This window comes from Rissa tridactyla, chromosome 3 (assembly GCF_028500815.1).
Source record: "Rissa tridactyla isolate bRisTri1 chromosome 3, bRisTri1.patW.cur.20221130, whole genome shotgun sequence".
In the NCBI taxonomy this organism is placed as follows: Eukaryota; Metazoa; Chordata; class Aves; order Charadriiformes; family Laridae; genus Rissa; species Rissa tridactyla.
Genome location: NC_071468.1, coordinates 28,538,761 through 28,682,939, shown reverse-complemented (window position 1 = coordinate 28,682,939; position 144,179 = coordinate 28,538,761). Strand labels below are relative to the sequence as shown.

General features: G+C 40.7%; 2 long non-coding RNA genes across 6 annotated transcripts; one reads left to right on the top strand and one right to left on the bottom strand.

Annotated features, from left to right (window-relative positions):
• Positions 1-28,014: 28,014 nt before the first annotated feature.
• Positions 28,015-35,387, bottom strand: LOC128907449 (uncharacterized). Of its 2 annotated transcripts, none has more exons than XR_008465612.1 (3): positions 35,201-35,387; positions 28,492-28,890; positions 28,015-28,385 (listed from the first exon to the last, which is right to left on the bottom strand). It is a non-coding gene; the product is annotated as an uncharacterized LOC128907449 (long non-coding RNA). The 2 variants fall into 2 exon arrangements; XR_008465613.1 differs by having other exon boundaries at positions 35,232-35,387.
• On the top strand, positions 30,190-84,428 carry LOC128907448 (uncharacterized). Of its 4 annotated transcripts, XR_008465609.1 has the most exons (9): positions 35,543-35,629; positions 75,304-75,395; positions 75,999-76,098; positions 77,161-77,322; positions 78,658-78,795; positions 79,606-79,956; positions 80,672-81,107; positions 84,072-84,178; positions 84,363-84,428. It is a non-coding gene; the product is annotated as an uncharacterized LOC128907448 (long non-coding RNA). The 4 variants fall into 4 exon arrangements; XR_008465611.1 differs by lacking the exons at positions 35,543-35,629; positions 84,072-84,178; positions 84,363-84,428 and adding an exon at positions 30,190-30,354 and having other exon boundaries at positions 80,672-84,046; XR_008465608.1 differs by lacking the exons at positions 84,072-84,178; positions 84,363-84,428 and having other exon boundaries at positions 80,672-84,046.
• Positions 84,429-144,179: the final 59,751 nt, after the last annotated feature.

Here is a 144,179-nt window from a genome sequence, read left to right as displayed (position 1 = left end):
TCTTGGTGGTCTCTGTTCTGTTTGGGTGCAATTCCTGGGAGTGCTGTGCTCCTGCGCCCTCCTGTTATGTTGGGAAATGCCTAACCCATTACCTTTTAAAAAATGCACGTGGTAGGAAAGACATTGGTTTCCAAAAAAACACAGTGCGGAGATCCAGGGCCGTTCATTCCTTGAGTTTTAGGTTTGGGGCTCTGCTTTGATCCAGCCCCACAAATGTTAAGTCTGAACTTGTGCCAGTGTCTGATCCGACAATGTTTTGATTTGAAGAAACATGCCAGTGTTTCTTTGATTTTTTTTTTTTTTCTTTTCCTGTGAGAGAAATTAAACTTGAGTGGTTTGAGGGGAGATATTTTAACTATTTGGAACAGTTTCTGTGACATGAAATGGTATGATCGATAGCTGTTGAAATACAAGTGATGGCCAAACCCTGGGCCACATGTCCCTGTGCTCAGAAAAGGGCCTGATCTCCAGACAGTTGTGGAATCCTCCCAGGGTTTACAAACCCCTATGGGTAGGTTCATTAGCAAGTAAAACAAATGTAAATCAGTTTAAATAAGAAGCTAGGTTAAGGTTTAATGAGTGGATAGATAGTTTGAGAGGTGCCCTGGAGAAAGAGGCCTCAGCCCTTTTGCTGTTGACCTCGGTTAGTTCCCCATCTTCTGCACGTGTCTGCTGAACCTTGCGCTTTCTCCTGTGAATTAATGGAAACTGCTCGGACAGATTACCTGGAGCAAGGAGATGAGCCTTTTGTCCCGAGAGACTTGTTCCCTTTTGATCTGATCATGGGGATGCTTTACCAACATTCAGGCAGATTTTTCTAACCTCCTGAGGTGTTACTTTGGCCCAGCTCTGTTTGAAGGAAGAATTCCTTGCGCTGGAGCCTTTCCTTAAATAGCTCCAAGTGTTTTGGCAAATGTAAATCGTAGCCTGGTATTACTTACAGCTTTTCATTGCTATCTACTCTTGACAGCTATTTCTGCTAAGAGGAGCATTTTGAGGACCAAATGAATTTATGTACATCTGAAAAATGAAAAGCTTTTCCAAGCAGAGAAGCCTATTAGTAAAATTATATCCAATTTTCTTTTTGGGGGACTGGTGTGCTAAGGCCACGGGAAGGCTTTGCAGACGAGAGTTGTATTTGGAGCCCGGAGTACACTTGGCAGTAACATGAATTGCCAAAGATGTCTGAGAGAAATCGGTTTCCCTTGGTGCCTTGCTGACCAGTTTGGTATGTAAGGTGAACTTCTGACCAGCACAGCAAGTGCTTCCAGCTGGCTCCTGCCCCCAGGCTCCATGGGCACAGTCCCTCCTGCGAGGGAGCAGCACATGAGATGACAGGGTTGTTGGAGAACGCTTGATTTCATCTGATTTTTTAGGGGTCAAATGTAGTCTCCACTGTTTGATGTTTGGAAGGAGGACGCCTGTGTGTAGCAGTTAATTTCTGGCAGTTGTTGTTGTCTTTGTAAATGCCTGGGGTTGCCACAGTCTGCCAATTGTCTGCCCCCCGTGGGGCACCCTGATCTGCCCATCTCTCCATAGCCTTATGGAGGTTTTTCTGAACTTTTGCAGAGAAGTTCAGGATGACAGTTGCTGAGACTGGGACCATGCAATTCTGTGGCTTAGAAAACTCTAAGGGGTTCATGATGGCCACAGCCTTCTTTTTTCAGTCAAGATTCAGGACATGCTCCAGGGTCAGGTTACGTATCTTATCCTTTCCTTGTCTCCCATCTACAGTAACACATTATCACCCCTTCCTTTGCAGCAGCACCAATGTTCATGCAACTCCTCCTGCACTGTTTCAAGGAGCTGATCCAGCCAAAAAGAACCTGAAAAAGAAATGATGAGCTGTGTGAACCTGCTCCGCAGGAGGTCACGTAAGCGTTAGTGCTGGTCCATGGAAGACAGTGGGAACACGTATCCCAGAATGAGGGAAGAGCTCTAGCTGTGTGTTGAAACAGTTTATACTGCATACAACCTCAGTGATTTGGGTAGGGAATTTATAACTGAGAGCCTTATCTGAGTCACTAATTGTTAATATTACCATGTTTGTCCTGCAGTAATATCAGGAGGCTGCAATCATGACAGTAGCACCTCTGTGCCTGGCACTGTGTACATACCAGAGGAAAACTGCACAGTGTTTGTAGTTTCCATAGATGTGACAGACAAACACAACCAACGACAATACAAACATGCTTTGTTCAGAAGAGCCATGCTGTTTCTGAGGAAAAGTCCCTCTCGCCCCTCTTGCCCTGTATTGTGTCCCACAGGGGCGGTAGCTGTGGAGAGGGTGCAGGGAATATGGCACATATAGTGCTGCTATACATGCTACACCCTCACAGACGCAGGGGAGTGGGACTTCTGGGCTGCAGGTTGCTTCCAGATCATAACAGTTACTAAGGGACTTACACTACAGGAGTCTGTCTGAACTGAAAAAGTCCTGTCTTGAATGCCTCTGCAACAACCCATTGCAGTGGGTTTCTGTCTTATCCAATGTTGTTTTAATTGTGTTCACTCTGGCGAGACCCCACCTTGAGTACTGCATCCGGTACTGGGGCTCCCAACATAAGAAGGCCATGGACCTGTTGGAACGAGAACAGAGGAGGGTCACGAAGAAGATCAGAGGGCTGGATCACCTCTTCTATGAAGACAGACTGAGAGAGTTGGGGTTGTTCAGCCTGGAGAAGAGAAGGCTCCGAGGAGACCTTATTGCAGCCTTACAGTACCTAAAGGGGGCCTACAGGAGAGATGGGGAGGGACTCTTTATTAGGGATGGGAGCAATAGGATGTGGGGAGTAATGGTTTTAAACTGAAAGAGGGGAGATTTAGATTAGATACTAGGAAGACATTCTTTACTGCAGGGTGGTGAGGCACTGGAACAGGTTGCCCAGAGAAGCTGTGGATGCCCCATCCCTCAAAGTGTTGGCCAGATTGGATGGGGCTTGGAGCAGCCTGGTCTAGTGGGAGGTGTCCCTGCCCGTGGCAGGGGGATTGGAACTAAATGGTATTGAAGGTCCCTTCCAACTCTAACCATTCTATGATTCTATGAAATATTCACTGGATGTTCCTTATTTCTTGTATCCGAGATAAGATGAACGGTTGCTGCTCATTTATCTTCTCTGTGGTATTCATAACTTTGTTAACCAGTGTGAGTTGAGCTATATTAAATTTTTCAAGTGAGAGGTAACCCAGCCTTTTATGACCTGGGCTGTTAGTTGAGAAAAACTACAGCTATAGGCGTGGGAACTGCACAGTCTCCTTTACAAATGGGCTGAGCCCTCACCACTCCCATGGTATGATCTGCTCTTAGTACTTCTGGGAGTTGAGGTATGTTTGCAGTTATATGCTGCAAACTGAAGGAAGTATGCATCTACACATTGCTGTGGGTTTAGTTCTGTGTCTTGATTCAGGGATATGGTGGATTTGGTTTTTTTTATTATTATTATTTAGCTATTACTGGGAATTTCTTGATGAAACATTGCTCTGTAGTAGAAGTTTGTAATGAGTGCATGTATCAACTTTTCAGTAACTCCTGCCTAGTGCCTAGCATTTTAACTTAGCCGCCACTTATTTAATGTTATTACCCTGGGCTGTGAGCTGCAGTTGAGGAGCATATATATGTAGACCCCATGACTGGGGAGAAACCCCGCGTGAAGATGGGAAGACCAGCAGGGGCTCGTATCTCTTTTTAACTAGTACTGACAATCCTTTATTGTTGAACCTTTTAAAAGTGAAACGAGTGAACTACAAGCTTTAAAGGACTGTTCTGCTGCCCTCTTTTCATGAGGAACATGGTCACGCGTCAGTGTGTGTCATCTGTTGAGGGGCACACTGTATCAGCTACTGCGGGTGCCTTGGTGTCCTTATCGCTGGACAAAGACAGCGTCATTTGGGAAAAAATGGGAAACATTTCACGAATTGGCAAGTTTGAGAGAATTTAATCAGCCACTACTGGTTGGCTCCTAGGAATCATTTAAGGAACAATCTCCTTAGTTCAATTCAGAACAGAACTAGAAAGTGAATGCAGTATGTGCAAGTCTTGTTTAAATACAAGCAATATAAAATAACTTACATCAGTTCTTTTCTTAAAAACTAATGATCATTTCCTTCCCCTGTTCTTTGGTAGCTCTAAGGCTGTAATTAGATATTAAATAAGTTGGATTCGACACAAGACAAACTCTAAGAAATCCTGCTTCTCGTGACTGTTCCTGTACTGCAGTTCGTCACTGCTCTGGTTGTGCTGATGCAGCCATTTGTGGGACTGTGCTGAAATGATCCAGGTTAAGCATCTCCACACACAAAAGTATCCAGCAGCAAAACCATATTTTTTTTTCTTATGAACTCAGATCTGCATATCAGTCTGTTTTATTTATACACATCCCTCCGCAAAGTTGCACTGATGTAAGTGAGGTGGCACTGGACTGTGGTATGGAGTACAGGTGGGTGGCTTTGCACCCAGGGAGAATGGATGGCAAAATAGGAGGCCGTTTGAACAGAAGTGTGTAAACCAGTGATACTGGTGATTCCTTATGCACCCTGTGGCCTGAGCCAGCTTCTGCTTTCAGGTCATGTGCACACACAGAGGCTCCAGATGGAAGTGGCCTCAGCTGGTGGACTACCTGCCAGTATGGTAATACTCGCCCAACATGACAATTAGGGGGTCTGCCTCATTCTGATATGGTTTTTATACCTGTTTTATATTTAGCAAGAAAGCACCTGTGGGTCTCTCACAGACTGTTTGAATAGGAGCAACTGTATTATATATATAAAAAAAAAATCCTCAACACAACTCTTTACAGTGACTGGAAGGAAAATATGAAGTTGAAAAACAAGGTTATTGACTTGAGGTCTATCTCTGTGTGTTTAGTTGCCTAAGTTCTCCATTCATGCCACAGTAGAAGACAATAGATAGAGGCAGCTTCTTCTGAAGATCACTTAGCATTTTTCACCCCCTTTGTTAACTAGTATAGGAAAGATAGGAAAGCTGGAATGATCGTCAAGGTGTAATGCTTTTTATCCCAGCCTAAGTAGTTCCTGCCTCTAGTACAGTAAGGTTTGGCTGAAGATGCTGCACAGCGGTCCCAGCTTATGCTCGTTTGAGTTCTGGACTGACATCTGATGACCAGAATATCAAGATAAGTTTGGTCTTTTAAAAGCAAGGCTATGAAAAGGCATTATGTGTCAGTGCACTGTTGGAGTGTACCCTGGAGCCTGCTTAGGAGAGACTTTTACTTTTCCTCTAACCTCCATAGAATCGGGTAAATTTGGATAACGACAGATTTTGCCTTCTCTGAGCATACCGGATAGAATTGATATGTAAAACCTTAAACAGTCCGGAGCTCAACCGATTAAGAGAGATAATTACGAACTGGGTTGCAGCGAACTCCCATTCACTTGCAGCATTCTCCAGTTTAAAGTTGCTTCAGAGGAGATGCAGGGATAACACTCCAGGGTGGGAACACTTCCTTTTTAAATTACTAAGCAACATTATTGTCTTAAATGTAAATTAGATAATTAGCGAGGTCAAGAGACCACACAAAAGATTTTATTGGTCTGAATAAAATGCAGCTTGGCATCAACTAGTATAGGAACAACCAGATTTTCTGAGTAAGTATGAATCACCATATTTGATGCAATTTCACCTTGTGTCTTGCTCACACATCTACTATGTTCCCAATTTATTATAGAGCTGTAATTATTCAAATGCAACTTTGTTTGCAATAGATACAGTATTACCTACTTCATTTCTTCATAAGGGCTTGGCTTAATTTCTATTCAGTCTTAGTTCTATGCTTGATTTTTCTTTGACTTTTCTCTCATTAGTGCTTTGTTTCTTCTTTTCTCATGGGGGTTTGCGTAGAAGTTATGCAGACTATTTTTTTAAAAAAACTTAAAGGCATGGGTTTAACAGATTGTAAATTATAAAGCTTGAGTTTTCTTTTTGGCTATCACCCATGTGTTTTGGCTTTTACTACCTATTTGGCATGCACTACTTTTTAATCCAGATGTAAGTAGTGCTACTAAAGTGAAAAAGCTGCGGCTGTGTTATAGTAATGTTTTTCACTAAGTTCTTCTTGTGCTAAGGACTGTAGATCCTCCCAGCGAAAGAAATTTGTTAACTTCAGATTATGTTCTGAATAGATATAATAGACAAATGATGAGAGAAAAGATGCCATATCATCTGGATCATGTGCAACAGGAACAGGGGTATTGGGAAGATGCAGTGAGAACGTATGTGAAGTTTATAGTAAATTGGAAACTGAATCCAAGTCACGTTGCTCATATTTTAGTGCATTACAAGTAAGAATTATCTCCCTTTCCTCCAGATTCTCCCACCCTAAATTTTGGATTGGCTGGTTGTTACACAGTACTTCAAATAATAGTATGTAAATTTTTACCTGAGGAGAACATGGGAATTTTTTTAAATAGATCCTTATTTTCTGTGCAATGTGGTTAAAAAAGCATTGTCTTGCCTTTATTTACATATGAGAGACAGGGTTCCTGCCAGCCAGCCATGGGAGCAGCGTTTCTCGCAAGTGAAATGCACTGGGAGGTGTTTAAAGCAGTAGAGCTGGAAGAGAAGGGAGGACTGGCTCTGCCAGTTAGGGAGACATGGCTAAATAAATTGAGCGCTTTATGCAGTGGCAGGAGCTGAATCATGTGCCAGACAAAGCAGACATCAGGCATAAAGCCCAGTTAGCATCCACCAGTTATTAAGAAATACCTGACCACAGACACGAGGGTGAGAGAATTGGATTTTATTTAGTTCTTCACAGGTCTGTGAGGTTGCAACCCCATGCTTTTACCTAGACCATGCCTCTTTCAGGCCAGATGTGCAGCACATGGCTGATGTGAAACCTCAGTTTTGTTGTCATGCCTCTTTGAAGCGATACAGCAGCCAGCTTTAGCAGGTATGCTAGGTGTCCTTCTTACAGTGGGTATTCCATGTACTTGGTGAGATAGGGAAATGTTGTTTCGTTTTATGGACGGTTATGGCAGCACAAAGTAAACAAGGCCCAGACCCTCAAAGGTACTTTGCCTGACTCTAAATGATTTCAAGGGCATTCGGGTCCTGCATATTTCTGAGTCTCAAGGCCGACGTGATTTTGTGCGTTGACACCAGCAGCATGTGCTGTCACAGGCAGGGCTGGCAGAGCCAGGATTTCTAGGTCCCAGGCCAGTGGCTTAACCACTGGACCAGGCTGCCTTTCCTAATCTTTTGTTCAGATCTCTGCCTTAAACCTGCGTGATGAAAACCCCTGTGTATTTTATGCCTCTGAGCTTGTGAAGAACCTCTGCTTCTTTGGGTATGGGAGGTCTGTTTTGTTGAACTTTTGCACTGTGGGAACGAAAAGCCAGAGTTACAGTGCTGGGTGAGCGATACTCGGCACACGCTCGCCCCAGACCTCTTCACTGATTAAATCCTGCACTGTGAGGTCACAGTGGAATAATAGCACAAATAGTCAGAAAATTTGGAGTGTTTAGATTGTGTTTAGCAGGAAAATCTTCAGGAAAAAGTCCACACAGTAAACAAATGGTGAAGTAAAGAGAAAAATGCTTCTACAAACTCTTTGATCATGAATACACACATTACGTGTGTCTGCGTGTGTAAAAACAGAGTTTAATAAAAGCACAGATGAATTCCAGGTAACTAGCAGACTGAATTTTGCCTTGGTTAGAGAATTCTGCTGAAGAAGTGTGCTTTTTTAAAATTAAATTTTCTTCTTGATGCCGTGCAACTGACTTTAAAAAGTGAGCAAAGCTACCCTTCGCTTGCTTTGAATCTGCTTGTGAGTTAGAGAAGACAACCAGTAGGTAATTTTGATGGGGATTTAGGGAAGGGGGGAAAAAAGGAAAAGAAAAAAAGAAAAAGCCAACTGGGCACTGAGTATCTCTGTTCCCTCCCACTGCAGGGTTTATTGGTGGTGTCTGCAGATTTGTGTTTGCTTTACTGCTGGTAGTTAGAACTGGTGATCAAAGGCTAGTATAGCCGTACCCATGAATAATTGGTTGGACTCTTTGAGTCCTCTGTAACAATACTCGGTTTTGTTGTGTTAGGCAGCGCTCCACAAAGTATAAAACATCGTATGATTGCTGGGGCAGTCGGTCAAATGTTTTCTTCTCGTCTCGATTCCTCTTATACAGGAAACCAATATAGCTCAGAGCCCAGGGATGAAAGCTTTAAACCTGGAGGGTGCCTGGTGCTTCCTGAGAATCTCACGGGGGAAGTGTTCAGTCCCGAAACAGCTTTGCTGACAGACATATTTTTATAGCCTATTATTTTCGCTCCTCGTTCTTTGTTTCATTTGAATATAATAGGCTCTTTATTTTTAAATGCTCATCTGTTCCTGCTGTTTATATCCTCACTCAAAAATCATAATTTTCTGGATTATTTTCTTTTTTTTTTTTGACATCACATTTGGTTACTGTTGTACATATGTGCTACAATGCCTGTATAGAAGGGACATTTTTTATTTTTTGAGTAATAAATTTTCCATTTTCCTTTCTGTCTTTTCAAAAGAATCCCATATTCCAATTTGAACCAAAAGGTTATAGACCTATTTATAGTTTTTGAATTTTGGCAGTGATGTAAGTATGTTGTGTGGTTTTATGACTTCATGAGAGAAAAAGCTGGAGTTGCAGATGAATATAGAAAAATGTTATTTTCCTGCTTTGTTCTTTAATACAGGAAGTGGAGAAAATACTTCTGATGCAGCTCCTCCTGGGTGTAGCTTGTATATTCTGAGGACTGCTCCAGGGTCCAAGCAGACCATGCCTTTATGCTGCTGAGGCAAGTTTCCCAGTGGATTCAAACATGATCAAATTCAATGAAATAAAATCGCTTCATTGCTTGGCAATGTTTAAATGTGGAATACGAGCCCCGTGCTACTAGTGAAGTTTTTGTTTTTTTTTCCTGTACATTCCAAAATTCTCTGTTTTGTTTAGTCATTTGAAAAGAATAGATGCACCACTTTCTGGTGTGATAATTTTTGATTTAGACAAATAAACAGCATAGGGTAGAAACATAAGGTTTTAGGAAACATAACATTGCATGCATCCCATCAGCTACAATTTGCCTGGAGGCGTTACAGAAGAGTGGGCCTCTGAAAAGCAGCACTAAGTCCCAGGGATTTAAAGACTGCAGCAGGCAGAAGACTGTCACAAAAGTCACACAGCTACCTAGGCCACGTTTGTAAGGATATCCCCCTGTGTAAAAGTGTTCGGAAGAGATTTAAAAATCTATGTAAGAGGAAGGCAGCATGCCTGATACTTGCATTCTTCTTATAAAATCTGTTTCATGGCGCTGTCTGTGAGAGCCAGCCTCCCTCTGCCACTGTTCCCATGCAAACCTGCACCCTCCAGCCCCGGGGGCCGAAGCGGCAGCATTTGCCCAACTGCCCTTTGCACGCAGGTGACTCTGCATGACACTAGGTCAGTGTGACACAAACACACCACCTCTGACACGTTGCAGCAGTCTTCATTGCGAGTTCTTGCCCCTTGAAAGTAAAGCAAGCGGGAGAGCCAGAGGCAGGCTTTGCTCTCCATGCTACCACTGGCTCTGAATGGCTTTTGGGCAAGTTCTTAAGTCTGTCTCTTAGTTGCCTATCTGTAACTAGCAACTCCAGTGTCTGCTTCGGAGAGTATTTGAGAATAGAACTGGAGGGGAAAAAAGGCTTTTGACCCAGAAAAACCATAGAGATTAAAATGTTATATAAATATATATATGTGTACATATGTGTATATTTATGTATATAATTACTTAATATAGAACATAAATGTATACATATATATCAAAATATATAAATTTATTTTCCAATTTAATCATAATGAAACCCCAGATAATGAAAATCTTCATTGCAGAATATTTCTTCTTCTCCAGGTTTGTTACAGTTCAGTCATAATGCACCTGATCGAGACAGTCAAATGCTTCGTTGCAGTTTTGCTTTTCTGTGGAAAGAAATGGTTTTGCTGAAGTGGGATTTGCTGCTCAAAAGCTGTTTCAGGAACACCTTTCTATTGCATAACTTAAGGTAGTACCTGGAAATTATTTTAAGCTCCTTGCAAAAGAACAGTCAGTGATCTATTACATTATAATTAATAATTATAATGCAATTAATAATTACTATTATGACTACTTAACCCTTTTAAGTATGCACGTTCTTTTTATGTGCTTTCCTCCTTGCAGATTGATCATCTTAATTATGGTATTTCTGTTTGCATGTACTTAGCACCTATTAAAATGAAACTTAAAATGCATTCTCAAACAAATTAGAAACTGCTTTGTATGTTTGGAGGCCATCTCAGTGGGAACAGACTAGCAGTTTTTCATGTCCTCATGCTAATGGGACTTTGGCTTGGACTTTGCATTATGTCTTTTTCCCAGACCTTTGGCAGAAAATGCTCTCTCTCTCTGTTCTCAGTATTTTGAGCATTATTGGTAATGGTCTAATGATTAACTCTTGGAGCAATGGGGAACCAAGTGTATGACATCATCCCAATATAGTGAATTCTGCCAGCTCCTGGAGGAAGGAAACATCTAGAAGTCTGCAGAATTCACACATTTTGTAATTGGGTAACGTAATTGGCTTTTCATAGTTCAGTCACTATTAAAGATTATAGACTCTTCATCACTGTTCACAAGCCCCTTGGCAATGAGACAATTTAAAAATCCTCAGTGGATAAAGGTCTGTATGCAAGTCTGCACAGGAAATGTCTGCAAGACTGAACAAATTACAGATGCAGTTTTAAAGAGACCTAGAAACCTCTCCCTCCCCCCCAGTAAGTAATGACTGACATAACAGGATAAAACCAAGTGCGTAAATGGTCTCCAAAATCTGGTGAGATTAGGTTTAAATTTGGACTTCACTTTGAGGCCCTGCACTGCTTGCAAAGCCCTGTCTACACAAGGAAGATGAGTCGAGCTTTGTGTTTTTTGTTTCTTTTTCTTTCCTGGCTGTGATGGGGTTAGCTGAGGCAGTCACTGCCCTTGCTGACACAAATGAGGGGTGCAGAAGTGGTGTATCTCTGGCTATGTCTGCGCTTGCAGCTGAGTTTGTGTATCTGCAGAAGTGGCTCACGTCTGCTGAGCTGCCCAACCAACGTGGATGTGCTGGAAGACTCGAGAGTCTAAAGCATTACGCAGCTCTTCCTCTCCCTCAGATATAAGCCCTTGCTAGCTGTATTTATATTGATATCTCCTGGGCAGCTTTCCCATTCTCCTTGAGCTGCTTCTCTCAGCACAGCCTATTATGGATAGGTCTCAAAACTTTTCCTTTTGCTCTCAGATTCAGATCTCTACATTACTGGGGAAGGACAGCTGGGGCTTCAGGATTCAGGAGATCTGAGTGTTGTGGGATTCTGTTTTTGGGGGTTTTTTTTGTTGTTTTTTTTTTTCCTTCCTCACTGAAGTAAACCACAAAGAGGAGTGATAATACTTCCCTGCCTCACTGGTTCGTGCAATGGTGTCTACAACGGTTGTTGAGATACTTGCAGGAGAGTGCCCTTAGAAAGTAAAGTGCTGCTGGTGGTGGTGTCATACTATAACCATGTCTGAATCTTCCATCATTTAAACACAAGTCTTTTAAGTTTTCTGGGCCTCAGCTTTGAATCAGTTATATCATCATCACCACTGGAATGATGATGCCGCTCTGTACAACAGTAACGTACCAGTAATTTGCGTCTTTCGTAGGCTAAAGGACAAGGAAAGCAATGGATGAAGGCTTCTGTTGTGGATCAGAGCTGATATTGACCAGGTATTGCTTTCCTCCCTTCAGTTTGATAAACTTTTCCATTTTCTTCAGCCTGGTTCCTTTTATGCTGCCCTATTTATTGTTATATGGTTGTTGTTTTTTTTATTGCTGATAATAGCTTATTGAGACTTGAGGAACTTTATTTGCTTAACCTTGGATCCCTGGAAGAGAAGCTGGTTACTTTGAACCTTTCAGCCTCCTGCTCTTAAAAGTGTTGAAAGAAGCAACTCCAATTTAGGGCTTTTACTGCAATTTTAAACACCCAAATAGATGCCTTCATTCTTACAATCAACATCAAAAGGCCAGAGAGTCTGGATTATATCAACCGTATATTGGTCATTCACCATTAATCAACTTGCACATGCCTATCTCACTATCAGGATCTCTTCTCCTTGCAATGTATTCACCCAGCCCCGCTGCCGAAGAAATACAAACTCAGGAGGAATCCCAATAGGCCCCAGCTGTTACGTGCTGTAAGAAAGAACAGCTTGGCTTCCTGACATACTTTGGTACAAACATAGTGTTTTGTCACACGGATGAGTCTCGATGCTTGTTTATATGCAATGCCATTACACTTCAGCCACGGAGTTTGGATTTTATGTTTGCACTTCTCATGAAGATTGCTTAAAAGAACAGATCCGAACTGTTGCAGTCCAATTAGTGAATTTTATAACTGAGAAAAACAATAAACTAATAATCATCAAAGCACTTAGGTCCAAAGTCCAAAAATGTAAAGAAAGAATAAATATCTAAATGTTTGACAGTTTGTTTCCAGCCCCTGTGTACATGTATATTTGTGTGTTATGACCCTTCCTTTTCTGTGTTGTACAGTCTGTGCGTCATCACCGCTTAACTCCACTCTGTGTGTTGTGCAATGTGTTTGGGCTTGCATCTTACCAGTCAATATATTGCTTTTTGTTAGGGCTCTGGTTCCATAAAGCAAATTATCTCTTATTATCTCTTTGGATGGGAAATACAGCAGAAGAACAGATATGTTGCTTTAGAAGGACAATGTTCTTGTTTGTGTGCACCGGTATTACTTAACAGAGGTTGTGTATCCTAGACTGCATGCCTTTTTTTGTTTTAGCTAAAATAAGATTTGACTGCATGTGTAATACACAGAATGAAATTTTAGAAGCATGTTTCTACGTAAAGCAATGGAGTTAAAACATACTTCCTTATTCGTCCCATTCTCATATTTCCTCTCAACCCTACTATTATTACTTTCATGCACTAAAGATAAGCTCACTCGCCATATAAATCTAGTGATAGGCAAGCTCTGCCCTGAAAAGCTTATATTAATGTATAAGAATGCTAATATTCTTGCTAGATGAGCTAATTATGCAGAACAGGAAAAGTTATTGCAGGTCACGTGTGATCTAGTCATGCAGGAAGTATGTAAGAAATATAGAAATTAGCCCAGATCTCCCAAATTCTAATCAGACTGTTAGTTAATCAAAGAGCATCTCTCCTCTGTTTGTTTCCTCTCTCTTGCTCTTCCTCATCTCAGGTATGCACTTTATGGTGATAGTCCCAATAACAATGCATGACATTAACATAATATGGAATATCTGGTGGGGAAATTTAAACTATTTCTTGTGTGTTCCCCCCCTCCCCCCTCTTTTTTCTGCCAACAGTCTGTACTGTGGCAGAGAGGGCAGAAGCTGCTGGTTGCTGTGTCTCAGGAGCGCAGCTGAGCAGATATACTTGCTCGTATTTGAGAAAAGGGGCCCGTCCTTCCCTTTGCCTGCTGCTACCTCTGGTATACATAGGCTGGCATGCTACACTCATTCAGTTCACTGGTGTGGCAGAAGATGGGTCCTGGATAGTTTTTGGTGGGTTACTGAATCAAACTGTTAAGGTAAAGGGGGTCTACAAGTGCCAAGACGAGTTCAAGAAAAGCCTAGGGAATTTCCCTTATTCGAACCTTTCCACTTTTCTGATTCACTGCCTAAATTTGTCTTTGGAAACAACCAGGAACTCTTTGAGAGAAATTATTCCGTGGTGATAAATGGGGCACAACTGTTCTGTAATTTTGTTTTTATTCACTAGATACAGATCAGTGTTTTTCTTTTCTCTTAAAGTCTCCTTTATGTTGTGGTATTGTCTAATGACAAGCTCTTCAAAGGAAAGAAACAATATTCTTGCGCACATGGAAGCCTTCCATTGTTTCCCCTGCTGCTCCTTTGGCTCGATTCTGTATTCAAGGAGTAATTGTGGGAAGTCAGTGCTGCTCTTCCTAAACATAAACTAGGTTGAACTGCAGTCTTCCTGTCTGCTATTGTTAGCAAGAGCATTAGAAAATTGCTGTGTACCAAGTCAGTCATGGAAAAGAAAAAGCAGGACCGTTAGCGTTTTTTCACGGCTGAATGCAATGCCTACCTCTTCACCTGCTGTACATAAAATTGTTTGCATTAGGAACTCTGTCAAATAGTCTTAACGAGAGGGATGACTAAATTCCCTTTAATGAAATTACATGGGGAAATAAAGCAAACAGGTTAAGATTCTGTTTTTTTCCTCAGCAATGGCATTCTCTTTCAGACTAGTGTTAGCTAATGAAGGGGGCAGTTGTATGTTTGTTCAGCAAGCGTGGTAAGAACTTTTTCAAACTTTTATAGGCTCTTTAGCTAGGATCATTATTAAACAATTTGTCCCTGACCTTCTCTGTATTGCCACAAGAGAAGTCAGTGAAATACAATCAAACTTAGAACCATATAATAACTACTTTCTATATTCCGTGGTGCCTTCTTTCTTCACATTGAGATTCCTTGGTGGAAGTCAGAGCAAAAGAAAAAAAAACAAAAAAACCCCAACAACCAAAACTTAGTATTTCTGGATATATTTATTTGCAGCAAAGAATTGGCATAAAATATGTGTCAGAGAAATGCGTTACACGGTTCATAAAATTTGTTCTTTTCAAGCCTGGATAGTCAGAATAAAGCTCTTCCTGTTGCTAAAACTTTCTTCATTGATATGTCCTGGGGATTTTGTTATTTACAAACTTCTTTACAATGCAAGGAATTTTCAATGAGGTCAGAAAAAAAGTTGTCTTAGGGCAAGTGTGAAATGTCATACGGAAATTCCTAGTATGGAGGAAAGTATCTAATTCTGTGTTTGGAATTAAGTTTGAAGCTTTTGTTTTTGTCGTTTAAAGGATGCTTCAAGAGCAATACTGATTTTCTGAGCAATACATCTAGTTGACAAGTGTTTTGAAGACTGTCAACTTCTAAAATGTTTATCTTGTGTGACAGTAGTGTACTTCCAAGTCTCGGATATGGATGATTTGGGCCGAAGAGATTAGTCAATCTAATTTAACTTTTTTATTCCTTTTGTTCTCGCTTCTTATAAGGAAGGAGATTTATAACGCGTCCTTATAAGGTGGAGGCATGTATTGTTTAATAACGTGATTCAGAGGAACACTTCATACCTTTGATTAGGGTAAGAAAATTTTCTTTTTTTAAATCACAAAGTGAATGATGATAAGCATGCTGGAAGGATTTTTTAGGTTAATGAGGCATGAATAAGTGTAAGCTTTCCATGAAGAGATGAATAAAGTGATTGTATTTACTGTTGCTGAGCAATGCATTTACGAATACGCAGTACTGCTATTCAAAAATGCTCTTTTAATAACCGTTTTGTGTAGATAACTGTAGGCTCATGTGAATATCAGTCAAAAGTAAGGAGTCCTTTTCTGCATAGAAGTGCCCAGTTTTAGAGCTGTGTTTGAAACGGCAAGTCTCTTCTGCAGAAGGAATGGAAAGACAAGGGTTCATTTGGCAGAAGGGGTTAAAAAGCATATATCTTGAAATGTAAACTAATGGCTTATGCTACAACAAACTTTACTGACCTACATGTTCAGTTGAAAACACTAGTCCAGTTTTAAAGGAATGATTTGAAGTATTCTCATAGCAAAACAATACTACCTTCCTTATCGCTTGTGCACTGGGGTGCCATTTTATCTTTGTGTCTTAGGGCCTAAAATGAACGTTCTGCAGTTCTGTAGGGATAAGGAGTAAAATCCTGGCTCATCTGAACTCAGAGGTTTCATGCTAATTTCACATTAGCATAAAGAGTTGTTAGAGTCTTCCCCAGGTGGTTAAATTGTGTGTAAGCTGAAGAGTATTTGTTGGCATAGGGTGAATGGTTCTGAAGACGTTTGTCCCATCTAAACTTCCTGGCCAAACTGTAAGAAACTTGGAAGAGCAGGGAGAGGGTTGGAACATGCCACTATTAGGAAGCAAATGAGGTGCTTCCTGTGGTGCTAAAGTAACACCACTTTTACAGCTACGGGACACATGGGATTACTTGTGAAATCTTCCTGACATTGGAAGACTTCAACATTATATAGGTCAGATTTGCATGAGAGCATGGTTTATGTATGGGGCCTGTTGTTTTAAAGGGGAGTGTAATGACTTACCCATTGCCTGGCTGAGGCCTCTTTTTTAATGTTAAACACCCATGGAACTACGGTGGAAGCAGCCTCAGTTGGCCACGTTTCTGAGAAAAGTGCATCACAATAGCACATTAGTCATCCTTGCTTGATAAAAACAAGAAGGATGAATGAAAAAGCATAGCACAATGTAGAGCTCTCAAGAGCCGCTTATACTGAAAGAGCTGCTTTTTTTTTTTTTTTTTTTAAAAAGTGTGGGTGTGCGAAGACACTGCTGGTACTTGAAAGTGTCTCAATTTTAGGTTTGAAAAACTACAGGCTCCTTGGGATTGCAGGACCTGTAGTAATGGTTGATTCAGCCCTTTGTCCTTTGGAAGCAGAGAAACAAAATTCTGGCTTCTGCCGTGGCATGGGGCATCTGACGTGTCCTTGAAAACAACGAAGTAGAAAAGGTCTGTCTGCTCTGGGTAAACATCCAAGAGCACATAGCACTTTCTGGGTGAGCTGAGTTATTGTCCTGAGTCACTACATTCTTCTCTCTCCACAACTGTGCAGTTAGTTGCTGCCTTCCAGCGTGATACCCAGTGCAGTTGCATTGCATGTGAACACTGTTTGGAGCACATGAAAAGCCTCTTTAAGTAAGTAATAGTGACCAATTGCACTGTATCGAATAAATGCTCTTAGTCTGTCTTTATTTCAGTGTGCAATAAATGGCAGTTTTCCAGGATTGATTAAATGGTGCAATGCCAGATGTTAGGATCTGTTGGGCTGCATGTAGATCTCAGGGGGGGAAAAAGCAGATTTGAGGACTTATGGAAAGACTTTTGCTCATAAAAGAAAAACATAGAGTTTTTTGTTTTGTTTTGTTTTTTTAGTCTCATAACTGTTGGCAGAAAAAAACCAGAAGGAATTCTAGATGCAAAAGAATGATTTGAGCACTGGGTATGTTAGCTGGGCCATCAGGGTGAGAATGATATATTATCTTACAAGGAGAAACAGAATCAGTGAGATGTTAGCCAGCATTGCAGGGAAGTGGCAAAAACGCATCAGTAAAGAGACCCCAGTCCGCCTACCAGGTGATGCTCATCATGCTGAAGGCACCAAGCTCACACCTGTAAATTCAAAGACGTAACACTTGGTCCTTCGTTCCCACATTTGTTCATCCAGCCTCTTTGGTTCTGTAGGCAAAATTTTGTGGTGTGAGTCCCTTAAAACTGGTCCATGAATTCACTGGCATACGAGGAGTTCTTTAAGAATATGAAGCATTTTTATATGAAATATGATTTATAAATTTGCTTTTTTCTGTATGACTAATTTCATTATAATTTCAAGCTGTGATGTTACACAACAGAGAGAATCACCCTCTGCTGTCATAGTCCCTTTTATTCTCTGCTTCTTATTTGGTTTGCCATTGAAACTTTGGGACAAATGCCTCAAGAAATGGTGCAACAGTCTCTCTAAGGCTCTGGAGGCCTGGACAAAGCAATGGAGAGAACATGCAACGTGCAATTTATGCACTAGGGAATCATGAAGAAGACATTCAGTTATTGTTTTTTGTTTTCTGAGTAGAATTACAGTTGTAATTAAATTAAAATGCAGAACTCAGGCTTACGAGGTGTTCAGCGCCCTCTGTTCCTTCTGACGATAGTAGGTCTGGAGAGTGACAGTTCAAATTTTTAATTTTTTTTCCGTCCCCTCCCATGGCTGTATACCACAGTGACATTTGTTCCAGTCCTAAGATGGCATTTAGATTAAACATTTGGAATCCAAGTCTCTAACTCTGCTTAAAAGACTAACTCCAAGGCAGATAATAAGGCTATGAGGATAAACTGCTGCTTCAGATGAGTGGAAATACTGTTTTAAAGACCTGTGTGTGTGTCACGGGAATTCAGGACTGCGTGTGGGGCTTTTTTAACCCTCTTTTAAAAATGCTGGGTTATTATTGGGCATGATCTGTGTTTGTGTTACACTAAAATATAATTTATTATAAATGAGTCTTGACACATTGTGCTTTTTAGGAGATCACTATGCTTTAAAGAAAACCTTTATTCAGTGTGTTGCAAGTGATGTGTCCTAACATATAAATTTCCAAATATGGATTAGACTTTACGATTTAAAATAATTTGTTTTATGCCCAAGCAAATGATAAGCTCACTTGTCTGATATTAGGCATTAAAATAGGATTAACCAAATGTGTCTTAAAAAAGAAAGGAAGGAGGAGTCCTTGCCTTCAGAAGGGCAAGGTTTTGTACTTCGTGTATGCTCCCTATACATTTCACTTTGGATGGACAGTGCGAGAGCAGATTTTGAGAATGTCAAGGGAAAAATGTCAAAATTCCATTCACTTAATTTTGGGAAGACATGAGTTTTAGCTGCATGTTTTCAGTATGCCAAAGTTAAAATGCAGTTGCCTCTGGAATGAAGTTGACAACAAAGGGAGTGATTAGGCAGTATCAGTGACCTATTATTTATGCATCTCACCTTAAAAGTCCACAAGGACCAAGACAGCCCCACCAAGAGTCTGGGCTGAAGTGCCCACTTGCAAGAAATGTCATCAGTGCAATTTCTGTTTTAGAGGAGTTGCAGTCGATATTAAGCCTGCTGGTAACTGAACAGGTTCCATAGGTGCGTATACTGCTGGTTGCCTCCAGTGTCACTAGACAAATCTTATTGCTGCTTTTTATGCCTCTACCACTGAAAGCGAAAAAGAAGTGAGTGGGGTGGGGGTGTGGGGACGAGGGACAGACGGGACACACATCAAAATGTTTGTCTTCACTATTCTCACTGCTCTTTGTATGATTTTACCTTTCAATCTCGGGGAGCTGCAGAATGGCACTATTGCTAAAAACTTGTTCTTGGATTCTTCCCTTATGTAGAAACATAGCTTTTTAGATGAAGGAGAAAACAATTATTTCTTCTACTACAAATTAGCAGGCTGGAGTTAGTTGAGGATCCAGGCAAAACTACAGAAGTCTACTTAATGGAACGCATCTGAGTTTCCATGTCCTGTGCAGAAATGAGAAACCAAGGGAAAAAAAAATAAAATAGGTGTCATGCTATAGTGATCTGAATATGGGAGATTCATTTCAGACAATGATTGACATTTTTTAGGAGTGAAGATTTTTTTAAATCTGAATTAAAATATAAGCACACTTGCAAAGTGAGCGTAAGTCTAACGAAACAAAATGTGGGACCAAAATCTGGTAATCAGCAATAAAAACAAAAATAATTTGTGACACATACGCTTTCTATTAAAAAAAACCTTAACATGGTAGATGGATCTTGTTCTGTTTGAAAATATAGGGTCTTGTATGTCTCTGCAAAATGCACAAAAATGGGCTCCTAGAATTTCAGTACTTTGACAAAGCCTTAAAAAGAGCTGAAAACAAGGGAGTCCTTACTCTAAACGTCAGCGACTTGGCAAGGCTTTGGACAGTTGGCATTAACATCAATGCTAGTATTCAGCTGACATCCTTGTTCAATGTATCTTTCTTACTGCAACTGGCAAGGGACAAGAGCTATTGTGACTGAAACTTTGAAAGCAATATTTAATTAAGTAAATTGATGTGCTCATTGGGAAACTGCAAATCATTTCTATGTGGCCTTTTTTCTTTATTAAAGGCTCTTGAAGGGACGCTTTTTGCATTCAACAAAGTTGTATCTTTACAATAAGTACTTAGTGGTTTGCATGTTTCAGTTCTCTGTTTGCTTGGTGGGCATCAGTGGTGGAATTTTTCCTTTAAACCTCTGCGTTCTCCACCTACACCTTCAGGAAAAAAATCCAACATTAGATGGTGTTTGACTTGTGCTGAGGGTACAAATCACCCTTCTTGTTAAAGTCTGAAATGTTCAGTTCCGCTTAAGGATCCGAATAATGAAAAAAAAACCCCACATTCCAGTGGGTCGCTTCCCCCCTGCTTCCAAAAATGTTTTTACTACATAGTACTCATGGAAGCGAAAAAGAGAAAAACGTAACATTTTGGAGGGGAAAACAATCAACAGCTTGTGCAAGGAGATGTAATTATTATCCTCTGCTCGGGCCTCCCAAAGAAGAGGGAGAAACCAAAATGTGAACACTAAAGGGTTAACCACAGCATTGAGAGCAATTTGTCTATTGTTTCTCTATTAATATCATTCACCAACTTGCCACTCATCACCTTTTCCAAGTAGTCTCCCTATAGCAACAAATGGCGCCATAGACAAACCAGATGCAATCTCGTCTCTGTTTTCTTTTCATAAGCATTTGCAAATTTGTTAAAAAGAAAACTAAGGGAAAGTGGGAGAAAAATGTTTATTTTGTAGAAGCTACACCAAGGAGCATTGAGAACAGGGGACTCTATTTTTGCTGTTACACCCTCTGCTATCTGGTGTGCCTCCACTTTTCTGCAGTATGATTTGATTTCCTTAAGGGAGTTGTTCTGTGTCATTGAAATGACCCTAGGTTCTCTTCACAGCAATCCTGATGATCCTGAGCTTGTATTCTGAATATTTAAAGCATGCTGTCAGAGCCCTAGGTCAAAAATTGGACTCTGTTCCTCCCCACCTTTAGTTTGCAGCTAATTTTCATCTCTCTGTTTAATTCCATAACACAGTATTAGTTTTCCTCAGTGACATATCTGCACATAATTGTTATGTGCAGGTTTTTCAGCCTGACGCATGATACATAGCATGAATGCATGGACTGTTTTTTCCAGCAATGTTGCTCAAAGTCCTTACATTTAAATCTTTCCTTTACTAGGTAAATCCATTTTTCCTCAAAAAGAAATGTATTGCTTTTCTCCTTTTTTGGTCTCTGAGCTCCTTTCAGTTGGAGCTGACTTTAAAAGATGGAAAGCATTTATCTATCTTTACATGGAGAACAACCATACGGTATGCTCTATTCGAATGTAGGTTATTTCAGTTTCAAAAAAGACCAAACAAAACCCCTCAAACTCATGAAAACAAAAGTCTCCACAAGAGTAGGTAGTTTGTATCTATTTTCTTGCAGTTGAATCTGAGATTAACATAAAATGCCAGCTGTCCTGACTGTAATAGCAGATTTCTAGGATTTTACAAGCATGAACAATTATTATATTTGTAAGAGTTATTTAGTTTCCTTTGATGCATCTTTTTTTATAATTTATGAAATTTTCAATGAGCTGCACAGACTAGGCTCTCATATTGTGGGCGAGTGCTTGTCAGCAGGCTAGGTAGAACTTCTGGAGACTGGTCACATGAAGAAGTCATCCTCCTCCATTCAAACACCAAAGTGCAGCAAAGGCTAGAAAAAATGGATTTAAAACAGTTGCTCTTCTGCAGCAGCAATTGCCATAGTTTTTACAAGGAAGTTGGATGATCACAAATGGGAGGAAGATCAGTTGTGAATCCATTGTGAATCCTTGCTATCACTTGTTTCTCAGTATGGGCCCTTAAATGAATGGGATTAACTTTCATTTCTTTAGAAAATACAATTGAGGCAATATTTTACGCTTGCCACACCAAGATGCAGAAAAACTCATTAGTAAAAAGAAAATCAACATTAGTTTCTTCTTATCAATTGCACAACAATTATATTCAAGTTTTTCCTATCTCATTTGATGATTTGCATATATGTATGTGCATATAGGCTGTGATTGGCCTATTTAAATAGAAATGGCAAGATCTGAAAAGTTTGTTGCCTTATATGTAGGATTTTTTGAGAACTTCTGTCGCCACTTTCACCAGTGGGGAGCTTTGCCATGTGCCATATGTGGACCAAGATTTTGTGTGTGTTGCTAGAACCTAACACTGGAAATCTGATGAAAAGCCAGTCCAGTTTTCTGGCTGGAGTTGTGTTTGAGGTATCTGTGGCTCTTGGTGTTGAACCAGAGAAAAAAAACCTTATGCCCAAATAGGTTTTCCTGACTTTTGAAGAGCATCTTGTCTCCTTATCTGTTGCAGACGGTGCTGTAAACACTTCTTTAACTACTTCCAGAGCTCGTTTCCACAGGCACAACATTTGGCTATGCCATCTGATTACCACCGAAACAGAGGAAAAACAGTGTTACACGGTCACTTTGTTGCCTGCCTGTTGCCTGCCTTATACTCCATTATCATCCAGCCAGTGTTTACAGGATGCCACAGTTAACGCTGCCCAGATGCTCTATCTGTGGGAAACCTAGAAACCAGGCAGCGCCGACCAACAGTGTTTTCCGAATTCAACCGTCTTATCCGAGGTCTCGCCTATTTGTGCGAGCTGGGGTCACCCCACGGCCTCGGGTGTGCTGTCAGTTAGCCCTGACAGGAGATAGCACTGCTGAAGATGTTGAAATTTGTGTTGTTTAGGCCACTTACGGCTTTTCAGCAAACATTTTAGAACAAAGTGATGTGGTTTCTCTGAAGGCTTGTGGACTGAAGAACGTTTTTTTTTTTAACGTAAGAATACGATAGGAATACTGCCTTTTCTCTAACTGCAGGAACATTTTAGGCAGCTGCTAGCAAAACACATGGATATTGCAAGAGTTGCGTGATTTCCAGAAGCTAGATTATAAATGGCATTTAGCTGGTATTTTACTTTGGTCATCACTTTTTGTGTTTGGGCGTACGTTTTTTCCATTTTACTATTTCCCACACGTACTGATGATTACTAAAGTCAGTCATATCAGCTTTTCAAAGTTCAGCCTTCTTAGGGGAGCTTGCTCTCAATGGAACACACAATATTTTTTCTGCGGCAGCTTTTTGTGTTTATCACACTCTTATACCAATTAATACTAAGAACTGAAGAAGTAAAACTATTTTCAGCTGTGCTGAGGGGATATTTTGAGTAAAATATACAATCACACTATGTAGTGTCACAATAGATTCATGCCAACGATATTTTACTGAAAAGAGTTAATATTTTTTGTAAAATGAGCACTTCAGAAATGGTCACATTCCCTGAGGTGCATACCTGGAATGTAAAACAAAAATAATTTGTAGCAACTCTATTAATTTCCTACAAACTGTGTAAAAGGCACAGAAGTATCTTGCCTACATAGATTTTTAAAATTATATTTCTGGTTTTATGCTTGTGTTGCTTTCTTTTTAAATATGCATGTAAATTTAATCATCCCTTTTTGAAACTTTTTTAAAATCCAGGTTCTTTAGAGTGGCATATTTTTTTTAAGAAAGTTTTTTTGTTTCCTCAGGAATTCATATTTTGTTGTCTGTGTATTTTGACCTTCTTATACAAGAAGCTTCTGTGCACAACACACAAGCGACCCCATTACCTGAGGTCCTACTATGCTTTTAACTGCGTGAATAGACGTTTCTTCCTTTAAGGGCTGGAGGTAGGGTTCTTTTAACTGCTTTACATCCACATTCCAAAACCTATTTAAAAACCCGAGTCTAAACTCCAGCTGACAATGAACTCTATTTTCAGCTAAAACTCCCTCCTCCCCCGCTTCGCCACACACTGTTTCTGCTGCTGGTCCACTTGTGATAAAGACCAAAACTGTTGTTTGGCTGACATGCAGAAGGAGTTGTTTATCAAAAGGAGGCTATTCTAGGAGGATATGCTCTTTAAACAGAACAATGGGGATTTTGAAGATAACCAAATCAGTACTACATAGGTGTTAGATCTGTTTTAAATTGTTTCTGTGTTGGAAAGTAGGAGGGGGCCCGGGTATCTGGCTTTGAATCCCTGGCTTGCAAGTGTGAAATGGCTAAATCCAAATTAGCTGCCAACTGTGCTTTGTACTGCAGCTCATGCGAATCTATAGGGCATGAGCACAGCACCTGGGGAGCACAGTGCTGGGGGTGCGGGGAAAGGGGCCTCAGAAAATCCAGTTTCATTTTATGATCCAGGTGTACCTTGCGTTTCACCCAGGATTTTTTTGATCCATCCTTGGTGCTGCCTAGTTCAAATGGTAGTTCCTAAATGCAGATCTACAGGCAGAGTCATCTTTTACTAGTTAGATCACGCTACAGACATGTACCTACTCTACTGATATCAATTAATTGGTTTCTGGATATGCAGAGTAGTATCAGTAGCTGATAAGTGGGAGGAAAACCCAAGGAACCTTATGGGAAACTTAAGCACAGAAAATCAGCAGATGTATGGCATGCATTTTTGTTTGCTCACCCCTTCTGCAGAGGGAGAATCTCACCAACAATAAAGGTGACCTTCAAATGCAAGGGAGAGGAATATTACTTTTTCTGTCAAGCTTTTAGATGGCTGTTTCTCTTCTTTCTGAGCTATGACAATCCCTAATTTCCTCTAATGAAAGCTTTCCTTCAACCATTTTCTCAGATATATGTGTTATTTTGGAACAATACTCTAATACCCTTCACCAGGTCCAACTGAAAATTCCCCTTTCTCACTTACTTGCAGTGGCCTTTTGTGGTACAGTGATCTCATTCAAAAATATCTTTCCAAAACTCGGAAAGTGAGAATTCCCTATAAAGAAAGAAGTATCAACTTTTTTCCCCGCTCCCCCCCACCCTTTTTTTCCCCCTGGCTATAACAGCCAATACTCCTGCCTGTTTTCATATAATGCCTCTATACGTGAAAAGAAAAGGAATAGAAAACCTTCTCTAGTACTGATCGTATGCAAGTGATTTATTTAAGACCACACAGTGAATTGCTTGCAAGCACGGGATCATGCTCTCTGCCAGCCGTCTCATTAAGGCTGAACTTAAATATGGTTGGGTATTTGCAGGTGGTTCAGGAGAACATCTGGAGGTGCCCACTTTTCCTGAAATGGCTGTTTTGATTAGGGAAGGGGAGATGTCTCTTGTGTTCAGCTGGTAGTCATCTCCTGGCCCCAAAATTCAGCAATGTTCTCTATTTTCAGCTCTAAGTTTCCTACCTTCTACCTCCTCCAATACAAATGCAAGCTTAACTTCTTTTAAGTGCAGAAAGGGTACCTCAGTGCCTAACATCACTGACATAGTCTGGCACCCTCACCTGAAGCCTGGATTTATTTTCTTAAAGATTCCCTCTAGGTAAACCCCATGGAAAAACTAACTCTTGACAGCTCTTGCTGTTTTGACCATCACCTTTTACAGCCAAGAATGATGATGTGGAGACTAGGAGGGGCAGTCCCCTTGTTTGTGCTAGAGCCAGCCTTGCTGTTTGTTTTTTATTCTGTCCTGAAGTGATGCGTTTTCAGAAGCTGTATCACACAATCAAGAAGAAAAAGTGACTCCGTGGTTATTCAGGTAGATGTAGGGACTTGCTTTGTGCAGCAAGGTAAGCTGTGCAGGCTGATTATTGCAGTAAGAAAGATTTGCAGTAAGTAATTGCATTGCAAGGGGACACAAGTATATCTCAGTCAACAGTGACAGCCCCATAGTTTCCTGTGGTGGGTAGGCCTGGTGGAACTGTGTGCTGTGCTCTGCTGTTAAAAGTTTGCAGGTGGTTTCATAGATATGTTGCCAGGGATTTAACCAAAATAGATCTTATTAAACCAAAATGATCCTCTTTAACTGAAAGAGATTCCAGAAGAGGGATGTGGCTTCATTTAGTGTGTCCCAGTACAGATTTAGGGGCCTATTGTTTGCCCTTATGTTTGAAAATGCTGCCCTTGGCTTCTTTTTTTTTTTTTTAAAATCTTATCTAAGTCAAGAAACCATACTTCCATTTGGCTATGTTTTCTGGCTTTGTTATAACAATGCTTGACCTACCCATGTAGATTTAACTGACTGGGAATAAGGGTTGTGCCTAGTTATCGCAATAGCTCATATACATTGACAGAGGTGACGGAAACCAGTTTTTATGACAATGTAAAGGGTAGAAACCCTGCTTAAGAGGAAATAGATTCCCAAACTTCAAATACCAGACAATTTAGCGGAGGAAGCAATTATACCTCACGGTGCTGCTGGAGTCCAGTGAGCATTTCGCTGTTTTGTGGGTAGCTGCACGCTGCGTAGGAGCTCAGCGCAGTGATTGCTGCTGCTTGAACTCTGGACTTGCTTTGCTGATTGGGTGTTTGCTTTAACCACAGTGCTGGATGGAGCCTTTGGAGACTATCACAATGTAAATAAATACATGTGTGTTTGTTTCTAGCTTGTTAAAAAAGAAAAAAAAAAGTGTATGCGTCAAAGAAGGGGGAAAAGCTGTTACGGATTCATTTGCATCCCTTTGAGATGCAGGAGGTACAGGAAGCAATGGGTTTGGGGGAGGGCTAGCAAAATCATTCCATGGGGTATAACAATAGGGAAACATGGAGAGTGGTTAGATGCTGTTAGATTAGATTAGTGCAGATTTATTTGGCAAGTGGTGTTTATTTTGCTATTAATCATGTAGAGGTACTTAAAGCTTGCAGAAAAAGCCTTATTCCACAAATCAGTGTGAAGAATGGTTGGTTTGGTGAGTTGTTTGGAGGTGTTTTGTTTTATCCATCCATAGGATGAAATTATGGGTTTTAATTTTTTTTTTTTTTGAGGGTAAAAAGGCTAGACTAGAACTAGAAGATGAAAGATGGCAGTAAGGTAGTTCAGGTGTACTAAATTGATCTCCTGCCATGATTGTCCCTAGACTGGATTTTTGTTCATCTTTTGCATTAGTGATATTTTTATTTGTGCCTTTGACCTTGTTGTTATAATTTTAAATGTGGTGAAATATGCTGACTCGTACCAAGTTTTATGTTTCAGCAAAGGACAGACTGTAAAGAGAAAGAACAAATGAATTCACAGTTGGCTAGAGCTAATTTCATGTAGTTACTAGCTTACATCATAGATTTCTCTGCCAGTTAGCTGCTTGAAAGTAAAATAGGAGGCATGGCATGGCCTGAAACTGAGGGAAAGGTTGGAGTTTCAGAGGGATGGACTCTTCACACCATTGCCAAATCACCTCATTTACTTTGCATTTGTAGACATAAAATAGGGCACAAGTCTGATGGCTGCAAACAATCCTCCTCGATACTTACCATTTCCCTTCAAAGGTTTTACTTGCTGCAAACATTTTCACCTTGAAACTTTCTGTGAGGGAGAAAGCTGGCATAAGACATGGCCACGGAGTATCACAGAGTTCAACAAAATGGCCTGTGATGAGGCCTCCCCACCTCTCTGGTGTGTCTACTGCTGCTTATGGTGTCCCCAGAAGAGCCTGGCTCAAAACAGACACCCTGCAAGTAGGTGGTGATGCTCGTAGCCAGCCGGAAACTTTCCCAGTGGTTCCTGGACTAGGCAACCCCTGCTCCAAACTCTCGACCCTCTTCCCCTACTCCTTTCTAAGTACCAGTCTTTTATTCTTCTTTTTTCCTGGTTTAGCTACTTTCTCCTCTCTGAGGAGATGCACAATTCCATCTTGTTTACAATCTCTTAATCCAGCTGTGAGAGAAGGCTTCTTCCATTGCTTTGCTCCCTTGTAATGCAACTAAAGCCACCATCAGCCTCATCTAAAGGAGGGAGATGGTTTGTCATTGGAGCTTCTCCTGATCTCCAGCCCCCTTCTGTCCTTACTCTGTCAGGTACCTCTCTTTAACCTGCAGCTTTAGTGAATAAACAGATAACAGGCTCCTGCACTTCTCTGTGCAGGTCTTTCTTGCTGGAAAGGAACCTGTACCATCTTTGGCAAATACATATGTTTGCGACTATATTATTTTATTAGAATAGCCTTTTCCAGAGTCCCAAAGGCAGTGGCCTATTTATCCACATAGGGTGACTGTTCTGCTTTTTCTCTATTGATTTCTAAACCACATTTGAACTATCTATTAAGTGCTATGAAAACTGTGTGTAGACTAGTGCTTTCTGGCTTAAGTTGAACCGTAGGATGGATTTGTATTTTTCAGCATTTCCTTTGACCCATTTTGCTGAATTAGTTTCCAGTTTCCCTGAAAAAGAATGTCTTGTCTCCTTTCTGGTTTTGCTATTTCCTTTTGTTGGCTGAAACATTTAATAAAAAAGTTGCGGCAAGAAAAAGCCATAGACAAAAGCTGAAACATAAGTGGAGGAAATTTCATTGGCCGAACAATACAGGTCAGATTTGGTGACCTTCATTTTTCAATGTATTTACAGATCTTCCTCAATTCTTAACTGAATACAATTGTCAAGAGTTTGTTTGGTTTTTTTTCTTTGCTTGATTGAACTACTCACATTAGGCAAGCTGAAGATAAAGCCTTTTCTTATTCGGTTTTTACTTTCTTGATGCTTGTGATGACATCATTGTATTTACTCTTTGGTCATCTACAGAGTGTTTTGTAGTAGACGCGTTGATGGGTAATAAACTGGTGGACTCCCCCTCCTTGTCTTGATTTTTTGAGAGCAGAAACAGCATTTTTCACATCTTCATTGTGCACTCTAAGATACTTTAAAGAAGGAAGAGAGGAAAGCGAGATGAATACTCCCCCTGCTCCTTCATAGTCACGTCTTAAACACGTGGTAGAGCACTTGGAAAGGGTGAGTAATCCTTACCTTCTCAGCTCTGCCAGCCTGGGTCTTTCAGGTGAGAAATGAAGTGTTTTGCTGACGCAGGGCCCTACTTACTCCAGTGGGTTTCTCTTTGAGCCTTTTGAGATGCCAGAAAATCTAGTGCATAGGTCACACACAGGGAAATTAATTCGGTGCCATCTCGTTTCAGTTCCTGCTTATCCTTATCATGTGCCTGTGCCCTCCTCTGTGAGCTGGGAGCGGCTCTGCCAAGCAGCCCGTGACGGGAATGGCAGGGAGAGCTGCCCTGGGCTGGAGCGGGGCTGGCTCCCCTGCCTTTCGGGAGCTGGCTGGCTCTGTGCCTGCCCTTGCTACGTGTAGTGTCACACTCCCTCTCCTCCTCTCTTACTCGCGGCGTTTCTGGATCATTTAAGTAAGGTAGTCCTGAAAAAGTAGCATGGCAGTTTTAGAGGCTGGCTTTGGGTAGGGTTTACATGTTAGACACCAGATCTTGCTCATCTCTGTACAGATACACCTACTCTGATTTTACTTTAGCTGCAGGGAAGCTCTCACAGTTACAAACATGACTGAGAGGAAAAGGGCTTGCCTGTGTTTTTTGGAAGGGCAGCATGAGAGGGGCGTACGAGGTCGTCGTGTCAGGGTTTGATGTCTTGGGGCTAGGTGGTGCCGTATCAGTGCAAACTGTATGTAGGAGTCTAGGACAAGTGCGGTGAAAGCCACAACAGAAGATCTTCTCATCTTAGTGCAATGCACCTATACCAGGACTTTGTGGTATTGCAGCTACATAAGTGTGGTTCAAGTGCTGTAAAACAAAATCCTTCCAGATATCGCGAATCATTCTCCTTTTGAAAGTTCTTCATTCCCCTACCTGGCAGCCCCAAGCACCTTAGCATCATACTCTATACTAAGCATAATAAGACTTGCCCTCATTTTTTAATCTTCTCTTGTTGCAGGCACTCCCCGCACTATGGAGACCATGTCACTCTCTTTGGACTATTTTCCTGCTTTCAGGGCATACCTACTGTTTAGCACTCTCCTCATTCACACTGTTACTCAAACCTGACGTCTTTCTCTGGTTTGTGTGAATTTGACAGTGTTAAATGTGTGCACTAGAAACTTAACTGTAACCACCTGCTGTTTTCTCTATAGTTACCAGTAAGCAAATCCACTATAAGTATTTGTATCTACACTTTAGATGCCAAAGAGAAATTGATAGCTTTTCAGCCAATCATCTGTTGGTCTGACATGAAAAATAACCTCACTGGAGTAGAAACCTTGTCCTTCTCTCGTCTTTCTACTGTTTGAGAATTCATATTGTAGCTATGATAGTTGGGATATCGCAACATTGTCAGAGCCATACGGACATACCCAAATTTGTCCTAGTCCCAGGTTTGGAAATAGCTTAATTTCATAGAGTTAGCAGCTATAGCTATTTTTGAAAATGTTTAAACTCTACACATACCTGGATAAACTTTAGAGGACCTTTCTTAACATGCTGCTAAAATAAGAGCTTCAATGGATATGCTAGTGACCTTTTTCATTACGAGAATTCATGTTAATTCATGGCAAGCCAGAACATTATTATAAACCTCTTGACTGTTCTGGTTTTTAGGGCTTTGAAATGTAATCAAAGGTGGATTTATCTGATACTAAGAGATGAAACAGTTACCAGCCTTAGGTTTCCTCCCTTTTATTTTTCTAGGAGGTTACTGCCAGAGTAAACTGAAATTGGAGGTGGTTTATGTTAATGCTGCAGCCCGTAGACTGCACTTGCTCAGGAGTTTATCCAGGAGGATCAGCTGATCCCACTGCAGGATGGTGACCTCTGGCAGAGACACAGGACAGAGACAGCTGCTTCAGCTCTCCTAGCTAAACCTGCTTAAGGTGGTGAGTGGGAGTTGTTAATACCATTATTTGTTTAATTGCAGGGCTAATAGATTTTTTTTTTTTTTGCGTGTGCACTTTATTACAATAGAATACATGAAATAGAAGCAGAGGAAAAATCGAGTGTGCTACTTGGGAGCTGGTTCCCAATTATTATTCCTTTTTATTGACAACAGCCTAAAATGAAAAGTAACCAGAAGCATACTTGACTTTAAACTTTACAGTTGTATAAAAAGGCAGTCCACTTTGAAACGTCTGGTGCCATGGGGGTGTGCAGTGCTTTTAGGAATACAGGGCAAGGGTGAATTTTTAATTAGCTTAGTCTTCTTATTTTCCTCCAAATATAGACAGGCACTTCTTAGCTTTCTCAACTTTAGTACTTGAGAATAGACAGCCAAGTGTGCTCTGGGAACTATCTGCTAGGGAAGTCTGTTAGAAACACAGGGATCCAAAAGTTATTTCTATTTTAATAAAGAGAGGATAAAGTTTTTAATGATGATAGCTTTATGGAAGTGCAACCCTCCCCCCACCCCCACCCCCGAATAATTCCCTTTATAAACAGAGATAAATTAGATGCCTGCTTCACAAGCTACTGCAGGGATCACATTGGCATTTTGTGCTGGCTTGTGAAGTGCTGCATCCTTGTTTCAATATGCCCAAGCCCTGAAACTCCTAGGGACAGACATGTGTACTGTGAGAGCTACCTACTACGCTCAGGCCCACTGTGAATCTGCAAGTAATGGTCCTCTCAGGAAAGAAGCTGAGGGCACTTGGCAGTGGAAAGTATCTCGCCCATACTGGAGATAGTGACAGAATTGGCAATGAGGAGGTGACTAGTCATTCTGCAAGGCCTGGTCTGGGGCCAGTTTTCATTTTCATCTTGTTCTCTTTCTGTTTTTCTTTCTCTCTCGCTTTTGTTATTTATACCAATGAGCAAATGTTGTGTATTTTTAGCAGCCTTTCCATTTTGCTCAGGCGCTGATCCTAAGTAATGGAATGCCTGTGGCCCTCCCTAGGGCACCGTCTCACCTCTAATAAGAGCAGACAAATGCAAGCTTTGGTGTAAGGAGTTATTGATTTGCTTCCAGGCAAGTAGGTGTGTGCGATACATGTGAAAGGTGCCCATGCATACCATATATTAGCACTCCAACATGTTAGCAAATGACCTTGCATGATCTGCCTTGGGCTGTTGGTGAGAAATTATTTCTTTATGTAGCATAGCTCCATAAAGCAAGCAGCCTTGTTTGAGAGCATATAAAACCAAAGCTAAAAACCCAAACACACCCAAGTACACACACCCATTTCCACAAACAGAGCAAAAGCAAAAGCAAAGTCCTCCCTTGAGTGCAGACAGTCTCAGTTCTGGGAGGAGCAAAGTAAATGGATCAATTCATGGAAACAGATGTAAGAGTTATATATATATATATATATATTTCTTCCTTTTCTCTTCTAGATCTGGGTTATAGCAGAGATGCTAAAACAAGGGACAATAGAGTCCTGTAAGGGAAGCAGTTATGGGAGGAGTTCCACTGAGGTGTGGATGTCCAGGGAGCCCCTGCCTCACAGACTAGCAGCTGGCCAGCAACACTTTCCGCTGGAGTGTCCTAGCAGCTTTGTCTACTTTCCTACTTCAGGAGACAGATTTATGACTTTAGACACTGCCCCTCTTCTAAGCCTCTTTAGGCTGGAAATGTAAGGGAGGGTGTATCCAACCTGAGACCACAAAGTTTATCCTTTCCTATCCTTACCTAAAGGCTACCCAAAAGAGCTTCAGAGCCAAGCAGGAGTAGCTACATACTTAAACTGCAAGGTAGGAGATGCAGACTTTTATGTCTTCCCATCCATGCTGGTCCTGCATCTCCCTGAGGTACAAGGGATTTTCTGGGAGAAGAAGTGCCCTTGGTCACTGCTGCCTAATTTGCATCAACAGAGCTTTGCTCCTAGATGCTAACGTTTGTATTGCAGTTGGTGAGGTGTTTTCTGGCTTACCCCTATTGCAGTTTCAGCTGGAAGTAAAGCAGGTGAGGAGGCTGTCCCACGCCCTTAGTGTCACTGGGATCCCACCCAGCCTGCAGGCATAGCTACGCAACTGCTTGGTTCTCTCAGTAGCATCTGGCTTAGTTTAAACATTTTCTATAGGTTTTTGTCTTCCCTGTTTTCAGGCCTGACTCATTTTGATAGGGTTAGGGACTTACTATGTGCATGCTTATGCTAGCAGAGGAAATGAATTTGCTGCTGATGGAGGAAGACAGGAGGCTGGAGGACATTACCTAGGTGCAGCCAGAACAGCTGATGGCCCAGTGCTTAATTTCCTAATGCCATGTCTGCCCAAGTCTTCTCACTTTTGACACTGCTGGGGAATTACCATTGATTGAAACTGAAACATATTGGAGACAGGAGGAGGAGAATAAACCTTGTTTAGGAAAGAAAGTTATGCTGCCTTTGAGGGGGACCATAGATCTTTGTAATCCTTCCCCCTTTTCCCCGGCTCCAGTTGCTGATGGTTTTATTCTTACTCTGGTGGATCTCTGTGATGAAGTAAGTCTTCTCTGTGCCAACCCCCTGTCTTGTTACTGTCATTCAAGATCCAGCTCTTATTAACTATCCCCAACCCAGTGGAAGGTATCTATTCTGAAGCTGCTCTTTTAAATTCAGCCCTCTTTGTATGCTATGATCTGCGTGCCTCTCTGCCCCCAAATTACTAAAATTGCAGCACAGCTGTCCAAGGCTTATTTTTTAGTAAATGACTCTTATAACTGGCATTCAGATTAACTACCATCTTAGTCTGAAATGCAGCAAGACATTTAACAAGTGTGGGATATGATACCCATCTCAAATAAATACAACACTGCGTCAGTAGATGTTTTCATATTTTCAGGTAAGCAGGCTGGTGTTGGGGAAAAAGGTTAGTCTATTAACACCTCTGCTCAAAGCAAGCCAGCTTCCTTTCTACATGGAATAATTATTTTTTCACATAAGCCCTGTAGTGCCTCTGCTGTGTTTGCACTTGTAAGTCTCAAACATTGCAGTACAGATCACCCTTTATGAGTGGAATCTGAGGTCATGTGTCTGCATTTAAAACTCACTGTGCGCGGGTTATCATGCACTGGCTTGTGAATTCTGTAGGTGTAGGGGCTATGGGCCCATATTTCAGGTGTGAAGAAAGCAGGGCCTTTTTTAGCACTTAAAGCACCCATGTGTGCAACTCAGTTATGAGTACTTTTGGCAAAGCTTTATAAATTCTATTGATTCATAGCTGGCATCTCACCATCTGTATGGGCAGGATTACATATAAATATATATGTCCTGTACATAACAGGATCATTTAGAGCATCCCTACAGCATAAATATAAGGTGAACTTGGATACAAAAGCCATTATATCTCTGTGGAAGACTTGCTGGGGAGAATATTGAAAGGCCTTTTGTCTGCCATAGGCCAGGGCTCACAAGAGATTTTAGGTGGCTGGTGATCCATGCTTCTGTTTATACAGTTCCAGTAAGGATTAAGGATCTTTAACCAAAGACAGTTCAGAAATAGGTGATGGTGGGAGAAGTGATTGTAACCAGCATGCCAAGGAAATATCAGAGATAGGAAAGATTCTGTCCTGGATCATGAATCCTGGGACTTTCATGGATAAAAAGTTGCAGCTGGAGTTGGAGAGAGAGTGCAATGAGACACAAATCTTCGGCTTAATCATCTTCTAAAGTCATGCCCAGGGTTGGCTTACAGAAGATGAAAAAAGCTAATGAACCCTGAGGAGGACTGATCTGCAGCTGTCCTCAATAGCTTTCCTGAAGGAGTTCTTTTTTCATTGCATATATGACTGCTGCACGTTGCTGTTTTGAGCAGCTGTGTCTTGGCTACTCCAATATGCTCATTGCTGGAACTATCTCTTAAAACTGGCCAGCACCTGAAAAAATATTATTATTTCAGATGGCATTAACATCTAGGTTCCAGCCACAATTTTGTGCTGGACATAAAATAGTTGAAATACGAGAGGCTGTCCGTGCCCTAGAAAGCTTATTTTCTATCTGCAGACATTGAATTTCAAAAGAGGAAATGGGTAAAGGTGATCTAGATTTTTTTCATCCAATATGAGCTGGCTAGACCAGTCTTAACAGGATGAGATTCTTAACAGGTGTGAAATTGCCAGATTGCTCCAATCTTACTGCAGAAAATTTGATTAAAAATGACGGGGGGGGTAAGTGCATATAAATTCATTTATGCATATAAATTCAGGAATTGAAGGGATATGTTCACAAAGAAAAAAGGTACATTACCAACATCTGTTAACTAAAATATGATAACTAGCTGGAGGTAGAGTTTAAGGCTGTTCTCTGTACCAACAGGTCAATGTAGGGGAACTGGAGAGCCCTGGGGTGAAAATTGCAAGCTGTCTAAATGCAATGCTCAATACCATGGCTATGTTTTTAAATTGCTCCAAGTAAGGTGCCTTTTTGTCCTAGCAAGGATGAAGTGTTAAATGAGATGTTTTGCAAATGTTTAAATATATGCTTTTGTTAATATGTTATTGGCTAGTTAATATTTTGAATAAAATTAGTCATTGTGAAAGCTTAAAAATTAACTCTTTGCAGCTGATCATTTAATCATAACTAAAGGCAGTGAAGGAAACCAGAAACATTGGGTATTTTCAGCAGTAAAACTGAGGAGGGTATCTTCTGTAATTGTCTAATATTTCTAACATGAAAACCAGATGCTGGGGATTTATCTTAAGGAATTGCTTTTGGAAAAATATCCCTGATAGTCATTTCTTTTTTATTCATGGAATACCTAAAAGAGGGGAAAACTTTAGGAAGAAAAAAAAAAAAGAAAAGCATTGCAACTCACTGCTAAAGGTGTTAATACGACGCTAACAAACCATAGCCTTTCCAACGCGTAGCTGGCAACATTACCACCCATCTGTGCCGAGTGGGATGTGCAAGCAGAAGTCAGGGCTGAAAACCCTCCACCTGTTTTCGGAAAGTAAGTGCGTGCACACTGAAGTTACTCAGCGTATTTGTTCTGTCTTCGGCAGTCTGGGTGATGTTGTTACTACTACTTTTCTGCTGTCTCATATCTCCCACCGCCATGTGCCAGCTGATAGGGGAGCTGTGACATACCACACCCCCGCGGCTGGGAAGGGGGTCACATGGACTGGTCTCATCCAGAGCACTTTAAAGAAACTGATAAGCTCTATCTCGTTTAACTTGGCCCTTGGAAGACACTTGTGGAAATTTCTGCAAAGGAGGTGACATCAGTTGTTGTCACAGCTGCTGTGTAAGTCTGCAAGGCAGCGTCTGTTCAGTATCTGGCTGGAGTGTGTATGTGTGTGCAAGCAGATATTGTTAATTGATTGCATTTAAATCAAAAACAGTTCATATGAAGCTGGCGAGGAGGTTCGATTGTTCAGAATACGTGCATTATCGTCGAGACTTGAGGCAATGATGGAGTACCTAAACTTAATAAAGCAGAAAGATGACCAGCTTTGGAGGGCCGATGTTACATTTGAAACAAACCTTCTCCCGGGGGAATTCCAAGTGTTAGCATGTGGGACATGCTCCAGCTGCTAGCTGCTTGGACTTAAAATAAACCAGGCAAAACCCCGTATTCAGGCTCTACCAACACAGGCAAGCTGCTATTGCAAACCTTTCATCTCCCTTTTTCTTCCCGTTGGGTCAGAATGACAACAAATATTTTTGAAAGAACATTTAAACCTTAGTATTTCACACAGCTTTCCTTGTGTTTCTCTGAAGTGATGTTTTTCTCAACATAGTTATAAATTTAGCAAAGAATGTGGTTTGTACAGGTTGAAACGCTGTCCTAGGAAGGCTGGAATTAGAAAAGGGTTAGAAGGAATATTTCTACCTTGTGTGACAATGACATTGCTACCAATACTACTGCTTTCCTAATCTAGGTACTTTTGAAATCACAGCATGACTTCATTAACAGAGGACTAGTCTCCTTATTAAGTTGAACTGGGGAGACCCTTTTTCTTAAAGAGAAAACACATGTGACTTTAGGGTGGTTTGCTTTTTGCCTTTTTTTTTTTTTACCATATTGAAGAGGAAATAATTTAATGTGCCTGTGGAAGGCACCACAGCAGAATTTCAGGAAAAAAGGCAGCTGGGAGATGCATGGTTGTTTGACAACTAGAATATCATTAACTTTGGGGAGGTCTGAGAATAGACTGCGGTACTGTTTGCTTTGTCTTGTGGTTTGAGATTGACTTCAGGTTTTTGGGTTTTGGATTTTTTTTAAATTTTATTTTAATAACTCTCTGACTATTATTCATTTCTGAGATACTGAGATGTTTGGGAGGGGTGGGAAACAAGCAACTTAATGCAATCTATGCAAATAATGTCTAAATTTTTTTTCTTTAAACATTGTCCTGTATGAAACTTCATTCTTCAAGACTACTCAGTTTTTCTGTGATAAAACCTGTTGAGCAACATAGTACACAACATTTAGGAATTTAGTGCTCTTATTACTGTCAAAGCGCAGATATCAAGCTATACCAGTCAGCTTGAAAAGTGTATGAGTGACTGACACGACCTGCCTTCCTGCTTCTTCTCGTCTTCCTTTAGACACGGACACACAAATTCTTTCTCAAACCAACAGGCTTGTCCAGAATATATTTATAAGGGTGAACTCTGCCAGGCGATGGTTAATCACACACAGTGCTAGGGATATCTTTTGAAGGTATCCTGAACACTGTGACAGAAGTATTTGTCACTCAAACTATTTATAATTCTAAGAGTTTGGAGGGCAGACGGATGCTTATTTTTTTTTATATGAAATGGAAGCTCTTCCTTTGTACAAAAGAAATGGGCTATGTCTATATGGCATGTCAGGCAGATCTGGAGCATGCTGTTTTTGGGAAATGCCACGTTCGCACCCCGGACACACTGCCACTCACACGCTTAGCCTTTCTGTCTCACAGATGACTCTGTAGCCCCATGGCAGTCAGCCTGTTTTCTGTTGGACCTCTCATTTCTGTGGACTGTTGGAAGAGGTCAGTGCAGGGCTAACTCAAGAAATGTGAAGCTGTTGTCCATGTAGCCACCTCCATTAGAAAATTTTTAAGGCTTCCAAATTGAAAACTATGAGCCTCGTCTCTAATGTTAACCACTTTTTTTTTTTAAATCTGGGAGGGGATGGCATGCAAAACTATTCTCAGGCCGGTCAACCTTTGAGAAATAAGACTGATAACCTTCATAGTTTTTTCTTATTTTTCTAACCACAACAAGCAATTAGTTTTGAGGATGTTTTGACAAAGTTTACATGCAGGTCATCCTTCCCTCCTATTCCATGATACGTGTCTTGAATTATTCTTAATTCTGTGTTTCTGGGAATCACAGGCAATGTATAGACATAACGCCTTCAGCAGGCACGTGAGGAATGTTATGAGGGTAGCAAGCTTCCCGTTTCCCTGGTCACTCAGAAGATTTATGTGCCAGTATAATGAGAATGAATGATGAGCTGCTGTTCATCGACAGAGACCTTATGGGTCTGTCTATGTACAAGAGGTTTTGGAAGTTGATAACCTTTGTGCTTCAGGTTTTGTTTTGAATAGATAGAAGAGGAGAAAATAGTTATTGGTAGACGTAAAACTGGATAGACAAACGGAAAAGTATTAGCCAAGCTCTGGCAGTAAATCTGAAAATCCGAGCTATTTATACAGTTGGAAGCAGAGATGGGGTATTTTCGTTATTTGGCACCCAGTATCGGCTTTAAAGAGTCAGGAGATGTTCCTGCCTAGAATTTCAGTCTCTTCTATTTTTTAGGTCTGAGATGATGTGGTGTATCGCAGCTTTGGTCTCAGCAGTGGCCAAGTATAAATGGAGGGGCAGATTTCAAACTCTGAAACCGAGAAGTCTCTAGGTCACTCTAAACTTGCCTGGAGACAAGGCATGTTAAAGTATTTTTTTTGCCGTTCAAGAGCAAGATAAAATGTCCATAGACAGAACCACTATTACTACTATATAAGTTATTCACTTCAACACCTTTCTCATATCATATCAAGTTAATGACTATTTTGTGCATCTGGTATACATCCAGAACCCCTGTTGTAAAGTCAAGGTTGCACGAGATATCCCAGTTTGCATTAGTAAATGCTATAGCACACTATATTATTTTGACAAGTATCATAAAGCTACATAAACAGAAACCATACTTTTAAGATTTTTTTTTTTCCTAAAGGATACAAAGTGAACATTAAATACTGAACTTTGATTTTAAGATATATTACCCCCTTCCCCCTGAAACATCCATATCCTAAACGGTAAATTCTTGGAAGCCTAAAAGATAAGATGAATTTTTTGCTTTTATACACTTAAAATGTAGCCATCTTTAACAGAAGCCTAAGTATTATGTCTACTGAAACCACATTAATTCCAGAAGAAACCTCCGATTTTTCCTGTATTTATAATTTCATAATATCCACTTTTTAATTTTTTGTCTCAAATGTTCCAGTAGCTCCATGTTAGAAGCTCTTGAGGCCAATTTAAAATTCCACCGTGCATTTTTTTTGCAGTGTGATAGAGAACTCAAGCCAGGACTTAAGGGCTTAGGTCCTATTCAGGAGTTGCCCATGTGCAAAGCCAGTTTTCTGAATTGTATGGGAAAGAACTGGGTGCTTTTATGCACGTGCCTGGAAGATGATTGGAAATCACTGTGATCTGTTTTTCAAAAACAAGGACAACAAAAACCCAACCTCCTGGAGTGACACGAAGCCTGCACATTTTCTTTTTGAAAGGTATTAACTTAGTGTTTTTATGCGTACCTATGATTTCGTCGTTGGCACTCCTTAACAGTAGTCTCATCACCATCCTCGTATCTGTGCTGGCTGCAGGGGAGACAGACTGTTATTTACCCCTGTGTTGTTGTATAGCAGCCCGTGGAAGTTAGAGGAATAACTGCGGCCGTTGCTTAGCATTGGCAGCCAGGCTGGATAGCAGCAGTGGTGGGGAGAGCCTTATGTACGCTGTGCAGGGCTACGGACAGTGATGCTGTTGAGCTGGGGGTCTCATGGATTGAGGAGGCAGAAGGACTGGACAGAACAGCCCCGTTCTCCCATGTGGTGTAACCAGGGGAGAAGGAAGGGGACAAAACTGCTCTCTCGGGAGCTCCGCCTTTCCTAGGTGTGGGCCTGTGCTTAAATGATTTCATCCAGCCCTGAACATGTAATGGAAAAACCTTTGCATGATTACAACTTAATATACCATAGTCTGTATTTATGGCTGAGTTGGCTTGAGTTAACAGTACCTAACAGAGATACACTGCTTGCAAAACACGCACCACTAGCCAAAGCATGCCTTTTATCAAGATGGGTTAGGAATATCCAGTGCTTCCCTACAGGCATGTCGCTACCTGTAGCTGAATTTAATAATACGAGATTATTGTAGTGTGGTTTATACTGCCTTTTTTCATCATTCTTTTGAATCTATTTATTTAATTTTCCTACCATCGAGAAAAAACCCAACTCCAAATACTTGCAAAAGCAGAGTCAGTTGCTGAGACTGGACTGAAAGAAGATGTTTAGGTTCTTAGGATGATGCTTAAAAGAGCCTGTGGGCTCAGCTATGCTACACAGCCAAGTACGCTAGAGATCCCTGAGCTAATGCCATGATCGGAAGCTCTGTTAGCGGTGTTGTGTTCTCCTTGGGCTAATTAATAGGGGTGCCTCTCAGCATACCTAATTAGCTCCATTCCTGCAGCATCTTCAGGGGCAGGGCTAATTAGCGTGCATGCTTTGCTATACAGACACAGCTATATTGCCTCTGGGATCTAGGCTAGCCTCCGTGCATGGCATTGCAATGTACCATGTCGACAAGCCAGTTTCCTCAAAGCTACCTCAGGATCTCTAACAGCCTTTTGCTGTGTAGACTTGCCCGGTGTGTTAATGAGACCCCAAAAGCTTATGCAGGAGAAGGATAGCAACTTGGGATGTGGGCCAGAGGGTAATATTTTGGGAGACAGATGTTTTAGGGTGAGTCCCAGATTCATTTGCACTTACTTTACCTCTGCATCTACTTGTTACCTTTGGATTAAAGACAGTATTAAAAATAAGCACCAGCTACAGTGAGGCAAAAAAATAGGCCTATGTTGAGGTGTATGAAGTCTGAAGCTGCTACCTTGCAGCTTGCTGGTTTTTGCTTTTAGGTTCTAAGCTAAACTTAGAGCTACTAAAAGATAGTAATGAACTAATGAACTGAAGCATTTTTAAAGCATATTTCCCCATTGCTGTTGTCAAATAATAATGGTAATGAAGTATCCTTTATGGTTTTACAGACCCTGCTCTCTCTGAAGTGCTTTGCAAGCATGAGTAAGCACAGCTTCACATGAGCCCTGTGATGAGGCAATACAAGGATTCCCATAGCACCAGTGGCAAATCTGAGATACAAAGACCAGCCAAAAGTAACTTGCATTTATTAGAAAGAACATGTCCTCTCTGGTTTAACTTATGCTTCTGCTGTGCTCCTCAGAATTTTCTTGTGCCAACATTTTTCTTATCAGCACTATTTTAACTCACTGATATCAGGTGATTGCAGATTCAGTTTAGCTGAGATGACCTGAAAATGTTGCATTGCACTATGCAAGAGCTGCAGAAAGGTGGCTGCTTATTCACAAAGGGGCTGTACACTGCAGAGAGATGATAAACAAAAGATGCACTGTTCCTGTCTTCTGCTTACAGTATCACTAGCAACAGGCTGCCCTGATACCTTCCCTGATAGTTCAGCCTTGCACACAAAAACAGGGCCATTTGTTGTTGCAAATTCCAGCCTCTGTATGGAGTCCTCACAGGGGCTCCACACCTCCCATGAGCTCAGTGGGAAACTCTTCCTGACAAGTGGAAAAGATCCGTCAGAGACAGCCTAATACACCTCTTAATCTTGCCTCACTTTATTCTCATCATTCTAACAACCTCAAAGATACATAACATACAGCTATCCAATTTTATCTCCTTCCCACAAGGAAAGCCTGTGGCTACACCTGCATCATATCTGAACTGATCTTGGGAGTGGTCTGAAGCCTGCAGTGCTCTTGTTTTCGCTGTGCAGAGTTCAGGTTGCCCAAGTTCTACCTCCTCCAGCAAATGATGGTGATGCCCATTTACGAAAGACCTTTTCTTCACTGGGAGGACAGAGTGGATATATGGAAGCGACCAGGTCAGGCAAGGAGGGGTGGCTGCTGGAGTCTCCCTTTGCAGCCATGTATGCCCTTCAGTGCCTTGACACGCACAGATCAGCCCAGAATGCATACCAGCAGGTAAAATATCTAGACAATCCCTAACTATGTCCTGAAGTTCAACCTCAGGGATGAGCACTACCTAAAATAGAGAGCAGAGGTAGCCTCTGCTTTTTGCAGTGCCAACAAGGAGAAGTACTGTGAGTGATGCTGGGCCTTTCTCTAACGATACAGGTGGGAGAGGGGTTTCTTGCAGCTAGATCACCCTGTGTCTGGTTCCACATCCACCTGCCACAAGCAGCCACCTACCAAACCCTGCTGTGGTGCTACAGGGGCCTGTCTTCCCCACCTCATTGCTTTGATCTGTTGTAGTTAGGTTCAGCAGGTGAGCTTTCAAACAAGAGGTGAGAAAGACCTTCTAGCAAGAGCTCTTTACAATACCCTCTTCATAGAAATGACTTCTGGTTTTAACGTCATGCGCAGTTAGAAAACAGCATTGTCTACATGTATGGATCCCCCTTCATTGAAATCCTGGAAAAGTTCTTGCTTGAATGATGTGCAGAAGAAATCTGGGATTAAAAAAAGGCCTCATGAGCAAAGAGGAACAGGAGACAATAAGGGATGTGTGTCTCAGCAAGACTTCCACAGAGAAGCCTCAACATGTGTGCAAGGTGAAAAAGAATAACAGGATGACTTCAGTGTTGGCTTGTGATGGGCAAGGGAGGGCCCTTTTCATCACAGTCTGGCAGAGAAATGTATAGCTTCAGAAGAGGGAGGAAGTACAGATCCTTTCTTCAGAAATATAAATCCTTTTTTAATAAGTGAGTGAAACCAAAGGAGTTCCTAAAGAAAGTCAGCTTTCCTGATCCTCATATCTTTAACTCTTTCTCTGTCTGATGGAATGCTACTATTGCTTTCACTTTCCTCCTTTGCTCAATCTGCTGTGTGTTTTTGGGAGAGAGAGAGAGTGGGAGCAGTGTTACCTTACACAAAGAGGTCTCCAAAAGGTCAAAAATCAACACCAAGACCTGCACCAGAAATAGCTGGAAGCCAGGGGAGTTCCAGAGCTCCCGGTGGCCGCATGATCCCAGTCTGAGACATCAGTTAGGGTAGGGCTACTGCTTTTAAAGGAAAAGGCACCCACATTCTTACTGGACATGATTTTTTTTTTTCTTTTCTTTTCTCGAGGCTTAGGTTCCAGTAACAGATTCATCTTGCCTATCTTGAGCAATGCATCAAGTTGCTTAAGCTCTGTTTATAGTCAGCGAGGCTAAGTAAGCATGTCTGGAGGGCAATTCATCCCACCTGTGTTAATGTGGGGAGGTGGGGGTGGTGATGGGGGAAATAAGTGCCCCTGGGAAGGGCCTGCCTACTCCATCTGACCACACAGGGAGCCCAGGCAACTTTCCGGGGCTGTTTTTTGTCCATGGCAAAAGCCTGAGTAATGCAGTACTGCCTATGTTTTTTGATTTGGCTGAAGCAAGGAAGTACTGGAAGGAGCTGTCACCTTGTTGTTCTTAGGCTGAAGCTCTGAACCTTAACCAGACACCACAAAAGTGTAAGTAGGGGTCCACAGCTTTGAACAGAGGATGAAGATAAGAAAAACACTCAATTTAAATATGCTTGTACTTGAACAATTGCTAGCAGGATCTGAACAGAAGACATGAAGTCAGTATTTGCATGCTGGTTTTGGTGTGTTACTGTTGAAGTTGTGATCAGGTTTAGAAGCTATAATAATTTACAGAGAGTATGATACCCTTGAAAATGATTTTGCAGCACAGATAAAACATAATGAATCACCTCGTGTCGCACTGCAAAATTTTCCATTCCCCTCCTTATGTTCTATTCTGATATCTGCAATCCACCAGTTTAAACAAAACAAACGGTTTTTGATTTATTTTGTGCAACAAAAGTCAAGGCTAATTTTCATAGAAATACTTGATTTTAGTATTGAGATAAGAGTGACCAACCCAGATTCTGACAGACAATTTTATCGGTGCAGTCTAATGTATAACTCTTGCAACGACACTCGCCCTGAATAAAAAGCAGGTATGCTAGCAGAGATGAGAGATTTCCCAGCCTAATGCATCCCAGATGATTCCAGTCTGGGCATATTGCATATCTGTGCAATCTGAGTGAGGCTGGCAACTGTGTCTTGCTCTCTGCTGCTTTTGTTGGAGCCAGCAGCTTGCCAAGCTGCTCAGCACCCAGCAAGGCTGAGTCCGCTGGGCTCCAGGACGGTGCAGAAGTCTGATGAGAAGGGAAAGACTCATGAGAGCATCTTGATTCTGTGCTTCTCCATACGTGGACTGCTTTGCTGATTTTTAGCAAAACTGTCATTAGCACGTGTGTGTGGTAGCGCAGACAGTTCTTTTTTAGATGACCTTACTTTGTGTAAAGCCAAATCCAGAGCAGTGATTTCTCTCTCCCTTCCTTCTTTTCAAACTTCTGGAGCCCTACTGAGGAAAAGATAAATACTTAAAGAAATCTGGTGTTTATGTGAAGGAGCAAATTTAAATTGGAAGCAAGTTAGCAGAAAGTTTCTTGCTGAAACTTGAAACTATACTGAAACATTAGGTCTAATGTCCCAGAGCTGTTTTCCTGCTGTTCTCTTCATGACCTGATTTACGAATTTACATGTGCCTAACAGGTATAACCCTGGCATAGGACATATATTTTGGTTCAGGCTGCACATCCTTCCTGTGCCCTCTCCCTGCTTCTCCTGCTCCCCATGGCAGCAGAAAAATTAGGACATGTTTGTAAAGGTGCTGTTTTCTTCCTTGGCCCCTCATGCTGGCTGGATGACTCATAAACCAAACATTGATAATATCAGCTGGCAGTTATTTAAACCTGAGGTTTCAGGTTAAGGAGTAACAATGAATGCAAATCTAGCTGGTGAGAGACTGTTTGCAATGCACACGCGTGTGTTAGAGCTTGAAAATTTATAAGGACTGTTACCACAAAGCCCTATAACACAAGATGCTACATAGGGAGTCCATTCTAGGGTGTCTGTCCGTTTTGATCACATGGAGGTGTACCTGCTTCTCAGGTACCCCCAAAAAAGCTGCAACTTGTCCCTGGGCTCAACAGAGAAGACACCTATCATTTGGGACAGGGAACTACTGGAGCGAGTCCAGCGTAGGGCAACCAAGATGATTATGGGACTGGAGCACCTCCCTTATGAGGAAAGGCTGAAAGAGCTGGGACTCTTTAGCCTGGAGAAGAGAAGGTTGAGGGGGGACCTGATTAATGTTTACAAGTATCTAAAGGGTGGGTTTAAGGAGGACGGAGCCAGGCTCTTTTCAATGGTTCCCAGCGACAGGACAAGGGGCAATGGGCACAAGTTAGAACATAGGAAGTTCCGTTCAAATACACGGAAAAACTTCTTTACAGTGAGGGTGACAGAGCACTGGAACAGGCTGCCCAGGGAGGTTGTGGAGTCCCCTTCTCTGGAGATCTTCAAGACCCGCCTGGATGCAGCCCTGAGGGATGTGGTTTAGGCAATCCTGCTCTAGCAGGGGAGTTGGACTAGATGATCTCTAGAGGTCCCTTCCAACTCTGAAGATTCTGTGATTCCGTGATTTTCTTTGTAAACACCACTTGTTAATAACAGAGGGTTGCTGGTCATTTGTGCCTGCCTTCTGAAAGAGGAAGGTATTGTATGGTAGTTTAAAAAGACATTAGTGTTGCATAAGTACTAGTAATTAGTTAAGCTGTGCCTGGGAATGTTCCCAACGCCTGGCACATGGTCATCTCTGCCTGTGACCCATTGGAGCATTCCCTGGAGACAGGGAATCCCAGAGACCATCCCAATAGGCAGGTTGCACACAGCCACCCACTTCCACAGACTAAGAGAGGTTGCTAACATAGATGTGGGCCATTTGCAGGACAGTTGGCCACAATTCTCAGCAACGTCCACAGACAGGTTTCATGGTCTCTTTTTTTCAATGCAGCATTATCAACTACGATGCTGTCAGAAATGTTTCAGTTTAGAATATTTTTTTTTTTTTTCCACTATGGATGGACAGATGGCTTGACATTTTCTGACATTCCTGAAAAGAAAGAGATTCTTTTCTGTAGTTTCTCTCCTGCACTGCTGAAAGAACTGCGTTGCTGCTGCTGATTTACCTTGTGGTGTTGCTGGTAATAACTTATACAGACTCCTGGGTGAGAAAGCTCTCACTGAGCCCTAGGCTGAAGCAGGGAAACACCCGTGAATATCCAAAGTAAGCCAGCAGCAGAAAGGAATAGTCTTAATTCTTGTCTTTTCCTATATTGGTGACAGGAAATGGAAAAAGCCTCTGGGATACACCCTTACTCTTCCTCTTTTTACCTTTAGGGTAAAGTCTGTTTCTATTTCCAACAGTTGTCCAACCCTCCACCTCTTCCTTGCCCCCAGGAGTTTAGATATGCATATTTTTTCCAGGGAAACCTGAGAGAATATAGCCTAGATTATATTAATATAGGTACCGAGACTGCTTACTTTAAATATTGAAATACTTTTGATGTTTACTTTCTAGTTTGTGTAGAAAAATCAATCCATAATACTTAACGTTAATAATGCTACTGTGGACAAGAAAAAAAGCAGAGACTTCATATGAAGTGAGATTCTGCTTAGACAGTTTGGTAGGCGTGTTAATGACAGATGGATAAGTGCATTCATGTCATCCTCTTATTTTGACTCATTTTTATTTGGGTTTGGGTAAAAGGGGGATTAGGAATTTATTTTTTATTTTTTTTTTAGTTTTGAAAGTTCTAGTCGGAAGTGTGGGATGATATTGAGAAGAATGGCTGGGTCTTCTACCTGTAGACCACCTGGGTTTGTGATTTCTTGGCCTATATTGCTTGACAGAACTGATTTCATTGTGTTAGTTATATTGCACTGAGTTGTATATTCATTCAGGAAGAGAGAGACTTTGATCACGTCAACATGTATTACCTTTAGGCTTAGTTTTTACTGGGGATATTAAATTAAACCACTTAAAATCCTGGAAACATTTGTGAACAAGGCATATAAACACGTTAAAACATCCTAGAACAATTTACAAATAGTTTAATTAGTGTTTAGAGTAGCTTACCTTTAGCACATTTAATGGACAATTCAGCATTTGAAACCAAGATAGTTAAGTGCCAGACTGGACACAGGAATTAATTTCAATCACCTAATTTCCTATTATATGTTCACGGTTCATCAGAGGCCTCATGAAAGATTCACTATTCCCAGGAATAGGGAATTTTTAGAAAAAGCTGCACATGAATATTGGAAATTATAGGACAAAATTTAAACTTCAGCAGGTCTTGTTTATACAAGTCCAGTTCAGCTGATTCAATTACAAACCATTTGTTCCTGTTGTGTAAGCATGACCCAAATGAGATATGAAAGTGGAGGTATTTTTCTGAAACCCCATCCCACTGTACCTCACAGCTGTGTCTTTTATCTTCCAGTGGGGTTTTGGACAACCATAAATAGAAACCATACAGACCTCCATCTCTAGTTGCTAGTTGTAACCTAGCAAAGTCTGTAAAGTGGTGCAGAATTCTGTGTGCAGCTGAATCTCCCGAGTTCCTCCATGTTAACTACTTCATATTATGTATTCACAGTGTTTTCAGGTGTTTTTCCAGAAACTAATCTTACTAGTGTCACCTTGCAGAAAAAAAAGCCACAATACTTGAAAGCAGACAAAATCTCTCAAGAAAGTTCACTGCGCCTGCTTTGAAAACAAAATACTTCGTCTGTTTTTAAAACTTGTGAGGAAAACCCCTTTCCAAGAACTTCATAAAACTTTGCAGTCCTTAGTCTGCATAATGGTAGATAGAAAGGGGAAGCGCTTTAATGACCCAGAGGTTGTTGAAGTTACATATCCAAATAAAGATCAATTGGCTGAGTTCTGTTACATGGAATAAGGGATAACAATATGGTGTTCCAGGTGCTGTGAACAAGTTTAATTATGCCTTCTTCCCCCTGCAGCATCAAATAGTTATGCTGTAACTGTCGCTTCCTATTCCAAATCATTTTGTTCTGGTTTCATGTACTGTGCAATTGGTAGGGCATTCTTTCTCAGTGGTGGGAAAGAAATTTTTTGTGTAACCCATGTTTACTTCACAGGAGTTAAAGTTGTCTACAAGGCTAGTTTCAGACTGTGCTGTGAGACAGTGGCAGCAGCATAAAGTATCAGTAGTGTATTCATACTTTTAGCAATGCTGTGTAAATGCGTCCAGATAAGAAAAGGATTTCCCCAAACCGGGAGACATTTTTTCCCAAGATTTGTAAAAATGTAGTAATAGTTTTGTATTCATGTACAGCCTAGCATTCAAATACAGGAAAAGAGGAGGAGCAGTGAGAGAGTTCGGTGGTTATGTCTGGCTTGACAGATACTACGTGTTCTTGTAAGCCTAATTTCTAAACCAAAGTAAACTGCAGACATTTGGATAAACAACTGATGATATCTAAAGTTTCATTAACCTTGTTCATTAATCTCTGTTTCTGTACCTCTATTGCAACTACCTTTGCATGCTCTTCTAAAACGTGTCTACTGCCTCCTTTTCTACTGCCTCCTTCTAACAGAAATGCCCTTAAGAAATGAGTCAGTAAAATATTTACCAAAACACCCCTAAATACCCACTGTTTCATGGTCTGTAAATACTATTGCTCAGTGTTCATGCAATGTTACTGATGATAACTTGCTTTATTTCATTATTTCAAACCTTTTTCTTGGCCTTTTGTTGCAATTCCTTGGGAATCAGATTATAAAACCTTTCTACCAAGCTCCTCATGTGAGTTCCCTGTGCAATCAATAACGAATGGTAATGGTATCTGAAGCAAAGCTTTTAGGTTCTTTAGTGTTTTCTAATCATATTTAATACTGAATTTTTCAGTTGTTTTTTTCCTGCAAGTAAGATGCTATCACTTCTTGTATTTACTGCCACGTCAGGAACTGCACAGAGCTTGGATCCGTTCACTAGCAAATAATATTGCCACAAGGGCTGCTCTTTTTCGTTATTCCAGTTCTTGGATGGGAAGAGTCTTTCTCTGTGGCTTTGAGCCTCTTAAGTCACTTTTGTTTTCTTCGTTGAAGGCTACTCCTTCAGTACTGTATACTCCATCTGCAAATGCTGAAGTTTGCTCCTAAAGGTTCCTCTAGACTGTGAAATGATTTATTAAGATATGATCCATATCAGAGAGATTACAGATCAGAAGTAGTCTGATTAAAATATTTGGCAGGCCATGTTTGCTTGAAGATACGAGACTAAAAGAATGATCTAGAAAAAAAGAAGTTACCGTAATGAGTAAAATATTTTTCTTCTTAAGTGTTTCTAAGAACTTTTTCTAAATTATCCATTTAATCTCTTCAAAGATTTAAGAAATTACATAAACTCCTAGATATTTTTCCTTACAGCAAATCCTACAGTACTGCCAAACTAATTAGAAATAAATCCTTCCTGGTTTTCTGTATTTCCTTGTGTATCAAGGTGATAGCTAGCACGCAATGATCCAGATCATTGCTTCAACCAGATTGCTCTCTGGCTAGCTTACCTCCAAGACACATGCTGGCATGAAATGGAAACTGTAACATAGATACTAAATATTGGTCTTTGAAAAATTATGAAAGTTGCTAGTAAATTATTCTGTATCATTTTTCAGGTCTCACTAACCTACCTAAATTTAGGTGGCATAAAGGCCACCTAAATTTATAAAGGGCTCTGAGTTATCTCAAGGTATGTACACAAGTGCAGCTAAACTTGTGTTGCCTAGATTCAATGCAACAAACCTTGGAGCGTGTGGTCACAATTTAAGACTTCTGCAGTTCATCAAGAAGCCAAGGCTTTGGCCATGTGTCTTCAGGTGACTGATTAGGTAATATTTGTACACCTCTACAAAAATATAACAGGTTTGTATAGAGAACTATGTAAATATTAGGTATTATAGTTATGAATTGTGTTTTCGCGACTGAGGTAATCTGTTAAAGTCACTGTTGAATGTATTTAGCAGGCAATCCTGACTTGTGGGGTCCCCTCTTCCGTAGTGTCTGAGGACCTCACATTTCTTTAAAAGATCCTGTGAAGCAGGAACACGGTACTGTCCTCATTTAATGGGAAGAACTGAGACTCAGTGCTGCGCCGAGACTTAACTCTTCACCCCACACGAGCGAGGGTGCGTGCTGACCCTGTTGCTGCACCATGCTGTGCTATGGGCTGGAGGACTGTGCCCCACCATGCAGGGTGGCCACCGTGCAGCATGGCTGGGTGGTAGACAAACTGCTCATGGTCGCATGAGAGGCAATGGGTTTTCTAATACTTGTGGGGAAGCTTTGGCCCATCCGTCTTCTCTCCTACAGTGCTGCGTGGAGTGAACCCAGAATTAATCTGTGCACCCACCACACCCGGGGGAGTCTGCCACGTCATGCAAGGCTCACAAAAATTGTGTTTCATTCAGGCTTGTAGCAAGGTTGGGACAGTGCAGGCTTTGTGGGCTGCCTGCCCCCATGGGCTGAGATGGGCAGGGGGCTCTGCTGGCTGACTTGCCTCCTGCCCCAGTGGAGTGCTACTCCTGCTGGTGACACTCGCCTACCCTCACCTTGCCCCCTGGGCTGGCTTCTGCAGCCATCGCGCCTGCCTCCTGAAATGAGGCCTTTCTCCTCCATCTCAACAGCCCTTGGTTTTATTTGGGTGGCGACTGTTTACAGATTATACCCTCTACTTAATAGTGTCTCTGTGGCAGCTGTTTTATCCAGCTATCATCATGATGTAAATGTTTTCACCCAAAGATCCTTGGATACCTACTAATATGGTACACTTTCTCATGTGTTTGCAAAATTGCTATTTACTTGCCCGAGAAACTTCCCGAATTCATAACGTCTATTTTTTCCACTCTACTTTTGTTTCAGGGTAATGTTTAATCCACTACTCGAAACAGCTTTTTCATTCTCTTCACTATAATAAATTACCAAACTGAAAGAAATGGAACTAAGCTCCTTTAGCTTAAATTCGCCCAGCTTTTGTTTTGAGGTTGAACAGTGAATCTTAGAAAGCTTGTTTTTCATTTGTCCTGAAACCTTGCCCCTCCTGCCTCCCCCTTTTCATGCCAATAAAAGGTAACCAGAGACAGCTGGGGGCTCTCTTTCTACCTCCCTTGAATGGGAGCGTCTTCTGAAAGCCTCTTTCATGTACCTGCAAAGACCCCGCTCTGCTAACCGCTAGGTCGAGCTTCTCAAAGGTTGAATAGGTTTTCATTGCCTGCATTTCTGGTCTGAAGCAGACTGAGAGAAATGAGTGTTAAGTAAACGCAGTGGCAGCCCTGCCAGCGTCAGCATTCCAGCCCACAGCGTCGCTCCAGACCGGGACACCGCCGGCACAGGCTTCTGCACATCCAGCTGTCAGGGGGTTGTTTTACTTGTTAGCAGTTGAAAAGAAGAAGGATGCGAGGCAAAGCAAAGAGTGGCGAGCCTAGTTTTTATGAGGCTGTTTATTCTTTCTATAACAAGTGTGCGGTGCCTTATTGATGTTGAATGGGAATTTAATACAGTGGTAAAGTAAAACTGTAAACTTACCAAGTCTGTTTTCAGCTGTCTTTGTTCTGTACCTCTAAGCATCTGCAGAAAATGTGTTCAACAGTACTCAAACACTTCTGTGAAATATGTGTTCTTATTCAGCACCTTCTGCAGAGAACTGATCACCCCGCTCCAGCTGATTGAAGTCAATAGAAAATTAAGGTGTCTGTCTGTCTTTCCATACCAGGCCTTTTGCATGTGAAGTCAGCGTTTGCAGGCTTTTAAGTGAAAAGAGAGTTTTATTTTCAGTTTCCTATCATGAGCATTTTATAAATATTCTGTTGTGGTTTAAAGATCAAGATTTAGGAAACACGGTTACCTGATAATAGAGGTTTTTGAATTTGGTGTTTTTATTAGGGCAATCTCCAAACACCCTAATGCCCAGCTTACAGTGGAAGCTTACACATGGAAGGATTGTGCATTCATAATGTGCTAATAACAGCGTCAGAGTATTGTCTGTTGCAGCAGGCGAAAGAACCTGAACTGCATGAATTAGGGCTTTGTTTCCACAAACACCTAGGCATTGTGTAGACAGGAAAGTTTCCCCCTTCTACCAAAATAACCCTATTCCTTACCACACGTAGGCACTCTTCTACCAATTCAAGACCTTCCCAAGTAAAGACAGTTTTATTCAGGAATGAACACGTGCGCTCAAGAAGTTATCTTGCTGTAAATGTTTAGCATGGGTTATGCAGATCCTTCCATCTTGCTTTCTTCCAGTTGCTGCACCGTAAGCTAGAGGGGTTACTCCTGTCCCAGTTGCTTGTTCAAGATCTTTTGCTGGGTGATACCATTCTCTTAGTTCTGCCATGTTGCTGACTTGGATGATACTCCCCATCCTGTTTCACTCCCACTGAGATGGTGGCTGTAGCTCCACTGAGGGCATCTTGAGACATGTCAGCATTATCTAGTTAAGGTACCTAATGCAGATGTACTAATGACGGCCAGAGTAGTGCTGTGGTGGTGTTAGTATTGACTTCTCAGTCTAGTATGTGTGCTGTTAGGAAGAAAACGACAAGTAAATAGGCTTGTGGCTGCATCATCAGTGCAGATGTAACCGTACAAATGGGAGATGGGAAGAGTTACTAACATAATGCATATTTTATTCTGCAGCTGTCCTGTGCCACCCACGACCTGGGGCAGACACAACGGCAGACACTGCAGAAAGGTCCTGCGGGGGAGGTGGGCAGGAGGGCCGGCTGAGCAGAGAGCCATCCCGTGGGCTGCAAACAGCCTCATCAAACGCCACCAGTCCATCTCTGTTATGCCCTCCAGCACTACTGCTTCTGGGACCCAGCGTCCAGCCACATGCCAGTGGGCTTCTGGATGCTCAAAAACTAGAGTAACTCACCCTAATAATTTTCCACTGTGAGTTCCCACAGCATCTGAAGTCGTGTTTACAAAAATGTGTGTATAGAGCAGCTAGTCTTCAACTGTTGGTCCCAGAGGAGAATTCGTGTGTTGACTTAAGAGTGACTACTGATGAAGAATGCTTCAACTTCTTGGAAAGTGGATGTAAAACATCTTCAGAAAGGTCTTTTTTCTGTATGCTCAGAACCAGGCCCGATGCACCTTAGATTTAAAGTAATGAGTCACAAGTCCTTGAAAATGAAGACCCTTTCCCCCTCTTTTCCCTCTTTTATTGTTGCAAGTACTTGTTACCACGTCATTAGGATTTTTTTTTTTTTACTCCTAATTGATGGTGCTGTGTTATTTGAATAGTAATTATTTTCAGTTTTGTACGTAGCTGTTTGTCAGTTTATTGAAATGAACTGCCATTCCCGCACCCTGATCAAAGCAAAGAGCATGAAATCCCACGTGTTGCACTTTTGAGAGCATCAACAATGAAGCTAACCTTTCACCCTTGACTTTCTTTTAACCCTAGTTTTGAAAGACAGTAGCAAACAATTTAGCTAACTTCTTAAGTGAAAGAATATTCAAACTAGCTCGATTGTAATGCAGTGTCCTTTTCAAGTGAATGGGAGATCTCAGAGTAATGCATACAAATACAGAGGCTGGGTAAGTTCATTACTTTGGAGTTTCTGGTGTGGCAATAGCAGTGAAATGGTTAAAAGGTTGGCTTTAAAGTGGTCACAATTAGGCTTCAAAGTTAACACCCCACCCCACTGAGATGAATGGGAGCAGTTGACATTTCTTAGTGCTATTGTTCCAGTCTGGCTTGCTATAGCTTCTAAAATAAGACAACAGTACATCTGTTTACATTCTGCTTCCGCAAACCCAGATGGGCTAGAAACTTCATTGTTTTTTAAGTGGAAGCTTAGATTCTGGAGAATACAGCAATATCCACAGGGTATCTGTAGGAAGAAGAGCTGAAAGCCGCCTTAATCACAGACATCTCCCCCTTCCCTGTAAACTTCTATTGTCCCAGGACAAATCTGTAAATCACTGGGGTGAAAAATAAAGTCATGTATATTTGAAGTACTTTTTACTTACTACACGACATACACACAATAACTTCTCAACAAGTCCCTAGTGTACAAATTGTCATAAATGGATAAGGAGTTTTGAACTTTTTTTTTTTTTAGTAAGTAGCATGTGCTGTAAAATAAGGTAAAGATCCGGCTTTTACTGAATGTTGTAGCTTCTCTTAACCTCTCCTAACAGAAGAACTTCTCGTTTCTCTAGAGAGGCCAGAGTTTCACCCAGAAGCGTTTGAGACCAGGTGTTACTTTCTGTATTCACATCAGTAGAATCCTTTAATTTATCTCTAGGAGCAATATGAGAAGAAATAAGATTCTTGAGAGGTATGTCTTGCATTTTTTCTGATGCTTTAATAGGGCAGCTACATTAACTGCAGTAAGCTCTTAGGAGCTGGAATGGTTTAATAAAGGTGCAAGTAAGGCCAGAATTTGTAGCAGATGGTCTCTATTACCCCGTGCCTCAGTTCGTGTAGGGAGTACACAGTGTCCTCTCTGACTTTTGTTGAGGGGTCTGCACAGTGGCAAACTGCCCTCAGTAGCAGCCAGAACCCTATGAGAGCTTCTCTGATAAAGGCGGCCCATTAGATATGCTTAGGCTGTAGATTGAAACCAGCTGTGAATCTGTCGGAAAGATTTTCCTCATTGTGCTTTCATCAGGGTGGAAAGTTTGTTGCTCGTTCTGCATATATGTATGTATTTTGGGCTTCCTTGCTCTGACTTTGCGAGTCCTAGAGTCTGCCAGTGATGAGGGCTCTCATGCATACAGGCTCCTTTTGTACGCTGGTGCCCAGAGACCCTGCCTGCCTTTTGCCCGTGGACATCACAGCTTGGGCTTCGGAAGTGACATCGCGGGCTCTTCCAAATGGCAGCTCCCAGATTTCAACCCCTGGTGAATCGTATGGTGAAGGCGAGCGTGCCATCTGTGGTTTGGGCTCGTGAAGCTTGTTTCCTGCCCAGCTTCAAGCAGCATTTTCACCCAAGTATAAAATAAAGCTGCCTCCAGGTTGTCCAAGACAACCGTGGGCATTTCAAGAGTGTGAGCTTTCTCCTCTCTTGTCCTTCTCTTCTGTTCCTGTGTTAATTGAGTGGGTGCAGCGATGTGGTCTGTATGAAGAAAATACCTGAGAAAACCCAAGAGGAATATTGATTTTGAAAGCTTCTCTCATGAGTTTGTTTTATCTGTTTAAAAAAAAATTGCTTTAAGAATAAAATAATGTTAAATCATGCTGGAGAGAAGCAATTCCAGTGCGACAGAACTACAGTGTGCAGCAAGAACCACTCAATACAGCTACAGGAGGAAGGGCATGTTATTTAATCAAACAGAGGGTTAGAGAACAGTATCAGATATGCATTTGTTATATTTCTTTCCACTTTCTGTTTCCCTAGTCCATTTCTGACTGTGGATCCTCTATAGTATTGTGTAGACATGAGTTATATCTTACACATCTTGTGGAAGAAAAGAGCTATCTATTAGATCTTTCAAATATAGTCAAAATTACTTCTGCAAGGCCAGTAGGTCAGTGGCAGAGCTTGGTAAAGAAATGAGGAGGCATGTTGGCCAGTTCTGTATATTTTAACTAGCAAACTGACCTGCTTCCCTGTGTTAGAATAGCATTGTGATACCTACGTGTTCAGAAGCCTAACCTTTGCATTCTCTCCTAACACACAGAGTTTCCTTAATAGACCCGAAGAAAATATTACTATAGCTTCTCTACCACTTGTGCCCTAACCTGCTTTTTGCCTCACATTCAAAGGTGATTTTGATAACAGAATTATCTTTTAGGGAATATGAAATACCAGGGGTTCAAAGGGACAAATCCAGACAGGGCAGGAATCAGCCATCATGATAACATTATAATACAACTTCTGAAAAATTAATGTGTTATGAGAAAAAAAGCAAAACTTTTAATTTTTGAACTTTGTCCTGTTTTATTTTTCTTTCAGAAAAGAAAATGGAGCCTTCCATTTTGAGACTATTTAGTTTTGAGTAAATTCTGCATTTCCCTTTTGCAGTGTATTTCTTTTTAATCAATTTATAGTTTGCATGCGTGCTGCTCCCAGTCCCCTTGCTGGTCTGAGCTTGCTTGCCAACTGGTATTTGCCACTAAGCAGCAGAATACTAGTTCTCTTTGAGCAGCTTGGTACATTATGGCAGTCACTATCCCATAGAAGAGGATGAAGGATGCAGAAGGTCCGCCCTGTAGCTCTCATGAGAAATGTAATAGGAAAAGAGTCCAGCAAACTGAAACAAAACTGACTACTAAAAATAGAAGTTTCTTCCCAAAATAACCCCAAAGTTTTATTTCTTATTGGAAATTCTTTTTCCAAACCCAAAATAATTAAAAAAAAAGATATTTACTTACTCATCCCAGTTTAGGAAAAAAATGTTTAATACCAAAATATCTATAGGATTAAATTCCCATCTTTTTTTCAGCTCTAATTACGATAATGATGTACAAAGATTTTTTTTTTTCCCCTTTCTTTCTCTCCTTCCTTTTTCCACCCTAGACAATGAAAATAATTTAATCTAACAGCTTTTACATTGTGGTCTGTGGACCAGAGCTGGCTTGTAAAACTTTTTCTCTCAGTGGTTTTATTGTTCAAGAACTGATGCTTCCTGTTACTTCTGGCCATGCGTTTTGATTTTGTGAACGAGTATGCTTAGACAAAAGAAGAAGAATACTTATCAAGTATATACCTTTTGTACAGCTTTACGTTCTCATTGAATTAAAAATGACATCAGAACTGCAGAGGTAACAACTCCTCTGAAAGACGGAGTAAACTGAAAAAAGGCAGAAACGGCAGCAGTCAGTAAGAGAAATCTGGGACTTCATGTCAGGCATTCAGTAAGGAAGAGGAAACAGCACAGGTAAAACATAACAGTATTGGCTCCGACTACATCTCTGTCAAATTTCATGGCATAAGATCTGGGTTTTGGGTTGCTTTTAAAGGAACAGAAAGTCAATGGGGTTCTGGTTCATGGCGGGGACTAACAAACCAAGTAGTGATCAATTATGATTTAAATAGTTAAGTGAGAGCTACGTGATCTTAGCTGCTCCATAATACTGAGTTTTTTGTTCCCATATTTCTTGTTGTGGTATTACTGTTCTAATGCTTAATTTTTGTGTAGTTTGAAGGTTGTTGTGTATGTGACTAGATTCGCTCCCTTCTGGGATATAGGCCAAGATTTTCAAAGTGATTGTTTATTTTGGGCACCTCCATTTTTTTTTAAGCGTTCAAAAGTGAGAAATTTTAGAGAAGGGTGGCTTTAAGGGAGTACAGAGCAATGCATCTTCTAAAATTTGGATGCGTCGGTGTGGCATGGAAAAATGAGAGAATTAAAAAAGGATGCAGTCAAAATCCTTATTCACTTTTCATCGTTTCAGTGTCTGATCTTTGGTTTGCTGAACTGAGGCAAGCAGATTTGGGTACTGCTGTGCTGGAACCTAGAACGCGTACCCTGATGTGGTCCAGGCTAAAGGAAGCAAAACTGAGCGGTGTGACAGCACCCTGACTCTGCACTTCTCTTCCGTAACCTCCTGATTGCTCTAGGGCTTTATCTACGATTTAGATGTGGTCTTCTGCAAAGATGGTGGTGAGATCAGTGCTGACTGTACCGTATGGGGGATATATGTAATAGCTATAGAATAGATATTACAACACATATATAATCGATGTATTCTATCTTTCTGTCCATTGTGTGGATGAATCTAGCCAATGCAGGGGTAGCAAGAGGACAGGCTTTTTAAAAGGACAGCATAAGCATGAGTGCTGTCAAGATAGTTGGCTTAGAGTTAACTTTTCCCTGAAATTCTTTCTTGCTAATACAGAGCAGTAGTCCTATTTCTATAGGTTTTAGTTTTTTGAATGCCTATTTTTAGGACTAGATGTCAGCTGACACAGCTCCTTTAAAAATGCACTTTGGATTCAAGGAAAGAAAATAACGAAGTCTAAGCTGTGAAGTCTTAATTGTTAAAAGTGCAACAATAGCTTAAGAACAGGCTGCAAAGCCTGCTCTCACAGCTGGAGGAAGGCATACTTTATTAATAGTTGCAAGGAACGGGTGGATAGGGCCTGAAAGAGGCAGCAGGAGATATAAAAAGAAGCCTTGTAACATGAAACCATTGCCAAACCCCCTTACTGAACAATTTATGAAAGAGCCTGCATTGCATAAGTATCAAGATAATACATGATGAACACGACAGAACAGCCTCTGACTGGTATGCCTCACTGAAAGTTACGGTGCACCAGTGCTGCACTCCAGCTCTGCTGTGGTAGACAGTTTGGTGGGCTGGAGATGAGCCCCGGTGGCTCACTAGTCAACAGCCTCTGTTTTCATGACTCGAAGTTTCTGGCTGGTAAGCCATAAATGATGGTTGTGGTGACTGGAGAGGGCACTTGCTGAATACTGATCACGCTTCAGTATTTTATAATCTAAAAAGTCCCCCAAATGTCCTCGTAAGTGATAGCCAAGCTGGTCTGCTAGTGTGATCTGGGACAAATAACTCTTTAAACACCTGTTTCCTCGGGGAGGTGATAAGGGAAGATCCCTCTCTATGGAGATTTCATGTAACTGCAATTCCCCCAGATTAAATCCCCAGTTTAAGCACAGCTGCCTGTTTTCTGTGGCCAGGAGCTGTCTGCACAGGAGATAGCGGGGACTGCAAAATCCCCCTCATCGCTCCAGCCCCAGCTGCAGGACCTCTGTGCTCCCAGACTGCCTGGGTGCCCAGCAGTGCAGCGTCCAACATTAGGCTGTGACTGGTTATTTATGACAGATGCAGACTATTGCAATTTCCTAGTTATTCCTTAAAATAAGTCCTTAGGTAACTGCCAATAACCCCCAGAAGTTGGGAAAGCCTTGGGATCAGAAGGGCTGCAGTGCTAGGGAAGTTTTGATTTCATTTGAAAGCATATATCCATAAAATTGCTTTAGTGCAGACTCCCCGTCTCATGCCACGCTGACTCTGTGTGAGATCTGACATTGTTCTCCACTCTTTAATCACGACAGCTGTCGGGGGCAAGGGAGAGGAAATATAAGCAAAAATCTGAGCCTGATTTTTACCATCATACAGATTTAATCCAAGTTGCCTGTGCCAATTGTAATCCCTCCTTTCAGGTTTGTCGTTTCCATGTGGGTCAATGGCAACTCAATGCCTGATACGTCAAATCCGGAAACTTGCTGAGACTGTCAGTATCCCTGGCAGCATCACACAGTGCAGATAACACTTATTTTGACTGTGGTACATGGCAAACATATTCTCAGTGCTGGTCTTTGCTGTGGGCATGGTATCAGTGTGGCTTCCCTGCTTTGCTACTGCTTCCCTCTGTTGTAGGTGTCTTGCATTGATAGGAAGTGTTGTTTGTTTTCACCTTAGTTTTAACCATCTTATCAGGTTTGTTTGTTTGTTGTTTTGCCTTTCCTAAGGAGGATGTTTTTCTTTTTCACCAGTGACCTCAGCCAGCTTCACTGGAGTTGATGGGAATCTCTGCTCCTGCTACTCTGCGTCAGATGTCCTTTCTAAGATATTTGGGTTTCTTTCTGTATGCTGTACAAAGCAGGTGTACCCTTTAACAGCTACTGTTTGTATGCAAGGGGAATTGGCAAGGCAGGTATTTCCTTGCAGCTTTTCCTGCACAACGTTTTTTCTCCATCCTTATTGTCCTCTCTGGGTAGTGCCAGTAATGGGAGCAGCAGAGGAAGTGTGGGGACAGATGAGCTGCCATGTTGTTCAGATTTGCTTTGGGCGGTACAAGCAGTTAGCTAGTTAGAAGACCAGCCCTGCATTCAAGTTGGTGTTTCTGTGATTATAAGTGAAGTAAAAACGCGAAGGTAGATATTGCTTGTGGCAATGCTGAAGAGAATTGCTGTTGCTAAGTGGGAGAGGAATTGCATTCCCATGAAATGTTTGGGATTTTGTCTGCTGGATTCTTTACTTTTCCTATACCGTGCAAGAGAAATGTTTAAGGGGCTACCCTTTTATATGTCCAGCCTAGTGATAAAAAGGGGGGTGACTGCAACTGCATTCATTAATAACTTCCAAGTTGTCAATCTGTTATGGTAGACTTTGTAGAATGTGATTAGAGGAAAAGACAAAGGCAAAGACAAATGCTTTTTGTTGCAGCTGTGGTTTTCTTATCAAACCTATGCTGGCACGTGACAGAAAGAGGGAGAAAACCACTCCTCATCCTGTCCAAAGGGGTATATATTTATTATTTCTATTGGCGTGGCCTGAAGTCTGATCGGATTGTCTCCTTCTGCTCAGGTATGCTTTTGGTGAGAAAGGGCTTCCTTTCTTTCATACATCCTACCCATGAATGCTAAATCATGGTTTGAGTCCATTTTTTAGCTGCCTCATACTGAAATACGTCCATCACAATTTCCAGTTTGGTCCCAGGGAGGCCTTCCTTACAGTTTTCTAAATGATGAAAAGTTGATGTTAGAAATGCTGCTTGCCATGCATCTGATCTACAGAAAATATCACTTATATTAAAGGAAATATTTAAACCTCCTTTGTTCTTTGTACTCAGTTTGGGTTTAAAGTGTGTTGAGCATCCTTGCTATATCAGAACATGTTAATTGCTGCTGTATATTATTACTGTTATATTCCAGGTGAAGCATATCCTTTCAGCAACTACTCTTTATTTATTAGATTAGAAAAAAATAATATAAAAGACGTCACATGAGGCTGAAACTGTAGGCCATCTGTTGGGAGACTTCTTGCTGATATAGGAGAGGCACGGTGATGCCGTGCTTCTTGAAACAGCAAGACTACTACTTCCAGTGACTGAGGTATGTTCCCAGTGTGCGGGGACCCACACCCTAATTTTTCTGAGGTAGGCAGCTCTGAAAGTAAGGTTATTTCCCTGCCTTTCCTTTACTGGCCTTTTTTACTACTTTTAGGCACCAGTTGCCTTCATGGGTCTTTTTTATGATGACAGTTACCCTAAAAAATCAGCTGGTTTGGGTTCCCCACCTAAATAGCTTGACTGAAAACCTATGATACTTGCCTTTCTCCCTCTTCTTCAAAGCTAGACTATGATTAATGAAAACTTGCAAGGGCTTTGTTTAATATACTATTTACTTTTTTTTTTTGAGATTTTTTTTCTCTTCTCTCTCTCAGCATTGCAACCCATGCAGCTTTCTTGTACTTTGTTTCTTTAAACGTTATTCAGAGTCCAAAATAAATTTGCCCCTTACTTGGACTTTGAACCCTTTGAAATGAAATCAAGTGAGTTTGGCTGTATTCAGCTTGTTAGAATCTTAAGAGCTTCTACTGTTTTTCTGTGTAGGAAGTCCCATGGCAGGTTAAAATAGATTTGATCTTTTGTCTAATCATCTGGATCAGCAGGTTAGTTTGTGATTTTTCATCTACAGCAGTATCACAAAGTTGTAAGGTATCACTGCAGTCTGACACTTCCCATTGGAAAAACTCCACTGGGTTTAGCCAGGCTTTGTAAACCATAGTGATTCGTATAAAATATATCTGAAGTTAGAGCCTATGAGTGCAGTTAGGCTATTGACTCACCTCAATTCTACAGAAACGGAGAAGACAGAAAAATACAAAGTACCAATGATTCCATCGCTGTCTCCAAAACCAGGACTAACCATAATGACATAAACACAAATATATATATGACTATATACACATGTATATAAAATAGATATATGTATATATGCAATTCTGTATGTGTTCTCTATCAGCTCTGGCCTCAATTCATTAAGTTACTAATATGTATGCCTTATACTACATATCCATATGTGTGATAAACATATGATAAAAATTAGACCAGGCAAAAATGCCGTGCAGAATTTGTGGTCCAAACGACAAGATTTATCCCATATGAATGCCTACAGTGTGGTAATTTAAGTTCATTCCTCTGCTGTCCTAGTAAGTGGTAGCTGCTCTAGAAAGCCCTCTAAGCTTTCCGTAACCAGACGTGCCACTAGTAATCTTTCCAAAATGTGATGTCAATGGAGCTGCAGCTGTTTAAAGGGCTATGCAGGGCAAAAAGTGGTATTAGTGGCTAATAAAGGCTAATTCTTTTGCAAGCAAAATTAGCTCGCTTCACTAGCTTGTTATGACTTGAAGTGTCTGGCCATTGAACTATGCATCTGGCTCATTTGTTGCTCTCAAAGAGTTTGCACCCTGACTGACAGCTGTACTGGACTGGAAGAAAGTAGCCCAAATGAGTAAGAACAAGAGGACATCAGTTTGTGTGACTTTAGGACAGTAGCAATCCATGCAAACAGCCTCAATAAGCAAAAGAGATGAAGCCAACAAAGAATGTGTGTGATATAGACCCTGGCTGAGGGCACTAATTTTCTCTAAATAAGTAGTTCCTAATTCAGAACTTTGTTGCCCACAGATGCTGCCTCCCACTCACATTTTATGTGACTGTCTAAAAGACACAATTGTCCAGTAACTGGTTGCAGCAACCCTAAGTACTCTCTAGAAGCCTAATTTCCAGCAAGTCCCCGATCTTCTTGTGGTGCTCTAAAGTGGTTTAAGCTGCACTAGAATAGCCTAAGCTCTGTGGATGTGTATTTATTTTTACTCACTGGTGTTTTGGGGTAAATGCCACATCAGAGTGTTTTTATTATCAAGTTCCTGTTCCTGCACAATGCAGCTGTACCTATTCTAAACTCCTTCATCAAAGGGGACCATTTCCTTTTTTCTTTATCTCAGATCAGTTTACCGACAGCAGTTGTCCCTGGCTTCCTTAAGCTTGCCCTGCATAAAAGCTTTTTAAAGTCCTCCCTGCATCCTTTCTTTCCTTAGCACATACTTAGAAATGTGCGTGTATACATATAAATGTGCGCACACACACGTGCCTATGCATATTTTAATCTGTTTCTGCTTCAGTCCTGCAGCCTTGTGCATGGTCAGACTGGCAAAGGACTCATGGAAAAGGTTACTGCCAGAAAGCAGCGAAGCACACGCTTCCTCGTGCACTTCAGGTGCTTCCAAATGGTTTTAATGCCGTCTTTATTTTATAAGATGGTTCAAATTTCTGAACTCTGTGATAATACCATGCAGACAAATGTGCACAAAGGTCAGGACTGATTACTTTTTCACTGTGGTATTGTTTTTGCAGGTGATTTGAGACTCAGTGTTAATACAGGTCATCAAGAGTGAGAGGTTGGTGATGTTGCCTTTTGTGCAATTAAACCCTTGAATGTTGTTCCTGGATTGAGAGTTTATAGAAACCACATGGAAATACTGTTTTTTGTTGTTAAGTAAATTCTGGGTCGCAAACTTTTTTTCATTATCAAACATTATTTGAGTTAAAAGGAGACCTTGAACTAATGAATGAGTTTGGCTTCTCTAACATGCCTGTGACATTGCTTTCTTTGCACCACAGACCCCTGTGAAGTGCCACCATCACCATTTTTGTAGAGGCTGGAACATGATAGAGAGGACCCATAGGTCCAACTCATCACCTCCAAAATGACAAAGGAGAGAATTACTAGCTTATATAGAAATATGATGCTTGAAATAGGGCTTTTGCATCTGTGTTGTTTTGTTCCTTGTGAAATTTTTTCATATTAGCTATGGTTGGGTACAGCCTAGATGCCCAGCCCTGTGAGACGCTGAGAGATGGTGAGAGACAGTAGTACAGAAGTTCTTTGCTTACTGAGGATGTCAGGAAATCATGCAAGATGAAACTCACAGTATTTTCTTTTTGCTCCAAAAGGGAGCGAAAGTGATCTTTGATCCAGCGGTAGGCATAAAGATATACTTAAGTATTGGGTAGAGGGGAGTCTAACTTATGATGTTTAGTAAACGATAACTTTGCATATTGAAAAGATAACGAGAAATTACAGTAGAGAGATCTGGCAACAACCAGGGTGGTAGAGAAGCAGAATTGGAGCTAACTTTGGATCCAGAACAAAACTAGCCAACCAGAAAAGCATTTGCAGAGATAAGTTGCTTACCAGGGTTCAAGAGAGATTGGTGCTGAAAAGTCCCCCTCTGTTTAGATGCCGCCACAGTTAGAATGGCAGAAATACATCAATGCTGCTGACCATGCTCAGACTGCGGGTGACAGACACTTCTCTGAATCTCAAGTATAGAAGTATTAGTACCACGTATTACCAGCAATGACTGGTAGAAAACTTCTAAACCTATCTTGGCTTCACTGAAAAATCAGAACAGTCTGTTTCCTGCTGGATCAGACAGTTTCTCTGTAAGGAAGCAAAGAAGTACTGAAATAATGTAGGACATGACATCTTCCTGCTCCCATTAGCATTTACCGTTGTCCTTAGTCTCAATTTGTGTCCCCTAGTAGAATAAATCTCATTTTGGAGTCCAATACAGGGAGGGAGTGGTAGGATGGGATCCTTGTAATCTTTTTCTCATTATGGGCTACACTGTGGCCAGTGTTGTTACCTTTTCCTCTCCTTTGCCTGCTGAAGAAATTCAGTTCTGTATGAATATTCTTGATTGTGTCCTGCTGTTATTGCTGTACCTCCACAGTTTCAGTTATTCTCTGTTCCTTTTTATCAAAGGCAAAAGTGCTACTCAAACCTTTTTTGCTTCTACAGTCTCCCTGGTTTCTCCTGCTGTAACTCTACAGCTGAAGGTTTTTTCCCCGCTTTTCTGTCTCTAGACTGTGAAGCTGGTTTTGTGCAAAAAATAACACCGTGCTACAGCAACAGCCGGCAATAGTGCAGTTGCCCCAGTGCCAAGCTGATAATGCGGTCAGTGCTGAAGTATTTCTACTTTTGTGCTTCGAACTCATTCTTGGAGCTGGTTTCCTGAGCTGTCTCTTTAGCACTGATTTGCTTTGTACTCTGAGCGCAATTGCTCTGTTGGTAAGAGTTTATAGCAACTAGATCTCCATTTTTCCCTAGCACAGGCAAGGCAGCAGTGACGACTGCCTCTCCCTGGTTTTTCCTTGGCAAACTTCCCAGAAAGATGTGTACTTAATTGTAATTAGCTCTCTGTGGTCAGCAGCGGTATCTCAGCTTTTAGTATCTCAACAGTGTCTCTATATTTAACTCTGTATGTGTATAAGGCCTCACCTGCTCTCATGCGGACTAACTCTATTACAATTAAGTTGAATAAACGCAGCAGAAACGATCACATTTATTGTATATATGGCTAATTCCCCTTTCATTTGCTGCTTCATCTACTTGTTGTGACTTCAAATAAAATGAACAAAAAACCCCACACTACTTCCCTTTGGAAAAATAATATCACTTTATGGGGAAGGCTTCCTCGGCACATCTAGGATATTATACTAAAGCTGTTATTGAGTTTTAGGCAGAGAAGCAATTGTCTGTCAAAATGCTTCAAAAGAAACCAAGAAATGAGCAGGCCATAAACCCAGGAGCAACACAAGAGTGGGAATATGAGACCTGCAATATGTAACACGAGTCTTTTAGTCTAACCTCCCCCATTTCCACCCTGGTGCTAAATATACTGCTGACGTCCATGCAAGAAAACAAATGCACTGAGCTTGGACATCAGTGTTTTTGGAAGGGCAATCGGCACTGTTAGTTTAGGGTTATTTTAATTTCTGTAAATTGCCTAGATGATACATGAAAAAGAGGCCAAATTCTTGTAATTGTATTTGTGACTGTGGTAGTGAAGTTTGCCAAATATCAGGTCATCTTAATCAAATGTTTAATTTTAAATCTAGCTTTTCATTTTTAAATTATATTTTTTAATATAAATAAAACTGACAGCTTTCAATCCAGGTACATACCATGCTCTCCAGGAACTCCTACACTGGATTTAGAAAAGTGAAATTTGCATTCCAAGTGCATTAATAACTGTTGCAAGGGAAGAAGGTCATTTTATAACATTTAGCTTGCCTGCAGTATTTGTATCAGATAAGTCAGCAGTATGCTAGCCACTGTTGTATTGTATTTTATGCAGCAGGCAGATAACCATCCCTGTGTGTCCTGGAATGAGCCTTTCCCTACTGTTGGTCAGGTGGTATTTTGTTTTTTCTTACCTCTAACTGCAGGGAAACCCAAACAGATTCAGGTTAACTTGAAATGAAATAAAAAATGCAAGTTGTTTGTGTTTTGTTTTTTTTTTTTTGTGTATGTGTAAAAATAGTATGTCGATTTTGAAACATAGTTATCCAGCTTTTCCAGATTTCATGTCTTTCACCCATCACCATCTTTTCTGTCCAGTTTTATAATCATGCTTGGTCATCCCCAAGCTGAATTTTTGGGGAAATATGTGATTTCCCACTTTGTGCTCTTAGACTGTTGATGGAGAACAGAAAGCCCATCCAGTCTTGTAAATGACACCCCTTCAGGATTTCTTCTGAAATAGAAGACAGTGACTTTTGTTTTGAACTTTTATACGTAACTCTGCTTTGTTTTATAATAGCTAACTAGGAATGGTTTCTCTTAAAAACGTTAATACAGCTTTGCAGCAAGCTTTTCAAAATCTCTCTCTGAGTCTCTTTCTGTGACCATCCAATAAATAGTTCAAGTCTTTTTATAGCTTTTTTCCTCAGAATTTTCTAGGTACTCCATTGTTAAATTAAGTGTTTAATCGGTTTTAAAATATTAAATATTGGATACAAGTTGCTTATGAAATCAGGTAGGTTTTGTTAATGTGATTTATTTCAATGTGTTTTGTATAAACAGTAAATTTCACTAAATAATTGTGAATGTCTCACAGATGAGTAATACGTTTTATAGTTTTTTTTTTTTAATAAGACTTAATGTGCTGCCCCAATGCATGTGGTTTCTTAATGCCTGAATCTGATCACAGGGGTAAGGACTGGTATGTGCCACGTCAGACACGGTGGGTCATGGCTTGGTTTGTGGGAGCACCTCCATCAGGTTGTGCCTCTCTGTGCCCCCTTCTCTCCAGGGGCACATTCTCAAGTGGCAATGGAAGAACTGGGGCATCAGCTTTCCAGTGGAGCATCCCACTCCCTGTCCTCTCTGGGGGACAGTCACCGCTGTTCAGGGATCTCCCCAGAGGCTGTCACCTCTGAGGGGATTACAGAGCTGTGTACTAGCGGTGTCTGGCGTGTTGGGATCCCAGCTTCAGAGGGAGGAAGCAATGCTGCCCTGGAGATACACGAGAGCAGCATTGCTGCTGTGCAGATTAGGAGGCGGCGATTAGAAGTATAAGTTTCTTGTGTGTCATACCAGATAGGCTCTATAAAGTCTGGGAAGTGCTGCTTTTTTTGCTGATTTTTCCATTCTAGGCCCTACAGCAAGCTGGCTGACTTCAGAGAATCACCTCATGATTCTGAGTTGCAGTTTCTCCATCTACAAAACCAGGGGTTAGGATCAAAGTATCTTGAGACAGTGGGATGAAAAGAACCATGATTATTCTGATATTAACAGCGAGCAGTATAATCATAAAGGGAGATTCTATGGTCTTACATTCGGAAAGAATCAAATGCTGTGAAACTAGTGGAATTGTAACAATAGCATAAGGAATGCTGGTAAAATACCAGCATGACATGGCTTGAGTTAGAAATATTATATTTTTTGCCACATGTTAGGAACCACTAACCCTGGTGGCTACTGTAACTGATTAAGAATTGTATGGGAGTCTGTTTTCAATATCTGTGATTTAAAAATACCTTGGAATGTAAAACTGGGAAAGAAAATATATTTCCTGAAATCTGCCTCAATGCCGTTTTGTCACTGTCTAATTTCTGGGTTCTTCTGTGGTTTTTTTTTATATTTTATTTAAAAAATTACTATTTTATACACTGTTTCTTCCTTTTCCAGAAAAACTCACATTTATCAGAGGTCACAGGCTGAAAATCGACTGTGTATATACATGATTTGTGTTTTTCAGAGGCAATGTTAAGCATTTCAGGGAGAAGAATGTATTAGTCTTCCTGATTTCTGTAAAATAAAATAGTAAGGAAACTTGAAATGTTTTCTGGATGCCTCTGTCATACCTATTGATTAAAAAAAAAAAAAAATTTCCTTAAATATTTGACCATTATAGCTGAAAGGATCTGATGAAACACACCAGATTTTTTACAGTTCCTATGGTCTCTACTTAGAGTGCATTAAGCACTTAAACTCTGACTAAGCTCAATTGGATGCTTAAAAATAAGCATTATCTTCCATTTTATAATAAGAAAATGAAAACTGTAGAGCTACAAGTATCGTCATGGCCACTTTTCATGATAAACAACTCAAACAGCTTTAACTCACTGATAGTATCATTTCTGCCCCATGGACCTGAAAGCTCAATGAGAAGACTTTCCCATGCTACAGAGAAGAACAGGGTATCAACAGTTCTGAGTCCAATTTCTAGCTCTGACACAGATTTCTTTTGTGGCTTAGAACAAATTATTTCTTCCTCATGTGTTTTAGCTTGCTCACCAGCTATATAAAACCTCTGAGGTGTATATGCTTGCAAAATGCTTTAAAGCAGTGAGGTGAAAGTTTAAAAATTCTTTAAGAAGTTTCTGTGAGGCCTCAGCCTGCTTCTGCAGTTGTCAGTGGAAGTTTTACCACAGACTTAATGGTCAGAATTAGGTTTAGACTAAGTTCTGTTAAAACCCCAGCTACAAATAGCTTTGTAAATAAAGTATTGTTGTCAGCAATTGCTTTCATTTAAATTAGTGACTTTATGTGGGTATTCATATTATAACAAGGTTTCTAGTCTCCCTGACACTTCATTCAGATTAGAACTCGAGTCTCCTGAGCTGTGCTAGGAAGGATTCAGGCAATTAATTTAGTTGGCCCAATTATTCTCCTTTCACCCACCTAAAATCATAACTTCCGTCATCTGCAAAGGCATATCAAAAAAGCAGCTTGTGCCTGAAATGTCACCATATTTAACTGGTTTGACCTGGAGGTGGCAAGGTCCAGTGTCCCTGAACCTCAAAAAGCACTGACAGTAGTCCCTTTGGTTAATAAGGGATTCATGCTTTGAAGCCCTCACTGCCCTTAAATATGATATGGAAGTAGGAGCAAGTGCTGTTCAGATACCAGACCATAGGCTATAAGTGACTCAGAGGACTGGCTATCCCAGCTCCAGAGCACTGTAAGCCTCCCAGCAAGGTGTCCTGGTCAGTGAGCAAGGAACAGCATGGTGTACTAGCACCCGTGTCTGCTGCTGAAATTGATACTACTAGGTTGTCCCAGGACATGTTCAGCATCTACATATCTGTCTATGGACTGGTGGTGAGCTGATTGTCTCCTCCTGCTAATTGATCCTTGATCTTCCATGCATCTGTTGGTTTCCTAAGGTGTGTAGTAGGGACCTTGCTGCTTTGGAAGGCTCAGGTGGGTAGTTCATATGGCCACATATAAGAGGGTTGGCAACAGCTGTGCAGATAGTCCCCAGTTGCTTCCTCAAGGTCGCTGTGCTCAACTTCTGTTTTCGTTGAACTCTAGTGAGCCTGCTCTGGAGTGTGTTTCAGTGCTTTGGTACTAGCTGAAAGAGATAGTACCTGAATGACAACATGCATCAGCAGCAGCCCACGAGCCTGAGGTCTTCTGCTGCCTTGCTAACGGTCCTAATGGCCATGCAAACATTTTATGCAGCAATTATTTCAAAGTGGCATACCTCTAGACTGCATGTCAATGAGAACAGTTCCACCAGAGAGCAGGCCTGTGCGTCTGCTTCTATCAAAGACTGCAGTTGCAGGCTCCAGATAGTGAACAAGGTATGTGGCGTCCTACAGCAAGGCAGTGGAAGATGCAAATCTAAATGCAAAAACAGGAATTCCAGCAAGGCAGAACTTTTCTCAATCTCTGACTGAACCTAGTGGCTCTTCAAGCTGGAATGGTTTGTATAGAGTAGTAATGCTTAGCAGCAGATAGATGGAGGCACAACAAATTCTTACAGTTTCAAGAAAACTTTCAAGTGCAGTATTCTGATTTAGGGAATTTTGACCTCAGTGTCAGGAAATTCCCTCATATGGACTTGGTTGCTTAAAAGCTGTATGATTTTAATAATTTTATTTTGGACATCAGAACTTCAAAAGCTGAAATGATGTAAGGTGTTGGAATAAATGTGTATGCAGAGTTTGGTCTTCGTGGCTTTACAGAATTACTCAGACTTCCTTTATTTAACAAAGGAACCACATTTCCCACGTCCTAAAAGCGACTGTCCTATAGTGAAAAGAAGAACTTGGTAATCCTCAGCTTGATGATAGGGGTCAGTGAGATGCAGAAAAAAGTGCTCCTTGAACACACTGACCCAGATGCACAAGCAAGGGTTAAAGGGTTCACAGCTCAGAGGAAAATGGTATAGTGACTAAAAGCTATCTGTCAAACAAGGTCACCTCTGAGGCTATTGAGAGTTTTCTATTCAGTGGCCATAACATTCCTACTCTAAAACAACTTACTCGATTGTCACTACAAGCGATTAATGGCCAGATGAACCAGTTCTTTTATATTTGGAATTGGCTGAGTTACTTTTCATGGTTGGAACTGAACTAGAGAAGTGGTCAAAAATATTTGAATGGTCTTGGCACATTTGGTACTGTGTAGCTACTGACAAAAATGTAAATGATTACATGGTAACTAGAAAGATGCATGCCAGGTTAGTAGTGTAAGAATGTCTTGGCAAATTAGATTAATGACTGCATGGGAGACACTCTGGTAAAGCTCCCGTTAGTCATATGAGCGTGTTTGATGAGAATGTCCGGAAGCTTGAGCAAACACAGTCTGAACCAAGTGCTCATCCTGTTAATAGAAGAGACTCCCAGAGTCATACCATCGTGATCCATCTTTCCGTGTGTGTTCACACATCCTGTTGTCTGATCCATGAAGCTGCAATGACCAATTGGGGCACTTGCAGTCAGTTATTCAAAGACACTTAGGGCAAAGAGGTGTTTAGTGGAATTGCCAGAAGCTACCAGATACTTACTACTTTTGATTTAATGATGATTTTGTGAAAATCCAACCCAGGGCTAGGTCCACCAAAGAACTTCTGCATTCTAATGCACTTACGGAATTTATCCAGAAAAGATGTGCTGTACTGTGTCGAGGAGCATGCCTGGGTACCTTGGGAGGGAATGCACAAAACTCTGCACATACCAATAAAGAAACAGCTAGCAGGTAGGAATTGTTTGGAAGAAAGATAGGACTCAGCTTACTTCACTTTTCTCTGCATGCAGGATGCAGTTCAGCCTCCTTCCTCCCAGGTTCCTCAGCCATAAACTCTTGTTGAGTGACGCAACTTGGCACTGCATGGCCAACATAATCTTCTGTAGCTTCCTAATGTACAAACAGGCCCCCAAAACTCTTCAGACAGTTTTAGGCCCTTCTTCAGCTCCTAAAAGAGTCTCCTTTTCAGCAGCTTTTCAAAGTGCTAATTCGTAGCCCACTGCTCCTTTTCTCACATTGTCTTTACTCCCTCTAAAATAAATCTCTCCTTCCCTGACCCTACTTAACTGTCTTGTAGTGGCTACAGAAACATCAGCCTCCCAATTCAGTGGGATTAACACTGATACTGATCTACTGTTTCATTTCTTTGCTGATTAGAATTAGTCTCTACAACTGTTGTCTCAACGATCGGCATCATTCTTTTTGCAGCACTGATATTTTTCAGCTCTACAAACTCTTACATTTTGTAGCCTGATGAAAGGTCCGTGGAAATATACATAATGAGATGGGAAAACTTCAGTCTTATTGATGGTCATTTATGGTCATATGCTGAAGTACTGTAACTGGTTTTAGATATTTTGTTTAAAAAAAGTTGGCTAAATCTTGAGCTATGTAAGAAGAGTGATGGTAGGTTTGCAAAATAAGACCCACGGTATGATGTAGAGAGAATTAATCATGTTAATTCCAGAAAACTTAAAGTGACCTCTCTTATTGTCCACAATAGAAAAGAAAAGGAAAAGAGATGATATTTGATTACTCTCATTAGTTAACAAGAAAGAAAAAATATGGTCCTCAGCATTGTGAGGGGAAAATTGGGATTATATATCAGGGAAAAGTTTATAAACATAAGGACTCATAGCCAAGGAAACCAGCTGCCAAATGAAGTTTTGGAATCAGCACCACTGAAGATATTCAGGGCTCAGCTAGATGTCCATCTATCAAAAAAGGATAAAGAAATCAGTCCAGCCACAATGTAGGGATAATCCAACACAGTTCCCTGCCAAATTTCTACCCCAAATAGTGTATTATTTAGTTGGAATGGAAAAGGAAAGCACTTTGGCTTGCTAGATCTTTCACTGATATAATCTTAAAAGCACAAATTCTTCTGTCTTTTAAAAAAATTCTTGCTAGTAACCTTTTTTAAAAAAAATTATTTATTGTAACTGGAGCGCCTAGGCTTTGATGTAGTTTCAGACAGAGTGATGGTAGCTTAGACTGTTGTTGCATTTTCTTGAAATAAAAAAAAATCCATTTAGAATAAAAAAATAGCTCTTAGAATGAAAAATTGTTTCACAACATCTTTTCATAGCAATTTTCTGGACATTGTCAGATCACTCATACCAAGCCTGAGGAAAGATTATCAGGAGGATATTTATTCTTTGCATGCTCAATTAGAGGTATGAAGGATGGTAAGGGTGGTTATAATGGCATGGTTAGCTTTTTACCTCTATGTCACGACTTCAAATACAGACCAAGAGGGATATTTCTCATTCATTTCTTCTGAGTTACTGTTCAGGTGGGTGGTAATGTTCTAGTGGGTAGGTAGGTAGCACTCATACAGTACAGTGTTCAAGACTGAATTTAGCTGGCAGGCTAAGACTACTGGTCAACAAGAACTGGGGTTCAGATTTTTAAGGGTATCTAGGCCTTTGAAAGAGTATCTAGGAGTTTGAAAGCATTCACCTTGACCTGAAGTAAATGGAGTTAAGGTACATAGGCTCTTTACAGGAAGCTAAATACACATTTATCTGGAACAATGAACACCTTTAGAATTACAGCCTAGTGCCCTTAACAAACTTTCAATGAAACTCTGTAGCTTTTCAATGCAGCTTCAATAAGCCTCTGATTTCCCCATTGTTTATACCAGCACATACTGTAAAAGAGAAGAGGGATGACAGTTCATTAGCGTTCAAGTACACTGCTGCAAGCATAGTCTCCTTTCACAGCAATGTCTTCCAAAGCCTCAGTCATATGAGAGATAGCAGGCTAGCACAGAGATGAAGCAGATAATACGGTTTTGAAGAGGCAGTTTCAGAAATAGAATTAGCCTTAAATAACAAATGAATCTTCAGACTAATTTAGTGAGTACTGATTTTCTGCAGAAACGTAACACATGGAATTTAATATTTGCAAGCACACTACTGTCCATACCTAGCATTCTCTAACTTAAACTGTAAAAATTAGTGCTAGTTTCTAAGAAATGCTGTAGAGTAGATCAAGGCTAATTCTTTGCAAAAGTTAAGTCTGCCACGTTGTCACTGTGCATTATGAAAATGTGTCACATGATGGAAGGGAAGTATGAATATCTGCTATCTGATATATACAATTGAAAAGGGAAAACACAGAGTGAAATCATCAAGCCACATTAGCCAAAGTGAACAGATAAGAAAGGGTATAACACTGGAATTGTAAACAATCAATCAGAGATTACACCTCTGTGTGGAACTGTGCATGCTTTTTAGGCATGAAAACTGAAATGTTGATAGTAGAAAATAAAAAAAAAAAATCTAGCACTGTTTATCACAGAAAATATTCAAAATACTGTATGGATAGGGCAATAATCATTATGTGTATAAAAATTGCTATTTTTTGTCCCTTGAAACTGGTCTGCAAATGACGCAACTTAAAAGCGAAGAAACTAACTGCCACTGGACTCCAGTCGGGCTCACGTACACATGTGCATTCTGTGCCCCCACACCCAGCTTCTTGCCACAGCTCTGTCGGTGTCACTGACTGTGCCACAGCTCTTGCTGCTGCCCCACCAGCCTGGCCTGGCATCCAGCGCACCCTTCTCAACCACCACAGGAAACAGGTCATGCATGTGCTGCTCATCGCCCGCCTCTGTCTTCCCTTCTGAACGTTTCTGTGAAACCACATGTGCTCCAGTTTGTAAATATGGACATCAGATAAAGCACAAGAAAGCCTCACCACCAGAAGATCTTGCCTTTGAATGTGGCAGAGTCTCCATTTCCCGTGCTCCTTCCCCCTCCACCATTGAGAGAGAAACCACAGTGACAGGAAGAGCACACCATTTCCTCTCGAAGAGACTCATTACTGCTGTCAGTAGCTCACATTTACCCAGATTTTTCTCTTTCAGTGTTGACGCGCTTTCAGCTGCACAAAATATGACACTTAGCTGGACATTTTTAAGTCTCTTAAATAGGACATTTTGGTAGAGGAAACAGTCAAATCAGGTTGCCTCATAACGGGAGCTTTTATAGTTGACCATTCAGGCAGTGCTGCCGACTGCTGAGCTAGCTTGTAGTAAGAATGTGTGAGTTGTGCTATTTTTACTTGCTACTTGTCTAGCACTGGGCTTGTTTGTAATAATTCAGTTATTCTTGCATATACAGGTATATATCTAGCAACAAGAATTTAGAAGAATTTTCTGAGGCTAATAGTAGTCTCACAAGACTTTCATTGAGGAGGGGGAGAGAAAACCTTACTGAAAGAAGCTTTGAATGAACTTCAGAAAAAATGTCCAAAACCACTTGACATTCCTCTCAAAATACTCACGTGTTTGCCTGTGGCGAGCACACTTCATTACCCTTATCATGCCACTTCATAACTTCTTGTTAACTTTTTATATTTTACCCACTCGTCTAGTTCACTGGGTTTTATTCCCTGGTTTTCAGCCACTACCCTTTTCCAGTTTTCACTCTTTCCAGCTTGCACACAGACACCATCTGGCTTTACCCCCGGGGTTTCCTAGACAGGGGCAATCTAGTTAGCCTTGTGAAATCCAAACCCCAGGCAAAACAAAAACTGTACAAAACCTCCCCAAGACAGACTTTCTCACTTCTGTGTGAGGGTCATCTACATTACCCATAGCAACTGTCAGAACAGAAATCACATCTTGAGCAGTAAGTTATCTTCTCAACCAACCTAAACTTTCCCCCAAACTTTTCCTTTCAATTTACTGGAGTTACTACAAGCCTGTTCCAGTCAAGAGAAAGTTTGACCAGTGCGTGTGTAATTACAGAGCTTCAGAGTAGAACATCATGTAAGAAACTGTCTATAAAAATGCCTGGAATAAAGTAGATTGAAAGCAGATTTACTAAAGAAATTAGGAAGTCATTCCAGTGTTCTTTTCTGTTCTAAATAACATAGTGCAAATAAATCTCTGAGGCAAGATTCTGGACAAAGACATTCCTTTGAAAAGAGACCACAAGATTCCTGGTCTTCTTAATGGAGAAAACAGAAAGAATTGGTCTCAGTCTGGGACACTCAAAGTGCTGATCCTTTTGAACAATGTGGACAAGTACAGAATATTGTCCAATGTATTCATCCTTGAGCAGAAATAAACCAAATTTCTCTGTGCTCTGACTGTCTCATAGGAGCTGAAAAAAAATGCCAACACCACCAAACCCTCCCTTTCTTTTTTTATGTTTGCTAGTTTCCAAAGTTTCTGAAGGAATCTATGATTTTCCCTGAGAAATTATGATCTAGTTGCACAGTTCAGTGGTTTGGAGCCGTATATTCTTTTATTTCAGGCTTTGGGAATCAAAAGTCAGTAGGGAACTGCATATCTACAGAGGTGCAATTCCCTACTCCTGGTCACAGAGTGAGGACTGAGGTGAGCTCTCCACAAGAACGCAGCCTTCCCAACTTCAAAACTATAAAGACTTCCATTTTTATTTGTCATTGTTTGTTGTATTTTGTTGTCTCTCCTGACTTAACAGTTACTCCTGTGTGTCTTCACAGGAAGAATGCATATCGCGGTCCTGCTCTGACAGCATAGGCTCAGTGAAATGAAGATGAGGAGCGAGTTTTCTACTGTTGTACATCATAGAAGGGTAAAAATATAATCAGTCGCTTTCTCTGCTTGGCAGTTACAAGATTGGAAAGAAGAGGTGTATGTAATGGTAGTTGGGGACCAATAATACAGATAATATGAGTTCAACCTCGTTAAATGCCCTGTGAAAAGCAGTATACGTTGCTGTCTGCTCTCAATATGACAGAGATGGTATGACATCTGAATGATAAAAGACGGTCAAGTAAGAGGTAGGTGACACATTAGATGTTCTATCTTTGCTTTATAATGTTCCCCAGTGAAAACCACAATTTCACTTTGGTTTAATAAGCATGCCCTGATGACATTGGTAGGTTTCCATTTTGACGTGAGCATAAGAGTAGAAGTAGACTGGCTAACGTTGGCAGGGAGCAGTGTCTGATATTAATTAGGTAGTTAGAATTTTGCATTTTAGAACTGGTTTTTTGTTGCTCTTTGAGCTTTCTTCTAAAATGGTGGTCTCTTCAGTTAACACTGTACAGAGCAAAATCTTGCTGGTTGAAATTCTTGTGTCAGTTAACAAACTCAGTTATTTAGCAACAGTCTTAGAAGGGTGACTTTTAAAGGATATGCGATGTAAATCAGCAACCTCTGTTTTTAATCACAGTGGATGCACAGGTTCCCTTTGAGTCCTAATGAAAGAGTTTGGAGCTGGAGACCACAACATGTTTGAATTAATTTTGGTGTTCATTTTGCAGATTTCCAAGGTATGTAAGATGTGGCTAATAATAATAGCAGGTGTTGTCTGTTTCTCTCAGCATGTGGGATGAAAGTAGTGTGGTCACACAGCTATGCATTATTTACATGGTGTCAACACGTCAGCAAGTGGGATGGCAGAGAGCCAGATTAAATCACTTCTGATTTTACATACAGGACACTGAATAATAACGCTGTGTCACACTTGAGGACACTGGAATCTGGCAAATCAGCAGTAGCTTAATGTGCCAAGCTCATTTGAATGGCTTTACCCAGCCCTGAATGATGAAGGAATCAAAATCATGGGTCAAGGAAACTGTGTATAGTTGGTGTTCTTTTTTTGGTGGGGATTTTTCCCTTTTCTTTTTTTCTTGAAGCAGAAGATGGTATCCAGTAGAGAGATGCTTTTTTTGATCGCTTAGTATAAAGATGCATGGGTCTCTGCCCTCATGCAAGAGTGTCTCTTCCTGAGAATGGGCAACCACCCTGTGGTACCTCTGTTTGCCATTAGTCTTTGTTGTCTCTGGTAAATCTTTTGGTACAATTGCTTTCTTTTATTAGTTTTTTGCAGAAGCTAGTGCAACAGGTCCACAATCTCAAATGGTAAGTGAATTTGTAAGAGGCAATTACATTATTTAGAATGGGTGTTTTAAGGGATTGATGTGTCCCAAGAAAATCTAGGAGTGCTGTTCTCAGCCATTGCTGCTTCTGCACCAGCTCTGACTTCTGTATCACCCCTAGACCTGGTAGAAAACTAACTCAGCAAAATAAAAATCTGAATAGTTTTTTCTTGGTTTAGTAATCCAGTTGGGTTCACTGAGGAGCCACATGAAAACTAGAGAAAGTGGAAGGGAAGGAATGGGTCTGGGTACCAGGGGAGGAAGGATGCACGGAGAAGTGGAGGAGGCAGGACTGTTAGATGAGCAGTTCCCTGCACATAGCAACTGTCTACAACAGTTGAAGGAAAAAAATGTATAATAGAAGTACTGTAAATAGAAGCCTCTGTTATGGGATGTAATTTCAAATATTTTACCCAGTAAAACTGAATGTCACTGTCCTCATCTTATACATAGGATGTGATGCAACTTGTTCGTGGTGGCACACTAAAGGTGGGACTAAAGCAGAAATGGCCTTAACTCCTAATTGAGGACATCGCTTGCTGGCCCTCTGTAATGAGTATCCCTAGGACAGTGAAATCAGACAGCTCCTGAAGTGAGATTTGTTTCATGGGGAAGGTGAGACCCCAGCAGTGCACTCTCCTAGCTAGTGCTCAATGGCATCTTGGCAGTATTGTCTTGTTTCCTGCCATCAGCTCCGACAGGGAATCTTCTTTGCAGATCCTATCCTCAACAGCTTTCTTTATGTCCTTTGCATAGAGCTGAACTCTGTCCTGGATGGGAGCTGAACATTTAGGACAAGAGGAAATGTCCTCAAGTTGTGCCAGGGAAGGTTTAGATTGGATATTAGAAAAAAAATTCTTCACTGAAAGGGTTATCAAGCCTTGGCTGCCCAGGGAAATGGTTGAGTCACCATCCATGGAGGTATTTAAAAGATGTGTAGATGTGGCACTTGGGGACATGGTTTAATGGTGGACTTGGCAGTGTTAGGTTAATGGTTGGACTCAACGATCTTAAAGGTTTTTTGCAATCTAAATGATTCTATGAATTCAGCCATACTGCAAAACCTCACCCCAGAATGGTTAGTGCACAGGGAGGGAGCTGTTAGAAGGTTAAAAGAAGCATCCAAAATACTGGGATTCATTTTACCTTGTCAACATAATACCCTTTTTATGAAACTGGAGCTATGTATGCTCATAAAAACCTTTTGCTTTTTTTATTTTAAAGGATAATGCAACCATTGGAGCCTGTGCACAGTTCTTTCAAGTTAAATGTTTAGTTCAACATTCCACTTCCATTTCCTGGTAGAAAATGTTTTATATGAAAGCAACTTTAACCTTTCAGAAGGGTTCATTTACTGTTACGTTTGGTATCAGCTTTCCAAAAAATGCAGTCTGTATTTGCTGTATTACGGGTTCTGGTTTTAATATTGGTTTAGAAAAAAAGAGTCATATGCCGTAAGTCAGAAATAAAATATTGCGCCAGAATTCTCTCTATACGTGAATTCACCCCGTGAGCGAGTGGCTTAAAGTAAGTCTGCTCACTTAAAGTCAAGACTTGGGCTCAATCTATCCATGAACCAGCTGGTAACAAATAACACATTCAACTCTCGGTCACAGGAAACTGTTAGGTTGCTTTTTTATAGACAACTACAGCCCTACAGCTCCTGAAGCACAAGGGAATATCATAAGGACTTGGAAAGTGTTGAACACCTACCATATGCGCATAAAGAAGGGTAATAAAGATGAAAGGCCTGAACTGAGCTTTAATTCCTATTTTTCTGCTTTTGATTTATCAGCTGCTTCTGCATTGCTGCAATTTTCTGTGGCCTAAAATTAGGTAGAAGATGCTTGAATTGCTTAGTTTGGTCAAATCAGTCAAATGTAGGCTTTCCTCTCTGTCAGTGTAACAGATGATAAACGTAAAACTTTAAAGTACTTTCTTTCTTTTCAGCATTATTGTGCGTTTGTTTCTGAAGTGCGGACTGCTATAACAATCCAATGCAGTGGGCAGTTCCCAGCCATGTGTCACTGTTATGGAGGTGCTGCAGTCATGGTGAGATGGGCACTGAACTGGTAGAGCTGTATCAAGGTAACACTGAACTAGAGCTAGGGCTAACTTGGTTGGGTGCAGGGGCATAAAAACATGGCTGAGCTGCTTTTGGGACCTTAGCAGCTTCTCTGCTTAGTGCTGCAGTATGCTGTAGGGCTATCTCAGCTGTCAGGTTTGCTCAGGAGTCTCTGCACTGTGGTCCATTGCCATGTATGGATGTATTCTGGGAATTACCCTCCCCGGGACTTCTGCCATCAATAAGCACCTCTTACAGAAAAAAGGGCCTTCAGACAGGCCTGGCCATGAGTAAGACAATAAAGGCTAATCCTCTGTGCTGCTGAGCCCCAGCTTCTAATAAAGGACTCAGAACTTGTAAGGGTAAAGCTTCAAAGTAAGTACAGATTTACAGAGGGAGGGCAGATAAGAGGGTTGTAGCCCACCCATTAAGACCACCTGGTCTTAATATATGGTAGCAGTCAGCCTTTGTGCGACACACTCTTTCCATATCCTAACCCTGTTCTAGGGAGTGAGATTTCCAGGAACTTTGCTGGTGATGTACTTGTCAAAGTTGGGTGCACTACAGAGGCTAACTCTCTCATACCTACATAATAGTTTTATCGCCCCTTGAACTCCAGCAGCTAAATCAGACAGTGATGGTGAAGCAGAACCTTAGTAAAATAACATTTATGACATTTAATATCTCTAATCTTTTCTGATGATGAATGCACGTCCAATGCTTTGAAGATGGAAAGGTCTGCAAAAATGCAAACTATTATTTTATCTGGAAATGTGTTTTGTGGCATCCCAAAGAGCATTCACATTTCTTATTCCTTTTTTGTGCATGTGCAGGAGTTCTCATGAATTTTTGGCAATGAGACCATATGGGAATAATTTCATTGTGAGAAGAAGGCTTCCATTCTATCAGGAAAAAAGTCTGCATGGAAATCACAGAAAGCTACAGAAGAAAGTATCAGTCATTGTTTGAAAGCAATGTGGCCTATGGAGATGGAAACCAGAACGTGGATTTGCCTCCAAATTTTATAAGCTTCTAGAAACCCCAATGATGAGAAACAAATGCGAAAAGTTCACAAAAGCAGTGGTCGCTTAAGAAAAAAAATATTCTTAAAGCCCTGTTGCTTTTATGATGAACAGACCTGGCGCGAAGGATATTAATTATCTCAAATACCATCATTTAAACAGGTAGAGCTATTCCCAGTGTTTTTTGGTTGCCACATAGATTAGTGTTACACTCCTCAGTTCCTAACAATGAACTTATCAGTCACTGGAACCAATTATTAAGTGGAACAGTGAGCTTACCATTTCTCAAAGTCTTCAAACTGAGAGTGGATGGTATGCTTTAGCAAACAATGGAGACACAGATGGGTGAAATTATATGGTTTTACTAAAGAGAAGGCAACATGAGATATTCTACACGGTCCCTTCTAGCCTTAAGAGGTATAGGTCTTTAATTTCACAAATACCATTACAAATACTCCTTAGAAGTAGTGATGACCATAGCACCAATCTGAATCCATCTCCTGATTTGGGGTAGGTTATTCCAAAGTATTTAAAAATATTACAGGCTCTAGTACTGTTTCTACATGTTTCTGTCACTACAAGTCATATTACTAGCATAATTTTACAATATTGGAAATCCCTTTTGGAGGTCTAAAGAGACACTTCCTCTTCCTCAAAGAGCTCAAGGTACTTCAGTTCATGAAAGTGTGTAAACACAAGTAACTATGCATGCTGCTGCTCTTCTACCTGATGTATTTCAGTTATTAAAATCTGAAATAATTAAAATAAGTAAGCTAGATTGACTCAGTGAAATAAATTCCCATGAAGGAAATTATAAGATACTTATAATTATTGTAGACCATTTATAAGCTAAACTTTCATTTTCTCCTCCTTGTAGGGTGATCTGGCTCACTGCTTAGAAGAGAACCTTAAAAGAAGATTCCCTGCCCCCCTCCCGCCATCAGTCCTCCAGTTGAGAACAACTAAACCATTATTTTCCCCACATTTCCAGTGTTTTGGGGCATTGGGCAATGCAGAAACTTAAATTGAGCAGGACAGTTGGAAGTTTGTGAAAGCTGTACCTGACTGAACAGCTAGACATGAAAAGAAATAGTTCTTCAATGTTGAAATGTATTTTTCTTGCTATAAAGAAAGAAGGAATTATGTGACCACGTGCTTGGAAGAAAGACCTTGCCATTTCATGATGGCTCTCAAACATCATCTTTGCAACTCCATTGAGCTGTTTGTCTGATAAAAAACCTGTAGCCTACACTACAAAGGGCTTTGAGTATAGCATATGCTGTTATCAGCAATCACCACAATGGTCACAAAAGGTATTCCTTCAGTATGGTTAAACCGTCTCTTTAATCATAAGACAAAATGACTCCTGTGCCCATATGTCTTCCATGCAGAGAGGCGGGTTTGGCAGCATAGCTATGTCAGTATAGCTGGGATGTCCCAACTAACACTAGAAAATCTGAAAAAAACCGTCATGGTAAAGCTTTTCAACTATTTCAGGGAAAGCTGATGATTTTGTGTCCAGAATGGATATGCAGAATTCCAGAGGCAGATTTTTAGTTACAGAATGGTAGGGTTGGAAGGGGCCACTGGAGATCATCTAGTCCAATCCCCCTGCCAGAGCAGGGTCACCTAGAGCAGGTTGCACAGGAACGTGTCCAGGCGGGTTTTGAATGTCTCCAGAGATGGAGACTCCATCACCTCTCTGGACAGCCTGTTCCAGTGCTCTGCCACCCTCAAAGTAAAGAAGTTCCTCCTCATGTTTAGGTAGAGCTTCCTCTGCTCATGTTTGTGCCCATTACCTCTTGTCCTGTTGCTGAGCACCACTGAAAAGAGCCTGGCCCCATCCTCCTGACACCCACCCTTTAGGTATTTATAAGTGTTGATAAGGTCCCCCCTCAGCCGTCTTTTTTCTAGACTGAAGAGACCCAAATCCCTCAGCCTTTCTTCATGAGAGAGGTGTTCCAGTCCCCTAATCATCTTGGTAGCCCTTTGCTGTACCCTCTCCAGCAGTTCCCTGTCCTTCTTGAACCAGCAAGCCCAGAACTGGACACAGTACTCCAGGTGCGGCCTCACCAAGGCAGAGTAGAGGGGGAGGATGACCTCCCTCGACCTGGTGGCCACACTCTTCTTGATGCGCCCCAGGATGCCATTGGCCTTCTTGGCCACAAGGGCACATTGCTGGCCCATGGTCATCCTGTTGTCCACCAGGATTCCCAGGTCTCTTTCCACTGAGCTGCTTTCCAGCAGGTCAGCCCCCAACCTGTACTGGTGCATGGGGTTATTCCTCCCCAGGTGCAGCCCCCAGCCTGTACTGGTGCATGGGGTTATTCCGCCCCAGGTGCAGCACCCTACACTTGCCCTTGTTGAATTTCATAAGGTTCCTCTTTGCCCAAATCTCCGACCTGTCCAGGTCTCTCTGTATGGCGGCACAGCCTTCTGGTGTGTCAGCCACTCCCCTCAGCTTTGTGTCATCGGCAAACTTGCTGAGGGTGCACTCTATCCCCTCATCCAGGTCATTGATGAATATATTGAACAGCACTGGACCCAGCTGGTTACCCTTGTTTCTGCAAGTGTCTAAAATTCTCTTCATGGCTTACTTCTTCTGTATATGTATGTTGTGCCTAACGAAATATCTCCACTGTCCCTCAGCTGGAGGGCTGTCCGCAAGACACGCTTTACGCAAACCCAGTGTGCCACTCAGATACAACGAAGGGAGCACGATATGAGAGTCTGGAGGAAATTTGATAGCTTGTCATACACAGGCATTCAGATTGCTTTATTAAGCAGCCTTTTCTGGTTTTAAGTTATAACTTGTGCTGATTCAAATAAGTCCAACTTTCTCTTGCTACTCTGTTTTGTGCTCTTGAGAAAAGATGATTGGAAAAGCTGGGTGCTGAAAAAGAGGAGTGGCCTTTGACCACTCTTAAGCTTTTCAAATATATCATCCTTTAAAAAACCAACAACCCAGTTTGTCATAGCAGTTCCAGCATTGACAGTGACTAATCTATTTACCATATAAAGGCTGTAGTAAAATATAGATGTGTATGTTTAATACTTTGATTTCATGAATCTACAAGAACAATTTTGGGTTGATTTGGTTGAAGGAACGCCTTGGTTTTAGTCCCCTAAAAACTATCTGTGTAGCTCTCTTCTAAAATGTATAATAATAAAAATAAAAAAAAGGGGGAGGGGAGTAAGAAGCTGCTAAACATTCGAAAGGTTGGAGGTCCAGACTATGATTCCATTTATCAAGGTGGTTCTCAAAAGTAATTTTTGAGCCACACTGCAAGGAAACTGGGAAGAGCTTGAGCTGCTAATCTTCCCTTTGTTATGTAGATATACAGAAAACAGTTTTCTTATCCCGCAAGGATTCTGTTGATTTTGAAATTTTAGGCCTGGCATGGGGCTCAGTGAATATATGAGTGACTTAAGAAACAAACAAACATATTTCATTTTAATGCTGACCTTTTTTTTTTCTTTTTTAACCTTTTAATATAAACTAAATTAAGTTTCAACAGGAGAAGATGTTTTTACCGCAAAACCAAGACCTTTTGTTTTAAAAATGTTGAAATGGCACATTTCTAGAATTTCAAAACCTGTTTTTCCATTTTTTTTTGAGGACAGGAAGCTCTTCTGGGAATAATTTCAGATTTGATGAATTGTCAGTTGTGACCATCTATCTTCTCTATGAAAGCTCTGTTCTCACTCTCAACTCTAAACCCAGGCTTCCAATACTTTCTAAAAGTCTACGGTATGATTGCCTTAGTTAGCTTACTGACGCATTAGAGCGAGACATAGATTTTGGGCAACTATTTTTAACCACTGGTGGGATAAGACAACAGTTGAGAGTGTTGTGATGGTCTTAATTGGGTTCTTCTTCCTCTGCAAGTACTTGAGATTGTAACAGTTCTGTTTTGTGTTTCTGCATTTCACATACAGTTTGATGTCAATTATTGGTTCACAATTTGTAAGCAAGTAGATATGAGTTACATGTATGCTAGAAATTAATTTCATTAACATACTGAGTGGTTTTTTTTCATTACATCTGTCAAGAGGGAATATTTTCCTATAACTGAAGACCATGGTTGTGCTGATGGGACAAAATCTGATGCCTTTAGTGAAGGATTATTAATGAACCCTGCTTTAAGAAGATTGTTATACCGGGAAACAAACACTGCATTTTTTTCACTTTTGATGGCAATATTTGTATATATTTGCATTACCCTAGAAATAAATTCCTTTCATGATTTGACTGAATGGACCATCTGTTCTGCTAGGAAGAAACTAAGGCACAAATTGCCCTGTAACCAGAGGACTCCCTGGCTCTGCTGGCTGGAGATGGAGGAGAATGCCCCACTGGTGGAATGGAAGCACCAAGGGCTGGGTAAGGTCTGCACAAACACTGCCAAATTATTCCAGTAGAAGTCTTTATGTTTCTCTCCTGCATGAGAAGAGAAATACAAGTTGAGGTGTTCAGAGCTCTGAAAAGAGGGGTTTGTTCATTGGGATTGAATAAGGAAGTTGTCCAATACGTGAGAAGGGTTTTCTTCCTTTCTGAACCCAAACAGGTCTTGCACTCAGCAGGCTCTTCCCTTCCCTCCTCCAACCGAGAACTACTGTGTAATGTCTACCGGTTAGTAAATGTATGTTACCTTACATATGAACAAAGTACTGGCATTTTAATAGCTTTAATAGCTCATAATCCTGCTGTTTGGTAATATTTTAAATGTATTTTATTCATAAAATTGTATAATTTACTCCAATATACTTCCATAGGCATCGTTAATGAGTACAGCTTTAGAGTGTCAGGGCCCAGGGGACACCAACAGGCCCCGGTGTCCCTGCTTGGCCCCCAGGGCTCCCCCAGCCTGCCCAGGACCCCATGTCAGCCCCTGGGGCCATCAGACCCTGCCCCAGCGAGGCCGCAGCAGGGATGGTCTCCAGCTCCTTGCCTCCCTGCCCTGCCCAGCCCTGGGCCCTGCCGAGCCAGGCTCACCCGCAGGCCCACAACCCGGCCTGGCCTCGGCCTGTCCCTGTCCCCAGGGAGGTGCCCGATGCCCGGGGCTGGAGCTGCCCCAGTGCCCCCCAGCTGCAGGCTCCTGGCTGGGGCGGTGGGATAGGCCCTGGCTGGTGAGGCCCTGCCCTGATGGACCCCTGGAGAGCCCTCCACCGCTACCAGTACCCCTGCTCCAGGGAGACACCATCCTGCATGGCACCCTGACAGAGAGTTTGTGGTGAGCCCTTGCTACCCACAGTGCGTAGAAATACCTTCATTGTGTCTAGATACAGCAGACGCAGCCTTTTCTAACAATATGTTCCTGTGAAGCAGCATGGGCCTACAGAAGGAAAGGGCTCCTCATGTCAGAAGTGCTGTCCTTCATTCTCAGGAATGAACCACACTTCCGATGAAAGCAGGTATTGGAATCTGCCTTTTATCTTACCGTTGTTGTAGTGCATTCCCTTGAAGTACATGACTTTGGCATGCTGTATGACAATAACGCATCTGGCGCAAAAGTGAAATTTTAAATCATGAGCTTTCTGAAATTAAGTACAGGTTTACACCTTTTCAGACATGAAAACAGCTCTACTGTCTTGTTTCAGGCTTAGCTGAGAAAGAGCTGAGATTTCCTAATGCAGATTTTATCTTTACATAATAGCTTATATCACAAGTTTTTCACCAGAAATGGTGAAGGCCTTGCGGGGGGAAGCCTGGCTTCAGTGGGGCTGCCAGTGCATTTTTCATTCACAGGAAGTTCCAGTGCAACCCATTCTGAAGCTCAGATGGCATTAAGGGATGGCTTTAAGATATATATGCATTGTCAGGGCTCTCTTTCTTTTCTTTCCTTTTTTTTAAAGCAAAGTTTTGAAATTGTAACAAATAATCTAAGGTCCATCCGGAGACTGATTAACACTGTCTCTGGGATCAAGATGTCCTCATTGCTTGACAGCTGAAGGGAAATGCATTTTTGAGTTTGTCAGTATATCCTGCATATTATCAGGGGCACTCTTCTGAGCTGGAGGAATTAGCAGTGGTCTCTGCAAAGCATCAGTACTTCTCTGTAATCCCAGAGCGGGATGGTGCTTCACGATGCATCTTTTTCCAAGAACTAGTTTTGAAAGATGCATCCCATTATCCTTCCAACCTCGGAAACCAGAGGTCTTTTCTATTTTCTGTGCCAAGACCTCCTTCCACCCTTATTGCAAACTGGCAACACACAAAGAGCAGCTAGTGGAATATCCCATTAGCCAAATGCATTACTAAAATTAAACGCCCTACTTGTGTTGTATTAGCCTTCATGTAAAAGAGCACTCTGACTTTCCTCCCTTGCTGTCTGTGCTAATCAGTAGCACTCTTCTGCTATCCAGTTCATTTTGTATTGTTTCAAATCCTAAATTTGAAGCATAACACCAGTGTTATTTTTGGACTGACAGAGCACCAATGCATTGTAGAAGATCAATGGAGACATTCTGGCAGTGGAGTAGGGAGCAACAGGGGCTTGTGGTGCTGCCCTTTGCGCTTGGAGTCAAGGCAGGAGTGGAGGCTTGTGACCGGCGGCAGGACTGCATGCTGCTTTCTGTCAGGCACAAGCAGTTTGCAGTTGAAGGCAGAGGAGACTTGGTTTTTGTGTAACTCTTGAGCACCGTGAAAGTGACTAACTGCTCTTTCATTTTGAAACTGAAAAGGAAGCACATCAGCTTGTGGTTCTGCTGCTAAAATCGTTTGTTTCAATGGCAGTTCTTGCTTCTGAATCTTGATGATCATTTGATTTTGCTGATTGTGAGTTTGGAGCATCTGCAGACTCAGGAAAATTTCAGCAGCTTCTATGTGACATCAGTTTCAATGTCTTTCTTCATGACTATGGGATAAGTACTTCTCTATAAAAAGAAGAACAATGCTTCTTGTGTACAATTATATGGTAATTAAAAAAAAAGGCAATTATTTGGAGGTTAATGGTACTGGCATTTAACTGCATTATCTACTTTGCCTGCTTACAGCTGATTCACGGCAGTGCCCTGAACCTACAGCTGCATAAAATGAGTTGTAGGCACTGTAGTGCATAGAAACCTTTTTGTAAATAATATTGCCTCTGAAAAATCAAATGACTTCTCAGGAGTCTAGTCATAGTACTAAATTTTTACTCTGATAATATTTATGTCTTGAATTCTCACTGTCTGTTGGTTCAGAAGTAGGTTTGGTTTTACTTAAATAGTATATTAAATATGATATAAATACTTATGCATGGGTGTTGTCAATAGGTAATATGCATCCTCAAAATTGAGAATACAATTAAATGATTTTATAGATCAGGAAGGCATATAACATTTTGTAATGTTGATTTAAGTACCAGCTAGAAGAGGGAGCAGTGCTGATAAATACTGTGAATAATTAGGTTTAATTCTTTGCTAGGATAAAACAGAAGCACTGGATTCCAAATAACTTTATATTGGCTGCATTCACTAAGAAATGATGCTCCTGACTATTTCAGGCAATTGAGCAAGCTTACGTATATATACTATAAGCTGAATACAAGCCCTTTCTGTTGTTAGGAAACCATATACTTAATACTTGAAGAAAGACCCAGTCTTTACGTGGGGACTTTTTTTTCTTTCCCACCTTTGGCAGTGCATCTTCTGTACTCCCACACTCAGCTCAGAATAATATTTGCAACTGTTGTTATCCGGACAAAGGTACCTACTGTCATAGATTGGTCCTGACCTGACTTCATTATACCTCAGCTCCTGCCTTCAGCTTAAATTCTTGCAGGAGCAGCTTAGGACTTTGAAGGAACCTGTTGTTTGTAATACAGCTATGAAGTGCAGCATTTCATACTGACTCGCAAGAAGAGAAGATTTATTCTGGACTTAGGAGATGGTACTTTTAGGCATATTTTGGAAAACTGAAGGGAAATAAGTAGCCTTCTACCCCCTTTCCCCTGAAGCAAAGAAATTCGACAGCTGTGAATGTAACAGGCTGAAGCCATTTTGGAGATGGATGTTTAAGTTGTACAGCATGGATGGGAGTCTTTAATAAGTATTCTCTCTTTTTCTTTCATTACATGAGGTTTTGCTTTTCTTGGATCACACAGATTCTTGTAAAAATGTAACAAGCTACTATTCTGAATATGCCAAATAAGAAACAGATGGATCTCTTTAAAGAATAGTCTATCAGTAATATTAAAGGGATCTCATTTTTAGGGACCAGGCACCTCCCTTTCCTCATGCCAGCTTTCTTGGCCAGAACAAAGAGGCTCTTCTAGCAATGACTTGCATATGGCAAAGGAGAAAAAGGAGGTTTTGGTAACTACAAAATAAAGCATGGCATTTTTTCTCTTTTCACAATGTATTTTTAATGTGCTATAAGCTTGGCTATTATGCGCAAGGTTTTCTGTGGTGGACTGATTTAAACACAAGGCTTGACCCTATTGTCAATGTCTCTTTCCCAACACAATTCAACTGGTGTAACTCCATTGCCTCAGTGGAGTTCCTCTGACTTGAACGTGTTCCTCCCTGATTAATACCGTGTAGAGCTACATTCATGTGACTAAGCAAGAGTCTTCTGAATGAAGAAAATTCCAGTTGGTATAGCGTACAATAGGATGTACATAATACTCCTCAGACACCAACTTATGCATTTTAGATTAGAGCTTTACCTCAGGTTCTGTATTATCTTTTTGCTTTAGCCGAAGTGGCCCTGCACTCTCCTGTTCTCTTGCCTTGTGACACCTTTCTCAATAAAGAAAGCCTAGCAGTATCAATGACTAAGTACCGTGTGGATGGCTATCCTCTCCTTCTTCATGAACAACAGCTTCATATCAGACATAACATATATTTCTGTGTTATATACTATCAAAACCTGACTTATGTCCTGTGCTAAAAGTAAACCAGAATAGCAGCTTCAGAAATGGCTGGAGTATGCCCTTTTGAGCTTATTAGACTTCATGTGAGTATACTTGGTGTGTTAAGCCTTGGATTGCCTGTGAGACAGCCAAATGGGTGAAGGCAAGTATGAGACAGATTCTGTGATACTGGTAGTCACCCTAACTTCTCCCAGTGGTGCTATGGGCAAAGCATGTGAGTTGCATAAAAGATGCACTTCAGAAAAATCAAATAATAAAGCTGAGATGTTCTTTACTGCTGTTATTTTCTTTTGTTTGGGATACTTCCAAAATTGGGCGGGTGGGATGTACAGTACTTGTTTGTTGATGAAATGATAACTTAACCTAGATAAAGCACATACATACTGTTTTTTTAATAAAATAAATAAGGCTCACGTTTAAAAGGGAAATATAATACAGTAAACATCCTTTTGTACTGGCCTAGTTATTTTTCTAAACTTGTGTGAGGCTGAGGCATTTGCCTTCCAAAATAGAATTTTTGCAAGAGTCTGCAAGTTCTGTAATACCTTTTCCAGTATTTGTTGAGTGAGCCAAAGGTCTGTGGTCAAGTGGGCATCTCAGTTACAACTCTTTATTGAGCATCTAATGCATTAGGCTTTAAGTCCCACAGACCTTTCTCTTCCTGAGCAAAGCTGTTGAGCACTTAATTTTCAACTTCGTCCTAGTTCCAAGGAAAACACCAGAAAATGAATCCAGTCTTCAACTGGTGATGTCCCCGAGTCTTGGATGTTCATGATGTTTTTGTTTAAACTACTCAAAGTGATCAGGAAGATTTTCTTTTTTTAAACTTAATTTTAAAACAACCTGAAAACACAGGGAAAGAACTTATATTTTCAAATTTTAACCGTATATCCCCTAGAGCACTGGCTTTTTTCAGTAGTTATTGAAGTCTTGTAAGGATATCCTATTCAGATTTTCTCACCTTTTTCTGCATCTCACTTTTAATGCATTTTAGAATGATTTTTAAATAAATATTGATACGTCCAGTCTTGTTCTGTAGATGTTATTGCCACTCCTCTCAAATTGTAGTAAGATTACCTGGTGTAAATAAGGTAGAGATCAGAATAGAGGTAGACATGAGTGCCGCTGCCCACAGTACTGAGGGGAATTATGCCAAGTTACTGGCCTGGGATCTCCCACTCAGTGACAGCTCTCATCAGTGCACCTGGTTTATTGTAGAATTTCAGCGTTAAAATGAGTATGTTCCCCTACTACCTTGTGACCTGTCAGAGGACTCCAGATGGAAACACCCTTCTTGGAGAGGAGAGATTAGATTAGGGAGTGAGAACTGGTGTGAAACTAAGTCATATGGCCTTCATAAACAGGTTTGTGTTAAGGATCAGTCCGATGTGAGGCTACAGCAACATGATGCCACCATTTGTGCTCAGGCCTGCTACAACAGCAACTGTTACAGCCTACTCCAGGCCTTCTGCACTTTTGTCTCCAGCATCCCTGGGACACTCTGATGCTCAGCGATGATAATGGTGGGCTGAGTATGCCCCAGAATGAAGTTATGGTGTCAGTATAGTGGAGAGAGGTAGAAGCATTTGCCATATCTTGAAGGGAAGAGAAGGGTGCACATGGAAAATTGCCCAAGGATTTTGTATTTGGTATTCTCTTCCCATAACACCAAGTGTTCTGGTAGCATAAGCTAACGTGCATTTAGAAATCTTCCTAGAAATCTTCAAAATGGTTTGTCTTTACGGTAGATGAAGCTTGCTTAAAAAACTGAGTTCCTGCCTGGTGGGATGTTTGAGGTTTTAAAATATATCTACTTTATTTTTGTCTTGAATTAGAACAGAGAGTCAAAAGTGTTTGCAGAAAAAAAATTTGAAATGTTTCTCTTTGATACTATCGGATCAAATATTAGAAAACAAAAATCCTCTCCTTTCAGAGAAGAAATGCTGGATATTTGATGATGACAATATTAATGACCTTTGAAAATGCATTATAAATCCAGGGCAATGTCAACATTGGTATTAGTGGTGGATAAGTTTGTTTAAATAGCATTTAAAGCAGCTTATTCATGAAACACAATCTTTCGAATGTTTAGAAATGTCTTATTATATTATTATGCTTAGAGCTTATAGTTATTATACTTAGAGCTGACCTGTGGCTCATTTAGCTGGAACTGAAATGTTGTTCTTGCAGTCTGTCATATTTGCGGGGAAGGAAGGAAGGCCAGCAAAAAGCAGCATTACTGATAACTTTGTTTCCAGTGAGGAGGCACCAATAACGTTCAGATAAACATCGAGAGCATCACGCCTTCTCCATCAGAATGGTGTTATGTACCAACATGTTCCGCTGTCTATTGTAGCCAGAAGAATCCTAGTTTAGTGTCTCTGAACAATGCTGGTACATTTTTTTTCTGCAAAGAACAATGCTGGCCACACTTATCCATGAGATAGTCATTAGTAGTTTGATTAGCATTGTTCTGAAATATGGTTTTCCAGCCAAAACCTAACAACCTTCCCCTCAATCCCCCTCTGTGAAAACTATGCTAAAACTCTGCAAGGAACAATGAAGTTTTACAATCATTTAGTGAGCACACTTTTGTTCTTCATTTGTGTCTGTACAATAAGGGGAAATCTGCAAAGTGATGAACATCCTCATCCCCTACTAAGTTCAAGAAGCACCAGAGTTTAATTAGTCTTTAATATCTCTTTCTAAGAACTTCCCATTCAGAATTATCAAGATGACCATATCAAAATGCTCTCTTTCAGCAATGAGGGAGTGTGTTATATTTTAAACAAAAGACACTATGCCATGCCGATTTGCAAAAGCCCGGGTGATTCCATGGCTCTGAGAAATCTGCTGTATGTAAGAACCTATGTACAGTTTGATGGGCATTTTTGGTATTAAAAGCAAGACATAGGTCCAGCTTCTGTACTGAAGAGGCTTGGTGCTGCAGCAAGGGCTTGCTACTGAGACGTGTCTGAATATGAGCTTCATTAGTTCTAGGTGGAAGAAGCGTTCCTTTGCTTTATGAGTTTGGGGTTGATTAGTGTGAGTAATTGCCTCTGCAGCCCAATTTTCTATTTCTAAGGTCAGCACAAGAGAAAAACCAGGAAGAGACAAGACTAATGCCTTCTGCAGATTATGCAGTACTTTAGGATTGAGACTTCCCTGCTTTAAGTCTGTGTTACAGAAATACTAAACCATCCTCAACTCAGGAGTATATCTGAGAATTATAAGATCCTTCTTACTATTTCTGTAACGCTTATTTGTCTCTCCACATCTGCAGAAAATGAAGCTTTCTGACAATGGTGGACAAAACCATAGGTATGGATCTATTATACTCTGAATTTTTAACCATGTCAGGTGAAGATGAATGGGGAAGATATAAAGAAAAATTAGCTATTAAAGTTTGCTTCTGTGTTTCAAGGCTGGAATAATTACTGAGGATACTGAAAGATGTGCATGACACCCTACTCTGTGTCTGCTATGGTGGTAAGCCCTATGTTCATGGCATTGACCGTGCAGTTGTCACTCAACAACAGAAGCTAGCAACTCCTGACTTTTAACTGTCTATGGACAAGACTTGATATGAGGTCAAGGGTTGGAGCCCATTGAGAGGTATGGGAAACTGTAAAAGATAGTTGCCTAAGCCATCAGCAAAACAGTGATATGTTAAGGCCAGGAGCGGCCTGTCTGTCTTACCCCATCTGTTTCAGGGGAACTGAAAGTATGCACGTCTCTACTCTCTCTATTGTTGACCTGGTGAGGTCTTCTATTAATAGGAGAATGTTTTTCTCCATCAATCTGTGAGCCATCACAAAACAGTTCTGCTCTTTCTGTATCCTTCAGTGATGGCAGATAGGGTAAAATGCAGCGTGTCTGAGATTCATTAACTTGTTTGTAGCTATGTAAAGTTGCGTAGAGGAGATATCCCTTCTGGCTGGCCTTGTAGAGATCACAGAAATGAGTGGACTACATCTTTCTCCTTGATGACCTTGCCTACTCTTTTCTCTGTATCCCTGGTGCAGCTACAGCCTGTACGATTATGGTAGAGTGTGCATTTTGTTGGCAAAAATCAATATGTCAACTGATAGTCGTGGCACTTGCTATGGCACTGTATTTCATCCCCAGGATTTTTGTGTTGCTATCGGTCTGGTATTGGCTGAAGACTGAGAACACAAGACATCAAAGATCACCTCTGTGTTCTCACAAAACTGCCGTTTGTGTTTTCTCTGACACAGCCTTGGGACACCTCCTGCCAGCATCCCTGGCATCACTTCTTGCATTTAATCCTGTAGTATGGCTAAGGGCTGTGCCATAGTGATGCCTTATAACGACATATTTCAGCAGATGAAGAATGTGGTTGTCCTAGCATACCTCAGAGATTCAAGGCCTGATCCTTTTCTGACATGCAGTCCTCGCAAGTATTTTTAAGGCTTGGGAAGATCTACAGATAAGAAAAATACTTTTTTCTCTTAATTTGGAAAACTTCAGCATTAAGGATCAGGACTTGGACTGTTCTCCTGGACTCACGGCAATGCCACACATCTAAGACTGAGGGCTGCAAGGAGGTGCTAGGATTTTGATGTAGGCCAAATGATGGCCTTGGACATGACCTTCTTAGAAACAGTTTCAAAGGTAATCAAGAGGGAGCAGAAAGTCTAGCTATGATTAGCTAAAGTTGTCAGTGACTAGAGAATGGGAAATGGGGAAGTGAAAGAGAGAGGCAGTGGACACTTATCTCTACATTTTTTGATTGTATTCAGGCAGCACTGCTGTAATGATATACATAACATATTGTGTAAGGCTGAAAGGCTATCTCTTCGTCATGAAGTTAAAAAGGCTTGTTTCTGCTGAAATCCTGCAGAGGTGGAAAATGATGGCTGCCTTTCATGCTGCTGAGAAAAGCTTGCAAACCCTGATAACTGATCTTGCAGTACTCACTTCAGTGCCAGTGTCTTACTCATGTGTTCTGTGTTGGCAGTCACAGACAATTATTTCAACTGGAAAGCTAGGACAGCACACATGAGGTGTCTGTTTTTGTGCTTAGAACCTGGGTTTTGGCTTGTTGCAATGTTAAATTATGTGTATTAGTGATCTTTTGAATTGCTAAACTGAAAACTTAACCAGCTAAGATCTGGGAGTGAAAGACCACGCGCTGCAAAGGTTTCACTGTGGTGCTGTATGGAGCAGGCAAAACAGGGAGTTTGCAACATGTTGTTAGACTGGTTGCAGGGTAGGGGGGAAGTCACAACTATTTCTGGACCATCACTAGGCTTGAGGAGCTTCCATGACTAAAAGACAACATTACATAAGAGGGATATACACCCTCACAACCCTGTAAATATGTCCCCTTTCCTGTTTCTGCCTGGACAGATTGCTCTGTTTTATCTAGATTGTAATGAATGCTCATCTGCCTTTGTATCTGAGTTGCACTTGGTCTCTCTAGAGACACGTAGGTCATAGATATTGGACCTGTGGCTCTCCATGCTCTGGGCATCTGTCCTATTCTTGTCTGAAAACTATATCTGTCCCTGGATATCTGCCATGCCAGCCTGCTTCCTGCAGGTGCCCGTAAATCTTGAGATTTATATGACCATGTTCCTGGATTATGCATGACCAAACTCTAAATTCTTTAAGGCATGGCATTGTTTTGTCTTGCTATCTTGCATGTAACCTTCAGTGCTTGTGGTGTGGTCCAATAATGGCCCAAAATCCTGATGGTACACATGGCATATCCTGCACATAAATGGCCCATATAGCCATGCTGCTCTGATACGAATCCTTGATCCAGAGGAGAAGGAGGTTCCACTGGGATCACTCTCACAGCGACACAGATCAGACTTTGTACATTGCAGCTGTGGCCTTAATAGTGGTCACAGTGATGAAGGCATAAATGTGGCCATAAATAGGTTAAAAGCTAGAAGAGTAGTGTAGAGTTTGTTGTCTGTTTTGCAGAAGAGCTGCACTCTGTAGGTAGTTGAAGGTGGTAGCGGCAGTACTCAGTTAGAAACAACATTTCTTTCTCCACATGGAGTAGCAGAAAAGGGGCCTTGAACTCACTTACAAAGGAAGCGGCACATCCAGAAACATAATTTCCAAATCTTTCATGACTGGAGAAGGGGAAGCTCCAGCTGGGTGCAAAGGCAATTCAGGGCACAGTGAAGTACACAGATGATCACAAATTTTTCCAGAAGAAATGGGTGTTCTGACTTCATCTGAGATTTAGGCTGAGTTAAGTCTGAGCTGCCAAAGCCAGTCTTTGGTCTGTATTATGGATCAGTGACCACTTTTACGCAATTTTACTCAGGTTTCTATCATTTTATGAATCAGACAGTATGATGTTATCCATTTATGAACATTTCCCTCGCACAAATCTTTTCAGCAGCCCACGAGCTTGTCAATCTGGTCAGAGGTAACTGTTGTGATGTCAAAAAGGCACAGCTTTATTAGGCTCTGTTAAAATGGGAAGGGATTTTTTTTTCAGCCAATTAGTTATGAAGAAAAAAAGCAAAACCCATGTCTTCCTCAAACACAGCACACCATGTACTTCTTATTAAGGACAATACGTGTGCTGAGTGTCACATTTCAAACTTCAGCTGTTTTTGCTGTTGCCCTATTCAAAAACAAGTATGGTTAGAATTTCATTACAATGGGAAAAGTGTGTGTGTATATTTGTTTCCCACTGTTCCATAGCACAAAAGCTGTTGGGAATTTGCTCCCATTTTAGCAAGATGTACTGGTGTTGTGTTTTGTTTTGTTTTTACCCTAAAGCATAAAAAAAAAAATAGCTTCAAAAGTGGATAAATGTGTGAAACCAAGAGGCTAAGGAAGAAATTATTTTCCAACTTTAACTAGTATTGGTGCTATTCCTGTGATGGTTGGCTGAATTCTTCAGTTAGGATCTCAAAGTACATAAAATTAAAGATATAATTAGTGTTTCTGGAGGTTCAGCTGAGATCAGGCTGTTATGTGATGTAGTATGTTACTTCTGTAAGTAGCCTTGTGGCTTCTGTGTTTCACTGCAGGAATCTTTTTGTGGCTGGATATAAGGCTTTTAGGGCTCTCTACATTATTCCAACCACATTATGTAGGGTGAAAGGGTTAGTGTACATGTCTAATTTGACAAGATAGATGAAGTGAAGGAACCAGTCTTTATTGTTGAGATAGGGAAATGAGGTGAAGGAGATATATGCCAAAGATCAGATAGATTAAGGCTAGGAACTGAGGCCATGTCTTACAATTCCCTTAATGATAAGAGAAAGTATTTCTGTTTGGTTATGGCAAAGTAACACAGGTAGTGTGCTGTACTGAAGTGATGTCTGTTAAGGTTTTTTGGAATTCCCCTCTCTCCTCCCCTGCCTATTCACAGCAAAATGTATTTTCACTAACAATGATTCTGCAGTGCTTTTGTATTATATGTACAGGAAGCTGAATGAGTGTCTGGGGACTTTTTAACGGGATCTATAAAAAGTCTGTGTCAATAAAATCCTGTCAAATCTATCCTTCAGTACTGTGATTACAGAAGAGGAAAAAGAAAGGCATTGCTCAATGTGACTGCAATATTCCAGCGTGTAATCTTCTCCCATGTGGTCATGTTTCCTCAGATAAGAAAAATTGCTGCTCTGGTGTCAGTGGGGATGGGGTCACTGAATGGGAACAGGAGCGTTTTCATTTTTTTCACAATGGACAGTTGTTTTGTGTGTTTTCCTGACTGGATAAACTATGTCCATGGTTACTGAGCAAAGTTTATTTCTGTAGGAAATAGGTAACCATGTTTGTGCAGTGGGGGTATCAGAACACAGAGGATTTGAAAGGAAGGGTCCAGAGGTCATCAGCAGAGGGGATATGATGAGGAAATGCAATGAGATATATCGTGTGGATTCTGGCATATACTTCATGGGATGCTTCCTTTTAAGCGGTGGTGAGCAAGAGAGGGGAATAGAAGCTCTTTGATAACACAGCAGCAGGGTAAATTCATTTCAGGGCCAGCTCTTCACCTTGTATAAAATAGTGCAACTGATTTATGCCCACAGAGGGTTTGGCTTGAAGCTTTAATTGCTTTCTTGGCTAAGTTCTCTTTTCCTTATGTGTGCTTAGACTATCAAAAGAGTGTTAAATGTTATATTTCACCAAAACCTGTTGCTCCTGCCACCTTATTTGTTCATTATGTTGTCTTGAAGTATTGCTGCGGAGCAAGTTTATTTCATAGCTCCAATAAAAAATGTGTCCAGAACTACAAATGGCTTTGTGAATGCCAACAGCATTCTTAAATTGTCCTTTCTTGTTAAGTGACCAGTGGAATGCTGACAGACTATAAACGTAGAGTTAATCTTACCAGATAATTTATGCCATTGCTAGAGTGTTTGTATCCTGTGTTTCCACATTCATCTTCAGGTTTCCACATTGCTTCAGGTATAACGTGTGCTGTGACCTTGTGTAACGTTATTGCCTAGGGCACCAATTGAACGGTGACTCCAGCTCATGTAGGTACGAGTGTAAAGCTGAGCATTGTGGAGAGTGAGAAGTGTTGTTCAGAGCAGATTAAAGACCCTGCCCAAAAACCAGGATGGAAACTCAGGCAGTTGGTTTCTGCTGAGTGCTTTGGAGTTATCCTCCCTAAATTTAGGACCTAAGCCCCTTCCAAATCAACATCTACTTGAACTGGATTTACTCTCGAATACTGTGTAACTCTTACAAGGAGAAAGCGATGGTACTTTCCCTAGAGGGTTGACAGTATAAAAGAACAATGGCAAAAAATAGTGGACAGCAAGATGGATATTTTAACATCACTCTTGTTGGTAAGAATAAAATGCATAGAGAGACTGAATGATTTATGTAGGATCATGTTAAAAAATGTGAAATGTGGAGTTAAACTGAAATTTCAGTTTAACTGAAACTGGCCAGCGCCTTAATGGCAGAAGGCAAACTACTTTTGTTTCACTGTTACTTTGTGCTTACGTGCATGAATGTATCCTTATTTTGGTTATACTTAAATCATAGTCAAATATTCAAGGTAGAAAAAATGGTGGTGGCAAATTCAGATGTGACTGTATCCCTGGCTGCTTGTTACTGTATTTCTGAAACAGGGTGCAACAAAGTGCCTCGTCTGCCTCTGTGCAGAAGCCATCTGTGTCTGGTTTAGCAGGGAGCTGGTTACGTAAGGGTGGCTGGCTGATGTTGTGGTGGACCAAGTCAAAAAGCATTCATGGAGACCATTTCCATTATAATATACACTATGATCTTGTACAATAGGACAGAAAAAACTGTACTCATTAGAAAACTCATCATTCCTTTCCTCATATCCTCCAAAGGATCTCAAAGTTTTTAGATCTTTGAGGTCTCTCTAGAGGTGGTTAGAAAGGTGTGAAATTGTGCATTACACTACATTCATAGTAAAAGATCATTTTTGCATGGGTAACATACCTGTCTGAACTGGAGCAGGCTTTTCATGTTACCTTTTCTCTCATCGGGTGCATATTCTTGGTATTGGGAAGCTGTAATGCAATCTCATACCCGACAGTTTGTGATGTACAATCAATTCACTACTCTTGTAGCTGTAATAATACCTCGTAGTTGCAGCATGTTTTTATGCAGCACAAGAGAGTCATTGGTCCTCACAGCATGCCTGAGGTGCTGCTGGAGGCTGCAATGAAAGAAAGTGAAATTAGGAATTAGACTAATTTTTTGGTTCATGCTGTCCCTCTGAGGGAATCAGACAGATTGGACCACCTGTCAGTGGTAAACCTTTTCCTTGATTGACACTCTTAGGGACAATGTCAGCTGAAGCTCTGTGTGGGCTGAATGCAGGAGGATTTATCATGATTTGTATTACAGATCATGGATTTGCTGCAAATAAATAATGGGTGTTCAGCCCAGGGCCGAGGCAGCTTCAAGGGTGGACTAACAGCAGCCCCCCATGCCTGTGGGAAGGTTATCGAGAGGGTAGTGCCAGGCTGTGCACAGCAGCACACAGTGAGAAGATAAGACCCAACAGACATTTATTGAAATAAGAGAGGAGCAAACTGTGCACAGGGAGGAACCTTTTCTCCACAAGGGCAGTCAGGCAGTGGAGCAAGTGCCCAGAGGGGTTGTGCGGTCTCTGTCCTTGGAGGTTTTCAAGACCCAGTTGATCACAGCCCTGAGCGTTCCGGTCTGACCTCATGGCTGAGCCTGTTTTGAGCAGGAGGTTGGACTAGAGACATCCTGAGGTCCCTTACAACCTAAAGTATCCTCTGATCCCATTACAACTTACACCACAGAACTTTACCATGTAATTTATTAAGGAAGATGATACATTTTGTTTTAGTGGAATCATACATCTCTTAGAAATTATTTCAGCTTTGATTAAAGAATTCTATCCTGTTATAACTATTTTGTTAATTATGCTTGTTGTTTACAAAATGGATGACAGCTTGGCTCAAAACTCTTCATTGCAAAACTCATAGTAAAACCAAACACCTCCTACCCCTTCTGTGCTTTTCTTCTCTTCCTCATTCATCTCCAGAAACAGTCCCCAAATACAATTAAAAAATCCCCTGATTTTTAAGTGAAATATCAATATGGAAGACAATATTTATTGGTCCAATCTTTGGTTTTATGTCAGTGCTTTTAGTTTGTGTCCTTAAATTAAAGATGATATATTTTGTTCTTATTCAAAGAAGGTTCTGCTTGGGGAAATAAGAATGAATTAGGGGTCATGCAGGGCACATTATTTTTCAGACATACATTGGACTGGCAACCGGAAGTTCCCGTAATCTCATTTTAGGGGTTAATACTCCAGAATAACCATTTTTTTTGTGTGTCTGCAAAAGTCAAAGTGGAAAATACTTATATTCTTAGAAATGCTATATTATATTGCAGAAATGAAGTTGCAGGAGAATAAATAGCATGACATTGTTCCAAGATATCTATTAGGAATTCTCTGACTTAAATCTGTGCTAGAAATTCGAACGTGTTTTTTGTTTGTATCTTGAAATGATCTAATGCACATGGCTCAGTTTTTATTCACCATGTACAAGGTTGGGTATATATTCAAGTTATGAGTGAGAGGATAAGATTTTGAAATCTTTGGCTTGTTTTTGGCATTTAACTGGAAGAAGAACACGATAGGAATCACATTCACATGGTATTTGAAAAAAGAATAGGTTTATGTCCTGCTGTCAAGTCTGCCAGTTTTATTTACCTAACTCTTCAGCTAGTACCACTGATATCTCAAGAGGGCTATTGATTTGATAAAGGAGGATTTAGGCAAATAACGATGGCAAAAGTAACTTAAATTCAACTTGTTTGTCCCTACACCATGAAATAAATTCCTTTTTAACAAAGGCCCACCTCCTGCCTCTTTTTCTCATTCTCAATGGTATTGTACTCCAACTGTAGTAAGGTACTTAGCAGTGAAACACAAACGCCAGTAAGAAATGAATTAATCTCATGTCGTTTAGTTGTCTAAAAGTTGCACCTATCTGAAGAAGTTGCTTTGGCTACTTCCAAAATTGAGGCAGAACAATAGGTGTTCTATCAAAGCTGTTCATCCCATTGCAGGAATATCTGGTTGACTAACTTAAAGTTTATTTGCGTTTTAGTTAGTTAATGCTAAACGAGATGAGCCCTGCTATAAGCATGGTATAATTTAATCTTCTGTTTGCAGAAGTGGTCATGTTTTTATATATTGACCTTTCTAGGTGGAGCTGAAGTAAATTAAGAATGGTATTCTAGTATTCAAAAATAGCCTGTGAGTCATTACAGTATATTACGTATTCTAAGAAACCTACATTCTCCCAGCTATTAAAAATAATATTTTTATTGTGTAAAGTGGCAATCATCTGTTGCAATTTGTATATTATGTAGCAGATTCATTCCTGCTCAACGGCTTTCTGAGCAGTCATTTACTTTACTGTGCCACAAAGTGGGATGCAAGCCAGCAACATGAACAATATAAAATAACGACAGTGTGTATAAACCTATCAGTAGCACACCTTCAGTTCAAATATTCACTGTATGTAATGTTTTGGTCCGGCAGTGCACAAAGAACCTTTTGTCCGGAAAGCCAATAGAAATCATGGAGAATCACTTTATATTTTCTGCAGAAGGCACTGAGATTAGCCAGAGCAGGAAAAATACCAAAGTGTCAGTCTTGATTATGCAAACATTAATTCAGAACAAAGATTTTGCTTTTATAGCTGTATTTTTTTTTAAACAAGTACACTGTTTGTCAGAAATAAGAGAAGATCCCAAACCCAGTCACAGTCTTAAACATGCTTCTGCACCAATTTCCCCAGTCTCTTGGCTGCATATTAAGGTGAGCTTGTTAGCCAGGGATTACTGAGCCCAGCAAAGACAAAGTGACGTTAAGGGTGGTAGAGCTACGCAGTCAGAATTGCATCTGCAGAATTAATACACCTGATGTGTTCTCTGTTCTAAGATCTGAAAGGGTTTGTTATAAAATGGGTTCGTCGTTAGTTATAAAATGCGTTAGGAAGGGCTAGTTATAAAATCTTGCAGTGCTGACTATGATGAATATGCTGCTTCAGTGACACTAGCACGGAGGGAAGTATTTTTTTCACCAGATGTCTATTCTCAGTGGGAAATATCTGGACCTTGGTCATGGTCAAGTGGATGAGAGGCACAAATAACTTTCCTTACATGAAGTAGACTAGTTCTATTAATTTACTTTTCTAAACATCTCTCCAGCCCACTTTGTTCTTGGAACAAGGCGAGGTCCCCTCTTCTATAGGCCCCCTGTATCTGACAGATGAGGTAACCTCAGGATTCCTCAGCACTGCATTACTTGCGTTTGACTTATTTGCAGAACTTCTGTCCCCTGCTTTATATTGCCTGTAGATCCAGCTTTCAGCAGACCGTGCTGGCTCTTCAGATGTTTTAAATGGAACAATGCATTATTCATATGCCATAACATTAATTCATGGCCCTTCCGCAAAGGAAATTACTTCTACCTACTTCTAAGACTTCTCCCATTCAAGAAAATTAAACGAAGCACTCAGAGATGTTTTTAATTGCTTACGACTCAGTTGAGAAACTTCTAAGAATGAGTTTCTTTTTGTAATGTAACTTGAGAGCTCATTCATTGAATGTAATTATGCTGTATGATGGATTGGGAAGTATAAGTGGAGAGCTAAATAAGATGGAGATGACAAAATAATGATAATAAAAATAATAGTGCTTGGGTTACGTGATACTTCCTGACAGTGTACATCACCACACTGTCACTGTCTTTGAATCCTAATGTCCTCTTGTGGCTTCTTCCTGTAGCATATATTTAGCAAACGGCATACGTTGTCTCTCTTTGGAACTTTAATGTACAAATGGCTTGGCTGCAGGCTTTGGAGCTCTTTGGAGAGGTGGGAATGAGAAGGCACTTCGTCCTTTCTGTGGAGCGACTGTAGACCCGTGTCCTTGGGGTCAACGTGCTGCCCCTCTCATCTGTGAGATGGGGTGGTAACTTTCACAGTTACGGAGACTAGCCATGCCTCTGCTCTTTCCCTGCCTGGGGGCTCAGCTGGAGCCCAAGAGGAAGCCTCCAAAGAGCTGTAAAGGCCACTGGGCGCAGACTCGTGTGTAACACCATAGTGACCCAGGTAAGGCACTGAAGTTGTTTACCAGTAATGAAACCTCCATGACTTTTTCAATAGCAGCATTACAAAAGGCTTTTATAGATTCTTTAACACAAAGCAAACACATTTTATCAGTCACATGAATGAATGTGTTTGCCTGTCTAAATTGCTGTATGGTACCAGGGCTGTTCCTGTTAATCTGTAACTAGGAGGCTGGCTGGAGAAGAATCACTTTGCCACCTCAGTTAAGCGTTCACTGAGGCCTGCAGAGGAGAGTAGCCCACACATTCATGGAAAGTAACTAATGGAGGTGGCTGAGGTATAGCTTCAAAGAGAGAACAGGAGCACTTCTGAACATGAGATACGTGGGGAGGAAGGGCTTCTTGCTAAACATTTTCTTTTCCGTGTGCTAACTTTCGCTGTAACTTAAGAAACCAGACTACATGTGCTTTCCAGACTCCCTGGTTTTGTCTAGTGAGACGAATCCAGCCTTTCCCACTCTTCTGTTTCTCTTTTCCCACCCTATTCCAGATGTGCAGGCCTGCATAAACCAGCAGGATTCCAATTATAATGATACTTTCCCATTCACTATTCATCCAGTTTTTTCTTGATGTGAAAATGAAATGTGACCCAAAATAACCCAGTTTGGGGGACACACATGGATGGAGTCTATCATTACGTACATGCGATTTATTTTTCCAGAGAGTTTTTTTTAAATTTTATCTTTCTTTTTTTTTTTTTTCAAGTACTAAAACAAAACAAAACCCCACAAACAGGAAGAACAAAAAATTGGATGTATGCAGGAGACTCCTATTCGAACCAATGGCATCTGAGGACAGGAATTATCTCCTAGATGGAACAAATGAGCAAGACCCTCAGACATAATGATTACTAACTAATAAAAACAATATCAAGACCCATAGTGATGAGACTCAGAAAAATGACTTCTGCAAACAATACCAGAATTCTTGCTAGGAGAATACAGATGAATAATAAGAAATATAAAGAGCAAAACCTCTGACACTAAGTCCTGGAGTAAAATTTCAATTTACTACAATATCAGTTTTTCCAGAATCACAGAAATATGGAATAGTTTAGAATAACTGAAAAGTAAATGTTATAGTATTTACCCCACTTTTAATACTGACTAGGGGATTGTAATGCTGTTCTATTTTTCCTTTCCTGGTAAGTTGTGAGAGCAAAAAGAATGCTTTTTGTTGTGCAGTTTGTACATGAATACTGGGATGTGTGGTATTTTACAGGCTAAAAAAACAATATCCAGAGGCAAGCTGAAGTATAAGTCAGGAGTGTAAGTTTCTCCCAGCTCCTGTGCACTTTCCAGAAAAAAAGAGTAGTTTTTAAAGAGTGAGACACGGTATTTTTAGTCTGGGAGGAGGCTGTGTGAGGGCTTTGAAAGAAAGGCCAGAAAAGACTTGAGGCAAGAGAGTAAAGAGCCTCATACAGCCAGTGGTCATGTATCTCCAGAAAAATTGAATTGATCATTAAACATCAATTTGAAGAAGGCATGGCTGGCTTTCTTGGGCTTTCTTTTACTTTTATCTGAAAAGCTCTCAAAGTGCTTTCCTAAAACAACTTTTTGGGTTTTGCTAGAGACAAAACCTATATGAAGCTTGTTATAAAAGAGTCAGTGGGGAAGTTGATTTGTTTTTTGTTGCTAAACAATGCAAGGTTAGAAGAGTTTTAAGTCAGTTACTGCTCTGACAATTAAACTCACCAGGATAAATAAGAATGTGCTGAACTATTCTGAAGAAATGGTTTTTGAAATCAGCCGTTTCCAATGTCTTCGTCTCTCAGGTGTGGATAGTGCCTGTCCTGTACCAGAGCTAATTGCTAGTCTTAAGGTCAATGCAAAGGTTTCAGGAGATCCAGAGGAGAAAATAGTGTCCTGATGTAAAGCCCAATGGATCCAACCAGCCTCTCAAAACAAGGTCCTCCAGGCAAAGTTCTCAATCTGATTACCCCATTGCTGCTATTCAGGAGGTCCTGGCCCTTAAACAAGATTAAAAGTCTGTTCAACAAAACTGTCACATATCCATTAGGTTCAAAAATTTGTTGCCATTAACCATTTTATACCATTTGGTCTCATTCCTCTTTCCATCCCCATAAGCTGCTGAGGTTTTTAATGATTGCAGCTGGTCTCAGTAAGGGTTATTTAGTACCTCTGAAAAACTGAGTCCCTAATTACTGTATCCTTCCAGGAACGTGAATGGTGTAACTCTGCGACAGTGGTGGAAGGTGAGGATACTTTTTCCTCTTTTTTTTTTTTTCTCTCTTGACATCTGCTTAGTCACATACTTATTACTTGCAAACCCTATTTTACAATGGGGGAACCATGTAGTTTGCTGCAGACCTACAGACCTGTTCACAAGTTACCAAATGTTTTAATAAGAGTGCCATGCTTTGTCATAATTCTGAATACTGGACTGTAGGTTCCAAATGACTTCATCTTTTAAAAGTTTTATGGTATAATTGACATCTTTTCCTAGAATATTTTCTTTGTAAAATACTGGAGTATAGTTGGACTTTTTAAAAATGCATCTCTGCTCAGCTAGTATCATTGTCCAAATTAATTATAATCTGTGCCTTCAGGAATTTAAATGGTTGGATTTTTGCAGAACTTGATGTTCTGACCAGAGCAGAGACATGGCCCATCATACACATTCTCATGGGCATATCATTTTAATAGATTTGTTTGAAATGTAGTTCTTTACCATTAACAGAAAAAATGGACTCAGAAGTTGCTATTCATGTGAAAATTCTTGTTTATACCAAAGGAGATTTCCTAGCACAGTGCTAATCCATAACCCTAGAAATACCTGTGATTTGCCTCACAGCACTTATTCAAGGAACTAAATAGCAAAATATGCCTTCTGAATTCTCAGCAAGCAGAAGAGTTGCCTGTTGATATCACTTCTCACTCCTTCTCAATGGAACCTGATATTCTAATTTTTCTTATTTTTGTAGATTAGGAAATTAATATAAAGGTGGCATAGGTGAGAACAGAAAGTTACAAAGGAAGTCGGATGGATCTTTGTGACTGCAGCCTCCACCTCCTGATACATAGCTTTTTCCTGTGCTGGCTGAGAGTACCAGCCCAGGGGTTCTTCCTTTCACAATGGTGCTGAGGTCCCTTGTGGAATGAAAATAACATACGTTCTCTCTTTCATTCATCCCACTGAAAACTTTCTTCCAAAATTAAATGATGGAAATTCTTCCATGCTGGTTTTGAACTAGTGAAACGCTACTGAGTTCAGGAGTTCTTAATGGCTGACAACCGGCGGGGTAGGAGAAAAATCAGGCTCACAAATTCTGCTTTAGAAGCCTGGTTAAAACAAAAAAGTCACATTTTAAAAGGCTGAGCACTTGCCTGTGCACTTGACAAGATTTTAAACAATTAGGCAACCAGCAATGGCTTCTGATCCCATGGAAACGGCTGTAGAAAAAAAAAAGGCCTTCCTCCATTGAAAAGTGATTAGTTTAAAGCATTCTGTCCCATTTTTGGCAGTTTGATGGCAGTTTCCATGGGGATGGCAGTAGAGGATTGCTGAAGTGTTATGACACAGATGGAGGTTAAAAATGTAAATTATATTTCAACAGCACCTGTAAATGTATTAATTTTGGGAGAGGGAGAAGGAGAAGACAACAAAATGTTTTTTCCTTTTCTCCATCTGCAATACATCTCTGATGAATGATGCAGAATAAATAGGCAGAATAAAATAAAATTATCTTTTTGGCCTCTCATTCATAGTTCTGCAATGTAGTAATATTTACCACTTGGAGAACAGGATGACTGGTGTGTCAAATTTCTTCAAAAGCAGATATTTTTACGCCCATTTTAGAAATTGGAGAGCTGAGTCAGAAAAAAAGGTTAAGTGGCCAAAAGACCAGGGATCGGGGATATTGCTGAAAAAAACAGTCTGCTTGTTTCTAAAGCCCTGGCTAGGTGACTGTACAGCTCAAATAACACCATTCTCTCCCGGGATTCCCATCTCAGGGCCCAGGGGGCACCAACAGGCCCCAGTGTCCCCGCCTGGCCCCCGGGGGCTCCCCCAGCCTGCCCAGGGCTGAGGACCCCATGTCAGCCTCCGGGGCCATCAGACCCTGCCCCAGTGAAGCCACAGCAGGGACAGTCTCCAGCTCCCCTCGTCCCAGTGAGCCCAGGCAGGGGCTGATGGCCCTGGGCTGGGCTGACGTCAGGTCCTGGGCCACAGGCAGGATGGGGGAGGCCGGGAAAGGTCAGGCAGAGCTGCGGGTGCCCTGAGGGCCTGGCCTCCCGGTGACAACCAGCGACAAGCACAAGAGTTTGCTTGGGAGTTGATTTTTGAAGCTTTTCAACTCTGGCAGTCCTGAAACGGAAAGGTAAATTTTGTAGCTTCTGAAAATGATCTCAAATCATGTGCTGCACCATGGCATCTCGCCTGTCTGTGATGTGGGGAAATGATGGCGCTTGAACCCAGCGCTCTCTCTGTTTCAGCTGACGGTTGGGCCTGAAACCTGAAGGGTGTGAATTACTTGTGCTTTGATATTTTTTGCACTCAGTCAAACAGATACCTAAAGGGATTTTTTTGGAGAGGAGGAGGGGAGATTTGGGAGAGGAGGAAGAGGGTACAGGATTCTCACAGACCCAAGCTGCAAAAAGATCTTCTCACCACCCTTCTTTGTTTTTCTAGTTGGTAACATTGAGGACATAGTTTGTGACTGTGAATTGTGGAGTATCTGCATGGAGATTAAAATCTCTTCAATAGATTAATGACATGAAAAAAAATTACTATGTGGATTGCTCATGGAAAATCTAATTTTAAACAGTGTTGCTTAGCTGTGATTTGTTGGAGAGCTGCACGGCATCGTTCCTCTGGTCTGATGTGATGAACAATGAGGTGCTACTACGTATTCCGTACTAGCTCATAATTTCCTATGAAGGACATAGGATGCACTGAAGAATAGATATACTGGCCTTTGTTTAGTGTTGTCTCAGTACTGCATTATGCAAATACAATGGGTTTTTTTCTTATGAGTATTTGTGACAAATACATAATTAAACTATTATTAGTTGCAGTTTCTTTAAAAAAAAAAATGCCAATTTTAATACATGTCAGTTTATCTTTACTCTTTTAACTTGTGCTGTGGAACTCTTTACAGTTACAGCTAAATTTCATTTTAATTTCAAGCTGACTCCTAACCTAAACAACATTCAGCGCATTTCTGTAGTCTGCCTAAATCTATTTAAATGAGGAAAATATTCTTTCCACTGTCCTATTTGGATAGGAAAAGACATCAATCATTTCACAAGTGGTAAGAAACTGAGAGAACAAAGGTTTAAAGGTGAACACTACATAATAACTTAGTGCACGACTCTTGATGCAAGTGATTTGTGTCTATTCATTTTCAAACCTCCATCTGTAGTTTTGTGACTTGATGAAGAGTCAGCTTTATCAGAGAGAATTGCTGAATCAGACTGTGGAAGTGTTATTTGCTAAAGTTCAAATCTGAATTTTAAATTTTCTGGTTTGTTTTTTGGATAGGTATTTAAGTAATAACAGGCCTCTTTTTATCAAATATTTTATGTAAATTGTTTAGCTTTGGTCAGCAATAAATGGCACAAATGATGACTAAAGAAATGCCTGATCTGACAAAGAAATTCAGGAATTTCAGAAAATCTGTGAAGAGGATAACCACAGGTTGAAGTGTGGGGACTGTATTAGGGGGAAAAGCATGGAGATCAGCTGTGTTTGAAGAGCTACAGAAACGAAATAAAGCTATTAGTATTTCAATGGCTGAGAATGGCTCAAATCTGATAATGCACCTTGGTGGCTATTTAAGTGAAAGCAAATATTATGCTCATTTTCAGTTAATTTCTAGGCAGAGGGGAATTGCTAGCAGTAATACCACTACCTATCAATGGTGCTGCATTGTCAAAGTTGAAATAAGTGGAATATTAGTTCATGCTATATTTTCAAATACTTTTAGTTATGTTCACTGTTGACTGAAAAAGATCAAATTGAAAATGAATTATGAACTTTTCATATGCATATTAATAGCCAGCTTTCAAAACTACACTGAGATAGTCGTGACTGGACCTTAGTCACAACAGAAAGTTAAGCTCTGTTAAACTAAGTTTTTAGTTATTTACACTGCTGAAAGAAGAGCTAATACAATGTTCAGAATAGTAAACTTTCTTCTAATAGGATATATAATTTAAAATGTGCTGAAACTTGGAGCATTATATTACTTAATTTACTGTTTCAATCAAGTGGCTTGTATGAATGATGTAAGACTAAACTGTGTTATATTTTTATTGCTTTTGTAGCACTTAGCTTTCATATAATTCAACATTTTTGAAAAGAGAAGAATGTTGCTCTTAGAGCCTATACTGATTTTTTTTTCTGGCTTTGTTCTGATACTTGTGTCGGAGAATCCAGTGTGAACAACTGAGAAACTTCTGCATAAACTGCAGCCCTATGGCAAATATTTGTCTTTATTGAGCTATGTGAAATGATCTTCCAACTCACTCTGGAAAGAACAAGTTGTCTTTTTAGGGATTGGATGTCGGTGGGATGTAATCGTTAGAGTCACTAGCATGTCTGTGATCTGTGAAAGGAATGCAATAAGCTAAAAATTCTTTGCTCTGTATTTTCAGTGCGTTGGGACAGTAGACTCTAGACACTATGCAGAATCTTTCCTACAGAAAAGTATGTACGATAAACCTTCAAATACTAAATGATTAAGCATACAGGAAAATCCTGGCTAAACTTATTTTAAGGCAGACTAGAGCTATTCTAGAAATTTATTTCACACTTCTTTTCCTTTGCATTTTAGTGGCATTACTAAAATGAGTTAATAAAGTAATTTTGAATATTTGAATTTTAAGGTACTGCAAAAGTGTAAACTATTCTTTTGGAGAACAAGTACACTTGAATGAATTTTAGTCAACAGTTCTTTGGAAGGGGGGGAAATGAAATATTTCCAGAAGTTTTCTTTCTCCTTGTATGCTGTTTCTGTACCTAAATGGACAAAAATGGAAGTCTGGGGTAACATCAAGATATAAAAAGTAAAATTTGAATGATCAAACTAGATAATTGGGTTTTATTTCAGATGTGCAAGTTACTGGATTAATGCAGTTGATTTAAGTATTTTTTTATTTTTATGTTGTTAGTTTTTGTTAATAAATTCCTGCAGTGAAATTCTACACTGAAAATAAGGTTACTTAATGTTTATATTTTGTTTTGATAGTTAAAGACAGACAATAAATTAATAAAATAAGGGACTGCTCTTAAAATAAGGGATAGAGTGTGATTCTGCCTGATTTTGTTTTCCCACTGTAACTCTGTTTCTTGCCCCTTGGTCTTCACTCTGTGATTGTCTTTTTTCCAACTGAAAAAGAATCTTTTCTGGAATTCTTAGATTTAAATGTAAGACAGACTCCAAAGACAGGTCTCAAGAGTGGAAGGATCTCCTGAGTTATCTTTTGAATGCAAAGGTTTATTTGCAAACAGCAACTTACTCTTCAGTATCATTATAATTACAATAAGCTTAAAGTTATAATGTTTAGGAACGTAGAAAGTAAATAATCTATGTATGCATATGTATGTATGTAGTCTGCATATGCATTAATTTCTTCTTCCCCAATTATCAGAAGGATCTTGGGTTCTGAGTTTTGCTTATTAAGGGCAATGAGAAGCACAATGAAAAACTTAATCGGTGACTTTACATGAGGAATCCTAGCACTTGGTACAACCCATCACTTCTGGAAGCAATGTATGAGTAGCTGAGTGACTCTTGGTGCAGTAAACTTTGTGTACAGAGATTTCTAAATATAGATGTAGTAATTCAGAGTCAGTTACTGTCAGTCAAATCAATATAGATATTAAAAATATCTGAATCTATTTTTGATGTTGAAAAATAAGAGCAGTCACTGAGATTTTAGCAACTATGTCATGCGCTTTTAAGAAACTGTGTGCCTGTTTATCCATGCCTTAGTAGCCTGTGATAGAAATTGATGTGACTGTCCTGATATCTGCATTTCTATATTTAATATACATACCCATACACACAACACATTTTTCTGGTCTAAAAAAGAAAGGCCTGTCGTAGTGATATCTATTGCCATGTCCAAAGCTTGGCAGCACATTTGGAGCAGCTGACATTTGCCTTCACATGTAGGAAATTCCTTCTTCACTGTACAAAGCAATAGAGAGACCTCATGTGCATTAATGTGTATTTTATCCCTTTTAACTTGTTTGTTTTAGTGCCACAACGAGCAGTCTGGGTTGGACCTGTGACTGCATTTTATGAACACTGTGATTTTTGGGGGCTGAAAATCCAGTAATTGTGATTGAGTTTAATCATAATATAACCCCAGCCTTCTCACAAAAACTCTACAGACATTTCATATGAAGAGGAGAATGGCGAAGAAAGACACAGAAGGCAGAGCAATGTATAACCACTTTTCACTCCTGATGATTTTCTCCATATAAAACTTTGGTTGTGTGCTATGTACTCTTCTGTCAGATCAGACTGACATATGGGATGGGGTAAAACTCAGGAGAAAGGTTATTCTACAAGCTGTGAAACAGTTCTGCTGTTGCTGTGAAAAAGGGAAAAAAAAAAGTGTTAGCGTATTTAGAGGAAGCTTTCATCCTAGGGAAACTCCCCAGTGTGATTTCAGTGTAGTATATATTATTCCTCCTTACATCTGTTTCAATATTTTCTGTGGCATGCCTATTAATTATAAAATTTATTTGTTGCACTAGCAGCTTTCATCCTCTAATGTCCACCATAGCCCATCTGCTCCGCCCACAAAACCAGAGTCCAGAATAGTGAATTGACTGTGTCACAGTTGCTTCCCCAGCAGTCAGATGTCATCTGAAATCAAAATGTTTGGCTGTGAGTAGTCTTTTTAACCAGAGAGGCTACAGTCCTTCAGACAGAATAAGCTGAACTGCCCAGTCTCCCCATGAAAAAGATACAGCTATTGACTTCAGACTGGAAGCATTCATTTGGTTAAACCACTATAGTTGGGAGAAACATACTGAAATAACTAGAATCACATTTTAAAAATATAAATAAAACTCACAAACAAACAAACAAAAAAATGTTTTTAAGTGGAACTAAACCCAAGCAGTTTATGGTGGATGTTGTGTTCCATTCTGGGCCTTATATGAACAGGAGGAGTAGTCAACCTCAAGGGAACCCTTACAGGAATAACACAGGTATTGCAAATATCGTGATGGGGTAAAAGAGAAAGACCAGCTGAGACACAATGTAGCAGCTCAAAAAACATTTTTAAAGGCTAATAATTCCAAGCAGAAAGAAAAATTACTCTGTGTAGCACATGAAAGCTGTAAAGAGTATGGACTTTTCCATCCTTTTCTCAGCTAAGCTGTTTTTCAGCGTAATTTGGTGTTCTCCTCTGATTTCTTTGGATTTTTTTCTTACCTGGCCTGGTATTATCAATTATTACGTGACCCCCTCTCCAGCAGGGCAGGTCAAGCTTCTAAAATTAAGTATGTTCAGCTCCATAAGAATGGGAATAAGAAAGTCTCATGTAAGAGGAGCTCTGTTTATGGAGTTGTGAGAGTGTGTGCACAACGCAGCAGAAAAACTTACTGAAAGGAGACAAGCTTTAAGGCAGGGAAAGGAGCTAGATCAGATGGTTTTAAGAGGTCATTTCATCTCTAGCTTGTCACTTAATGTCTAAAATTATGCCTGTGTTCATACACTACTTTGTGATGTCAAAGGGCTTTTACAAAACCAGGTAGTACTGTCTTCATTTAAAGACAGCAAAGTCAACAACAACAACAAAAAGTCGAAGAGCTACAAACCAAAACTATGTAATAAAAAATTGCACTGTAAGATCCCATCAGAACAAGACTCTGGTCTTGCAATTATAGGGAGCATTTCCATGCGGCGTGGCCCCAAGTTAAAATTTCATTTTTCATTCCATTGCCGCATAATGAGGAATAAAAGCTGTCTCTTGCTAAAACAGCTCTAGGGGACAAATACTTGATCTTTCTAGAGCTTTAGGACTGCTGCTGTTGCCCTGCCTGCATTCCCCATAAGGAACTCGCCTTTCTATCTTTCCCATTTTGTCTGCAAACAATTCAGTCAAAAATTCATGATACACATTCCTCTTTTCTAGTGACTGTGTACTGAGTACAGTATAATAACAAAGTGCCACTGATTGGATCTAGGATCGTTTTAGATTCACCTTGCACAAAGTGTAACGCATTTGGAGAGTGTGATCCAGTCTTTGCATTTCCTTTCACCTTCTCCTGCTCTTGCTAACAGCTATCTTCAATTGGAAAAACTGTGGAATTTGTGTTGGGGCATAGAATATACAATGTTGTGGGTTAAGAGATTTCTTGGTAAGTGAGAATTTTGTTTTGTTTTCCAGGAGGGAAAATTTACTTGAACTGCCCTGACTCCAGGATGGAAATTACCCACATTTTTGTTTAGGAGGTGCTTTTATGAGCAGCAAGCAGATACAATTTTTAGTAGAAAACAGAGATACAATGAAAAGATTTTTAGTAAATAGAAAGTCTAAAGAAATATAATCACATGATAGGGATTTATTTCTTAAAATGTAATCATGCTCATGCTGCAGACAATCTTCTCCTGCCCTTTCTTCACTTCACATATAGTGGTGTGCAGTTGAAGTGACTTTTGTATGATTAATCATAAAACAGAGGCTCAGATAATTTGTCTCACAAATGCATTTTTTTTCTGCAAGGACTCATCAAAGCTTCATAGGAATAACATTAATTGTAATTTTCAGTGTGTAAAAAGAAAATGTGGATTTATCTGTGTGCTAAGCAAATTCTCCAAATAGTGACTACTGTGAATTAAAAAGTTTAAGATCTAAAAGGTATTTGGCAGCTTGGGGTATATCTGAACCCTCACTTCCCCCTTCTCAGCAGCGGTTCACATAGTGTATTTGTTTTGCACCTCTATGGTCTTGAAACAGAGGGGGAAATACAACTGGGTAGGAGATGATGTCAGACTCTCTGTTATCAAAAGATACAGTGAGTATGTGTGTGTGTGTTTGGAAAAAAGGAAAAGATACTGGCTTTGAACCCAAGTAAGACAGCTGTGTCTGCCATGCCGTTACTGTTGCTGGATCAGTACAGAGAGAGGAAAAAAACCCAATCCTTTGGACCCTCTGCTTCTGCAGCTGTCAGACAAAGGTCCGAGTTTCCTGAAAACACTGTGAAGGCAGCATCTCTCAAAGGGGCCAGGGAAAGCTTTATAAAAGCAGAGAGATGGAGGGGAAACTTCTCCCTTTCTCCCTCCCATCTACAGGGCACTCGTCCACTGATGTGCCAGGAATGAAGTGATTTTCTGTCTGCTCTGCCTATACAGCCTCATTTCCTGTGCATGCTTGGGCCCAAATCCTCAGCTAGTTTGGCACAGCTCTTCCCAAGTCAATGGAGCTGCCCCACTCAGGACCTAGCAGCTGAGGATACAGCCTTCAGTGTTATTCTTAGGCTCTCTGGCATGCTGAAAGCAGAGAGGAGCATCGTGCTTGTCTATGCATTCTTTGACTAGGTGAGCTGATCTTACAGCTACGAAGCGGAGTAGATGTGAGTTTTGGAGAGGGGATGCACCATTTTTCTGGGAACTGAGTCCTAGATGTTGTTCTGTATTTACTTCAAGGGTGGAAATCTAGAATGCTGGGACAGAGTTAAATCCTTTGGGGAAGTGCAGTTTTCATGAGCCTGAATTTATGCACTCTGAAATTTTTTTAACCCTTTCTTTTCTCTCCTGACAGAAACTAATCCTAAATCTGTATTTTTGTTTTCATTTTTACATTTTGTGCCTGAATTTCTGCCAGATTACACCCAGGGGGGACTTGAGCCTTTAGCCACATAATGGGTGAGTGAGTTTAAGAAACTATACATTTTCTGCACCTTGATCATTCTAAGGACCACGAAACTACATTTAATGTATTTGTAAACCAGTCACATGGGAAAGAAGGTCTGGAAGTGTTGAGCAAACTGAAATCACTTGCTGGGTGTTTTGAGAAATTCTTCCACTTTTTTAGGTGAAATGTGGCAACTGTTAAACAGTACATGGCAACCACAGAGACAGTCTGGGACAGGATGGGAAACAGGAATACAATATTCTTGTGGGAACTGTGGGGGAAATAGAGAGAGACAGACTGCCGTGCAATAAACTCCAGGATCTGTTTGTGCAGAGGAATGCACAATTGGGGGGGTGGGGGGTGGAAGGGAAGAGAGGAATAGGAAAAATAGACTTCCCCTCCGTGAAATGGATATTATTTAAAACAATAGCTGAGAATTTCTCAAATTACCAAAAAATATGATGCTGAAAAATACAGAGACAAATACACAAGTGAAGAGGGGAAAAGAGAGAGCAAGAGAAATCTCAAAATCAGCTGGATAGTGCTGGTAATTTCAAGACTACAGGAGAAATACTTGTTCTGATCTGTAAGCCTTCTTGATACTGTCTAATTAAAAAGTACATGGAAGAGAATTTTACCCAAATTGTTATCACGGAACATAAAACCGTGGGGATTTCCAAGTGGGGACTTCCTAAGTTAAACTTTAAATAGGACCTTTCTTTTTTCCATATTTCTGTTTTTAAGGCTGTTGCTTTGTACTTGCAGTTATTTTCAAGGGTTATTTTCAAAAGTTATTTTCAAAATGCTAATTCTGAGCCTACGACCACATAACTAAAAGGCAAGTTTCAAGAGAATTTTGCGCCCACTTTTATCCTAGGATATGTGACAAACTTTCAAAATCTTCTAGTGTACCTTTTGAAAAGGACTGACCCTGAGTGTCTGGCTGTAACCTTTTGGGTACTGAACACTTTCAAAAAGCCGAGCCATTTTTAGCTGCCTTATAAAGCACCACTTGTGAGTGGTGGAGCATGTGAAAAATTGCTCTTTGCCCCAAATGTCAAAAAAGATGCCATTCAACTCTTTTGCATTCTCTAGGTTCCACTTTGTCTGAGACTGTACATCACAGATGCAGTTCACTGCTGCTTAATCTTCAGGTTTGCTGTGTTTGCTGAGGTCTTGACCTGTGAGTTTCTGAGTACTGCCACTGAAATCCTTTCAGTTTAGCTGGAGAGTACTCCACAACTCACCAGCCCAAGTCTGATGGTGTTATCCTGTCATATCCTAGTCCTTCTGGAAGTGCTTGAGTATTTTTTTTCTTTTTCCTAGAGTGAATTTAAAATGTGGTTTGACTCAAGATTTTTGCAACTGCTGCTGATATTGATTCTAGAAAGTGGGATATGTAGCATAAGTAAACCTGGTACGTTTGAAGAATCTTGATCTGTATGGCTGAACTTCTGAGCCTCTGTCAACTTCAATGAGCACAGAAATCTGCTTGTACAGCTCAGGCCCTAATTGCGCAACCAGGACTCTGTTTCGTTTTTCCATAATACCGCATGTCAGCAGAAACATGAAGGGCAGAGCCAAGGGATCCTGGCTCCCAGGCTCCTACGCTTTCTCTGGACAATAGTTTTCCCTTAGAAACCAATAAGTTATGGACTAAAGACTGCTCCATTTAAAACTATCTTGGGCTTTATGGCTAAAAGGATTTAATAAAAGAGGAGTGATTACTAAAGTATGTTACTGCTGAGGGGGGTGAGGATAGTTAAAACTTATGAAAAGGCTTTGCTTGCAGCAGAAAAGCGCAGTAACCACTTAAAAATATCTTTGCTAATGTTTTTATTTTAAAAATGGAAAAAGTGAGTCAGCACTGAAGGCTTAGTATTCACTGCTACGTCCAAACTCAGCTGCTCTGGAGAGTCTCCCCATTCCCTCCCCCATCTATGCTGTTGGCACAAGTGAATATAGCTGCTCCTAATTTAGCAACATGCAGTCGCTACCTTTGCATGGGCTCTAACAATGATCCTGAGAGGTTTCTGCTCTAGGAATTTCTTTTCCAAGGCTGTAAGCGATGGTGGCCTCTGTGCAAAAATACAAGGAAAATAATATGCAGGAATCGTTTTCAGGTGACAAGTGTGTTCTGTCTCCAGGCCGCTGGAACAAGACAGTGGTGCTGGTGGAGCATGGCTCTCGAAGCAAGAAACCAAATGGATTTTCATATACACCCATGCTCATTTATACTTGGTCTAGAGGCTACTTCACTGTGGCAGTAGCTCTGGGCATACCTACAGAAATAAAGCTTTCCAAATTCTAGGAGATTTTGTAACTGCGCTCTGGGCTTGAGCAGCTCTGATTCTATACCATATTTTGCATTGTGCTAAAAGGCAGAATAGCTGAATTAGAGGGTCTTTAGTGGTTATAGGTCCATAGGAAATAAACAAGGGGGGAGTGTTTTCTATTATATGACGTAGGTAAGTGTGGTGGTGTCGCAGAGATGTCTGAAAACGTGGAACACACCATCTTCTGTCTCCTCATGCAGAAAGTCTTCCTGCCTGGCACACAGCTTTTCTTTTTTTTTTTTTCCCCCCCTCTTCAATATCTCCTGTGGGTCCCAGCCCGCCGGGGTTTTCAATGCACACTGCAAACCTAAGCGAAATACACCCCGCGCTGTGAAAGAGCGGCGTTACATAAGAGGCCTCCGAGGCTTAGGGAGTGCTGGGCTGCAGTGTAAACCGTCTCTGCGAGGCATAAAAACCATCTCACAACCGAGGATTAACACTGATTCTTGTCAGGGGCTCTTGATTTGGGAGAAGAGAAGGAAATTTGCGTGTGCTGTTTTAGTGGGTTTTAGCAGCTATATAAACCACAGTTTGAAAGTCTGATGTGTATCTAACCATCACCATGCCTGAACTGTGTTTGATAAAAGGGGCAATGAGCTCCAGTTATGCAGCCCTTACTCCTGTTGCTTCTCCTCTGCAACTGGAGAACAACCAGGGCTATTTGCATATAAATCCCTGCATGTAAATTTGGCAACTTCTGCTGCAACATGAGAGAAAGGGAAAGAAATGCAAATTCTCCATAAGTTAGTTTGTGTTTCATCCACGCTACAGAAGATTTAGCTCATCCGCTGCTTGGCAAGCGACCCCAGCAAGCAGCTGGGGGCCTGTCTGCCTCTCTGCAGCTTCTCTACAATGGCCAGAGCCCAGTATCTGGAAAATTGACTGAAGTTCTGGGGTGACAACGGTGGTTGCAGTTTGACCCCTCAGATACTGTGAGTTTCACTTTGTGGAGGACGGAACGGAACTTTCCTAGAAGACGCTCCAAAGCTCCTAACTGGACATCCACAGGGTCTACTTGCAGTGACCGAGCTCACTTACTTCCAGTTTCAGTGGAAGACGGGCTGCATTGGCTTTGACTTCTCTCATGGCCCAACAAGCTGCCTTCCAGCAGCACACACAGGCTTGGAGATGTCCTCCAAGACCTCCAGGCAGGGCATTCTAACACACATGCCTTTTTACTTCAGGGGAAAGAACAGAAGTTGTACATTACTCTAATTTTGTAGTGAACTGCTGGCAGGCATTCAGATTGTATGGTAGAAGATGGATACTTTAAATACCTCTGTTAAAAAGATAAAAAATGTAGCTATATACCAGAAACAAATCCCTGCAGTTAGTGACCCATTATCCTAAATATGGATCTGCACAGCAGAGGGAGGGGAGAAGTTGGGTCATGATAATTACTGAACACCTCAAGTCATGCCCGCCACAATACCAAACATTTCACTGGAAATATTCAGCACCTCACAGAGTTATATGATTGCTACAAGTTCAGTTTCAAAGCACAAAGGTGAATTATGGAATGGATTTACAAGGAGGATGGTATAATATCAAAATATTAAACTTACTGCATTAGTCCTGCACACCATCATGACACCGTATTTTTTCTTCAAATTTTTTACCAAAGAGCTGCAGAAAGATGTTACATGAAGCTGTTAGATAGGGATATATAAGTATATCCTCCTGATATACAGTGCTTCCAGAAAGCCCGGAAGCAAATTATAAAATGCTACAAGGTGTTGCCTACTTCAGATCACAGCCTTATCTATTAAATCTATTGGATGCTTTTAGATTGCTGATTTTTTTACATACTTATGTCTTGGGTAAAATTATTTTTTAAATTGCATCTGCTTTTCATTCCTCATTTATCAAGGGTAATTCTTGGTATCTTCCAAAGGACCGCCACCTCGCTGTTCTGTAGGTTTGGCAAACAGTGGTTTGCTTAGAGTTGCAGACAAAATTGCTAAACTTTTAGCAGCCAAACTATCTTCAAAATGTTTCCTTTCCAGGAGAAAGGCCTACACGCAAGTCTTTTACGGCATTGTGTATTTATAGATTTAGTCTAGACTGTGAATGAACGGGTCACTCTGCAAAACACAGTGCAGAGGCATTTGATGAGCGTGCTCGGCAGTGTGTGAGGGCACTGGGTGGGGAGGCAAAGGTGCAAGGAGCCCGGTTGGTTTTCCATTCTTGCAGAAGGAAATGAAGGGAAAGGCTTATCTGAGTTTGGGAGTGATTGAGACAATGCAGGACTGGCTTTCTCTGAACTGCTGAGAGACCAAAGGTCTGCCCCCCACCCCTGAGTCTTGCACAGCTTTCCACAGTGAAGTGGGGGACAATGGCAGGACAAAAGCTGAGCCATGGCTGTGGCAGCTGGTCAGTCAAAACTTTCCAGAAGGTGATGGGACCTGTGATATGCTGGTGTTCTGAGGCAAAACACACACAAGTCTCACCGATGCTCCACCAACCAGCAAGCTCCCCGCGTGTCCGCAATTCCCACTAGTATTGGAAGTATCTTACATCCAGAATGGTTTGGGTGTTAGCGTGCGTATCCTGTCTCTGTCATCCAGTGATATGGTAACATATTTTGCACCTTTGCACCTATCCTGCACACTGCTGCCAACAGTGTCCCTCGGGGCTCTTTCTAACATTGCAAACTTAGTATGGCCTCAGTCAGCAGCTGTTTTTTTCTGGATCCATCTGCTTTACTGAATTCCAGTGCCTGGAGGAACATCTGGACCAGTAGTACAAATAAGACTGTTATCTTACAAATCTGAAGGATTAGGAAAGCTAGCATACTTTACTAGTGAAAAGGGAGATTGAAGTAATTGCTAATGAGAACTTGATAATGGGAAATATTTCAGTAAATCAACCATACTCAGAATACTCTTCTGTATGTAAAGCTGTTGTAAGAGAAATATTTAAGGTTTTAAAACATATTATATTGCTTTCCATTGGAAATACAGCTTGTCTGTAGTTGAATCTATGCTAGTAGTTGATTCTGTACAGCTTTGATATTTTACTTTTTAGAACTCAAAACATTTCTAACACTGCACGGTCCTTATTTATTTGATTTGTGGAGAGTACATGGAAAGATGCTGTACGAAAGCTGGTTAGCAACTGAATGACATGCCCGAGCTATTTGGAACAAATGGATTCAGCTCAGGTCTCTTCCCCACCGAGAGGTATCTGCCTTTATGTTCCATGAAAGTGTGGGAATCAAGAGGAATTTACGAGTGCATTTTAGGTAATCAGCTCCCATTATTATAGGCAGATTTTCAGAGAGTCTCTATCTCAGTAGTTCTAATAGTAAATGTAAAATTTTCAGTAGTAGCTTCCCGTGTAACTGTGAAAATCTGGTGTGTAGAGACAATATCAGCACATAGCTCCACTTCTCAGAAGCATCCTCTCCAGTGAATGCTATGTAAAAGTACCCTGAAAATGTTTTTGGAGGTGATTTCTTCATGCTGCCCCTGCCACTTTATTCATCTGGTAACTTCCTCTTAATTAATATTGCATAACAGTAGGGAGAAGCAAGGTCTAGGTCCCAGTCCCTGCCACAGTGACCATAAATTCTATCAACATAGAAACTAGAACATAGGTTCCCTCTCTAGTGGGTGAGTGTTGCATGCTTCAAGTTCTGGAGGATTTACCTAATTTATGTTGTTTCTAAGGCAGGCTTTACAAATTACACTTGTAAAGTGTAATTTGTCCCTGAAGAGAAGGATACCATCTCCTCTCAGGTGCAGGAAAGTTTTGAACTGGTGTCTCTTGGGAATGCAACTAAGACCAAAAGAGCAAAATTTTTGGAAGAAAATGTGCAGAAGAACCCGTGCAGTGTCGGGCCTCAAGATGTCTAGACTTGGAATGAAATTACAGATTTCTGTTTTATTTTTCCACTACCTTAGCAAATATTGCCAAAACAAACTGTCCGAGATATCTCAACCCATTGAACTGCCATCTACAGAATATTATCATCGCTGTGAAATCAAGAACCTTTTTTTTAAAAAAGGTGCCAGAATGAAGATTTTCTTAAAAAAGCCACAAGAAAGCATGCACTTCTAGATAAGGCAGTTTGGTTACTTTGCAAATGCAGGCAGATTTGCAGGCTCTTGTTGTTAGGGGGCATAAATGACGCAAACTGCAAGTCATAAATGTCTGTTGCCGTGAAAGAGTGGGTGCAGTTTTGGGTGAGCTGCGGTGTGATATTTCCATCTGATACCTGGAGTCAGCCAATAGCAGCAGGTGATGAGAGGCTGAAGAGCACAACATGTTCCAGCAGCACCTGAGGTTTGATCTCTGTGGCACACTTGCTGCACGCTGCACAGTGAGCCTCCGTCATTGCTTCGTTGCTGCCTCTGAATTTGGTGGATGCAAAGCAAAAGTACATTTATTTTATTCAGATCTTCAATAAGCAGTGACCATTTCCTTAGAGGTATGATCCACTGAACCAAGAAATAGTTCTCAGACATCCTGGTGCGGGGATTGATGATTCTCTAGCAGATATGTGTTTACTTCTTTCTGGTTTGCATTCAGGAGTTGTGCTTTCTGCAGGATTTCACTCCCTACTGTCTGCAGTAATTACAAACGATGGGGGTTTAAATACTCTGCCAGGCAATGTTTTTTCTCTGCACAATTTAGAAAATCACAACCTCTGTGATCAGAAAATAGGTAATATGTCTTGCACTATGTGGAATCAGAATAGGGATGGACGTGTCTGTTCCCTTTGGGGAAAAAGAGGAGGTGTGAGCAATGTTATCTCTTGGATTATAGATGTGCCTAACCATGCTATTTTACTACTTATAGCAAGCATCACCCTGGGAATGTGTTTTGGTTTAGGAATGGGACTTAGCTGCCACAAATAAAGGGACTGTACCTAAAGGTCCAGTTTGGCTTTGGGTTCCTCATCTGTGAAATGAAAATCTTTGACAAATTGGAATGAACAGTTTTAACAAAGGTGATGTTATAGTTTGCCCGCAGGGTATGTGGGGCTATGGCGTAGTGCTCACTTAACAGACTCCCCAAAGGCAGAAGATCACAGCTCATTTTGCACGTGTAGCTGTAAATCCAGGGGGAACCTTTTGTGACAGCTTTCTGTGGACTGAGCAATCTGGAAAAGGGTCACCTGCCACTGAATCCAAGCAGAGGTAGTTTAGGGTGTTTCAGTGGTTAAAACCACATTGTAAATAAGAGTTTTGACCAGAATTGTCCTGCCTGCCTACTCCTGCACTTGCTGGATTTTGCATTTTTTTGGGGGGGAATGTAAGTACGTGGGTAGTTTTTGTCTCTCTTTTCTTGTCTGGTTTGGTTTGGTTTTTTTCCTCTTCCTCTCAAAAAATGCAATTGTGCTTTCATATCCCCAAGGAATCTGGGAGCCTGTAAATGGGAAGAACCACAAAAGTGGCCTACAGGGTTGTGTCTCAGTTTTGCAGAACGAAGAAGAGGAATAAGAGTCTGGTTGGGATCTGTACTTTCATTTATTTCAGGATGGTACCCAGGACTTGTTGCTGCCATACGGTTATTGCTGCCCACTGAACCTGCTCATGAACTGTGCCATCAGGCCTCCTCGGCTGCATGAGGCTGTATTAGTCTAGGCAGTAGGCACTCTTAAGTTGCAGAGAGAGTGACCTGTTTCTTCAGTTTTCTTCTTATGTCTTCTAATGCTAGCTGTAACACCCTCTGGGTGTTGTGGGTTTCAGTCTCCTTTCAGTTTTAGTGGTTACATTGGTTTGTTACAAAGCTCTTTTCCTAGTGAGGCTGAATTAATTTGCAAACTGTGATAGAAGAATCTAATATCTGTGTTTAATTTGTACCCCCTAAATCTGTGTGGCCATATGTGCCTTTTAAATATCAAATGTATAGTAGAACAACCAAGTGAAAAAAGCTAACTGCAACTTTATGATCTTCTGACACATTAGAAAAATGGTTTTGTCTTTGACACAAAAGGAATCTAGCCACATTTCTGCAGAATCCCCAGTTTCGGACTCCAAGTTAGATCCACTTTATACCCCAAATAAGCAGATGTAGGTGTTACTATAATTAAGATATCATTTGAGAATTTTTCTTTTTGGTGTAAGTTCTTCGTTTTCCTTTACATTTCACTGTACTAGCAGTGCAAACAAATGACAAGTAATTAAGTCAATCTTTTAAAATTAATATAGAGAAGCAAGGCATACCTAAGCAGATTTTTAAAGTACTTTGCCCAGTTGGAATTTTTTGACTGTCAAAGAGAAAATGAAAATTGATTATAGGTGAAAAAGTAATATGATACACTTCTAATGTATGAAATCCTTCAGCTTGTGCCAGGAGAAGGGAGTATAACTGGGTTATACTTAGCGGGAACGTGCAAAGCTGAAGTGAGATTTATGTCTTAATTACACACCTATGCCATTGACAGTTGTTTTCCCTTCTACATTTGTCTCTTCTGTTTCTTTGGCATATTACTCCATTCTGTGCAGAGAACCCTAACTAAAGAAAACATGTAAGAATTTAAGTCAGGCTGAGGCTAGACCGTGCCTGATTAAGGACAGAATGGAGTTATGTTTTGTGGTTGCTATATCCGTTTCTTGAAATGCTCCGTGTGTATTAAAGAGCTACATACACACAACATCTTTTCCATGTGGTGTCCAAACTGCTCTGTGAGACAGTGCCGGTGCCTGCATACCCTTTGGGAGAAGATCTGTTCCTTTAGGAAGGAGAAGGGCCCAGGGCCTGTATATAAGAGGCACTAGGCAGTGGAAATCTCTGTAATTCCTGCTAACCTGGTAATGCTGTGAAACCACATAAAGGCCAGTCATTGCCTTGTCCTGGCAACGTGTGTTATGACCAGTTGCGAAGAGGATCAGCTTACACCAAACTCCAATGTCATGAGGCATCCAACTTTCACATTGCTCTGGGAACCAACCTTCTCACCTTACCCCATAACCCTTAGCACAGAGGTAGATGTGAAAGTACACATGCTTAGGAATTTAAGACCAGAGAGGCACCTTGCCAAAGGCAGTTTTCTGCAGTCCTAAAGATCATATATTTTGTGTTTATGATAATGCTGCAGGAGTAACTTGATTATGAGTTATGTGTGGTTTCAGAAAAGACGTATTTTCTGCTTTCTTCGTCTGGTGGAATTATGGTGGAAATTAAAGTTGAATGGTATTGTTGTTAAGATAGAACTTGTCTTACTGGGACAACACCAATCTTGAATGATCTTGGTCAGATACTACTTTCTGAGTTCATTATGACTGTGCGCTAAAGATGTTAAGCACCCTGGTTTTGAGGAGTTTGTGTTGTGATTGACTGCATGGCAGAGATCTCCTCAGCCTCCTATGTGGTGGTGGAGCCACACTAACAGCCCTCTGCTAGGAGGTAACGTAGCTGCTGGCATCTTGCTTGACATAAGGCAAAATTGCACCAACTGTCAAAAAAACCCCCTGTTGCCTCCTGACTTACAACTTTGCATATCGCTTTGTAAACTATTCTATTGGCTGGCCTAGATGAAATTACTTCCTATAGCAATATAACACAGTGTATTTAAATGAGTATGCGTATCTTTCATTTCCTACAAGGTGATGAGAACTCCTATTACACAATAGTTGCAGTGGAAATTCAGGGCTCTTGTCACCTTGCAATGCTATGTCAATAAATTAAAAGCTTTTGGGGCTACTCTGCTTTATAGTTTTTGAAGTGCCCTACATATTTATATCACTATGTAAACAATAATATTTAGTCTAGAAGTATTGCCTTGTAATAAAAATAAATATATAATGGAAACCCAGCCTCAATAAAGAGGGATATCTTTAAAAGAGTTTTCCCACACCGTTGGGAAGACCCAGGTTCATTCTCAATCAGAGGAGAGAGGCTGCCTGTGAACATTTAAGTAGTTTCCTCACGTTTAGAATTTAATTAAAGTTTGTAATCACTTTTTGGGCTAACAGAATATTTCTGTAGTTAAAATAGAAAGCTCTATATTAATAATTGCAGTAAATGCAGATGGCATTATCCAGCCATGTCAAAACCCAGTGCTGTACCCGACATCCCAGCACTAAGACTGTGGCAGTGAAAGGGGCAGTGAAAGGACCTGCAGCTCAGCAGGTCCCAGTTCCCGTGTCTAGTCCAGGGCCTGTTCAACAACACCGTAGCTCTCACCATACACTTCCCTTCTGAGAACAGCCAGGTATGAGCGTATGTTGGGTGAGGAAAGCGATGCTCAGACTGGTCCTACCTGAGGACGCGGTCAGGATGTGGTGAAAGGGCATGCCCTCCCCTGGGAACTGCGATGCCTTCCTGTGTCCTACTGTCTAGCTACAGCTTTTGAATTTACTTTTCTGAAGACTGAGGAATATGAACTCTAAAGTACTGGAATAGAAGAAGGTAAATTACATTTTAAATAAATTTTGTTTAGTTACTGCCAAAAGCAAAGGAAAGCGTGCATTTACAATGTGCAACACATTTACTAGTGCCTTAGGAACTGGGGTGATAAATTCTTCTCCCTTTGAGAGATAATAGAATGTATATTCTACTTTTAAACTCCTTTGAGTGAATGGTTCATTATGTGACTTTACTTCTACTTGGTAGAGTACGTCACAGAGCAGATATATGAGCTCAAATCCCAGAAGGAGAACCACAATTTAGTGTCGTTCTGGAGCAGAAGTAAAAACCTGAGCTTTGGCAAACCTTACTGTGAGTATTTATGAAGCTACAACATAGTGACCGCAAACTTTGCACTGAAATTGCAGTGCATATTTCTGTCTGGCATTAACTTTGGTGGTAACACTGGTGCTGAGGAGAGCTGGCTGACTTTGGCGTGGAACTGTGCAGATACTGCATCTTGTCCCTCAGCTATTGTTTAGCGCCAAATGGGGTATGTCCCTGGCATACCTCATAGCACGGTGGTCATACTCCCACTTTGTGCCTCATAGTCACAACTTGTCCTTCCCTGAGGTGGAACGTTTTTGTCCCCTTTCACCACGAGCTTGTTGAGGCTCCAAGTAAATCATACAGCTTGCTGCAGAGTTTGTGGCTGAGTCTGGAATTGAACCAGCATCTTTGTGTCCCAGCCTATTGTCCTAGTTTCTCTCTGTTCTTCGGGGTCTGACTCAGCTCTCCTCAAACATCCCGATTTCCATTTTTCCATTTTTTTCTGATTTTGTGTTCTTTCCCCCCAGCAAACTTCTGCCTCCACTTCTATTTTCCCTTCTTGCCACTCTTCATTATTTGATCTTTAAATATTCAGAAAACTCAATGAATGGCAATATAACACTGTGGAAAAAAAATGTTACAGTTGGATGATGCTACATAATCTCATTACTTATTGTGTTAGAGATGATTTATTCTATCAGTTTGTGAATAGGTTACTCTTTTCCAAATACTAGGATGTATTTTTTTATCTCACAATTGATCCTGTAAGTTCAATGCTATTTATTTTAATTTATTAAAACTAGACTCCTTTTCATGGGTAAAGAAGAGGATACTGAGTTCTCTCTGGGTAAATTTATAGATTTTGCCAGTGTGCGGACTCTCCAAGTTTGGACTGGAAAAAATGTGGAAATGATAAAATGTCATCCAAGATAGAAAAGAAATTGAGGGATTCCTTTTAAGCATGGTCATAAGAAACAAAAATACTCTTTAAAGATTTTCTCCCCCCTACATTTTTTTGGGAGGTCGTTATAACCAAAGCCAGTAAACTCCAGTTGTAAACTATTGATGAGACCAATGTTGAAAGGAAAGATTTTGTTTTGAAGGATGATTTCAGGCTCAAAGGCATTACTCTCAAAGCACACAATGTTACGAGTAAAAGGAAATATTACACCTCACTTGACATCATTGCATTGTTTCATGGACTGTGCTTTTGTTTTATCTCCATGCTGGTCTGGGAAGATCTCTTCTTTGCAGGTTAAAATTATAACATGTTGGCATTTAGCTGGCATCCTCTTACTTTCTTCATTTAAAAAAACATGGTCAGAGCAACTTGGTTTGGAGGAATAGTTTGATTTAATGATACTGGCACTACATAAATGTATTAGCAACTTTTTTGCTGTGTAGGTACATTTCAGTTTGGTGAGGATTGGCCCAACTCATTTTTCCATTTGATCCCATTCAAATATTCCTACCAAGTCATATATGGTGGTATGTATACATTATGGATGGGAGAAGAAAGGATACGGTCTTAACCTCTGTTTTCTGTATTCTGGTTTATGGACAACATACTGGGTTTATTACAGTAATATCAGTGTTCTATTTTTTCCCTTTCTTTCATCTCCTTTTTCTCTTTGTGCAAGTTGGACATAGGAAACAGACTTTTTTGTTTGCAATTTTTCTAGTACTTTTTCCTGTCTATCTTTGATGGGAAGCTGCAATGTTTTCATTTGCCAGCAATGGTAAAATCTTAATGAGGTATTTGAGAAGTCCCAATGGAGAACCTGCCACATGTAAAGAAAATATAGAATAAATGCAGGAAATATGCAGGCCAATGCTTTGCTTTAGGGATTGTCGTGTCACACGTAACACACAACTGTTCATTTAATCATTTGTATGACTGTTCTTGATGAATGTTTTTCATATAATTATGCCTTTCCTAGCAATTCCTCACAGGAAACTACGTAGCTGGTTTCATCCAGGCACTTGATCAGAGCAGCTCTGCCGTTTGAGAAAATTGAGGTCCATTTTGGAGAATCATGCCCATTTCTAACCTTAACTGATCATGGATTAACTTTGTTTCAACAGTTTTGCAGAAACCTTTTCTTTCTAAAGACTCCGTTTTTTGGAGTCTGTTGCTGAAGGTGAGGGCAGTGAAGGATCAGAAGCTGAAGCTCCCTCCTCTCCTCATCTTTTTGTCGAGATGCTTTTCCTACTGGTAATTTCTGGACTTAGACAACAACTGAGCTTTTGGCAAATCAGTGCACGCTAGCACCCTCAAAACAAGAAAAGCAAAGGCAACTTGTGCAGCTGTAGTGCTTTAGACAGTCTGAAGAGTGACTTACTTTCTATATCAGGGTTATGCTCACACTGGTGTCTGGCAAGCTGCAAAGGTAAACGCCCAAAGAGGGGAAGGCAGCGGCCGTGGGGTGAGCTGTAAATACAGCAGTCTGTGAATCAAACTACTCTCTCTCTCCCACCCTTTCTAGAAATCTATCAAGCTGGCAGGCTGCCCTGCTTGAAATAAATGTGGAAAATATTATGTAACTTTGCCCTGTGCTCTGTGCTGACAGCGTAGGCACCAGGCAGGTTTTAGTTACACTATCTGCCGTGGCTATTTTTGGTGACCAGAGGCTTCTCTCTTTAAATTTATGTCTCTGTTTCCTTTCCCCCCACCCTCTGATTTACTTTTTTTTTTCAACTGACAACAGAATGCAACTCAACCTCTGCAAACAGGAAAACAACATCAGCAAAGTTGTTTAAGGGCAGGCTATTCCCTTAAAAAAAAAAAAAAGCTGCTGGAGGAGGGATATAGCCTCTAACTGTAACCAGGCACTGAAACAGTCAGTCTCAGATCCCCTTCCCTGGAGTTATATGCTGTGTCAATACCTCCCTCTGCTGAAAGCTCTACATTCTTCCTCTCTTGCTTGACTTTTTTTTCCTGTGACAGGACTTGCATAGATCAGGAGCAATCTGTAATACATAATAAAGCAGCCTGCTTACTGCAACGCAGCTGCCCTACCAAGATTATACGCTCTGGGGAGTGCAAAACTTAAACTATTTGTCCTTCCTAGCGTGACAGTTTGCAGACTAGAATCTGAGATTAGGAAAAGATGGTAATTCAGAATCAGATGACTTTTAAAAAGACTCATTAAGAAACCCCTGTGCTGGAATTCAGCCATTGCCAAGGGACGTTCTGTTTAAAGACAATTCTACATGTGTTTGCCTTATAACTTCAATTTATTTCCTTCAGTTTTAGTCACTTAATTAGTTTTTGTTCTAGAAATAGTAAAATTACAGCATGGTTTGTGATCCATTGTGCTGCATGAACTACCATGTAAGACTTTAAGCGTTGTGTTGTTACTCAAACAGATTGAACTATCTTAATGGTTGGAAAATCTATGAATCATTTCAACTACAGCTGGTGTGGTTATTAGGGAGCTTCAAGTCAAGACCTCAGTTTTTCAGAGGCTGCAGGATTAGGGACCCAAGCCAGTCATTTCTCATCTCAGGTCATTATAGGATAAAGATTTTAAAGTGACCAGCAGTTTTAGTATTTCTCTGTTTCAGATACCCCAAACTGACACACTGAAAAGGTTAGTGATTTTGTTACAGATGAATGATCGAACTTAATGGAGAGTTGGGCAACTTCAAGGTGTCTTAAGTTAAGTCCCTGATTTTAGTAGGGGGCTAGAAGCAAAAGGCCCTCGTTCATAATGAATATTTTCCTTTATGTCTACCCACCCCTTCAGAAATTCTGAAATTTCTGCCAGTGTTGCAGGAAAGGCTAATGCACTGCAAAGCAATAGCTAAGCTGCAGCAGTTCACAGCTTTTTTTCATTAATAATTCTTAATATTTCCTCATTGTGCTTTAGACGCGGTTGAGTTTTCCCTCTATTTGATGGCAGATGGCAACAACCACTTTACATCGACCTTGTTTTGGAAGATGTACAAATCAGGTCATTCCTATTAACTTTTTCAACAGCACTTTTTAATGTCTTTGGGGACTTTGGTAATGTTAGAGGTGAGAGGAGGAATAAATCACACAAGCAAACAAATATCTAAGGAAAAAGAATAAATTCTGTGTACAGGCAAATTGTCCTGATTGGGTCAGGGTTAAAGAACACAACACATGAGGCAGGGAAAGGATAGAAGGCAGACAATAGGATTCAGGAAGGATCACAGCTGTAGGGAATTAAAACACTCAGGAGAAGGTCATATAAGGAGGAGAAGGAATCACCATTGTCACATGGGTGAAGTTTTCAGGAAGGTGTTATTGTATGGAGACTTGTGAGGAGACCTGACCTTATAAAGGAAGAAACAAAGGACTACTTGCCACAAAAATGATGGTAGGAATTAGGCTTTGGAGGAAGAGAGGGTTGTTTGACTAGAAGTGTGCTGTGAGATTGAAGTTTTATGGCTTTCAGGAACATGGCCTTTCCTATCAGGAGAAGGCTTTGCCAAGGAAGCATGGCTTGAGGAATGGCACCCTGTAGAGAAAAAGAAGTGTCAAAGATACCCATGTGATTCATTGAACGTCAGGTTTTGTATGGTGCTTTGCTCATTCTTAATTATTGCACAGAATATTGTGTCATTTTTGCCTGATACCTTGGATATTTATAACTGGTGGAAAAATACTACCAAAATTACTGGGTACACGGAATGAAAATCTTGGCATGTGTTTGTACTTGATATTTCTTCAAAATGATAAGATATCATGTTTAGAGTTTATTTGGATATTAAGTGATGCATACACAGGTTCTGTAAGATACTGGATGTGGATGTGATCTGCTGAACTGAAGCTGAGAAAGGGGTGCAAAATTACTTAAATGGATATGGAAAAAGGGATCCTTACTGATTTTTCTGGATTTCAATGCTTTTTGGGTAATGCCAATATTTCTAGCATTAGGCCGGATATTATTATTGCTAAAGAAAAAGGCATATTTTGCCTCTGATTTTTTTTTTCTTTTCAAACTGTTGCACAAGAGTGATTTAGACAGAGACAGGTAGCTTTGGTTGAACTGTTCAGTAAGTAACATATAAGCGTTGCTGAACTTTGTGTTAGCTTGTGCTCTGTGAGGGTTTTAGATGGATGCGGTTAAGAGCCAAAGTCCCATTCCGTACTTTGGAGTTTACTTAGATACTGTGAGCACTCAGCTTAACGTCTCTTCTAAACAGAGCTAGATTTCGGTGGGAGGAGGCAGGCTACAAAATGTGCATCCTAGCTGTAATAGGACAGTCAGAAACACATCTGTAATGCTGTGAGTATGTAGTTGTTTGCAGTCAGCTGAGTGACAAAGACTAAAGCGGTGACTCAATGGGAATCTGCTGCTGGCTTTGGGTCTCTAGAGTTAGGCTCAATTCTGTGAGCTCTGGAAAGTTTCCCCACACCCCTCAAGAGTCTTCAGGGATGAAAGTCCTTTATGGAAGACGGACGAAATGAGGATGTGATAGGCTCTGCACTTGTAGCATAACTGCACTCAGTTCAATTTTATCACTTGTTGCAGACAACAAGATGTATATTTCTGTACGTTTTTTTTTTTTTTGCTCAACACAGTGGCGTGGTCCAAGATGGCTCTTAATGAAGCTATATTTTAAGTATCAAAAATGTCTGAACAGGCTGGGTTTACAATACATGAAACTCGTGAATGTGTAAGATGCCTAGAGCAACTTGTTAGGGGCACATTTCTCTTGCAAAAGCAGTGCCATGTGTTTATGTTGACCAGTCATTAGAAAGTAAACCAAAAGACTCAAGGAAATGGAACATATATCAGAAGGGATTGTTATCGGTTATGCTAAATGCTTAGTGAAATGTGAGACCAGGCAAATCTCAACTGGTTTCAAGTTTTCTTACAGTCGAAACTCAGATCAAATTCCTCAAGAGTTCAAGAATTTCTGAGCAGACTTAGACCTGCTGAATACTTAGAACTTGAATAGCAGCTTTACCATACATGTTCAAAGCACTTGCTATAAACATTAATAAATTCCCACAGCACCCATGTGATTTAGAGAAGTTTGATTAGCCTCCTCTTACAATTCAGCCCATAGGCAAACAAAGAAGCAGATTTGTTAAGGGTTTTAGTATATAAAGATGTGGTTGAATATCTCATTGGGTGACTAACCTCCCTAGGTAGTTTTGGTTTGTAAATTGATTTTTATTTTAGTATAGCTGACTGTTATGCAGACTGTTAGGTGAGATATTAAACGGAGCATTTGTGGATGGATCAAGATTTGCTCTGTAAATACTATGATTTGAATCCTAATGCTATTCTCATTATCCCTCAATCCAATGGCCGCAAAGCCCGGTAAGGTGTGCAGTGTTTAGATGGGAATATTTGGGTGAACACATATTCATATACATCTTCTGCCAATTGTTTATTTTTTGGCAGGGGTCCTACGAAAAAGGGTTTGCAGTATCACATATAGTAGTTCATTTTGATGCATATGGTTGTGTGTATGCACGCACATCTCCTCTCCCCTTGGTCCCCAAAGGAATTATACAATGTACATGTGCAAAAGAGACAGGATGGCCTCTTCATTAAGTCACTGAACAGGAAACCAGGAGAGTTAACTCCTGTTCCTGACTCTGTGAAACTTTCTGCCTGAAAATCTGGGAAATCCACTTAGGAAAAGTCAGCTTTAAGTGAGCTAATTGGTGATGTCAAGATTGGAGGCAGCCTGGGCTACAGTGATCATGCACTGGTGGAGTTTGCAGTCCTGAGGGTTATGGGTCAGGCAAAGAGTAAAGACAGGACTCTGAATTTTAGGAAAGTAAAATTCCATCTCTTCAAGGATTTAGTCAATAGGGACCCCCTGGGAAACTGCCCTCAGGGACAAGGGAGCAGAATAGAGCTGGCAGATCCTTAAGGATGCTTTCCATAGAGCACAAGACCTCTCAGTCCCCAGGTGTAAGAAATTAGGAGCAAGAGTCTGGCATGGCTGGTCAAGATATCCTGGTCAAATTAAAGGGCAAGCAGGAAATGCACAACTGCCTGGTTGTGTAGGGATGGGGTAAGGAAGGCCAAGGTGCAGCTGGACCTGAACTTCACAAGGGATGCAAAGAATAATAAGGGCTTCTACAGGTAGGTCAGCCAGAAAAGGAAGGTCAAAGATAGCATACCCGCCCTGATGAGCAAGACTGGCAAACCGGTAACAATGGGCAAGGAGAAGGCTGAGGTACCGAACAATTTTTTTTCCTCAGTTTTCACTGGCAACCTCTGTTCCCATACCTCTTGAGTGGATGGACTGCAAGGCAGGGACTGGGGGAGCAGAGTTCCTCCCCCTGTAAGAGATTAGGTTCATGACCAGCTAAGGAACCTGACTATACAGAAGTCTATGGGACCTGATGAGGTGCATCCCAGTGTCCTGAGGGAACTGGCTGATGTAGTTGTCAAGCCACTCTCCATGATACTTGAAAAGTCATGTCAGTCAGGTGAAGACCTTGGTGACTGGGAAAAGGGAAATATTGCACCAATTTTTAAAAAGGGTAGAAAGGAGGACCCTGGGAACTACCGACCTGTCAGCCTCAGCTCTGTGCCTGGGAAGATCATGTAATAGATCCTCCTAGAAGCTATGCTAAGATATATGGTGGACAGGGACGTGGTGCGAGACAGCCAGCATGGCTTCACCAAGGGTAAGTCCTGCCTGACCAACCTCGTGGCCTTCTATGATGAAGTGACTATATCAGTGAACAAGGGAAGAGCTATGGATGTTGTCTGTCTGGACTTGTGGAAGGCCTTTGACAAAGTCCTCCACAACATCCTTCTCTCTGAATTGGAGAGAGATGGATTTGATGGTTGGACTGTTCGGTGGATGACGAATTGGTTGGATGGTCACATTCAGAGGGCAGTGGTTAATGGCTCAATGTCCAGACAGAGACTGGTGACAAGTAGTGTCCCTCAGGGGTCTGTATTGGAACCACTACTGTTTATTATCTTCATCAAAGACATAGTGGGATCGAGTGCACCCTCAGCAAGTTTGCAGGTGACACCAAGCTGGGTGGTGTGGTTGACACACCTGAGGAACAAGATGCCATCCAGAGGGACCTGGACAAGCTTGAGAAGTGAGCCCATGTGAACATCATGAGGTTAAACGAGGCCAAGTGCAGGGTCCTGCACCTGGGTCAGAGCAAGCTCTGGTATCAATACAGGCTGGGGGGTGAAGGGTTTGAGAGCAGCCCTGCTGAGAAGGACCTGGGGGCGCTGATGGATGAAAAGCTGGATGTGAGCTGGCAATGTGCACTTACAGCCCAGAAGGCCAACCATATCCTGGGCTGCATCAAAAGAAGCATGGCCAGCAAGTCAAGGGAGGTCATTCTGCCCCTCTACTCCACTGTTGTGAGACTCTACCTGGAGTGCTGCGTTCAGCTGTGGAGCCCTCAGCAATGGAAAGACATGGACGGACCTGTTGGAATGAGTCCAGAGGAGGGCCACAAAAATGATCAGAGGGGTGGACTGCCTCTCCTACGAGGACAGGCTGAGAGAGTTGAGGTTGTTCAGCCTGGAGAAGAGAAGACTCCAGTGAGACCTTGATGTGGCCTTTCAATACTTAAAGGGGGCTTATAAAAAAGATGGGGACAGACTTTTTAGCAGGGCCTGTTGCGGTAGGACAAGGGGTAATGGTTTTAAGCTAAAAGAGGGTAGATTTAGACTAAATGTAAGGAAGAAATTTTTTACAATGTGGGTGGTGAAACACTGGCACAGGTTGCCCGGAGAGGTGGTAGATGCCCCGTCCCTGGAAACATTCAAGGTCAGGTTGGACGGGGCTCTGAGCAACCGGATCTAGTTGAAGAGGTCCCTGCTCATTGTCGGGGGGTTGGACTAGATGACCTTTAAAGGTCCCTTCCGACCCAAACTATTCTATGAAAGTACATGAAATCTATCAGTGAAACAGGAGACTGGAGTAATTTCACTCTCATATCTGAATACTTCAAACTGGCATGGGAAAAAACATGAAAGTGCCTTAAAAATGCTATTAAAACTGACTTTGAAGCCTTGATACATGTGTGCCCATGTACAGAAAATACTTTAAAGGTATACTTCAGGATTGTAGGTAGATATTGGTCCCAAAAAACGTTGCCTTGACTGCTTTTCAGTAACAAAAGCGAATTTGGCAATATCGAAAGAGAGATCTGTATTTATTCTGTTAATTACTCTTGAAATGTTTGTAGAACCCTCTATCAAAACTTAACATTTTTGCTTGAAATGTCCCTTTTTGATGTGGGGCAAATGAAAAATGTTGCTTCTACTCTGTCTTTTTTAATGATGTCTCCATTTGTCTACAGTCTTAGCATTCTGCCAACACAAAGTAAGTCATCCTTTCCAAAACCACCAGAGAATAGAAACTCCTCTTATCCTTTGTTCTGATTAGTTATATGGATGTGCTTTTACCACCTGTAAATGCTTTGGATACTCTGTTTTGGTTTTAGTGTCAGTACTCTACCATGTCTCTGCTTGTTTCATTGAGGGGGATTAAATTCAAATTTGTAATCCTAGGACTGCTAGGACTAGTGAAGCCTGGTGCCCTATGGTTTTGCTTTATTAATATGGCTTGGAAAGTTTTTGTGCACTGTGTGATCAGAAACTTGCTGTCTCCTTTCTGTGCAGATTCCTGGGTGTCTTATCATGTGTGATCTTATTGTTGCTTTTTTATTAAAATGTCTACCAGGAAGTGTCCCTGTTTCCTCAAGGAATGCATACATATCCCGTGTATGCAAGAAAAAAACCTACTGCTAAGTCACTGTTCCAGGATAATTGACTTAAAAATAAAGATGGGCTGTTTAGCAGGCCTCTTTGTGCTACCTAGCTGCCCACTTAAATCTAAACTTTGGAATCACCTAGGCCAGTTTAGGCCATGGGAAACCTGCCTTAAAACAGATGAGGTCAATATGGTGCTGTTAGATCTTTGAATTTTTTTTCCTCTTCCTAAGCCATAGAGACAACATACTTTGTTTCTGCATAAATTCTTCAGGAATCTAATTTCTTCTTATAAAGGAGAAATGAAGGCAGATGCTTAATGGATGACATCTCTTACTAGCATTTAAATTTGAGGTGCAACCTGATCCACTTCTCTTCTCTAGATCTTCCTCCAGCTGTACAATCTGTCACCTTGCCAGTCCTTTAGCAACTTGGACTTCAGGCACCTATTTTTGTGTATTTGTTCCTTTCTCAACCCAGAGTTCCAACTGGGGCAGCAGCGGGTGCTAGGGGGAGAAGCAATCGGCACCTGCCTATCCAGCACCAGGGCGTCCATTCTGTCTCTACAGGACGAAGACGCTTAGCTGGCTTTGTGTTTATAAACCTTGATTGATAACTGCACCTGTGTGGCTGCCAAGGTCAGACTGTCTTTGGGAGAATGTTTTATCACCATGGACACCTGGCTTGGTGTAAGATTTAGGGATGTGGCCTGTCTTTGACAAGGTTTTGGCAGTCTGAAAAGACTTCGTTGCAAGACATTGGCTTGCAAAATCTATTCAGGTGACAGCTTTGCTTTTGGTCAGCTATTAGGAACTTTGAACAAGGAAGTCTAAACTCCACCTAGTGCATCAGTAACGGATGTTAATACCTAATGAGAGATAATGACTTTTTTTTCACTGATGAATACACTGCTTCTGAGGCCTTGGGTTTAAAGAGGTTAGAGATGCCTCGTGCTGCTTTTGTTTTGTGTAGCAGGTACTATTTTCACAGATCAGTATATTTTGACTTGCGGGAGGAAGGATGGCTGGGAAGTCAGACGAGGTTGCTCAGGGCTTTATCCGGACAGATATTCAAAACCTCTATGGATAAAGACTGCACAGACTCTGGGCAACCCATTTCACTGTCCTCATGGAGTAGAAAGTTTCTCCTTGCATCCAGTCTGAACTTCTCATGTTTCAATTTATGCCCATTGTCTCTTATTATCCCAACGCATATCACTGTGTGTTACCTTGCTCCATCCCCACAGGCACTGGGGAATGCTGTTGGCCTCTCCCAAAGCCAGCTTTTCTCCAGACTGAGCAAGTTCAGGTTTCTCAGCCCCTCCTTGCTAGGCAAGTGCCCCAGCCATGGTGGCCCTCACACTTTTATTAGAAGGGGAGAACTGAATAACAGAGATCTTGCCGGGGGGGAAGGTAAAGGGATGTTACAAGGAAGACTAAGGTAGATGAAAGCCTTTGAGAGTAAGAGGTTATTCTGCTACTGTTGCCTCACTCCTATCCTTGAAAGAAGTGGAGAGACTATTTGTAAAGAGGGACTGAGACAGCAGAGGTAGAAGCTTAATATGTTGATTGCAGATGACACAGCAAGGAGCTGGAGCTGCAGAAGATAGTGCAGCTGGGAAAATAGGCATGGTGCTTCTGCTTGGCAGAAGGACTTTCTGCAGAGACTGAGATGATGCAATGAATTGGTCACAGTGTTAAAGTTTGAGAAGGGGTATAATTTTTAAGCAGATGTTTAAGTATGTTATAGTTCTTTGAGCTGTGTTTACTATCCTCACCTACCACTTACTGAGACTAAAGCTGTGTAAATCTACATGCTTTCTCTTGTGTTACTAGGTACTGAACTCTTGAATATATGCTAGCTTTTCTCCAAATCCTGCAAGATGGAGTTTCAGAGCACTGACCTAAATTTCTTGATTACTAAATTTGTTGATTGTTGATACTGTTGAATACAGTATGCTTTTCCTTATCCTACTGTGGTAATCTTTTAGTTAGGATGCTCTGCTCTGGAATGATTGGAAGTAAAACAACTCAATAGGATGCTTAAATGCTATGTTGCATTAATCTGTTTTACAGTATTTTGAGTCGTACTTACACTAAGACAACCATTTTGGAACAGAACATTTTGCTGCGAGATCTGGCTAATGTAGGGTTTGCGTATGTTAGGTTATGTGGTATGTTAGAATTTTTTGTGGTGGTTTATAGTCCCTTGATATCCATAAAATCTCTGCTTGTACTCGTGTCAGGACTGCTAACATACATAAATAATAAGTGCTTCTTCTTTTTCACTTCCTGATGGGTAATTGGTGTATTGCCCAAAAGTCCAGCTCCAGCAGAAGCAGTGCACTGGAAAATGTAAGTCGTCCTAGTGATTTGGGTAATAAAAATGTCAATCAGGCTTAGGCAATGATGCTAAAGCTTTTCTATATAGAAGCTTGTGTCACAGGATAAATATGAGTGTGGGTTTCAACCCACACAGTTTCAAAGAGTTCCTTCGGTTGGATCAGAGGAATAGCAAGATATGTTTGGTCTCCGTGTGTGGATTTGGTCAGGAAAATGATGCTGAGACACTTCTATTGATTTATAGATTGTATGTTTGAAGGGGAAATGCACAAAAAACTTCTATAGCTGTTCTAAACAACACAGGAAAGGTCTAGGTTTCAGGCACTGTTAGAAGATGAGGGTGAACATCTTTAGTAAACTTTTATTATAAAGGCTGGCTTAACGTGTATGGACAAACAAATGTCCTTTTGGCATACCTGACTGCAAGTACAAAATGTACTGCTGTGTCTAGAGTTTTCATCTATATTATTCAGAACCAGACACAATTGGGACTGAATTTTATTTTACCCCACCTGTTTTTCTTCAAACTGTGCAATCTGTTTTGTCCCCTGCTGCTTAGTCTCCCATTTGGCTGTCGTTTCTCTCTGAAAAAACATGTTGGCTCTGTAAACTTGCGTACTCCCTTGACTGTATGCTTTTTTGTGTGTGCTCTTGCATCTTGATTGTTTGTGTATTAGAGCACTCTTTTATTTTCTCTGCTTATGGAGGTAGTAGAGAAAACTGCACAGGGATTAATCTGAATAAAATAGTTCTCAAGCTTTGACAGGAAACTTCATGACATGCCTGGAGGCCAAACTCTATCAAAATTGCTCATCTGAAGCACTAACTGTAAAGATTTGAAGAAACTTACTGGCCTTTGGATAAGGCTTTTGAATCCTGAATTTTAAATATTATGTCTTTGAATTCAGTGGAGTTACTCCACTCCATCATGTAAAATGAATAGGTACATTGGCATGACTGGTGAATTTTATTCTTTTGGTGTAAGAGTTCTGGTTCTTCGCTATGTGGTTATGTACCGTGCTGACTGTCTACTCATTTATATAAAAATGTGAAGTATTTTATCCCCTTTCTAAATAGTAATATTGGGACGCTGTAGAATGGTATGCAAAAGAATTACCATCCTGATGAATCTGTTACGAGGGTGATATCCATTTTTAGATGCACAATAGCTAAACTTGCTGGCAGCTGCTTTGCAATCTATAAGCACCCAGATGCAAATTCATGATGTTTAGACTCTTTTAGACAAAGTGAGGATGTCTCAAAAGCTCAGCTGAAGAGAAATTGGAACAGGAAGTAAAAAACGAGACCATGTCCTGGTGTCATCTTCAATCTGTTTATATCTAATAGACCTAACACTGTTTCCACTGAAGCTGATGGAAAAATTGTTTTGCTTAATGGAATATATTTGTCTTAATTATATCCTTGTTTTAATGATATGTTCTGAATCTATTATCACCTACTTCTAGGAATCCCCAAGAGGGTGAGATCTTGTTGTGCTGTTTGCTGTAAAAATGAATAAATGAATGCAAAATTGTACCCTGGGTAGCTCAGAATTTCATCACTGTCATTTGACAAGGGGATAAGTTGGGGGGGGAGCGGTCACCTACTACAGCTCATTTGACTGCTAACACAGAGCACAAGACATGCAACTTCTAGCTTCTCATTGAGTTTATGCATATATTTTTTTTATTTCCACCACTTTCTATTTCTTTTTCTGTTGTCTGTGTGTGAACAATTATATGAAACCTTTAGCTTTGCTATATTCTATCATTTGTACCACATGGTTGCCACCAATCAGTACAGTTCTAATTTTTATCGCTGTTTTGGTAGACACGGTGCAAGAACCGCTGTGTGCCTATACAGTGTGGTCCACATCTCCTCAAGTGTGACTTTGCCATGAGCAGCAAGTGTAAGCACACAGCATTTTAACATTGGTCCATTACCTAAGAAGTGTGAAACCGCATACGGAAACCAAATGGGTACCAGGTTCAGAATGTGCCTTCCTGTTTTTCTACTGTTTTCTAACTTGAGCTTAGAGTGTAAACAGACCTTTGTTTTTGTTCCTTTTGCTTAGCACATGTCTCTATGTGGCAGCGTTCTCCATTCAACTATCAGCAGATAAGCAAGGCTATTTCTTTTGAGCAACTCTGAAAATATGGTAGGCTTCAGCTCTTGAAACCTGTAGGCCAGCCTCAAGCTCTTTGCTGAGTAAAATCAACTGACTTTGAGTAGGAGTTTTGTTTGAATAAAGGATGTAATTTTTTTATTCTAATGAATATTTAAAGGATATATAATTGTTTATTGTCTTGCTCTGACACTGTAGAATGAAAGCACTGTTTTTAAAATTTCCTTATACACTCAACATCAATATCCAAGCTAATAAGGAAATAAAGCAGAAAATATCTTAAAAAAAAAAAAAAATCTAACTGCGTAACTTGTGTTTTTCAAGTAGTTAAAAGTAGAATCAGGCCTGTGGTGCTCACCAAAGGTCTATTGGGCCCTATGTAAACTGCTCCTTTGGAACCATTTGCTATTGTTAACAGAAAATAAAATATCTAACGTAATTCATGGTACCTACTTCACCTATACTAGTTTTCACCGTCTCTGGCTTTGTATTCATTGGTATTGGTGCATTTTGGTAAGAAAAAACAAGTTGGATGAGCTCATACTAAAATACCAAGTGCAAAATTTAAATGAAGAAGTTCAGTTTAAAAGGAACTTCTATAATGATGTAGGGGATTTGCCATCTTGACCTCCACACTGGATGCCTTTCTGAAAAATGTGCTTAGTTTAGTCAGATGCTTTGGACTTGCAACAGGACTTGCTGGGTAAAATTTTCAGTTTATGCAGGACAGCAGCCCAAGTGGTCATAGGTTTCTTTGTTCTTGTTTCTTGGATAACTGCCACTGACTTTCAGGCAGTGGAAAACTGGAGGTTGTATGTTTTCAGTTGCCATATGTATAAACTTGCTGCCAAATAATTGAGTAAAAATAGGGGCTCTAGATCAAGATTGCAAAGAGAAGCATTCAGTGCCTGCTAAATGAGAGAATGCGCATAGGATGAATGACAGGTTGTTATTCTGTCTGGACAAGTACAAGTGTGGAAAGAAATCTAAACCTTGCTGGTCAGCTACACCAATATTGATTGATATAGAAGCAAGGGGGAATGTGGGTTCCTGGGGTTCCATTTCAGGCTTTGGAGGAAAGAAGTCTTCATTCAGCAAGCCCAAAATCTTCTGCACCATTTATGCACAAGATTTCTCTTGTCTTTAAACTAGAATTTTCTTGACTTGCTCCTAATTTTGTGTGTCAGTCCCTGCAGCCACCTCTTGGTCAGCCTGGCTCTGACCTCCTTGTCCAACTCACCAACTTGTTTCTCATTCTGCCTGCTCTCAGATCACAGTTCCCTCCCTGGATTTCTTGTTCAGTCGGGCGGTTTGTGTCTTCTCACTGTAAATGCACTGCCCACCCAGATCCAGTGCTGCCTGTTCCCTCCCTTGCTCCACTGCTCATGTGTCCTGGACCTGTCAGTCATAGCCCTTAGACTGTCTAATGCTTATTTTCACGTCCACCTTCACTTTCATGTTTTCTTCTGCAGGTCTTTAGATTGTGCTCAGCCACCCCCAGTCTTTACCACTGGACTCCTCTGCTACACTAAAACCCAAAAGACATCCTTTCTCTGGGCTAGAACCTCTTACTTCTTCATTTTTGTCCGTCTGTCTTCCCCCAATGACCCCCTGTTTTCAGTTCAAAGGAATATTTTTTTAGACATATTAAAGCCCTTCAGGGATTCACTGGTTTACCAAGAACAGACAAGGTCCCTGCCATCAGTTTACCAAGTGAAGGAAACAGAAAGAGTTATTGCGTTAAGAAATGAAAAGATAAATCCAGATTCATCTGCTGCTTCTCAGCTGGAATGAATTCGTATATTCTATGGCAGTTGCAGGCAGAAGTTGTAAATGTATGGAGCATGTTAAAATTTCCTGGTTTGAATGGTATACACAGCTTGAACTGATGAGAGGTGGCAGCTTGCTAAATAAAGAGGGACTAGGAAATTTTAACTGCTAAAATATCTCTAGGTACAAGTGGAAACTTTATTTCATTTTTCATTTGCAAGAGCTTAGTCTGGTCAGAATTGAGGTAAATGTACCCAGGAACCACAAAAGCCCATCCTTGATGCAAAGGTTTCTCTTGTAAAATGTAATATTCCTACTCCAAGGTCTAGAAATGTTAGGATGCTCAAAGAGAACATCAATAGAATTTGAGTTTTGCAAAACCAGTTTACTTTTGATGCCCCTCATCCTTGTTAGTCTTACAAAATTAGAAATTTGTTTTCAATTCGTTATAAAGAGAAGCCTCCAGATATAATTAAAGGTAAGACTATGTTCACCACTGTTGTAAATATCTCTTCTGATCTTCCAAGGTAAGTAAAACTAGAAAGAGAAAGACTATCAAAGAAGAAAATCTTGCATTCCAGTTTCCTGCTTTTGGTTACTGATTAGGTGGATGGAAGGATGTTTGTGCTTGTATATACACTTAGATTGACCATTTGGCCCCATGAGCTCTTAAAAGTAGTCATTTTCTAAGCCTAGCTTTCTTTTTTCTTTTTCCCCAAATACCGATTCATAAATTCTAGGTTTATACTTTTCAGACTCTGCCTTGTATTCTGAAAGTCATATTCAAGTTCCTTGGTTTATTTTTTTACCTCGTGAAATGCTGAGCTCTCTGACTCCTTACCCTCAGGTTGGGCACCCCACAAACTACTAGTGACTTTAAAAGTTATTCCTTTGGAAAACTTCAAGGTGAAAAAAAGTGGACACTTCCTGGCAGATCAATAATTTTTTTTTGGTGATATCTATGCAATAGATTGTTGGGTTTTTTTCACTGCTGCACAAGATTTAAGCACATATCATCAGTAAACAGCAACTGAAGTGTCAAAACTAGTTGGATTTCTCTTCTCCAGGCAGTCTGTGTTTTATGTGAGAAGTCCTGAAAATGGTAAAGGGCTCTACTGTTGAGAGATTTAATGGCACACAGTTCGAGTTCAGTATAAAGTTCTATTGTGAATGGTTCTCTCAGAAATGAAACAAAATAAATTATATTTCATAATCTCTGCTATTTCAGGTTTTCTCTTTCTCTTGCAGCTTCCTTTGTTCATGTTGATAACCTTAGCCAAATTTCTAGAAAGCTGAGAGCGTGTGTCGAGGAAACCCTGGAGAAAATTTGGTAACAACAGTAACTTTGCATAAGCATAAATAACAGATAATTTAAATATTCCTCACTGTTAAATTGCCATTCTTACACCTGGTACTTTGGAGATATTATAAAAATGGGTTGGCTGTCAGTCATTCATGACCCCGTACCCTTATTTTGGAGTAAATAATAGGACAAGAAAAGTTGTTATAACTGAAGCCTTTGGGGACAAGAGGAGACACTATAGCTGAAGCCTTTGGGGAGTACAAGGTTTCTGTTGCAGTCTCTGCTGTAATTGATTGCAGTTGAGAAATGCCATGTGTTAACGTCAGAATCCATAGGTTTACGTTGGTGGCTGCATTTTTTTTTTCCTTCCTTATCCTAGATCTCAGTTTTTCAGACATTCTAAGGTCTGGGCTGACACTTTGCTAATTAGAGTGTAGTCCATGAAACTGAGAAATGGTTTTGCTTCAGTTACAAATCCTAAGGGAAAGGGGCAATTTGATCTCATGGAGAGGAGGGTAGAAAGCTCGTGGCCCCTTGGGCAGAAATGCGCGTGGTGGTGGCGGGCAGTCCTTACTGCCAGCATTTGTACTGGTAAACACTGCTGCTTTTTTTTTTTTTTTATCAGCTTGCTTTTGACTTTCCCACTTATTGAGATGTCTTTTTGAAAAGCAGTACATTCAAACGGAATAAGTTACAAGAATATTTGTAATGATTCCCTCTGAGCCGTTGCACGGCATGGGCAATAACAGCTATTTCTATTAATACGGGGGAGTTTCCCCAAGGCAGCTATTCATACCTCTGCACAAATGTTTTTAGAAAGTCCTGCACAGTCCCTTTTTATATTGCAGTAAAAGTTTGTGGTTTAAGCCTCTTAGAGGATGCTTATGTATAACTAGGCTGAAAATCCCCTTACGTGAATGCTGTCAGTGGCCAGACAGGTTCTTCATGTTTTTATTGTAAGGTTGAAGAACTACAATGAGGTGCTATTTGGCAAAGATGCTAGTTAAGCAAAAGGTTTATAAAGTGTTATGTAATCCATTCAGAAGCAATGTTTCTTCTCTAGATCTAGGAGTAAGTCTGTTTAAACAGCTTATGATACCTCATGCTACACAAGCACGATTGCTTAAGTTAAATTCATGAGCTGTTCAACTCAGGTACTACTCTATTTCAGCAGACAATCTAGGAAAAAAACCCAAACCTGTTTGTTCTAGATTAGTCCGACTGAGTTTTGTCTCTAGTAGACCAAAAATAATCCTCAAAAGTAATCTTTAGAAGATTGTTATCTTGTGGAATGACTCCTCAAAAGAAAAAACTAATACTAAACCTGGTTCTCCTAAGACCTGCTACAAATTGATGTCCCTCTGATTTCAGCAAATGTGATCCTTATTTTTCTTTATGATGCAGGACAATCAGATTCCCTTGTAGATGGAAAAGGCTATTCTGGTAGTAATGCAGAGAAAGTCAAAAAGGCTCATTTGGGACACAACGTGTCCCAGAAATGTAACTGCAAAACCAGGACTGTGCAATCCTGAGTTCTAGTTGCAGCCTTGTTACTGATTGTCTCTGATCTTGGGTGAAAAGCTTCAACTCTTCCTCCTTTCTTTTCTCCTACCTGGTTTGTATATGTTGACCTTGTCTCTGAGATTAAAATGTACCAAAGGGAGTGAAACAGTCTTAAGCAAAAGTTGCAAACTAAGTGAAAAAACATGACATCTGTATTAGCTTATATCTACCTGACCACCATTTGCTTAATTTTTTCTTTCTCTCTTCCCTTCTCACTTTTTTCACCAAATACATCAGCAAAAGAAGTGGAAAGCTGAGGTGAAGCCTAGGGATTGCCCCTTGCATTGCTACAACTTTCCCCTGAAAAAGGAAATTT